This window comes from Brachyistius frenatus, unplaced genomic scaffold (assembly GCF_029030835.1).
Source record: "Brachyistius frenatus isolate BFR_SWC_R1_liver_20210118 unplaced genomic scaffold, ASM2903083v1 Contig_14, whole genome shotgun sequence".
NCBI classification, from domain to species: domain Eukaryota; kingdom Metazoa; phylum Chordata; class Actinopteri; family Embiotocidae; genus Brachyistius; species Brachyistius frenatus.
This window is the reverse complement of record NW_027210613.1, coordinates 1,419,652-1,562,684: the sequence shown is the minus strand read 5'-3', so window position 1 is coordinate 1,562,684 and position 143,033 is coordinate 1,419,652. Positions and strand designations below refer to the sequence as shown.

Genomic DNA, 143,033 nt, shown 5'->3' with positions numbered 1-143,033 from the left:
TTTTTCAGGGTTATATTGTTTTTATTTGGGATTATGAAGTTTTCACAAAAGGTAAATGGCAATGAAAACATGGCATTACTACGACCATGGTGGCATCTGTCTTCTTTTTGTCAGAAAATCATGAAAAATGATGTTTGTGCATGTTATGACAGAAGATAAACGTTTTGGCCTCTGTGCTCAGACTTGCATATGCAGAACGTAAGCCTGACTCCAAATGCTGGCTCAAAAGTATTCTTTTCATGTGAAGTACAGTGGTGGGAACACCGGCTCATGTATCATTAAATAATGAGAGGCTTGAAAATCAAAATGAATGCAGGATTGTAGTGGCGCATCAGGAAAACGACCTGTTGCAGAGATTTCATCTTGCAACAAGGCACTGACCTCAAACACACAGCCAGAGGCGAGACAGAGCCCAGACCTCAGCTCAACTGAGAATTCAGACAAGGCCTTGACAATTTTACCTCGACCTTTTTTCCCACTCAGTCACATGAAGACGGAGCAATTTAGTCAGAAAAGATTGAGCAAAAATTGCAGTGTCCAGATGTGCAAAGCTGAGATTATTCAGCGTAGGCTCGCAGCTGTAATTTCTACCAAAGGGCCTTTCCAATTTTCTCATCATATTCAGATTGAAGAATTTTCTTGGCTGAGGCCCTTATGCTACTGCATTACATTGTCAAAAACAGTCCGCTGCAGACCTTCTGTTGTCAGGAAACAACAGATGCAGCTGTCACACTCATGCTAACATGCAACCATTAAAAATGCACGAATCAATTCTTTGCATTACTGTAACAACATGCAGAGAGTTATCACTAACTCTGTAGCTCCCTCCAAGTTTACAGAGCCTACCGGGGCCATAATTTAATTGTGCAAGTGTAAAGACAAGCCCACAGCAGTATGTCTTTGGCACACAGACCCTGTGGGTGTCCCTCAGTGCACCTGCTATTTGAATTCATCGGTGCAGCAGCGGAAAAGGACCGGTTGAAGCGGATTATAAATCAGAGGATACAGTGATTCGTATATTCACTCTTATGCCACAGCTACAAAACCGATGAGTGACATCACAGTGAGCTGTCACGTGCACCTTGTTCAGACTGCCGGCCGAAATCCTTGTGTTTTGTCACATTCAGATGAATATTTGAAACGCGATTCCAAATGGATTTCTGCTTTGGTGGCTCAAACCGGATTTCTTGCGTAACTCACAATGACAACATCATTTTCAGAGACAGAGGGAGCAGAATCTGTGCTACCACTAGAAGAGCGATTTTGGTGCAGTGAAGGACAATGAAAACAACAGCCTGTGGACAGAAGTCAAAATTAATTGTCTGGTGGCACTTAGCAAGCCATGCAGATAGGTTGGTGATGTCTGGACACACCAAAGCCAATCTGCTCACTTGTAAATAACAGTGAGGACAGTCTGTCCTGAAGATCTGATTTGAGCAAAAAAACTGTTTTCTTGCAGTCTGAACAAAGCCTCAGTCATAACTGATTCTCCTGATGTGTGCATTTTAAAGTATTTTATAACTCTCTTTGCTGAGACACTGAATATATCGCCAGTCTTCTCACTGCACCAAACGGTAGCTTGTGTGAGAGCTCAGTCGCTGTGCTACCTTTTATCATCTCCCAGCAGAACGCTTTGCTCAGTGACGCTAAAATAAACAGTGAATTGCCCTGACAATGATGACTTTCTCCTGTCCTTTGTTTTATTGGCTCCAGACCAGTACCAGTCAAAGGAAATACACTTTACAAATCTGTACAACCGGGTTTGAGTTTGTAGCCAAACGCTGACAGTCGTGAGGAGTGGGATTCATATGGAACATATTGTTATTATTATGAGTGGTGGAAGCTGTCCAGCAGCCTACAGAGCAAGAAATGTACAGGATCATATGGTCAAAACACACACACACACACACACACACACACACACACACACACACACACACACACACACACACACACACACACACACACACACACACACACACACACACACACACACACACAAGACAAACCTTCAACATAAACAAATGGATGCACAAAAGGACACCCAGCAGGCACATGCACAAATCACCCAAACGCACAGCGCACATGCACGCACAATTAATGCTCGTATAAATCAGCTGCCCAATTTTTTTGTTGGAGCGCGCAGCAATTTTTTCCAAAATTCCACAAAATGATCTGCAGTAATTTATGGTGTGTTTTCCACCAAGGGGAGTGATACCGGGTTCTGGGCTGTAAACGTTGCTCTGCCATGTTTATTTTCATTTCATTTTGTTCTGCCTCTACTAACACTTTACCTTGGTGATTTAAGGAGGCTAAGAGTGGTTTTGGAACATAACCAGCTGGCAGTGAGCGCGCGTGTGTGTGTGTGTGTGCGTGCATGTGTTAATGTGTGTATGCGTGTATGTGTATGTGTGTGTCTGTGTGTGTGTGCATGTGTGTGTCTGTGTGTGTGTGTGTGTGTGTGTGTGTGTGTGTGTGTGTGTGTGTGTGTGTGTGTGTGTGTGTGTGTGTGTGTGTGTGTGTGTGTGTGTGTGTGTGTGTGTGTGTGTGTGTGTGTGTGTGCATATGCTCCAAAGCATCAGGCATCTGAATCCTCTCCTGTTCTACGTCCTCTCCCCATGTTTGTAATAAAGGTGTGATGGAACAGCTTCATCTGTTCTGCATGGTGCACCTGCCATCACAGCATGTGCTCTTTAATCCAAATCTAATTTCTAATTTCTAATTTCGAGCAGTTCTTATGAGGTCAGATGTGGGTTTTTTTTTATGGCTGTTGTCTTATTGTCTGTCCTCTCTTGGATATGTGGTAAAATGTTAAATCATAAAAATATGTGTTTTGTCTTTGCCCTCTAGGACACAGATAAAGTAGAAGTATTTTCTGATCTGACACCACAGTTGGTGGAATAACGTAATTTTTTGGTGTCTTCTAAAACTGTTACAAATATTAATTATTATGTTTTATGAAGCAGCAGTGGTCAGGGTTTAGTTTGGTTTAGAACAAAAACAACTTGATCAGGTTTAAGGAAACTTGAGTTTAAGATAAGTATTTTCTCTAATACTGTGACTGACGCAGTTCACTCATGCATTTTGTTTCTTTTCCATATTTTTAAATGTTCTTTTATATTTTATTTTATGTGAAACACTGTATATAAAGCACTCTGAGCTGCATTTCGTGTATGAAAGGTGCTATACAAATAAAGTTTGTTATTATTATTATTACTATTATTAAAAGAGCAAAACCAACACTATCTCTCAGTACTTCCAGACTTCCCCAGCCTATCTATGGCTCTCAGCACCAAGCCCTGAGGACTTAAATGCTTTAAACTGGTCTGAAATGCACTGTATAGTGTAATCTTTTACATAAAAAAAGCTCAGTGATTTACTTTACTTTTAGCAAACCTTACTCTGGCAGGGGAAATGCAGTGTGTCAGGGACTAACTTAAAATAAACTACAGTAACCATGATAATTGTAGTCCAGCACAACAGTGTGGCTCACTGATGTTTTATTATAGTTGTAGGACAACAATGAAACTGTGACACATACATCATGTATGTCAGGCTCTGGATTCATTCACATCAACTCAATGTTTTTTTTAAATGCATTAATAAGTACTGTCTAGATTAAAAGAACATTATTGGATCTATCCTTTCATTAAAAAGAGAAGTCAACATTAGGTTATGTAATTATATGATTAATGGCTAAAAAGTTAAAAATGTAAAGAAGACGTGGGTGCTGACAGACTTGCAGTTCACTCAGGGACAGAAACCAAAGTTTGAAGGACTTTTTCTTGGTTCACCATATAGAAGAAAGAGTTCATTAATCTCACACGTACTGTATGAAGCCAGCTGCCACTCAGTCAGTCAGTAATTGTCACTCCTCAGTCAGCCAGTCAATCGCTCATTCTGTCAGCTACGTTAGCCAGCTTGTCAGCACCCAACTAGCCCATCAGCTGGTCAGTTAACCAAACAGCTGAGAAAAAAGAAAACCCCAAAAAACACGCAACCAGTCAGTCAGTCAAATCAGATCCCATCTTATAGGTTAAGAATAGTTTTCCTCAAGGAAATCTGATTAAGCGTGAAATAGAAATCGAGAGAAACAGGATGCTGCATGAACCATGTCTGGACCATAAACGCACGCACAAGTGTGTGTGAGTGAATAGAGGAAGATACTGAGTGTAGCTCTGTGTGTGTGTGTGTGTGTGTGTGTGTGTGTGTGTGTGTGTGTGTGTGTGTGTGTGTGTGTGTGTGTGTGTGTGTGTGTGTGTGTGTGTGCGTGCGTGCGTGCGTGTGTGAGTGAGTGTGCGTGTGCTTGTGTGTGCTTGTGTGCTTGTGTGTGCGTGTGTGTGTGCGTGTGTGTGTGCGTGTGTGTGTGTGTGTGTGTGTGTGTGTGTGCGTGTGCGTGTGCGTGCGCGTGCGTGTGCATGTGCGTGTGTGCAGGCAGATCCTGGAGTTATTTTCTGTAATACCCCCAGTTTCATTTCAGGTTTGGTTTGTGTCCAGGTGGTTGGCTTTAATGTAGTCCAGATGGGAGACGCAGAGCGGAGAGTGGCCAGATTTTTCCAGAGTTTCGGTCGAACCAGGGCTTTGCTAATAAAAGCAGAGGAGATTTTCACAGTTCCGCAGACAAAACCTCGCATTCGAATTCTCCGGGGGGAACGGAGAGCGAGCGAGACCGCAATGTTATACTTTGTTTTTATTAAAGGAGGTGATTGACAGCTTGGAGAGAATTTTCCAGCATTAAACCAGGGGTCTTATTGGAGAGGACAGAGCAGAGAGCACAGGGACCTGGCGAAGCAAAGCAACGCTCTGGCAAGCTGCTACTGACTGAAAGCTTGGCTTCTTTTCTAATTCTCTCTTTCTTACCATCTCTTTCTTTCTCTCGTCTCTGTCTATAAGCCATGAGAGGGTTGCTCCTCCTCCTCGCCCCACCCAAACCTCCTCTCCCCTCAAAAGACAGATTTTTATTGGGATGAATACGCCAGCATATTAACAGTTTACGTTTGATGAAAAAAGACAGAGGCCTACCCTGTATGCTTGTTTTACTTTCTGCCTTCTTTTCTTTTTGATTTCTCGTCTTGCACCTAATAACTGCGTCCAGGGTGCTCGGAGTTTCACTCTGGGGAGGGCAGCACGTGTTCATAGCTGGATCTGTACACGCCTGCTTAGGGCCTAATAAAAACCTAAGTGCCTCCTGATTCACACAGCCTGTAAAAGGATGAAACACTTACTGCACTTGCAGCCCAGTGTGTGTGCGTGCGACTTAGGCAGCTTATAGGGTGTGTCTCAACCTTCGTCTATCTCAATAGCCATCTATCACAGCCAAAATCGCGTAGAGGAGGGAGTGTGGGTCACCTAGTGTTTCTCCTGGTTGACAACTTCATGCAGGAATGGAGGCAGAGTTTCAACATCACCTGCATATTCTGTTTTCATTTGGTTGCTAAGATTTCGTACATGTTCCTGTGATTGTCAGCTGGCAGTCACGTGCCTGTCGTTGGTTAAGGTTTGGCTCAGCTTTCCATCCCTGACAGCACAGAGTTTGTATGCCAAAAGTCAATCTCTTTTGCCCTTTATCATCTGACAGTGCATGTAAAATACATTGGAATAATACTGCTTTCTATTTTACACTTTTGGCAGTGTTTCGAAAAATGGAATTGATTGATTAATTGATCAGGGTATGAATCTGCAGATCAATTTACTTTCCAATTAGTTCATTATTCAGCTGTACAGTGGGTACGGAAAGTATTCAGACCCCTTTAAATTTTTCACTCTTTGTTTATTGCAGCCATTTGCTAAAATCAAAAAAGTTCATTTTATTTCTCATTAATGTACACTCAGCACCCCATGTTGACAGAAAAAAACAGAAATGTAGAAATTTGTGCAAATTTATTCAAAAAGAAAAACTGAAATATCACATGGTCATAAGTATTCAGACCCTTTGCTCAGTATTGAGTAGAAGCACCCTTTTGAGCTAGTACAGCCATGAGTCTTCTTGGGAATGATGCAACAAGCTTTTCACACCTGGATTTGGGGATCCTCTGCCATTCTTCCTTGCAGATCCTCTCCAGTTCCGTCAGGTTGGATGGTGAACGTTGGTGGACAGCCATTTTCAGGTCTCTCCAGAGATGCTCAATTGGGTTTAGGTCAGGGCTCTGGCTGGGCCAGTCAGGAATGGTCACAGAGTTGTTCCGAAGCCACTCCTTTGTTATTTTAGCTGTGTGCTTAGGGTCATTGTCTTGTTGGAAGGTGAACCTTCGGCCCAGTCTGAGGTCCAGAGCACTCTGGAAGAGGTTTTCTTCCAGGATATCTCTGTACTTGGCCGCATTCATCTTTCCTTCAATTGCAACCGGTCGTCCTGTCCCTGCAGCTGAAAAACACCCCCATAGCATGATGCTGCCACCACCATGTTTCACTGTTGGGATTGTATTGGGCAGGTGATGAGCAGTGCCTGGTTTTCTCCACACATACCGCTTAGAATTAACGCCAAAAAGTTCAATCTTGGTCTCATCAGACCAGAGAATCTTATTTCTCATAGTCTGGGAGTCCTTCATGTGTTTTTTGGCAAACTCTATGCGGGCTTTCATATGTCTTGCACTGAGGAGAGGCTTCCGTCGGGCCACTCTGCCATAAAGCCCCGACTGGTGGAGGGCTGCAGTGATCGTTGACTTTGTGGAACTTTCTCCCATCTCCCTACTGCATCTCTGGAGCTCAGCCACAGTGATCTTTGGGTTCTTCTTTACCTCTCTCACCAAGGCTCTTCTCCCACGATTGCTCAGTTTGGCTGGACGGCCAGGTCTAGGAAGAGTTCTGGTCGTCCCAAACTTCTTCCATTTAAGGATTATGGAGGCCACTGTGCTCTTAGGAACCTTGAGTGCTGCAGAAATTATTTTGTAACCTTGGCCAGATCTGTGCCTTGCCACAATTCTGTCTCTGAGCTCCTTGGACAGTTCCTTCGACCTCATGATTCTCATTTGCTCTGACATGCACTGTGAGCTGTAAGGTCTTATATAGACAGGTGTGTGCCTTTCCTAATCAAGTCCAATCAGTTTAATTAAACACAGCTGGACTCCAATGAAGGAGTAGAACCATCTCAAGGAGGATCAGAAGAAATGGACAGCATGTGAGTTAAATATGAGTGTCACAGCAAAGGGTCTGAATACTTATGACCATGTGATATTTCAGTTTTTCTTTTTTTAATAAATTTGCACAAATTTCTACATTTCCGTTTTTTTCTGTCAACATGGGGTGCTGAGTGTACATTAATGAGAAATAAAATGAACTTTTTTGATTTTAGCAAATGGCTGCAATGAAACAAAGAGTGAAAAATTTAAAGGGGTCTGAATACTTTCCGTACCCACTGTACCTGGCCAGGCTCTGGTTTAGCTCTGTACTAACGTAATCCCATGGGACTCCATGTCAGGTTTGTTCAAGTGAAACCATAACAACAGCATGGCAGAGAGCAATATCCCCGTTATGAAAATTTATATTTAAGCAATTTATTGTTGGCCTGTAATGTGACTAGCACTTATTATTCTGTCATTTCCAGTTTCCTCAGCACTGTCGTGCCAGTTTAATATTCTTTCCATTGTCACCCTAAAGGACCTTTAACTGATTGTTGTCCTAACATCAAAAACAATACAAAAAGATAAAAACACTAAGTATGTTGCATGGCTCAGTCTTTGATCTCACTTGCTGACACTGCTAGTGTCTTTCAGATTTAACATCCCACAGAGTCTGCAGTCAGGGTAGGTACGCTGTTTACCTTGTTCACAATCTTAGTTTAATATGTCATGCTAATGTTTGCTTATTTGCTTTTTTCTGAATCTTTTACGAGAAACATAATAAATCAATAAAAAAATAATCTGAATCATTCAAGGTTTTATTAATGGCTGATTGATAGAACAAAGAGGATTTTTTTTTTTTTTTTTTTTTTACCCTATTCACAATCTGCTAAACATATTACATAAAGGTAATCCTATTATTCACAGCCCCATTCAAAACTGGAAACAGGTTATAATAACTTTTCACAATTTTACATGATCCTTTTTACTACGTACCTCATCAAAATCGTCATTTCCACATCTACCTCAGATAACACATTTCTCACATGGAGGAACATCTGGGAGGAACTTTTACACCATTTCAACAACTGAGGGAGAAAACTGAAAGAAAAATTGTCCTCAATTAATTTTTTTTAAGCTGTGAAATCGTCTCAGATTTTCCACAGCCAAAACAGATGAACTTGATCAGTGTTTTATGTTGGGAATAAAATTGAATGAATGCATTTTTTACTTTGGCAATGGCTTTCAAAATGTCAAAACATCATCTTAGAGGATACACAGGAAGCTTAGGAAGAGGAATTAGGTGTAACCACGTCAACTGACCTGTGAAATACTCTATTGGACCTGTTCAACGCTGTTCAACAAACAGCATTACTCTAAACTCTTTATAAAGGATTTTCAGACGTGTCACCTCCATGTGATAAATGTTTTTGATGTCAAACCCATTTAATAAGAACTTTTAACTATAAACCAAATCCTGAGAATCTGAGGATATGATATTATTTAAACAAAACGGTGTCTGTATGGATTAATTACAGCTAACAAACTCATATACTCTTATTTGTTTCCAGTTTTTGTTTGTCCCAGTTCACTTATAAGACATTCATTTATGTTTTAGTGTGTAGATCAGAGGGGCATTGAGTCAGTCGGGGGGGGTTTCTTTTTCTTTCTGTAGTGTCTGTTTTGCTCCTGAGCCATGTGTTTCCTCACAACTCTAATAATAATACAAAACTTGAAACACAATTTATTAAATGAGAAGTTATAAAGGCTACAAAAAAAAAAAGCTTTCTTTTGAACTTTGTCATTTTGGCCTCTTGGTCATTTTCTCTTTGCTCATACAAGCATATTTTCCAGACAGACATTAATACTAGACTAAGTCTAGACGGTCACTGTGACGGTACTTTAAAAAAAAGGAGGGGAAACAGAGGAATATCAGGGAAGGAACACAACGAGGAGACAATTAGTGGCTCTGGACAGCTCGACTTAACTCCCTCAACCACAAGAAGAGCTGGGTGATATGGACAAAATCAAATATCCCGATATTTTTGATAAATCAAAACCCATTATGCGACGCTATTGTAAGGATGACTCTTGGGGCTTTCACAAAATATGAACACAGAGAGATTATTGTTAAAAAATAAACAGTAATGTGGATGTTATGACTAAGTGGACAAAGTTAAATAATAGAACAGCTCGAACAGTCTGGTAAGTTCAGAAAATGGCATCAGTTTACTGTAACGCAGCCTTGAAAAAACAGGAAAAGACAACACATGTACAATATCACGATATTACCATGTTCAAAATCGAAAACTAAATCTAGTCTCATGTCACGATATCAATATAATATTGATATGTCTCCCAGCTTTAACCACAAGCTTCAGTAAACAAAAAGGTGCCTGACGAGACAATCTGAGTGAAACAACTCTGCTGTTCGCAAATGATGAGTACGAAACACCAGACACGGTCAACACTCGACGGTCAACTCATTGGTGGCTACGAAGCAGAATGAAAGGGACCGCTGATATAAAGAAGGTTCAAATTGAGTAAACACTGTACAAAAGTGTTGATTTTTCACTTCGTACCACTATACTGCTGCTGGACAGAAGCCATCAGCGTGTTTATTATTAAACAGAGGGCACGGAAACAAACATGCTCATTTCTGGATCAAATTATTAAAGCTACAGATTTGTTATTTCCGCTAAGTGCCGAACGGCAGGTTGCGATTTGAGACAACGCTATTTTGTCAAACTTCAGGAACGACACGATAAGAATACTAATGCTTAAGAGTACTACATGTGAGTGTACTTAGGAAAGGATGCTATCTGGGACTCAGCCCCGGCCTTTTAAAATCAGGATATTTTCCGGAGACAAAACATTAAGCAACGCAACTTTGCAGATGATGAGGAATTGCAGTGTTTTGTTGAGTTGAGTTAAGTTGATTCTCCTCATAATTTTCTAACGTAACATAAACGTCTATGTTTTTCCAGTGCAATGTTCTGCTCTCATTTTCAAGTGTTTTTGTGGTCATGTGGGATCAGGTGACTGAACATGATGGATGACTGCACAAGCAATGCACTCGGTGGTCTTGCAGTAATAAACACCAACAGTGATACACATTTGGACCCGTTACTCACCTTCTGCTTGTCGGAGGGAAAACACACTCGCATGCGGTCCGAGAGGCTTCCACGGTGGTATCCTCTTCAGCAGGAAATGTCTTTTTAACAACCAATTAAAGGTGAGCTGGGCTGCAAGAGGAATGTTTATGCGGAGGACCTGTCGGAGAGAGAAAGAGGGAGAGAGATTCATTGTGGGGGGGAGAAAAAGGAGAGGAGGAGGAGGAGTAGAAGGAGGAGGAGAGGAGAGGAGAGGAGAGGAGAGGAGAGGAGAGGAGAGGAGAGGAGAGGAGAGGAGAGGAGAGGAGAAACCTGGAGAGCTGAACGAGGCCAGGATTTGGCACTTTCACAGGTGTGCACAACAGGGGGTTTGAGGAGGAAGGAGTTTGTGTACATGCGTGTGTTGGTGTGTATGCGTGTGTCAGAGTGTGTGCGTGAGTGTGTGGAGCTGCCAAACTGGCCACCTGTCTTTCCCTCGTTGTAGTTTTAGTGTTTCCTTTCATCCGGCCCTCAGCAGCACAGCTCCCACTTGGAGCAGTTAGCCTCCTGCCGCGCAAGACTGTGTGTTTGTTAGTGTGTGTGTGCGCGCGGGTGTGTGTGTGTGTGTGTGTGTGTGTGTGTGTTTGCGTAGCTCGCGTCCCAGTTGGGTTAGAAAGACTAATGTTCCTAAAGGTGCATTTCGCTCTTTCCTCCACGTTTTTATATCTTTGTTCTTTATGTTTTATTGAGACAGTCCGAGTGGAGGCAGGAAGTTGGCCAACAGGCCCGCGGAGCAGAAGAGGACACCAGAGGAAACTTCTGCTCCAATGTCAACAGGAGGTCATGCTTCAGGAAAAGCACTGCGACCTATCCATCTTTAATTAATAGACCTTATTCAGCCGGGTACCATCAGAGCGTGAAAACATGGATGAATTGGAAAAAAAAACAGGAAGTGCTTCTGTCTCCTTCACTGATTCTCATGTTATGACAGTTGAGAAATGTAGAAATAACTTGTTTATGTTTTTGACAGAAGGTCTGAGAGCCTGTCCAGACAATTATTTTTTGTGAAAGTACTTAAAACTGTGATGGTTGATTTGTGAATTCCAACCTCTATGTTCAGTTTCCTACTTCCCAGGGTAGAGCTGAGGCCGATACTCTATAAAGCCAGACACTTATTAGAGATACATGTGTTAATAATTCCATACGTGACTGTTCACGTAAAGAGCTGCTTTTATCAGTATTTTTACACACATACTGTATTAACACTAGTGGCTCAGAGGATTTTGTGAGTTGTGAGATGAGTCACCCAGAGGTCCCCTCATTTAACCATGTTAGCATCTTGAAGCTCATTGTTTTGGTTGTACAACTCACAACAGTCCAAGTTAGCAACTAGCTGCTGCACATAGTGGAGAATTCAGCAGTTTCAGAATATTTTTCTCAGGAGATGGTAAAAAAACTGAGCTAACGTGAGTTTTAATATTGGATTTATATTTGTTGGGTGGCCAGAAACTCAACAATGAATATTCCTCAGTGTGTGCTGGGTGTTAAATTGACAGTTGTTTGCCAAGTGCAAATCATATTGACCATTTTTTCACGAATCAATATGTTTGGAGGTTGCTGTACTGAACCAAAGTGGCCTGAAAAATCAACAACTTGTTTTCTTGCAATTTTGTTTTACTTCATAATACCGCAACCTTTTTAAAATACATTTTTAAACTAAAACTTTGACACTAAGTAGGTCATGTAGGGTCACTGTTTGTTAATCGAACAAACTAGTTGTAAGTTGTCATAAGAAATTTGACTTCCAAGCTGAGGAAGGCATCAGATGGGAGCCAGAACATAAGACAGACAGCCTGTAGCTCACAACACTGTGGTATCTTTTTCTTTAAACAGGGATTATAAATAAACACATCTCTAGTTAGTTTTTTTCCATACCTAAGCCGTCACTGTGTTCTGCCAGATATCAGTCATATTCCCACTAAATCCAATTTATCTAAATCGTCTTCAGGCTGCTTCCCACAGCCCTCTGGCATCGGTGCCAACTAAAACCGCACAAACGCCGGGACAAAAGCTGCTTTTTATTACTTCAGCTATCGGTATTCACACGCCAGATTTCCATGGGGGCATCCTCGTCAGACCGTTATATTGATAATAAGAACCAGTCGATCTTCCAACCTCCGGTTCACCTTGATCCAAAACCGCCCACTAAAATACGGCACAGCAGTTTGCCCTCTCAGCTGATCTGTTTCATCAATGTGAAACACAGAGATCATTAGACAGCTAAGCTATATCACAGATCTTCCTGCTTAGCAAGAGTGTGCGCATGCGAGCGTGTGCACACCCATTCATACGGTGCGTCCATCTATTTGTGCATATGTAAGTTCATCTGCACACAAGTGTGTAAATGGTCATCTGCGTGTGTGTGTTAAATTGTGTGTAGGCGTACAGGGGGAACCTGATCTGGTCTGTGTGGGAGGAACCGGTTCCTTTTTCCCCCTCTCCACTGCTCAGACAGACGGCCTGCTAGAGAGATCAGACTCTCAGACTAACTGGACCAGAAGTCATTAGGACACACTAGACACACAGCGCTTTTTTAAAAAGCTATTGCTTCCTTTAAAAAAAAAAAAAAAAAAAAAAAAAAAATCTCAGCAGTAAGATTATCTACGTTTCATCGGCTCATAATAGGACGAGGTTCTTTTAAACAAGTCGCATGGCGCTTTTCAAATCTTTGTCTCAGGAACCAGCGAGCAGCAGGGACCGTTTATACAGACTGTGTCCTGAGATTTTGTATTTTGTTTCCCTGTGCTACATTTTTTTTTTAGGAAAGCTCCGGCCCTTGAGTTTAAGGGCACTTCAGGCATGAAACATCAGAACTGCATTTTGTCTCTGGTATAAGTGATTCTCCAGTGGATTTTGCAGCTATTTCTAGTTTAGATTATGAATTAAACTTTTGCTTTCTGAAAGACTTCTTGAGGCATACTATAAATTTTGAACCTATATCATTCATTGCAGTCATAAATTTCAATTTACACCTTTCCCCTTCATCACCTTTGTGAATTATTTCATTAATGTGAGTGTCCTCTAGATGACATCTCTCTGAGGACATATTAACTCAAAAAAAACACCTGCAAGTGTTCAGTGCTGTTTATAGTTTTGGGGTGTTTGTGAGATGACACACGCAATAAATCAGTTTTGTTTTTCAGCACCGTTTCCACTAAAAACTGTCTTTTGGCAGCGCAATGTGACATTTGAATTTTTGTTGGTTGTTTTTTTTTCACCAGCCACTTGTCACATTGTAGGAAAAAGCTTCATAATTGGCACTTCAGTTTCAGAAACAGCTTGTTAGCGCTGTTAAAAAATTATTTGGGAAAAGCACACCAGTGGAGCACAGCGGTTCGCCTCCATTAAAAGAACGGCTCATTTACATTTCACTTAATGGCGGAAAATGGCTTGAGAAACACTGCTGCTATGTGGTGTTAAAATGAACCAGGACACCAGGCACATTAACAGATCGCTAATACTCCTGAGGCAAGATCACACTAAGAACACTTTAAGGTAGCCACAACTTTTGGTTTTCCTTGGGATTGTATTTGCAGTGTCTGTCTATATCTACTGTATCTCTATTTAAACAAGTGATTATGAACTATAGAAAAAAGCCTTAAAGAAGGTATATCAGAGCTCATGGCATTGGGGAAGAGAAAAGCAGGCAGAGGAGCAAAAAAAAAAAAAAAAAAAAAGGCAGTATGACAATGCGGCTCAAAAAAAAGGAAGGGCGGCATTCCAGGCTGCTAATGCCCGGATCATTTCCCATCAAGGCTTCGGACAGACTTAGAGAGTGGAAGAGATGCTGAATGAAAGTGATGAAGGTGAGACAGAGTGAGAAAAAAGTAGATAGGACAGTAGAAAATATAAGAAAAAAAGAAGATGAATGGATGGATCAACAGATAGACAGACAGAAAAGGTAAGGAGAAAGTAAGCACTGTGTGCCTAAACACACTGGAAAGCCATCACCAACCAGAGTCTGGCCAGTGGCACTCCAGGGAAAAGAGAGGAAGAGCAGAGGAGGAGAGGAGAGAACAAGCATGTGGAAAGGTAAAGAAGAGGACAGCGAAGGGACAAAGGCAGATGTCCAAGCAGCCATACCTGCAGATTCAATTTTGCTGGGTTTTTTCCGCTCTCTCTCCCTTCTGCTCGCCCTTTCCTCTGCTCTTTAAACCTTTGTCGGCCTCATCTTCTAAACCTCTTCGTCTCTGTCTGCTCTGATCTCTGGTCAGCACAACAGCACACTGACTAAAACTCCAGTCCTCCAGATAAGAAGGAAGAAAACAAATGAGAGGATGCACGTGAGAAAGAAAGAGAGTGAGACAAAGGTATAAGCATTAATTATGCTCGCTTAAAGCTTAGTGTGGTGCTTCGTTGGTGAAAGACGAAACACCTCTTCAAAGTTAAAGTATATTAAACAACCATTTTGTGTTAGAATATGTCTGTAGCTGCACAGTGGAAACCTTTATATTGTTTATTGGTTGGAGCTGGCATGAAGTAGGACACGATTTGAGAGTACAATCTGCTGAAAACACCAACAACATGTAAATAAAATCTACTTCCAGATATACAAACAATTTATTGGTCATCTTGAGTTATTTCCCACTTTCTGAAATGATTGTTAGAAATAACCAATAAGTTCCAGCACTTTTTAGGATGCCATAAACTGTCAATAGTCAATGTTTATACCTTAAAAACAATGCACAAAAAAAATGCCATATGCCTGTTAAATAACATTGTTTCATTATATAATGTCACATAAATATACATTTATATTTCAGTTTACACATTAATAACACACAGCTCTTGATGAATACAAATGTGTGGGTGTTGTGTGTGTTTTCTGATCATGTGCCATAAGGTCTTTAGATCTCTAAGCAAAGAGTCACTAAACAATTCAGGAAAAAGTCTCTTATACGTGTTCTTGACGGTCTTGACAGAAATGTGAGTACTTTGCGAGTACTTTTGAACTTCTAAAAACGGTAAAAATGTAAAAAAAATAAAATAAAAAAAGTTCCTGTAAAGTGATACAAAAAGTAATCAAAAGTTCCTTGAAAAGTCCAGGAAGTGCCATAGAAGTCCTTCGAAAGTCTTTGACATGCATCACAAGTCTGGTTCGTCTTCAAGTTGCAGTAAAAATCACTAAAGGCACTGTCAACGTGGTGAGCGTTTTGTCCGTGTGGTTCGGGTCCTCATTGTTAGCTTCTGATGGCCGTCTTCCTGTCTCTGTCTTTGTTCTGCAAGAGAGAAAAAAAAAAACAACGTCTCAAATGATCAGGGATTTAACGCCGACATCGATTTGAAGAAACACTTTGGATTTTACTCTCGTCCAGAATCAGACAGGAGGACTGACACGGTACAAATGAAGCTGGAGACAGCTTGGCTTAGCAGGAACACTGGAAACAACTAGATTTGGTTCCTTTTTCCACCGGGCCAGGCTAGCTGTTTTCCCCCTGATTCCAGTTTTTATGCTAAGCTAAGTTAGCTGGCTGCTGTATGTAGTTTCACATTAAATGCAGCAACAATATAGGGTTTGGTCCTCAGATGTAACTGGAAGATAAGAAGTTTGACTGTGACAAATAAAATTAGGTCATTTAAGACATGTCAGAAGCTTTTTCTAGTTTCATAAACTCTAAAGTAGAACACATGTACTTTACTTTGCATTTATATATACTTTATTTAAACTGATAAGCAAATTGCTTTGTAAAGCTCCTTAAGGGGCACAGCAAGTTTTCAACCATTACGCTCTTCAAATATTTTTTAACAAGGAAATAAAACTGCTGCACTTGATGTAAACCCTTTACTATAGAGTCATAAAGTTACACTCTCATTCCCAGGGCATCAAATGCTGTTGTTTTGTTAAAGCAACTGGTGTCAGTGTGATACACACTAAGCGCCATTTGGCCTTCGCACTGTGACCATCTGGGTCAAAGAGGGAGGTCATGTCACGGAGTCGTGTCACCAAGTGTGACAACGTCCACATAGGGAGGAGCTGAGGTGAAGAAACAGTTGAGAGCTACGTGTGCGAGTCCGGGAGAAAGAAAATGTCGGTGTGAATTTTTTAAGTAATTTAACAAACATAATGTCTGTACGGTACTTATGTAAAATGTATTATTTCAACCCAAACCATGATCTTTGCCCGACCCTAACCATGTAGTTTTAGGTGACTAAACCTGAGGGACCTTTGTCTGTATGTGACACCAAGAGGCTGTTAAAAACCAGCTGTGATGAAAACGGGTTTAAAAAAAAAAAGAAAAGAGTAGCACCCATTATGGGAATGCAGTAGATACTGTTTTACTGCCATCACTGACACAGTGAATTAAAGTGGTTTTGAATGTACTCTGCTTCCAGTTATTGAGAAAGTAAATCAGCCTTAGCAGTAAACTCACATAAACACAGTCTGTACAGCAGCACGCAACATTAGTTGTTGTTGTTGTTGCAGAGAGCAATTAGCGTTTCTTTAATTCTGTTGGAGTGACATCCTGAGCTGATTTATGACAGCAGAGCACCACGATATGCTTCTCATTTATCTGAGATATCAGAGGCGAGAAGCCTTGATTTCCTGGCTGGTGAGGAGACTTTCTCTATCTGGCCAGGAAAATAACATCACTTTTTCCCTCTTCACCTAACCTCTTCTCTGCTCACTTCTCAGGCCATCCACCACTGGCTTTTCAAGCAACAGTCAAGGGACTTTGTTGAACACACCATTGAGTGATATGCAACACACATCATCTCTGCCTTGGTCAATACTTTTCAGCGCTGACGTTTCAAAGATTAACTCATAGCTGACAAATGATCTGAAGTGAACTTCATTTCTGGTTGCCTTTCACTGAAAAACCATGTAAAAAAAAACCAAAACACTTTCTCACCAGAGTTTAGGCTAAATTAAAGGCATTCCTGTCCTGTGCTGACTTCTCTCTCCCCCTCATATCATCTCAACTGATCCTCTCTGCTGCCGCCCTCGCCTTCCTCTCATCAGCCGAACACCTGTTACACATTTCCTGTCAGACGGAGCACAAGGTGTAGGTGTTTGGAAAAATCCGCTTGACTGACATCAACAAAGGTGGGTAGGTGTTTGGAAGAGTATCAGGTGGTAATGAGAGAATGAGATCATAGGATTTTGGACAGGAATCGATCCTCCCACTGATTGAGGGGAAGATGAGGAGACACAGAAACTATTATAGTCGATCCCTCCTCCAGCTGGACGGAGTTGGATCATTATTAGATTGTAATTGAATCGTTACCATCACTGGACATGAACTATTACCAAGTAGTCTGTGAGTGCAAAAGTATGAGCAAACCGCATCATTTAGTTCCTATTTCCAGAAGTAATTAAATGTAGATTATGTGGTCTTTACAACAATATCTTTCTAGCATAACATAATTCTGAAACAACATCAAACAGTAAATGTCAGGTTTTATCAGTTTCTGAGCCAAATATTTCATCCTTATTGAGTGTTTTTTTTTAATGTTTGTTTAGGCCAATGCTGCGTCCAAAATCCTTCACTATTCACCATAGAGTCCATCACGTAGTGTCGACCATTATAGGAATTTTCTAGTTGAAGTTATAATGTGTGCTGCAACTTGTCTCCTCTAAATCACACTGATCTAATTTACTCATTTACGACCCCAAAAAGGTTTTTGGCGAAAACTACGACGATGCTGTCTGCATTATGTTTTACAAACGTCGTTAAACATGGTGAGAGTAAAGCCATTAAGTGCAGTGTTTGTTTAACATTTGACCGTAACCTTGGTCTTTTCCGAACCTTAACGAAGTGTTTGTGTTGCCTGAACTTCATCATACACAGAGCGTAGGACACAAATAACTGCGTCCACAGCCAGCTGCTGCACCCTGTATGATCCTATCACCTCCTATCACCTCCTATCACCTCCTCTCACCTCTTATCACCTCCTATCACCTCCTATCACCTCCTCTCACCTCTTATCACCTCCTATCGCCTCCTATCACCTCCCAACAAATTCCTCACGGAGGTTAATCGCTGCATTTTCTTCGTAAAGTTGTTCAGGCCAGTAAATCTACTTCCGACAACAATTACTTTAAAACATAGTCGAGAGGGTTGCAATGAAGAACCCCATAACTTAAAACTTGCAACCATCATGAAAGACTGAAACAAAAAGGCTGTCCAAAATTGTTTGTAATTTTTTGCCATCTGACACGATATAATGTCTGCGTCCAAATTTCTCTTCATTTGTGAGGAAAAGTTTCACACCCAGCCTGGAAATCTTCGACCTCACTACTGCATTGCGGTTATTGTGCTTGCTCCCAACTCAAACTATCGAGCTGGACGACAACAGCGCAGCCAGCCACTCTGGTGTTTGTTGGAAAGCACTGTGGAAAACTGTAGGTATTTATCAGTGCACGGAAAAGTACTTGAGGCAGGTTAGAGAAACATGACAAATTTCACTTAGAAACCTGTGCGTGAAAACTGGACGATTTAGCAAATTACATCAAATTACAATGGGATCAGTAAGAGCCAGCCCACGTGCTCCGGTTTAGGAAGCACAGCTGTGGCTGGTGAAGGTGGTTTAGCTGGAGTGGGACTGGTTCAGTCAAAACAGGGGGGTGGTGGGGGCTTTCAGACCGGCCTGGTAGTCAAAACAATCTCCTGAAGACTAATAGGGCATGGCTGGATGACATCTCTGCTCTCTCTTCTCTCTTTCCAAACACACACACACACACACACACACACAGACATACCAGTGAATTCCCAGAGGGGCGATTTGTCCGACACTAATATGATTACCTGACGATGTTTACTTTAGATACGGTATGATGATATTACCACACTGGAACAATATTATTGCACTATCAAGGCAAACATAGACTCCCTTAACCGTAATATGAAGACAGTAAACATATTCTTCACGACATCTTATCAAGTCTTCAAACTCGAGCTCTAATATTGTTTTTCTGAAAATCAACCCGGCTGTTCCTTTACCTATAACTGAGGATTTTCCGTGCACTTTTTTCTCTTTTTTTTTTCCTGTGTTAAGCTGTTCTGTCAAATACAAACATCTAATTTAGGTCCTGGCCGCATGAGGACAGGAATGACTGGTTGGAAAAAATAATTCCACTTGGGTACCGGCCCGCGATCGTATAAGGAGAATGGTATTTAACCATGAAATGAAAACGGCTAATATTCCTTTAGTTTATCGAGTGAAAGTATGCGAGTGTGCGTCAGTGCCTCCAGTGGCTTAAAGAAGCTGCAATTACCCTCATACATGACCATCGATTAATAAATAACACATTAAGACATTTAAACTACGCTAACGAACGCAGCGAATGAGCCACAGTCGGCCATTATGTGGCTTGGACACATCGCAACGTCATGTTCACTGTGCGCCCCTAATAAGCATCCTGATGGCTTCTGAAAGAGACTTGATCAATGTGAGATTGCCTAATCAGATGCATCTCACACCAGGCAGCCACACGTGTATTTAATCATTCCCACGTTTTATTAATCTGCTATAATGACTCCAGAACAATCCCGACTTCATTTTCATCGGTCTCGCATGACTTCATCCTACTACATTTTGCACTAACCATCGCTTTATCATCACTGCAAAGATGTCCACTCTGAAACAGCCAATATGTCATTAGCTTCTGTAGATATACACAATTCAAACTGCCAATCTTTGCCTCTCTCTGTGTTGTAGATCTTTCTGGCCGGCTCAGCTTTCTGTAGTTTTGTTTTAATTTGCTCGGTGAGCAGCCCTCTCCCCGGAGGCCAAATGACAACAGAATGATAGTTTTGCTAATAGATTTTGTTAGTTATCTGACCCGACTTCTTCTGTCTGTGTTAAATTAGGGTTTAACTGCTTCCATCTGGGCTGAACAGGTCCACAGTCCCACACAAAGCCAGGCTTACACACACACACACACACACACACACACACACACACACACACACACACACACACACACACACACACACACACACACCGAACGTGGGTAAGAATATATTAAAATATTGCCTGCGGTATATCAGCTGCCTTCGATGCACCTCATTAGCATAGCTCGAAATGAGAAGCAAACAGGCAAAGCTGCTGCTCATGAGACACAAAACATTAACTCAGAGTCAACACCGGCATTATCAGCAATTGAGGGTAATTTAGTCTTCATCTATGACCTTGAAACGTTAACGTTCACAAAAGTGACGTAATGCTTTTTCCAGTGAAAACAGACTAATATCCAAATAACTGTAAAAACCGCAGTCATTAGTGCGGCCTGCACATGTCCCATGCATGCATTTAAGCTCTCTTTAGGTGCACGGTTCATTTGATCTCTATAAAGAAGCAAAGTGTAGTTTCAGCACGGTCGAAAACCAACTGTCCAAAGTGCAGGATAAATAGCTAAGTTGATTATCCCGCTGAGTCGCTGGCTATTTCTCTCTCTCTCTTTCTCCCTGTTTCCACAACTTCCTGCACACCATTAGTTCAGAAAGTGTTGAAAGCACAGTCGTGATCCAGAGCTCCTTAACTAAGTGATCATATGAGGGTTTTTTTTTTTTTTAGGGCTGTCTAGAAAGAAGCGGTGAACGGCCGTCTGGTTGCAGCGACGAGAAAAAACCCGAAGAGGTAAAATGAAATGCTTTTGATAAAAGTCTCTGAGTGTGGTGCGAGTGCGTGTCCACATGTGTGTCTATGTGTCATTTGTGTGGGTGTGAGTGTAAGCAGGGAGGGCGTTTCACAGAGAGCGGTTTCCAGGCTCCTTTAACATCACCATCAAAGCCCAACGTCAATGTGTTTCTAATAGCAGCAGCTGAATTAAACACTGGCTGCACAGCCTCAGCAGAGGATAAATCATTTACAGAACAATTAGCTCATTTGTTGCTCTGCTCTGTACTGCCAATGACTTCCAGACACAGAGAGCCAGCCAATGTGTGGGTGTGGGTGTGTGTGTGTGTGTGTGTCTGTGAAAGTCTACTGTATACGTGTACGTACACTCACATCCATCTTACACAAAAACGCATACAAATCTTCACTATCTGTGTCCCTCTTACACACAAATACACACACGTAACATTAAGTTGCTCTCACACACACAAACAGACAAACACAAGTCTGTCTCCAGAGAAGTTTCACTGCCACTGTTTCCATCCACCCACTAAAATCATCACATAAAAGTTTTACAGCAGCCTTGATGTAAATTAAAACTGTTTATGCTATTAACAACAGTATATAGCTTTTGATATGTTTGCTGTTTTTGGTTAATTTATACATTTCATTTTAATTTCAAAAAAAAAATTCCAAATATATCTGTCAAGTCAAAATTAACTCTGGGCTGTGCCATAAATTGCTCGCAAACTCATCTAAATTTAACCATTTCAAAAGAAGCAATGCTCCATTTACAGCAACCACACCATAAGCACCACGGTAGTTATATTTCTGCCCAATTTTTTTTTATTTTGTTTCCAAACACGAGGCTTCTTTTCATTCATCAAACGAGACGCTTTAAAAATTCAAATATTGGAAAATGTTTGGATGTGTCACATCCAGCTTAAAAGGAAAAAGTTCTGCATGATTGCTGTTATTGGCAGGTGAGCTGCCATCTCTGTTTACGCTTGCCATTGAAATGAATTGACCCTCTCGCTGCATCGGGCCAAAAGAAATAAGCCACAGTTGCGGAAGAAGCTGTAAAATTGCGCTGGGGCCTACAGACAGAAGCAGACAGATTAGCACATTTAAAACGTGACGTATCAGAAAATTACTGAATAAACACCATCTCAACATTATTTAGTCACGCTGCAGTCGTACTTCTTCGACAGCACAAATAAATATATAATTAAATGCAACTGAAGGCAATCAAGACGGCAGATTTCAAGGTCATTACAGGTGACCTCTTCCAGGTACAGACTGAATATAATAAAGCCCCGATGATTAAAAAAAAGCCTAAGTTGTGCAGTATTCGTGTTATATGTTGAGTGCAGGCACCTGACAGTTACACTGACAGCAGAGGGAGAGAGGCCTTGCACAGGATATCTGCATCAATCAACCAGACAGCCCAGGGATTTAAACAGCGCTCAGCTCACCTCCGTCCTCCATCCTCAGCCCTGTACATCTCATTTACAGATGTAGCCACATCAGGAGTGTTACCCTTTTTTTTACTGCAACTATCAAAGGCACCCGTATGCAAAGGCTGCGCTCCAGTATGTCCACGCCAGACTGCTGCTGCTGCTCCACCCCACACGGCTTTTGAGAAGTCACATTTTATCATGATATATTTGAATGATTCAAGAATGGCTTGGCCTTTGATCAAAAGATACCGAGTACGAATGTCCCTCAGTACGTGGCTGTACCTGACAAAACGTAGTCCCACTCAGTAAAAAGCATTTAGTGCAGAGGAATAGAATTTGTTTTGTGATCACCAGAATAAAAAGCTCTTCAAAATGCCCCACGAGAAAAAAACCCTTACGTTTAGGGCTTTAGGTTACACGGAGATGAGATTTTTTTTCCCTGACAAGCCTCTGGACCTCTCCACAGTAGAAACAATGTATACCTGTCCTAAGGCAACTGCTTATCTCCAAATTCATAGTGAGTTTGGAATTTTTCAGATAAATGAAGGATGAAGAGTTTATTCGAGGGTTAAGAAAATGATTCTTTAGCTGACGAAACATTTAAAAAGCTGTTGGATGAGCTGAAAATGTTTTGACAACAGGCCTGTTCTTTTGCGCTTTTGAAAAGTTGACGCTTGGAGATACAAGATTTTCAAAATACAGCGACAATAAGATGTATTTAATCATTTTCTATTTGAGTTGAAAAGTCCCCCTCCTAGAACAAGATAACAAATAATAAATGATAAATCCTTCACTTGTATGAAACCCATTTTAAAGCTCTCTAAAACATGAGCACGAAGCCACAGATCATGAAATCACATCACTATCCTCCCGAATATGTAACCTGCACTGGTTTAGCACTGTGAGCAGTAGTCATTACTAACGAGACTGTTTGTTTTGAAACGGTTATATTGTACACGCACATAATAAGAGGAAATGACCGTATACTTTTCTCACTTTCACCCTCTCCTCCATTGGAAATGAGTGTAACTGAAGCGGCTGCTCTAAGCAGACCTGACAGCTGTGATGAACCTCAATGACCATAAAAACATACAAAGAGCACACTCAGGACACAAAGTCTCATTTTACCTCCACAATCGTTTCCTCTTTGTAATCACCAGCTCTGATTCTGCCCTTTAGCCCACTTAAACGCACTACAGCCACTTTTCCAGGGAAAGTGAAATGTTTTCAGGTCCTGCCAATCACAGTTAACCATTTCTATGCCAGGTGAACCTGCACAAACTTAATTTTTGTTTCTTAAAGGAACTTTCAAGGTAAGAACGTCCATTTCATTTAGCAAGTTTACAACAGGTTCAAAGAGGAGACAGGAGCTCTCAAACTGTGACATGTCTTTCACCATTTACCATCAATGTTCATTTCTTATTATAAAGTCTACTGCTCTGCATGTCTCAATGTAGAGGGAGGAGGAACAGAGACGGTAAGTGGTGGAGATTTTCTGTATTTTCCTAACAATTAATCCCATTAAAGACCAAAACCAACAATGAATCAATCCCACTAACAAGTAGTGTGCTTGTATCCAAAGTTCAATATTTAATACCCCTGTCAAAAAAAAAAAAAATCACTGAGTCGCCCTGATGCACTGAGCAGCAGCTTCCATCATTATGGATTTATTTGAGCATTTTGTACTTAGTTTTAAGATGTGTATGTTCAATGTTGGTGTCTCTGGTGGTTGTGTTGTGAGTAGCTGCCGTTTCAAAACAATTTCCTGTAAGGATCAATAAAGTATCTATCCATCTATCTAATGAAACTTGCGCTCTATGGCCAGAGACTTCTGCCAGCTGAGCTGGCTAACTTCTGGTTTAGCTTCATCCTAACTTGAATGTGGATAACCTGCAGCTCTTCAAAACTTTCCAAAGGTTAGCCCAATTATAGTGGATCAAATCCTGCTGGTGCGATGAGTCATTTCATGGGGATTGTGATGACTTTTATTTAATTTATCCACAATGAATCGATTGTTTTACAGCTGCAACAGTAGAGATCCAATTTGAACTGCCAGTAATGGCTAGTTTTGGTGCTGCATTTAAAAGACACGGTGAAGTACTATCACATTGTTGGTTTGGCTCTTGTTCATGGGTTTAGATCATCATAAATATCAAGCTCAACACAAACCTTTTATTTTCCATGTCAGTGGTTCAAGAGGAATTCAAAAGCTAATTAACTTTCCTTTAACTGGACCTTTGAAGAGTTTATATTTTTTTTTGTCAAACATAAAAGTTGCTCTAAATGTACCTGCATTTTTTGAGACAGACTTTTCGCTCCTTTTGCACAAATCTTAATCAAATTTAACGTTTGGGAAAGTCAACCGAGGGATAATTAAGAGACAATGACTTTCACGTGTGCTCACCTCATCAGTGCACCACGCCGAGTACGTTTGGTATAATTCACAACACACACGAGAGCATAGGGAGACTCTTCATTGATCTAATGGGAAACAGCAGAATGTGACTGACAGTAAGTAACACAGACTTAGTCAAAGTGTCTGTGTTTGAGTGTTTTGACATGAGAAAGTTTCCACATTGTTTTCTGCCCAGCATGCATTTACAGGTCGGTCCTGAGTGTGCAGCGGTGAGTTGACAGCAGTAGATAGTATTACACAGCTCCTACTGACAGCTCCGACCTCCACCAGGCTGATCGATAGGAACAGAGGTCGCGGGGGGTCACGAGTTGAGGAGGGCAGAGTGAAACCAAATGAAATGAGTGTGAGGATGAAGGAGGATGAGAATAAAAATGAAGAAGGAGAGAGAGAAGCAAAGAGAAACGAAGACAGAGGGGACAGAACCAGACAGGTTTCAGACTGGTTATCTCCCAGCTGAGGGCGTCTGGGTTGAGACACCGAGGACGTCTAGGCTTTCACTCGCAGAAGTTCAGAGGGGAGGCGGGAGGGGGGAGACTCACACTGCTGAGACTCAGGTTATCCCCCAGCTAAAGGGTCTCTGGGTTTAGACACTGAGGAGGGTATTAGCTTTCACACACTGCTGGGGTAACGGGGGAGTCTGCCAGATGTCAGCTCCTTACCCATAAATCCTGCTAAATGGGCAGCAGCTATAGGTTAGAGGGGGAAAGTTGAGTGGACGTCACCTCTCTATCATCTCCTGTGGTGTTTGTCAAAATCTGAGCCGGGGTCACATATATTTGATTTCACTCAGCTGATGTCAATTCTTCATCCCCTGTTATTTCTCATCAGGCCGATGACTTTTTTTTTTTTATGGGAGAGTGTTCTTGATTATGTCAATTTCCTGTGGCGAATCAATCAAACATGAGCAGGAACGCCCACCGGGTGGCGTTCACCCCGTCTCTACCTGTGTTAAGGTGTAGATCAAGTGGAGGAAGGGTGAAAAAAGTGTCACTGAAATAAGAATTAAGATGGTTGTGACTTTGTCATGGCACAAAATATATTTAAATATGATCTGTTTTCCCAAACTGCTGCATTTTTCAAACCGGTACCGGTATTTTGTGTTATGACTGTGTTTCGGATGAACAGAGTAATTGCCAGTTACCAGCATGTGTATCTCAGGTCATTTCTTCAGCAGTTATGATTAAAACCTTCTCATATTCAGACTGACGTCAATACATTCTTGAAATTATACACATGGTTTTGGATGGATTTCATTGGCTCCTGGTCATAAATCTCTCTCGCTGCCTAAATACCCTTGTAAACTTTAAATTCATATTTTAAAAAGGAGAAAGAAAAAAATAAGCTCCATAGACAGGGTTAGAAACAACGGCCGTACTCAGCTCTCTCTGAGCTCCTCTGACAGAAAAACAATCACTTCTGTGGACTGTAATATTCAACGATTTTCAGAAACCACCGTGAACTTTCAAGCCACCTGCTCGAGCAAAACTAACCCCCAACGGTACAATGATACGCAGTCCTTCACCCCAGAAGAGGACTTTAAAAGAGGTTCTGCTTTTAAAGTCCCTCGGGGCCAATCAGGCTTACAGGCACAGTCACTGATCTCAGGTCAGCTTTAAACACCAAACTAAACCTAAAGCACTAAACACTGTGTATGAACCGCTTGTTTTTCGATGTTATTTACTGTTTATTATTCTGGGAAAAACTCTCTGCGTGTACATTTTAAAAAAAAAATGTTAATATTTCCTTTTAAAAGAATGTGTTGATTGCCTGTTTTGTGAGAGGACTTACTGCATACACTGTTTGATTTCTCAAAATTACCGCTACTTTAACTTTTTGCTCACCATTTTCCTCTGGTTGCTGAGGCAGAAAGTACAGATGTGCTTGGGCTGAGCTGATTGGTCCGATCCTCGGTTGGGGGAGGAGCTGACGTGGAAGAACGGAGGTGAGGGGGCGTGGCACGGCTGTCCGTCGTGAAGCCCTTCACCCAGGAGCAACACGTTCCCCAGGTGGCTTATGTAGCTGCTGGCCAAGCGTAGTGTCTCGATCTTGGACAACTTCCTGTAAATATCAAAACATTTGTGGCATTAATTAAGAGCGAAATGTTTTAAAAGTGGAATTACAATTTATACAGTATTTAAAAATACAGTAAGGTACAACATTACAGCTTACAGAACACATAGACATGGATGTTAAATGTTTTGCCCGATTTAAGTTTGGAGTTAGCACTTCCTTCAGGCAAACTTTATATCCAACAAAACTATTATGTGCGAACTCAACTCATAATAACAAATAAAAAGTCAGTTTTAGATAGAAGGTCCAAAAAGAATAAAATAGTGATGAAATGAGTGCGTTGTCCAGAGCTTAGCTCCCAGATGGAAATCATTGCGTGTCATGTGTGCATCAGTGTGAGTAATGCAGCTCTGTACCTGTCTGCAGGCTCGGTGGGGATGAGTGTGCGCAGCGCTGTGAATGCTGTGTTGACAGAATTGGTGCGATCTCTCTCCCGTGCGTTGGCTGCGTTCCTCTGGCGACCCTCCCCGGGGGGAGATGAGCCCGGGGGGCCCAGCCTCCCCGCCATGTCTCCTACATCTACGCCTACGCCTAAGCCTAAGCCTAAGCCTACGCCTACGCCTATCCCCCCGCCCCCGCCTCCCCCGCACAGCTTCCTCTTCCTGTTCACCTTGATGTGAAAGGCAGATGGGGACGAGGAGGACAGGCGGAAGGCAGCAGAGTTGGAGGAGTTGGCGGAGCGATCCTCGGAGCCCGACCCCTCGCTGCCGTTCTCATCATCGTCTTCAGAGAGGAGGGCGATGTCGCCGTACAAGAAGCGGCCTGCGGGAGGCGCCGTGCGCAGCATGGCAAATGTCATCTTCACGGCGACAATGTGACAGCTGCTGGTCAGTCCTGTGGAGACCTCCTTAAGACCAGGTGCTAGACGCTGAGGTTCAGCTGATAATGTTTGTTATCAGAAGCAGCTGAACAAAGTTTGTTGCGGTTGCCAACTGAAGGTGTCCACCAGTGTTGTTTACCCGAAACTTCTCTTCTTTACAAAAATTATTCAGCCATGTAAATCAGATGTTTCCCTTTTAAATCTAAATTAAGCAGGGTTTATAACTTCCCTTTACTGATAGTGAAGCATCAGCAAGTTGATCCCAAAGCAATGGTGAAAACAACTTGACCTCAGAGCTGCTGTGTCTCAGGTAGCTGCAGGATCGGGGTCCTTGTTTTTCTCTCCTGGTTTTCACAAAAACGCTTCACATCCCAAAGATCTGTTTTCTCCTTCAGTTATTCCTTTGGAATAAAAGAAAATTTATGAAGACATGTTGCCCTCTTTTTCTTTACTTCTCTGGACTTAATTCTTTGTTTCTGTATTTGTCTGTTTCAATCCCAAAAGCCAAACTACCAAAAACTACTCTGCCAGCAGCTTCAGTGTCTCTTGGTCTCTATTGGTCTCTGTCTCCGTCTTTCTCCCTCCCTCTGCCTCTCCGCTCCACGTGTGCCTGCAGTCTGAGTGTTTCCGTCTGTCTCTGGTCTTATAGCCAGTGGGAGGGCCAAAGGACTGCCCTGCTCCTCCCTCTGAGCACTCAGGGTCCCTCGGCTGCAGTCTAGAAGCAGGCCAGAGAGACCGGAGGCAAGAGGCTAACCATCAGCAGGAGTTTGTTTTGGCTGCACGCTGATGTGTTCCAGAGGAAATCCACCCTAAAATACAATTTGCATCACCCGCAGAGCCCTCTGAAACTCACATTCCTATCAAAATGACAGGTCAAATTCTGTCGTCTGACAGCAATAATAAAGGAGGATCTTGGAAAATTAATCCATTTCAAGGTTTAGTCTTGTTTTTCTGCAAAAATCTGACCAAACTGTGTGAACTCAGTTGTTTAACTATGTCAGAGGCCAGTTCTTTGCATAACAAATACTTTGATCAAATTATTTAAAGGAATTTCCTCTGTGATATTTTGTTTTCATGTTCTCACATGGATCAATTGTGCTTCCAAAAAAAAGCTTTCTCCTTCAAGTTTTTACGTTTTACAGAGCTCAGTGATTTTTCCTATTGTCTGCCGTTTACCTGACAGAACAGGCTACCAGCGAGAGGTAAAACTGGGACAAAAATTAACATTTTGTTCAACCGCTTCCTTAATAGGAATAAGCTGTGAAGCTTAAGTGAAGTAAGAGTTTGCGTCCCCTTTCTTTCCCTGCGGTCTGCAGCTGCAGAGCTGGAAGCTGACAGGTCAGGCTGAGCTCGTGGATGAAGCAGGGAATTGGGTTTATTCAGCCATGGCCGAAGCCTTTTATCTGCCCGAGCTGTGACACTAGAGGGCCTGCACGTAGTTTACCCTCAAGGGATTGGGATTTTTAGGGTGGAGTGTTTTGGTGATGAAGGCGAGGTTCATGGATAGGGGAGCTGCTACTTTACTCACTTACACTCCCTTTTAACAATCTGTCTTCTTCTGAAGGAAGAGAAAAAAATTAGAAGAGACAGTAAAAAGAGCAAAGACAGAGGAGAGAAGAAAGACAAGAGAGGGAGTAAACTAGTGACAGACAGAATTAAAAAAAAATTAAAAAAATAAAAAAAATAAAAAAGCTCTATCTATGCATGTATGGCAAGACATAATGGTTTCAAACTCTGATCTGCTTTTCCTACTTAAAGTCTTTGGGATTTTATTGGCCATGATTGTGCAACTTAACTCAACCTCCTCAGTGACCTTTAAATTGTGCTTCCTACTTTAAATGCACAGTGGTTTAAGGTTGACAACCTATGTAAAACTCAACTATGAGCTCTATAATCCTCAGTGGTACCTTACTGAAAACCTTAAACCCAACTGCCATTGCTGGTATGCCTCTTTTGTGTAGATTGGCAACGATAAGCTGCTGCTGAAAACTAATAGCACAATGAATAATCTGTCAGAGTTACACAATGTTACAGTCAGCATTCATCACTTGTGATTTCTCTGTCTTTTTTCCTCTTCTATCCATATTTCTCTCTCCCTCTGCTCTGTATCTATCCCTACCCTTCAATCTCAGTCGTGGTGTTTATGCTGTGGTATGAAGTGAACGAACAGAAGCCAATGTTGGTTGCAGCGGTTGATTACAGCACATACAGGAAGTGCTCGAAACAGTAAGTATGAAGAAAGCACAGGGATGGGTAGGCTCTGTCTAAACACTGTAATGTGGGTCAAATCTGCTCTTCCTTCATCATGTAATGTAGATAAAGAAAACAGAAAAACATCAGGCTTTGGCATTTAGTGCCTCTCTTACAAATGCAGTCAAACAAGGCAGTTCTGGTCATTTATAGTTCATACTGCACCACTTTGCAGTGTTCAAACTGCGACACTGGAAACACATATTCCTCATAAATATCCTTCAAAATTCTGAAATAAATGAATATTATTCAACTGCATAACTTATGTGGACGAAGACTGCAGTGGAAACCAGCAAGAAAAAGGTCTTTAAATTTTACAGTTTGTGCTACAACACTTTTTCCATTCTCCTTCAGGTCTCATTGGACACATCCGGTCACTGGATGGGGCCTCACCTCACTCAGGGCTACAGATTCAACTGCCACGAATATACTGTTATAGTTATGTAAGATTTGCAAATAATGAAAACCTAAATGAAAGTGGACGGAAAATAACAAAACCACTCGGTGAAACCAAACTTTGTCTTTCAAAAGCCGACGCTGCAACACAATCCAACAGCTCGTTGCTCTTGCAAAGGAGAAAACTGTGACAAAATGTGGTAAACAGTGGGGTTTTGGTTCCGAGTACATTTTGGATCTGTTTCTAAATATTTATTTGGCATATGTGTTATAAATTGATAGTGGAGACAGACAGGATATGTGGGGGTGGGCCATGCAACTAAAGGTCAGTGCATGTTTAAATCTGTGCAGTTTTAGAATTTATTCTAATCTACCAAAAACATGTGATGATGATTTTCAGCTGTGGACTGTAGTCAAGATGAAGTTATGACTGAAAGGATTTGTTCTGTACGATGTTTTGTTCAGATCTAAGTCTAAAGAAGGTTTACTAAGTCGATACCTAGTACATGGCTGGGTCGTATATAAAGAGCTTCAGGGCTTTTAATTTGAAACAGACACAGGAAGTCGTGGCATTTGGCCAACCAAACGTGTAAAATGACCACTTAGTCAGTGTTAGGAATTCACATTGATAAGGATAGCGCCACTGTTGTGTTATATACAAATATAACGGATATCATGACATATAGTATGTTTGGGTAAACCTACAATATTAACTCGGCAAAAATTAAACAAGCCACTAGGTCATCACCCACAAACCTTGATTAATGTTTAAACTAACTGTATAGTTTTGACTGTCTGTGGAGGTGTATTTTTAAACCAGCTCCACTCGCTGTGGTCCATCATTACATGCATTAGCATGATCTTCTTCTGATTTGCATCTCCCAGGAGTGTGTGGCTGGTCTAACACAGTATCCCATTTCTCTGAATCACTGCCCGCAGGCCACAACACATTTGACTGGGTATAACGTGGACTATGAGTCTTTTTATAATCGCACGTCTGATTTTGACAGAAGAATGTTGAATGAAAAGGAAAGAGCTACATTACAGCCCTATAATGGCAACATTTACATATAACTACATGAAAATGTTGACTTAAGTTCACAACACACACTCTGGATTTTACATAATGATGTTGAATGTGCCCCTTGTTTGAGAGCTGGCTGTCAATTGCAGGTTATTTGAGAAACTATTTTACAAGTTGTACGTAAAAATTAGATAAAAAAAATGGACAAAATGTACAATGTAAAGTTTAAAGAATCAACAACATAACAAAGCTGCACAAATACGGGATATATTATTTTTGCAATGGACATGAACATAAGTTTGCTGATGATGTAGACACTGTTGGATTTTTCATGAGACTTTTTTATTCAGCTTTTGTTGAACTCAATGTATGCTCCAGCTCTAACGATGGTTAATTAATTAATCGAGGTTTGTGGGTGATGACCTAGTGGCTTGTTTAATTTTTACCGAGTTAATATTGTAGGTTTACCCAAACATACTATATGTCATGATATCCGTTATATTTGTATATAACACAACAGTGGCGCTATCCTTATCAATGTGAATTCCTAACACTGACTAAGTGGTCATTTTACACGTTTGGTTGGCCAAATGCCACGACTTCCTGTGTCTGTTTCAAATTAAAAGCCCTGTAGCTCTTTATATACGATCCAGCCATGTACTAGGTATCGACTTAGTAAATCTTCTTTAGACTTAGATCTGAACAAAACATAGTACAGAACAAATCCTTTCAGTCATAACTTCATCTTGTCTCCACTCCACAGCTGAAAATCAACGCTCATGTAGGCAACAACGGAGAAACCTGGGAGGGGGGTGATTGAGAGGAACGGCCTGCCCGATCTGAACCCGAATGGTGTTTCGTTGTTAGCCACGGGTTGGCCGTAACATCTCACTCATATCTCTAGTGGAGGTCTCTGAGGTAGTCAAAAAGCTCCTCGCTGGCAAGGCGCCGGGGGTGGATGAGATCCGCCCTGAGATGCTGAAGGTGCTGGACATTGTTGGGCTGTCTTGGCTGACACGCCTCTTCAATGTAGCACGGAAGTTGGGAACAGTATCCATGAACTGGCAGACCGGGGTGGTGGTTGCCATTTTCCAAAAGGGGGACCGGAGAGAGTGCTCCATCTATCGGGGTATCACACTACTCAGCCTCCCGGGCAAAGCTTATGCTTTGGGGCAGTTTGCAGTCGAGTGTGAAGCGGCGGGGATGAGCGTCAGCGCCTTCAAATCTGAGGCCACGGTGATCTGCCGGAAACCGGTGGACCGCTCCCTCCAGGTGGGGACGGAGTGGCTGCCCCCAGCGAGGGAGTTTACGTACCTCGCCGTCTTGTTCACGAGTGAGGGGAGGATGGAGCGAGAGATCGACAGGCGGATCGGGGTGGCGGCAGCAGTACAACAGGCGCTGCACCGGACCGTTTTGAGTCTAAAGGCAAAGCTTTTGATTTATCGGTTGATCTACGTTCCGATGGTCACGAGCTCTGGGTCGTGACCGAAAGAACAAGATTGCGGCTACAAGCGGTTGAAATGAGTTTCCCCCGTAGGGTGGTAAGGAGTTCAGGCATCAGGAAGGAACTCGGAGTTGAGGCGCAACTCCTTTGTGTCGAAAGGAGTCAGCTGAGGTGGTTCGGGCATCTGATCAGGATGCCTCCTGGGCGCCTCCCTCTGGAGGTTTTCCGGGCACGCCCAACTGGCAGGAGACCCCGGGGAAGACCCAGGACACGCTGGAGGGATTATATCTCCCGGCTGGCCTGGGAACGCCTCGGGATCCCCCAGGATGAGCTAGAAAATGTTGCCGGGGAGAGAAGTCTGGGCCAAGTTGCTCGGTCTGCTGCCGCCGCGACCCGATTCCAGATAAGCGGAAGATACTGGAATGGAAAAACAAACTACTTTTCCATTGAATGCGTCTTAAATATGAACCACCTGAGTGATTTTTTTTTAAGTTCTCTGTGACTAATTTATTAACAAGTTAAAGGCACAGTTAGACTTCCATTGAGCTGAATCAATGACAGAACTGTCGGCATGCTGACACCACCAATAATCATGTCAGACTAAGCTCGACCACACGTGTGCAGAGCACAATGGATTACCAGTCTAACACCTGAACCACTCGGCCACCTTGTGTTGCAACGCTCTTCAGAAGGGTTGTGATCTCACAACAGTCTCTGGAAATATCAGGTCCCGTTTTAAAATAGAAACATGGGGGGATGGGAGGAGGAGGATTGAGGTGTGGCTACACTTCAAAGCTGCAGACAGGGGAATTAGCTCAAATGGTAGAGCGCTCGCTTAGCATGCGAGAGGTAGAGGGATCGATGCCCTCATTCTCCAATACTTTAGTCTCCAAGAGACTTCAGTCTGTTGATTGTTGAGGCCGACTTTGGTGCATCAGCTCGATGACCCGAATGAAATACTCTTTGTCAAACAGCAGTCCAATACAAAAATTGCCATTCAGTAACATTTCTAACCCATCTGCTCTGATGAATTTCCATTTCGTCTGAGGCTGCAGATGGTGGGTCAGTATTTGGCATCAATACCATGAGTCTTTGTAACCAACCTGCCTTGTACCAATAATGCTTTGTTGCTAAACCTTGGGCCACCAGTCAATGATGGTTTTAAATTTCACCCCTATCAGAGTGTATTTGCTGACCATTTCCACCCCTCTGTGGCCACTGAGTACCATCTTTTAATTCCTCCTTCCAACACAATAATGTCACCGCAAATGTCCTCTCAAACTGGTTTCATTAAATTGTCAATAAGTTCGGTAGACTTCAGTGGGCCAAAGTGAACACACAGTTTACAGTTTAATTGAGCTAAATCTCTGAAGGATCTCTGAGCATCGCTTCCACCACGAGCAATAAATATAAGAGTTAATCGACGAGGATGGGATTCGAACCCACGCGTGCAGAGCACAATGGATTAGCAGTCCATCGCCTTAACCACTCGGCCACCTCGTCTGGGAAACACACTCATACACAGCAGACTGATGATCTAACCCTAACCTTGTTCTTTGAACCCCATAATCTAATCAATTCATCCTTGTTTGTGCCAAATTTGAAGAAATTCCCTCAAGGCGTTGATGAGATATCGAGTTCAAAAACATACGCATGTACATATCCTCAGGCTACGCTGTTGCTGGTGCAGCGACATAGATTGGGCTCTGGATGTTAAAGTGTTGTTAAGAGGGGAACTGCAGTGCCAGGCAATAATGGGCGTAAGACACCAGGTGACGAGACATTTAGCTCTCTCGCTTCTACCTTTGGGAATGAGCTGTTTCTTTTCAGGATGGGGATTTCACAGCTCAAGAGAATAATAATCCATCCATCCATTATTTATAAGGCTTTATCCGGAACAGGGTCACAGGTGGCTGGAGCCTATCCAGACTTTTAGTCGAAGGAAGGGTACAACTTGGACACGTCACCAGTTAGAATAATAATCACATATACCCATAATATAACATGTATTTTCCTTTATAAGAGCAGTGAGTAGGATTTAGTGGAATCTAAAGGGAAGTTTGCAAATTGTATAACTGTATTAGACAACCTTTCTAAACATGCGGGAGAATCTACGGTGATCACAAAATTTGTGTTTTGTTTGTGTCTTGTGGTCTACTGGAGAATCATGACGGTGCAACATGGCACGCTCGGAGGAAGCGGACTCACTCCCTATGTGCAGTAGATTTGAAGGGCTCATTTAAAGGTTACAAAAACAATAACACAAAAACAACAACATTTTGTTTCAGCTGATTCTACCCTGAAGAAAATCTAATTATGAAAATGATATTCTATTTTCTGCCAATAGATCCCCCTGAATGCTACACACTGAACTTTCAAAGACACAGCAGCAGTAGTGGTGGCAGCAAGCACAGTAGTAGAGCACCATCTGATAGTCATTACCCCTCCCCTCTTCTCCCCCATCCTTTCTCCTCCTCTTCTCTTCTCGCTTGATACTCTTCTCTCAGCTCAGACGTATTATTCATTAGTCTGATGAAAAACACCCACCAACTGAGCTGGGTCCAACTTCACACACACACACACACACACACACACACACACACACACACACACACACACACACACACACACACACACACACACACACAACGTACACATTTACAATCACACAGACACACAGTCCCAACCCAGCTGAACCACTCTGGCGCGGGTCAGGGACCTGTCAAAATTCGGAAGCAGGTCCGGACCCGACGCGGTACCAGAGAGCAGCCATCTAGCAGGGGAGAGACACTCCAAGGAGATGAGCTATTTATCGCAGCCTTTGGATGATTGTTTGTGGCCTCCGCCGAAAGTGACAGAAAGAGTGGAGAGAGAGGAAGAGTTTCTGGACTTGTTATGGTGCCACTGAGCAGACGTCTGGAGTGTGTCATTACCAAAAGTAATTGTCTGCTTTCCACAGCAGGGAGCACAGAAAGAACGACAGCAGGAAGAAGAATAGGAAAAGGAGGAAAAGAAGAAGGGATGGTGGAAAGCAGCACAAGGAAGAAAAGTAGGATAGAGAGGAAGGAAGCGAAGGAGGGGGGCGAAGACGATGAAGGGGAGAGGGTTGGTGGCAGCCTGCCAGCGCTCCAGACTGCATGGTGTATTGCACGGGGAAAATGGTCGGAAGTGCTCGCCCCCCAACTTGCACCCCCTCTCCTCGCCCCCACACCACCACCACCACCACTAGCCCCAATTTCAGCCTCATTCAGCTTCAGCGCCAGCCACACTCTACTGTGTTTCCCAAGAGAGCCAGACTCTACAGCTGGCCTTATTAAACCGAGAGAGGCAGAGAGACAGAAAAAAGAAGGAGAAGGAAAGAGAGGTCACACAACTGGAAGACATCAGTTGAATCGTGCTCGCTCTCTTAGTTTTTTCCGTTCATATCCCGTTTTATGATAGAGTTTCTCACAAACACGCTTGCGGTGCACTGGGTTCAAGCACATAGTAAAAAGCTATTGTTTGATTTGACATCCCTCAGAACGCTGTAAAACAATGAAACAAATGCTGGGAAATTAAAAGTCTGAGTGGCTTTTATCTCGTTTGTCTGAGTGCATCTGAAGGCTGTCGTCATACCTCGGAGGCCTCCAGTACGAGCGCGCCTCGTCTAGTTTGTGTGAATCTCGCAGTATTAGTGAACTCAGTGGGGCAATAAAAGACACTTTGAGGGATGAACGTCTGTTTCCAATCCATTATCTGGTGTTCATTTTGAATTTGCTTCATTTCTGCATTTTGTCCGAATAGCCGTTTAACCTCGAAGGGTTTTAGTTGCAGATGCTCTTCGTTTTGGAATAAGGCAATTACACAAATTCACACCTGCACTGAGTCCACCAACAGTTTGTGGCCACTGATCTGCACCACTGGGACGATGGAGGTCGAAGTGCATGGCTTAAGGCCCTATCACCTTCAGTCCATATCAAGAGTCAGGAAAGCATTAAGTAGTCACTTTTTTACTGAGGGATTGAAATCAGAAGCACACTAATGTCTAAAACAACTTTTATGTGTTTGATCAATTGCCTTTTTTTCAGTTCTGGTTTGGTTTGCTGGAGCTACAACACGTCAAGCCTTTTGCCTGGGACAGTGTGGATCTGGGGGGAAAGTTGGGCTTTTTACTTTTTACGTGGTCATTGTGTCACTCCTTTAATGATAATTGGTTATTATACATAACATACGGAATCAAAAGTGATTCCATGAGGTTCTCTGCAGCCACTATAGCCCCGACATTGGGTGCACGTTACCTATGGTGTAGCCGACTCATCGCTATGGAGGCTGTGCACTCTGGAGCAAGACCAAGCGCAAACCAACAGTGACTTCCACCATCGGTTTGTAAACCACTGTTACGAGGCCTTGAGTTTGGATTCTGGGCATCGCCATCTTGCTAGTTTGGAGCAATTTGGAGCTAGAAATGACCATATTTGTACAAGCTGGGGAGGAGCACCACAGGCCTGTCAATCAGACACCCCCCCAAGCATACCACTTTTTGAGGCCGAACATCTAATTAATGGTGGGATTATTTTCAGATTGACTGCCAGAAAACTAATCAGGAGGGACTTTAGCTAACAGCACCATAAAGATTTGTGGAAAAAATATATTGACTTTGTATTTCATGAGAGAAGTTGGATGGCAGTTTATGGAGCCAGAATCCATGAATCTTTCTGGAGATTTTCACCTTCCCGAGATATTGAAGCCTGAATTGATGATACTCTTGTCTTCAGTTTAATGTTGTAATCATGTGTATCTCAAAGTAAAATATTTCGTCAATTATGCGCACACTAAGCTTGGTTACAGTCGGACCACTCTCCACACTCTCTTACCCTCAGTGTTTTATTTCAGTGTAGGTGAAAGCTCTGCTTCATGTCATGGATATAAAATACAAAACTGTTCTTCTCTGCAGTCAATCAGACTGTGAGCAGGTCTCTAAACTCTATTAGGCTTTTGTTTCCTGTTGAATTAATGCTGCACACAGAAAATGAACAGACTCACTTAACGAAGGTAAAAGGATTGTCTGGAGTTAAGTGGGAGCCAGTTTGGAAGCACGACTGGTCACCTATGAGATATTTGCTTGGTTGCTGTATAAACAACTTTAAAATGTCTCTGTAGGCATTAACATGAGCTGTATCCTCAAGGGAAACTGTTAAAGGCTTTGTTTCAACTAAATCAGAGGAAGACAGGCATCTGCAGCAGCTCTGCAGTCCATTCATGAAAGGCAAGTAAATCTCATATTAAAGAATCGACGCTGTGATTACTCAGCTCAAAAAAGGCCTCTCCAATCAGGTCCAGCCTCCTTTTTACTCGCTCTGAGTTATTGACGACATAAAAGCAGCTCCCCAGACTCTGCTGTTAAAGACTCGGGCCAGTAGCAGCTCTCTGTTAACAGAGGAGCGCTGGAGCAGTAGTAGCGGACTAAAAGAGAAATCAGCTGTGATGTCATCACCACTAATGAGGTGGCAGGAGCGATTTGACCACCTGACTCACTCACCACCTCACCTCTCTCTCTGTATTTTTAACTTCCTCTTAAAGTCTCTCAATCGCTTTCTCACTCACTTTTTCTTCTCCTCCCATGTGCCACCATCTCTGCCTACCACTCATGTTTTTTTTTCCCGGGACTTTGTGTTTTCCCTCTGGTTATATGAGCTGAGCCAGGCTGTCCTGCTCTGCCGGGTGACTCCAATCATTTCCAGAACCACTCTTTAATGCAGCAGTTTGAGCTCACTGAGATAAAACTTTGTAAAGAATCAAATCATTTATGTTAAGAGGGTCGGTTATGATAAATGGGTATCGACTAAACGGTACCAATAAATAAAACCTTACACACTATAGTTTTCCAAACTCTTCGGGCTCTGCTTGGCCTCGATACGTTCCATAGTGTAATGACTGGCTGCCTCAAATGCCAGGCAGCTCACATCACTGAAAGACAGTGAGGGGGAAACAAATCAGGGGGAGCTCCGAGTGCAAAAGACTGAAACAGGGGTACGGGGGTGGTTAGGAGTCTACTGGCAGAAACTTGCCACCAAGAGACAAAACTACAAGCAGTTTCCACAATGGGCTTTGAAAAGGAGAGAAACTGAGACACAGTCCATAGAAAAACAGTGTCATTAATTTAGCATTATTTAAATGGGAAACAGGACATGCTTGCTGGAGGGTATAGTCGTATATGGTCATGGTTTATATGTAAGAATACACCTGCTGAAATCACGAAGTACAGTAGGTCTCCAAAAGAATATAAAATTGTTACACCTAATTTGCCTGTGGTCTCGTCACATCTCCGACCACAGAGGTGATGAAGTGAAGGTCAATAAAGTAACAGTCTGGGATAGTCGTGGCTCTCTTTTCTGGAGTTTGATGAGAAGACTGTTGTCACTGTGAGGTTTCAGTTGCAGCAGCTAACTAAAATACAAGATCAGGGAAACGAAAGTCAACGTTATCTGCTCTGAAACATATTTAGAAGTGTTACAAGCTACAGAATTACGACACAGTAAAGTCTTTTTTTTTTTTGTATGAGTCAATGGTAATTTCCAAGTACAAATTCAAACATATAAACTACCTAAAGTACTTCAAATGTGGTAAATATGGGTTTTTATTATGGTACCTTACTAGACGTGTACTTGTACCATTATTTTCTGAATAGATAAATGCACTCTATCGATGTAACAAGTTACTCTCAGTCAACACTGACAGTTTTCCACTGCACTGTTTTTTTTTAACTTCTTTTCAGATTTCCTTCAGAAGTTTTACTTTGGAAAAGTTGACATGGACGTGTAACGCAAATAAATATAAAGTCCAAAAGCAGTTTTATGTCAGGTCAAGTACAAACATTTCATACTTCATTCTGAATTTTATGGCGCTTCTACTGTGGAGCAGCAGTCGAGCAACTTTCACAGAGCGGGACCTTGAAGAGTGAAAAATAATCCTGCTTTAAAAGTATCACTCAAATTATTGGGCAGCAGGGGGTTGAAGGGAAACCTTTTGCTTGTCCTGCTCCAGGCAGGTCAGAGGTCACGGTCACCAGCAGAGCTACACCTGTTGAGCTGATACTGAAGGATTTTTCTGTCTTGCTGAAGAGCACTTCAGCAGCCTGTTGACACTCTTGTGTCGGACTCGTCATCAACACTGGAGTATTGCACTGCATGTAATCAATAGAGAAAACAGCAACGGAGCGTTTGAATTAAGAAATCTTTTACTGTGTCGGCATTTCATTATACTTGAGGTTGGACGAGGTGTGAGAGGAAAGATCAGTGGCATGTCAGGAATGGAAGAAATGACAAGAGTTCATTTGATGAACTTGTTAAGGGAGGCTGAGGGTTGAAACGAGGGATGTGTGAAGTCAAACCCTTGTGTTAAAAGTGTGTGTATGTGTGTGTGTGTGTTTGATGTTACGGTCTTGTAAAGCGGCAGCTGGAGAGGGCTGTCCCCTGAGAACCACCACAACCCTCTAGTAAACCACACACACACACACACACACACACACACACACACACACACACACACACACACACACACACACACACACACACACACACACACACACACACACACACACACACACACCCTTTAATAAAGCCATTGCTTGGGAAACAGACCAGACTCCACCAATCTGAGGCTCTTCTGAGGCGAGAGTGACACGGTTACACTCACATTCATATGGATTCACATCCTTTCAGCCAAAAACAATCGATTGGTTCGATACAGCACAGACCTTTAAACATGCAAAGCAACATTTTAACTGACCAGACAACAACAAAAAAAAGGAAAAATAAAAACTAGACGTGAGTCAAAATGATGATCTTTTATTAAAGTGTCCTCAGAGATGTGTGCAATTATACCTATTCTGCCTGCATATGGTTCTACTGTAAAACTGTAAATGTACTGTAAAACTCCCCCGGTCCAGATGTGGGGTTAGTAATACAAGCCACAGCAGGGGGGGACACCTAGTGACTGCTATGAAGTCAGTAGTTCAGTGAAACTCATTAGAAACGTGGAACACCTGGAAGACCCTGTGAAATACCAGACTGAGGTACTTCTTGTACTGTATAAAGTATGTAATACTTTTATATGCTTCTTATTTGATAATGAAACTGAAGCTAGTAAATAGTCTGATAATTAATGTGTTTGTTCAAAACAAAGTTTTTTTTCTGTTTTGTTTTTTTTAACCTGTTAATTCCCTCCAGAAACAGGAGGCAGGTGTTTGAGTTAAGACAACAAGTATTTCTGTTTATGGCAAGTCTCTGTTTAAACAAACATTAGCTGCAGACACAGCTCTAAATTAGTCTGCACCACAAGAATCTCCAAACCACTGTTCTTTGCACAGTCACATGTCACCAAATAATCTTCCCCCCTCCCCCCTGATTGTAGAAATTATATTGGATGACATCATGCTGCAGCTGACTGGGAGCAAACACTCCTATTTTAGAGCAGTGGAGTGTTTCCAGGGAGATGATATAACGTCGTCCAGATGAGTCCCTCCAAGGATTGTCTCATTATCACACACGCCGCAGCTGCACACAACCACTGTGTATATGAGGAACTGTGTTTATGTGTGCGTGTGCATGCAGGCTGCATGTGTGTGTACGTGTCTGTGACCATTTAAACTCTTGCAGTCAATTACCAGAAAATTACTTGTGTGGACCGTTTTCCCTCCAAAAAAACTAATTATAGGGTGTGGGTTAAGGTTAGGATTGGGGTTGGGATCGCAGGAAAGTCCTGGACTGAGCCTGAGCCATGTGGAAGACGTGAAACCAGGGGCGTAGCCAAAAGGGCTGCCAGGGTGGGACTGGACACCAGACAAATCTGATGGCTCCCCCTCTCTACCACCCCAAAGTTTGGACTCTATTTTTAGGTATTTTGGCTTTCCAAACTGTTTTAAGTCACTAAAGTAACATTTCTGACAATTTAGGAGAGAAATGATTTTGTATTAAATATTTGACAGCTCTCATGACAATGACCTACAACTTCAAAAGTTACTATACACTTAAATCAACTTCTCTTCGACATAATCTGTTTTTAATGTGAGGACAGTTTAATTATTGTTTATCCAGAGAGTTAATTTTGTGGTAGTGATAATGTTCTGAAAGCGCAGCCTGGACGGCCTTCACCAGAAAATAAACTTTACATCAAATAAAACCCTAAAGAATAGTTGCAAAAGCTTTTAGTGGGTGTTTAAAGCTAATTTGGTTCAAATGAAAAATGCTAATTGCTAAAAAGCCATTCAGTAGTTCAGTAAAATTGCTGTTTTTCAACCACATTATTATAACCTTGTACTCACCAGCTTCATTGTGAAGCAGTCCTTCTTTAACGAAGTGCTAATGTTGAAAACTTTTTCATTACAGTTTGTTTTAGCAACAAAACAAACTGACAGATCAAGTGAACAGTAATGGGAAGACTTTGTTTTCTTTAACATGTCTTACAACAGTACATTTATGTATGACCCATTTGCTTTGTGTAATTTTAATTTAAATCTGTGACTTCACAAAAGCAAAAAATGTTCATCCCCGATCCTGCAGAAGAAAAAAAAACTTACTTTCTACTGAAACTAGATACATTATTCATTATTGATCATATTAATAAGAATGTGCTTTTTAAAATGATAAAGCTCATAAAACTAAAACTCATCTCATCACATGGATTAACTTTTTATTTTTATATCTGAAATTCACTTGATGTCTTACTGTTACACTCACAGTCACTGGTCTTTTCAGAGATTAAAAAAAAAAAAAAAAAAACGAGATTGATGTTGAATGACTAACTCAGTGACAGTTTATATATATAAAACCTGGTTCTCCTGTAAAGTCTTAAGATTTAAAAGCGATGGATGAAGAGGAAGAGGAGGAGGTAATAGTAGTAGGAGGGTTTCCGACAGTAGCCCAGACCTGACAGGTTCCTTCATATCCGACTTCATTCAGTCCCATACAGGGACTCTGCACATGGTAAAACTATCACAGGCGCGCGTGTACACACACACACACACACACACACACACACACACACACACACACACACACACACACACACACACACACACACACACACACAGAGAGAGAGACACACACATACAGACTCCCACACACAGTCTCTCTCAAATACACATACAAGAAGACACATGTTCTCTCTCAGTCTCAACCAGGAAACGGCTTTAACTCATATTTGAACACACAAAAAGAGAGAGAGAGAGACAGAGAGAAAGACAGAAAGAGAGACAGACAGAGGCAGAGAGGGAGACAGCGAGAGAAGGAGACCGAGAGAGACAGTTAGAGAGACAGAAAGAGACAGTTAGAGAGACAGAGACAGAGAGAGAGAGACAAACAGAGACATTTGGTTTTCAGCAGGACGTTTTTGCCACTACAAGACTGAGGTCATAATTGTCAGCTGGTAAAATGTGGACAATAGAAGTGAACACGGTTTGTTCACAAACTTCTGTCTGTGAACCTTGGACTTCCACAGACAGTTTAATGTATGTGCGGAGCTGCACTGTGTGGGCGTATGAACACTTTCCAATATAACACCTGGTTTACAAATTCATTTTAGCCGCCTGGAACAGTTCGACACACTCCCCAAACAAAACAAAGAAAAACCTACATCATATAATTACAACATTTCTGAATGTTTACTGCCAATATAACACTATCTGGTTTTTGGTTATAATTCACTTATTATGGTGAAGTATTAAAGGAAAGGTTTAACAGTTTGTTGACTTTCTTGCTGAGAGTTAAATGAGAAGAGTAATATATCACTGTGTGTATAGGAAGCTACGATTATGAGCCTGGTGCTAATTAACATGTTACTTCCGGTTTGTTCTACACAAAAACGACATATTGTGACACTGTGTAGATATTATATATCTAGATCTAGATATCTATATATATATATATCTAGATCTCGATATCTAGATATATATGTCTCAGCCAGACACTGCAGTGGCAGCACCAGAGTTTCTTTTGCTGGTGTTTAGGTGGTTTCAGACTCTCCTATCACTGTGCTAGTTATAATATGTGTAATACATAACATGTGTGTGAACCACAACAGGAATAGATGGTCAGCTCGAGGTTCACCAGCCGTCCTAAACACACCTCTGAATATAACATGTCAGTGATGCCAGAGAAAATGGCCCGAACACAATGCGCAAGGACGCGACAGGTGTGTGCACATTTCAGCCATCACACACTCATAACTGCAACACCTGCACCGATCAATCAACAACACACCTTCCTCCTCCTCCGGCCTCATGTCCAACAACACACCTTCCTCACGTCCAACAACACACCTTCCTCCTCCTCCGGCCTCACGTCCAACAACACACCTTCCTCCTCCTCCAGCCTCATGTCCAACAACACACCTTCCTCCTCCTCCGGCCTCACGTCCAACAACACATCTTCCTCCTCCTCCGGCCTCACGTCCAACAACACACCTTCCTCCTCCTCCGGCCTCATGTCCAACAACACACCTTCCTCCTCCTCTGGCCTCATGTCCAACAACACACCTTCCTCCTCCTCCGGCCTCATGTCCAACAACACACCTTCCTCATGTCCAACAACACACCTTCCTCCTCCTCCGGCCTCATGTCCAACAACACACCTTCCTCACGTCCAACAACACACCTTCCTCCTCCTCCGGCCTCATGTCCAACAACACACCTTCCTCATGTCCAACAACACACCTTCCTCCTCCTCCGGCCTCATGTCCAACAACACACCTTCCTCCTCCTCCGGCCTCATGTCCAACAACACACCTTCCTCATGTCCAACAACACACCTTCCTCCTCCTCCGGCCTCATGTCCAACAACACACCTTCCTCATGTCCAACAACACACCTTCCTCCTCCTCCGGCCTCATGTCCAACAACACATCTTCCTCCTCCTCCGGCCTCATGTCCAACAACACATCTTCCTCCTCCTCCGGCCTCACGTCCAACAACACATCTTCCTCCTCCTCCGGCCTCATGTCCAACAACACACCTTCCTCATGTCCAACAACACATCTTCCTCCTCCTCCGGCCTCAGCATCGCAAAAAGACCGCGTTTGCACCTCAAACCCTCCAAAACGCGGTGAATTTATAAAAGTAATCACGGACTTACCATCAGACGTCTTCATAACATCACGTGTTACGGATTCAAGGCCTCTGTCCTCTCCGTGTTTACAAAATACTCAAGTAAATGTTCAAAACAAGTTTCCATGGAGACGAGGCCCTCTCTCCATGGAGACGAGGCCCTCTCTCCATGGAGACGAGGCCCTCTCTCCATGGAGACGAGGCCCTCTCTCCATGGAGACGAGGCCCTCTCCATGGAGACGAGGCCCTCTCCATGGAGACGAGGCCCTCTCCATGGAGACGAGGCCCTCTCCATGGAGACGAGGCCCTCTCTCCATGGAGACGAGGCCCTCTCTCCATGTTGTATAGCAACGCTAGCATCCTCCGCGACACCTTCTTTGTCCTCCTGCTTTTCTTGGTCCTTCTTCTATTTCTTCCGGATATTTTCCGGCAGGCTAGATGCCTTGCGACACGCTGCCGCCTCTCATGTGTTGTTGTTGTTGTTGTTGTTTTCTTGGTCCTGGTCAGCAACTACACCTTAATCTTACACACAATTTACTGACGCAAAGTTAGCAAAAAAATATTGCGCTCGAGCTAACAGGAAGTGGAAGTGAGGTCAAAGGTTCAACGCTGCTGCCCCCGGCTCTTGTGTTGTTGATGTTTTTAAGTGTAAATAATATGTTTGATCATGTATTTAGTCAGCTTCGAATTATAGTATCCACATATAAAAATACGAAATTATTAAAAAAAAAAAAAAAAATTAAAAAAGCGAGGTGGTTTGTTGGGGGGGGAGGGTGAGAGGGTGAGAGGGGGGGGGGGGTCAGAGCCTCACTGACAGCCCTGGGGTGCAGCTGAAAGCCTCTCTCTGGCGCCCCCTGTGGGGCACTACCTGCCCGGCCACCAAAATGGGGATCAGGAGACTCCAGAAAGTTGAACTGTAATAAGATGTAACATGTAATTAGTGAGCTGCAGAGGTGCTGCTGGTTGTGTTTTGTTGCACTTGGACAGAGCCCAACTGGTTGTTTCTCCAGTTTTCAATCTTTATGCAAAGGTAAGTGAACTGGCTGAATGTATGGCATCATACAAGTCATGAGAGTGGTGTCAATCACTTTTCCTTTCAGAGAGCAAAATGCTTATTGTTCACTTTTCTTCTGTGTCAGAAGTGAAGATAAGTTAGTCTGGATAAATATGGATGGTTTTATGCATCTTTTCTTAACTGACATGAAATAGCAGGTCACAGAGTCGTTAGGATGTTTTTTTTATGAATACATTTTCATTCAACCAGCTCAGTTAAACCTGCTGATGGTAAGAATGGAAAGAAAAAGGTCTAATCTTCAGTGTTGATCAGCAATAAATGAACAAATCCCTCTCGGAGCTCGAGCAGTATATCTCCACTCGTATTTGATGTTAGCACGGTTTCAGTGATATAGAGTACAGGCACCCTATGGCACCCAGTTATTGGACTCGAGAGTAGGGGGCACGTAGGAGAGTATTTAAAATCCAGGTCTTTACTTTCTGCTCAAGGTTAATATATAAAACGACAATCAGAGAGGCAAACTGAGGTGGCAAAAAACAGGTAAACGCAAAATCCGAAAAAACAGACCAAATAGGAGGAAATGCAAACTAGACACAAGGTATTGCTGGAAATTTCAACAACAACAAGACAATCTGGCTATTGGGAAGTGTGAAGGCAGAGTGTTATATATACCTGAGTGACAGGTAAGGCACAGGTGGTTACAGAGGTTGGCAGGAGACTGAACAATGTCAGGAAGTAAATAGTTAACCAAAGTGTAAATGGGGTGTGACTTCTGCTTTTGATTAGTCATTAATTACTGTAATTAATACTTGTAAAGCTCCAAGACTTCAATAATAGCTTTAACTTAGATTTTCAGAGTTAAAATTACTCTGCTTCTATTTGTTAAAAAAAAAATGTCAGTTCATACTGATGTATCACATTCTTCATCATCTTCATCAGCTTCAATGAATGTAATCATCTTAACATAAAGTTACAACTGCAATGTGCTCTTACAGCCCTGACCAGAATGTGTACTTTACTCATTGCCTGGTTAAATGAGACCATGATCTTAGTCAGCTTGTCTGGACGAGGCTCAAAAAAAGATGTAATTTTGTCTGCTGCCACTAGACGGGGTGAGAGTCGGGGGGAGCCAAACGCCTGCCCATAATAACCACCAGACATGACTCATTCAGCGTGGAATACCGCAGCAGCCACAGACAGGTCTCTGGCAGAGAGGGAGCAGAAATCCGACCCCACAGCGGAGTTTGTGAATGGGACAGGAATGAGCAAAAACCAGGGTAAATTTAATAGAGCTTCAATAAGTTCCAAAGATTTAGAAGTTTTAAGAAATCACCAAGTGTTTGGTTTGGCTTATTTGTAAAAGTCAAGTGTGTAAGTGACTAAATACCGTGTGTTTTATTGATAACATGTATCAGTTTAACTAAGGGGAAACTCAGTCTCTCTGCCTCACAGTTTCTCTTTGTTTCTTTTATTTTATTCCCCGTTGGTTCAGTGATTCTCTTGGCAAAGATCCAGCTCATCAAGTCATCTTGTAGGGCTCCTAGAAGACAGCACAGGAACAACATATCACCTTGTCAGATATGATTGGAGCTCTGATCATCGTCATTCTTGCCCAGACTTCCCCCCGCAGAGAGCACCACTCAATATGAAGACTAACACATGTTGGACAGTCGAATCATTATTTGCTTATGTGGAGTTCGTCCAAGGCTTGGAGGGCCTGGAGAGCCAAGAGTCTAATCTGTGGGCATAAGGAATAACACAGAAATAACATATTGTACAGCTTAAAGTATGGCAGGGGAGCAAACTGTGAGCGGTCACATTACATGAAAACAGCAGGCAGGAAGTGTTTTGCAACAGCGGAAAATCTTCAGGTCCAGTTTGACCACCAGACGGTCACACTTCATCTGGCCTGGAGGCTGCGGTCAGTGGATGGATATCTTCTCTACCGTCAGGGCAGGATACGCTGTCATACATTTTGTCTATTGCTCCCGCTCACACTTTTTTTCCATTTCTCCTAACACTTATCTACTTTGAAACTTTTCCCTCCTTTTCTTCCTCCTTTTCCTCTCAACTTTCTCTGCTTCTCTTACTCCAGCCCGTCTCTCCTTTCTTTCTTTCCACCATAGCAACCTTACCTCATTATGTGTTTGTCCCCCCCCCCCTTCTCTTCTACCTTTCCCTTCAAACTTTCTCATTCTTCCCTCTCTCGCCCTCTTTCACTCTCTGTTTGTGGTCAGTCACACTTAATCTAGCGCCATCCATCTGTTTCTCTTCATTCGTTTAGTCCGCTCTGTTTTCGATTAAGATTACATCAGGCTTTGACCTATTAGTGTGCCGTGATCCTTTTGAAGTCATTCTGTGGTTACAGGTTAAACTCAAAGCCCACCAATCTTCAACATAATACAGACAGTATTTGGAGGAGGGAGAAAAAAAATCTGTGTAGGTTCTTAAAACTTTTCAGCCAGGGACCAAAATGACTTTTTTTTCTCTGGGATCCAGCATCATTAAATCATGTGAGAGTTCCTGTCATGTGGAGACCCACTAGAGGAGAGCCTGTGACCCATTTTGGGTCCCAACTCATAATCCAACCTAGCAATCTGTGAACTGGAATATATTGTTCACTTAACCTCATATCCTGAAGATTTTGATTATATTCTGAAGGTAACTTTCCCAACCATGAGCTCTCTGTTCCCTATTAGGATTTCTGTTTAAAGTTGAGCTCAGTTTTCCCACTAAACACAACGCAGACCTCTTGAACAAAATTATATTTTTTAGGAGCCAAATGAGGAACATATTGAGTCCTATGTATTAACCCAACCCTCCATGAATATATATTGTATCAAAAAGCCACTAATATTCTTGTTTTTATGTGAAGACCACCAGAACTGGGACTGCAGATCCTGAAACCTTTTAAATCGGATCTAATCGGACAGCACAGATCCCTTGTGTTGTCCCCCTGTCATCTTCATGATCAGGCGGCTAATAAGCAAAATGTCAGCGTTTGTCTCCAGATGTGGATCAAGATCATCTCTGAAATCTTTAAGTTAACTCCCTCTCCTTTTCTTTACTTGAAGACCTGTGAATAAAGATTGACTTAAATGTTAAACTGTACATCATCATTACCTCCTGGGTCAAAGCTGGGGTAAGTAGCCAATTGGCCGCGTCATGACGCTAAACTGACATCTATTGGCCAGGTTGTGGCAGGGAGGGATGTTAAAGTCATTTAGACTCATCAGGCTAAGTGGACACAGTTGACTGAGAGGTCTCGAACCTCCCAACGTCTGGCTGTGGGTAGCTTTCAGTGCCAACAATTCTCAATTAGAGCAACGGATGAGAGGACATCTGGGCTGCGGAGTCTACGGCTGCTTGACTTATGTATGTTAATGCACGCCAACAGGCCGGTTTCATTTCACAAATGAACCAAAGGCTCAGTCATGATGGTCAGAGTTTGCACCAATATTGTGACAATGTCAGGGTAGGGTGAAGACTTACTCGCTTTACCGAGTAATAAATCTATTCACTGAATATTCTGGACTTCTTCAGGATGAAGCTGCTGCACTATTCCATATTTTTAGCTGAACAATGGGTCAAATAACTATGTGTGATGTAACACAGAGATTAATCACCCAAGTCTGCCATTCTTCTCAGCTCCACTGAGCATTTTAGCACCTTTCAGCTCATTGTTTTGGTTTTGTGTCCAACAACTTTTTTGATTCAGTCTCAATGTTCTAATCAGTTTCATTTCATCTTTTTTTTTTTTCACTAAAATACTCTGATAAACTTGACAGGAAATAGAAAGAATTATCAACAATGGAGCATTTAGTATTTAGACAAACTACTCATGGAATAGTGAACACAAAAATAAAACTCTTTGGTGCCTGTTTGTTTCTGAACATTGCTTTAAAGTACACTCGCCAGCAGAAACAACAGGAAGTGCAGCTGTGAAATTGCCTTTCATCGTCCCATCTTCATATTTAATGGACAGACATGAAAGTTAACTCGACAACAAAGGAACTAAGCATATCTTCCAACATGTTGAACACTGCTGAGGCTATGATGCACAATCAAGGACCAACATGTGAAAAGTTCACACTTAGTGTTTGGTTTTTTTATCAGTTTTGGCCATTTTTGACCTTTATTACATATCAAACAATAAAGAGATGATAGGAGAAAGATGGAAAATGAAGTGGGATGATTTAGTTCATGCAGAATTTAAACCCCTCGGCCATGAGGACCTCATACTTGAGACACTTTTAAACACAGCTGCCTTAAATGTTGGACTGATTCTTTATCATGTGTGTCACTCTTCATGATGTCATGATGTGTGTTGCTTGATTACATATTTAACACAGGTTAATGACATGTGACCTGTAGTAAGAATAATTGCCTCGTTCAGTTAAAATAGACAAGTGTGGAAGTGAAATGATCACAAGGCTGTGACATTTTCAGTCATCGGAGCAGTGACCTTAAAATACAGTTTGAAAGGGAGAAGTGGGAAGAAAAGAGAGAATAAAAACAGTTCAAAAGGTGGAGGATGCACTTCCTCCTCCTCATCCTCCTCCTTATGCCCCTTCCACTCCTCCTCCCATCTCATACCATCTGATTGTGATCACCATGCATCTCTTATGCCGGTAGAGATCTTCTCCATCACAGTCGGGGTCGCACACACTCTGCATGTCTCTCTCTGTTTAACCGGCTGAGTTGAATGTGGATACTCTAAGAGGTGAGTACTTCCCATTTAACCAGGCGAATGGTTTTTATCCTGATAAATGTGATGTTCAGCTCTCCGTCTTGTTGTGCTTTTCTCCTTCTCCGGTGACATTACAGAGCTCGCGTCAGCGGAGATGTTGGCAGGTGCGTTAGTTCTGGGCACCATCCTTACAGCTTTACCAGGTAAGAGAAACACGCCAAAATACACATGAAAGGTTTTTCTTTTCATAATGTGCAGCAAATCTGAATTGATAATGAGCAAAGTAGTTTGAATTATTTGATTGGATGACAGGTCAGATACTGTATTAGACATTTGTATCATTGTACAGATTTTTATATCATAAAGGTGTAACACGATGTTAATCAGGTTTAAAAAAAATAAATGACTGACTTATAGGCTTCATTATGAACAAAAGGTTCTGCAGCCAGGTGCCCTTGCCTTTACACTCAGGTTTATTTATAAGTATTGATTGCCTTTTGTGCAAGGTAGTCAGCCAGGCAGGCAATAAGCAGCGCAGGATGACACCTCAGCTGCACATCAAGGCTCATTCACAGTGCTTCACTTTCATGTGTCACTCTCTGATCAGAGCTCGGAGAACTGTGGTTTCACAAGTTTTCCTCTCAGGAGTCACACTGAAGGGTTTTTTTTAACTTGTGAGTTGTTGAAATTTACATTTCTTTTAGTTTCCAAGAATATTCCCCTAAACCTACATGAGCCTGTTTTATACGGCATTAAATTTCTGGACGTAAAAGCCAACAGATGCGAATGAATCTAAACAGGAAAACATTAGAACACATGGAAAGATGTAAACATTTGTTTATGTGTGAAACTTTTGTGTGTTTTTGTCCCATCTTTACGCCTGTTTGTGTGTCCAGCAGGTACTCAGAGCAGGTGGAGTGTGTCATTTTCTAGGAGGGAGATCTGTGTGTGGGCAGGAACTACTGTCACTCTGCCCTGCCGGTATGACTACCCATCAGGTATGAAAGTAACATATAGACCTTTTATTTTGGCATTTTATTTTCAAATCCTCTATTGGGTATTGTATATCTTGTTTTAATTTTTTCATAAAGCCTCAATAGATCTTAGCTCTAAGAGGTAAATCCTCTTCCGACTTTACCTTGAATAGTTGAACTTTAGTAGCGCTTAAAATGGCACTTACTGATAGAACTTCGTAGTTTGGTTTTCTTGAAGAAATTGTATTTTCTTGATTCTTGTTGTTCTGGGTTTGTACCCTCATGGTTGAAATGCACTCATTGTAAGTCGCTTTGGATAAAAGCGTCAGCTAAATGAAATGTAATGTAAAATCCTCATATGTTTCCTCTTTTTATTTATTTTTCGTCAACATGTGTTTCCTGTCTTCGTCATTACAGTTCTCCTTACATTATAATTTTGCAGGCATTTTCATGCAGTTTTGCTCACACAGGTCACACAGTGAAACGGGTCATGTGGTTCCGTGTGTCTGCTGAGGGTCGCCGGGAGTTCACCCACCACACCGACCCCGACCAGATCAGCCTGTCATACCGCGGACGCACACGGTGGGAGGAACCACATGTGATGGATGTCTTGAGTTGAAATTATGGTTTTGAAAGTTTCCATAAATATGAAATGAAGCGAAATAATTGAAATTGCAGCTATATCGGGGGCAGCTACTCCAGCTGTTCAGTCCAGATTCGGGGCGTGAAGCTGAGTGATGAGGGCCAGTATCACTTCAGGTTTGAGACAGACCAACCACTGGGGAGATGGACATCCCCTGATACCATCACCCTGGATGTAACAGGTCGGTCTTACATTAACTGAAGCTGCTGTGAGGTCTCAGCTGTGACACTGACTGTATGATATGGTCCCACTCACCCAGCCAGGGTTTTGTGTGTGTCTGTGTGTGTCAGACCTCCAGGTCCAGGTGCATCCAGCCAGACCCTCCAACATGTTTGGGTTTGGAGAGACTGTGTTTGTAGGCTGTCAGGCTCGAGGATGTGCTGCTCCAGGGAGGAGCCTCGCACTCTACAGGTGTGTACGTCTAATCTGTTTTCAGAGGGAAATGATGACTCTACTGTTTTTTACACTGGAAATGATGAGATGTGATGCTGCACACAGGAACGGACTGAATCTCGGCTCCTTTGAGAAGTGGATGATTATTAACGGCTTTGACCAGCAGCATGCTGGATCTTACAGCTGTCGACCGATCCCACCTCAGAACGTGCAGTCACCATCTCTCTCCCTGGCCCTGGGACGTAAGTATCCACAGACATCCAGCCAATAAAAGAGTCCCTTATCATGTCTTAACACCATCACATGCTTTTAGCATCTAGGCTGTGGGATATAGATATTACTCAAATGTGTTTTATTGTTAGAAAATAAAACCCCGGAGCCATTAAACTGTGGTACAGAGAACAAGCATGTTCTAAAAAGGGCTTAAGGTAGTTGTCTTCAAGATATAATAAAAGAAAATTAAGTATGCCAAAGATGAACAATGTTTATGTCACAGCACATCAACATTCTTGTAATGAAATGCTTCAAACTTCAAACTTATAAACCTTCACTTGGACTCAAGGATGAATAGATTTGTTTTTTGGGGTCAAAGCTCAAGATAACTGTGACCTCTGGTCCCTCGCGTTCATTCTTCTGAACTCATCATTTTAGGATTACCTTGAGGGAATTTCTTGAAATTTGGCACAAACATTCACTTGGATTTAAGTAATTCCTTTTTAAGTGCTTGGGTCAAAGGTCAAGGTCACTGTGTTCTTACCTCTGTCCTGGTGTTGTGAACACTGTATCACAAGAATTCCTTGCAGGACTTTCATCCAAATTTGTCATCAATGTTTACTTGGATACAAGAAAGGAGGAGTGAATAGATTTGGTGATCAAAGGTCAAAGTCACTGTGACCACAAGTCTATCCCATATTTGCATTTAAATGTTACTTTACCTCCCGCTTCCCTGAGTCCCCATTTTCTCTCTCTCGTGTGCAGACGGTCCTCGCTCCTCTTCCATAGCAGTGTTTCCTGGAGGGCCGGTGTCAGAGGGCGCCTCCGTCACTCTGACCTGCAGCAGCGACGCAGCTCCACCCGTCGAGAGCTTTGCATGGTTCAAAGGTACAGGACAGTATGTTATGAAGGACTTTACCCTGAATGTTCAGTGTCCACATTCAGCAGCTGGGTGAGAGATGTGGATCGATGTCCTCTAAGGGTCCTTTAATAATTTATATTAAAAACTAGCTGGGATTTGGAACTTTTTCGAGGGTGCAGTGTGTAAATCTTTGCATGCATGTCTCTGGGAATCAAAGTGTACAGTCAGCTCATTTCTTTGTCTTCTTTCCAGACATGGAGAGTGGCAGCATCCCAGACAGCTTTAGGCCTCAGCTCCACCTGTCCCACCTCAAATACACTGACAGAGGAGAGTATTTCTGTGTGGCACGTAACTCACTGGGAACGGATCGCTCCAAACCACTTCTACTCAACGTCACCTGTAAGCTTAATGCATATTTTCAAATGTATCCCAGGAAGAGGGTCAGCCCCACGTCAAACACTTAGACAGTAGATCACAATTGAATTTTGAGGGAGAAAATCTTTGTAGCTCTTTAGTCTGGTTTCATGTCTTTATCTTACTCTGAGTCCAGTTGTGAAGATCTGTCAGAGGGGAGTTGGGGTTAAACCAATTAGGCAGCAATGTTATTTACAACTCTAGTTATAAAGGGAATACTCTGTCTTATGGATCCAAAAGGAAGTGATGCAAACTCAACTCAGACTTCTGTTTGTTTAATTTCTTTCATAGTTTTGCTTTTCTTTTTTAATAATCAATCTAATAATGCAGCAGAGCTGAAAAGATGAGTTGCCGAATTGATTAGTCAGTCACAAAAAATAAATTTTGCCGATTGTGATAAATTTGATAATAGTGTCAGAAATAATTTGAAAAACATGAATTGAAAAAATATAATGGTGATGAAAATCATTGCTGAATTCTTAAAATTAAAGGCATAGGAAATTGTATATTCTTTGTTGCAAAATAGTAAACTTTCTTGACTATGGCTCTGCTTATATGTTTACTTTCCTCCATACTTTAAAATAAAAGATCCATCTGTGGTATGTCTTTTTTGTATTTCTTGCCTTAACTTGATAATTAGTTAAATTATCAGCTTGTTTTAAAGTTTTGAAGATGTGACATGATGGGTTAAATAACACACTGTTGTAGTGATGCTCCTGTTTTTCTCTCGGTCTGCCTGTTTAGACTCTCCAAAGAACACACGTGTTCTGCTGAGTCCTCGAGGAGACATCAGAGAAGGCTCATATGTGAACCTGAGCTGTGTCAGCCACGCCTACCCTCCTGCCAGCAGGTACGACGGCTCAACAAGGAAGATGTAGATCAAACATATGAAGGTTGAACTGAGCCCATATTTTGTTCTGATCATGTTATTAATAAGTGTGCTTGCTGTTTTTTCACTGACATGATTCTTTTGTCATTTTCATTTTTCATCATATTAAAATGATCTAAATTCAGATATTGACCCTTCTTCACTTTCTTTTTAAACTGACAAAACTGTTTCACCTAACCAGCCTAGTGCTATCACTGCATTTTTACTCAGTCCCATGAGTTATTTTCATCATCATCACCATCATCTCCATCATCATCATCATCTCCACCCTCTCTCCTGCAGGTATACGTGGTATCGTATCCTTGGTGACCAGGTGATTGCTAAAGGTTCTTTTCAGAACCTGACATTCCCATCTGTGCATGCTCTCCACACTGGTCAGTACTACTGCACAGCATCGAACCGATTGGGATACCAGACCTCCCCTGTTGCTACACTCACGGTGCTGTGTAAGTAGAAAATGTGATGAAAGTGTGTGTCACATGTTTGGGAGTTTTCTGGATTGAATCTGATGGTGCTGTGTCTTTTTAAAACAGTTATGTCAGACTCTCTTCATCCTTATCTCTCTTCCTCTCTGCAGACCCTCCGAAGAACACTTCAGTTCTGGCTCGTCCCTCCAGTGTGGTGGATGCTGGCCGACCTTTGACCCTGACCTGCAGCAGTCAGGCCAACCCGGCAGTGGACAACTTTACGTGGCACCGTTTAGCTCTGAACGGAGGTTCTGCACAATGTTAGCATCGTAAAAATGTGGTTCCTCTCAAGGTTAACCTTACGAAATCACAAATCACTGTCTCTGTGGGAAATGTTGAGGATCTTCATTCTCTTCCTCTGCTTGTCTATTCATCTTGCAGTATCTATTACAGTTACTAGATCTCATTTCTGTCCTCTGTCATGCAGCGTGGGGCAGCAAGTCTGGTCCAGTCTTCACCTTCTCAGAGGTCGGCCCCGGTGAGAGCGGTCAGTACTACTGTGAGGCCAGGAATCGAATCGGAGCCCACAGCTCTCCGGTCCTCACCGTGAGAGTCAGAGGTACAGATGCACTCATGCACGGCCACCTTTGTGTCTTTTTAGACTTCTTATTTGTCTTGAGGTGATTAAAGAATTACTCAGATCATTTACTTAGGTACAAGTACGACATTAAAAAAAAAAATCTAGTACTTAAATATTAAAAGCAAAATTTACTATTAAAAAGTATTGGTTTGGTTCCTGTGTCATCATGTATAACATCATTAGATTATTAATACTGAAGCATCAGTGTGTCAGCAGCTGATTTGAACTACTCTACGTTCAGTTTTATATCCAGAGACAGCAGATAAATCTGACAAGGTCGTTAGATGATTACTGAGAGCTTAAAGAAAAAAAAAAACTAAGTTCTGATCCACAAATCTGTTTTCAGTTATTAGACTTTTCCTCTAGTCTTTGTTTTTAGCTGAGATATCAGATCCTTTGAACATTTATTGAAATGAAACCATGTGAGAAGTTGAGAGAGAAAATCCACTATTTGGTGGAACTGTTAACCACTTATGTACATCTAAAATGACACGATAGGACGTCAGAAGACAAACAGGTGGTAAACCGCTGGCTTCCTCTCTAACAATGGGATGTATTTTTAAAGCTTTTTATATTATCTATTAGGTCAAATATTTATCTAAAAAAGTTACTATATCTGTCAAATAAATGTAGCAGAGTCGAAAGTACAATATTTCTCTCTGAAATGTGGTGGAGTGAAACTATAAAGCAGCATCCAATACAAATAATCATTAAAGTACATGTATCTCAAAATTGGTACTTGGTAATCGGTACTTGAGTAGATGGAGTTCATTTCCACAACTGATTTTTCGTTTTCGTCAAAATAAAAAGAAAGCCTATTTGTTGTCCATTAAAGTGGAGACTCCCACTTTTATTTGTATCCTCACTCGCGGTGTGTCTTCAGAGATGGAGATGTTGTTTGATCGGCCCACCGCTTTAGTCCAGACTGCAACATCTCAAAATATATCTGGTGTTGTTATGAAATATTGTCCAGATATTCAGGGGATACATCTTAATAAATTTGGCATTAAAATCTGCATAAATCTGACTTTCCCTTTAGCACTTTAAAGAGATTGACTTCTGTTAACCTCAAATGTCTCGTTTGCTATTGGATAGTCATGAAGATTTTTACAAACATGTTGTCTTTAGGATGAACTGCAGCAGTTTTGGTAATCCCTTAACTTTTCACACAGTCACACTCAGTCTGAAGGCCTGTGTTGGTTCATCTCATGTTTTGCTGTCATGGGTTGTTCCATTACTTTCCTCTTTTTTTCTAAGTCAGCGTGCCACCACTGTCACTTTTAGACAAAGAGATGAGGATCACTCCTTATTAAAACCCTCCAGCTCCACATTTACATCTATGTTTCTGATTATCTCTGACAATTTTAAATAAAAAACAAACTTTGAGTATTTATCTGTGGTTGTACCACAGGGGATGTTTGGATGGGTTTCTGTGTGTTTGAAATGCGGAGTGATGAAAGCTCCCTGTCACTATCACAGTGGTCCAGGCTCTGGTCTTCATTGTTTATGGTCTTATGATTTCAGACTGTTTTTCTATGAGTAACGGTGAGTCATGTAAAGCCCTTTCACTGTATGAGGAGAGCAGGAGGTGATGAGGTGCTGTGGAAAACTACTATTTGAGTCTAGACAGATGAAGAAGTGGAGTTAGGTTTGGAAATCAGAACTGGAAACACAAGACTCAAGTCTAGACGGCTGCTCGTCGACGTACCGTTCTTTCCCTCTTTAATCACTTCATTTCTATTTTTATGTCCACTGTTCTTTTTTAGCTCACTGCACTTCTGTTTTTGTTCATCTTATGTTTTTTACAAATGCCTCCATCATCTGGTCTTATTTCTTCATGTCTCTAGTCGTGCTCATAACCCTTGTAATGCTTCCACTGGCAGGTCGTCTAAAGGTCATTGCCTTGGCTTCAGCAGTGGGCGTGTCCGCTGGACTCATCACTCTCACAGTGGCCATTATGATCAGGTGACAGGAAGTGCACTGCTATACCCACTGCTATTTCTGTACTCCTCCACAGAATTAAAAAGCATTTTATATCACAAAGGTTTTTTTTCTGTTTTAGGAGCAATAGAGAATAATTCATGTCTGTCAGTGTTTATGAATTGTGGCTCTTCAGTCAGTCATTTTTATGGTTTATTTTGTGGTAGAAGTTGTCACTTGGTCATGTTTTGGTAACCTGTGTCTTTGTCTTCACAGTAAGAACATGCACAGAGTAGACATAGAGTCAGTAGAGGACGCAAACAAGGTACAATAATCTTTTTGTAATTATTTTTGATTAGAAAACAGGCTTTTAATACTTCAAAGACTGATCCAATGTGCGATTGTAATTCTCTGTTTTGTCCTGTGTGTGTGTGTGTGTGTGTGTGTGTGTGTGTGTGTGTGTGTGTGTGTGTGTGTGTGTGTGTGTGTGTGTGTGTGTGTGTGTGTGTGTGTGTGTGTGTGTGTGTGTGTGTGTGTGTGTGTGTGTGTGTGTGTGTGTGTGTGTTTCTGTTTGTGTGTGACCCCCAGCGTCCATCAGTGACAGCTGACACCATGTTCTATGAGTCAGCCCAGCAGACCTTCCCAGTGAGGAAGGGCAAGATGTCTGACATACCTGTGAGAAGCTCAGTAATGTGAAGTTGATACAACTATGGAGAAGAATAGCAATATTACTTTTTGATGTATCTGTCTGTGTGTGTGTGTGTGTGTGTGTGTGTGTGTGTGTGTGTGTGTGTGTGTGTGTGTGTGTGTGTGTGTGTGTGTGTGTGTGCGTGCGCGCGCGTGCGTGCGTGTGTGTGTGTGTGTGTGTGTGGGCAGGAGGAGCCAGAGGACCTGAGTGACAGCTCCCATCCTTCCATTGTTCCCTTAATGGATGCTCCACCAATCACAGGGGTGGAAAGTCACAGCCCTGCTTCCAAATACATCACTATCCACTACTCCAAGTTGTCCAGGTACAACTCATCATACTCACTCTTACTTCATTAGCCTTTCTTTGTCTTTGTCACTGTTCGTCTTTCTTTTTCTTCTATTTTTCCTTTGGCAGCATTGATTGTGTCCAGAGCTGTTCACCACCCTGTCACTGTACTGTTGCTATGTCTTCTCTGATCTCTGACACCTCCTCCTGCTTACGAGAACACTACACATCTTTTATCCCTGTTTTAAAAGCACTTTAAAATAAGACCTGTTTTTGATGTGCTGATGAACTCGTGTTTCCTGTTTGCTGTTGGTTCAGTTCAGATCATGTGCAGGTACACCACCTGCCACTGGGTGGTGATAAAAAACCAAAGGATTCCTCCAAAGTTGTTTACAGTCTTCTGCCGCAGCCTCGCCACTAAGGGAACAGCCTGTCTGGTACGATATCTTACATCCCTCAGTGCTGTGATCCGAAAACCCAAGCAGCACAGTGTTATCCTGGTTTGTTGCTTAAAATGGTCCCTACATAAATATTACCAAGAAATTTGTCACCATGCAATACTGCAGTCCCCTACATACGAGCTACATTATTGAAATGTTAGCCCCAGAACTCGCAGCCTTAGATCCTCCGGCGGGGCCCTTCTGGCCTTTCCAAAGTCGAGGCTTAAATCAAAGGGTGACCGTGCTTTTGCCATTAGAGCCCCTCGACTTTGGAACGACCTACCTGAGGAGATAAGGCTTGCAGAATCATTAACTTCTTTTAAATCACTTCCTAAAACACATTTTTATAGAATTGCTTTTAAGTGATGTCGTCCTTTTATGCAGTTCTTTTGTTCCCCTGTTTTTGTTTGTTTATTTTATTCATTTATTTATTTGTTTGTTTTCTATTCCATTTGCTCGTTTTGGTTGTTTGTTTGGTTTTGTTGTATTCATTACCTTAATGGTATGGTCTTTTTTGCCTCCTGTTTTCTTAATTGACATTATGTTTGACTATGCTTTGCTTCTCTGTAGAGCACTTTGTAAACTCTGTTTTTAAAGGTGCTATATAAATAAAGTTATTATTATTATTATTAGTAGTAGTAGTAGTGGTAGTATTATATACAGCAGTAAAGGTGGAGTTTTTGCAAAAATCCACAAAGGTTTTAGATGAATGAAAGACAAAAATGAGTCACAATAAGACTTACAAAGTGGAATCTGATGACCAGAGTTTTCCTGTTTTGTTTGTTGCAATGTTAAAACAAACTGCAGTATGCCAGAGGGTTATATTTATTGCAACCTCTTGTGGCTGTAGTAATCTTGACTGGAGAAAACAGGGAAGTCAGGTGAGGAAGTATAAACACAGACAAAGGACGCACACTGAGCAGATCGGAGGCGGTGTGATGGTCAAACGCAGGACTTTCACCCAGAAGACCCACTGTTAGTGTACTGTGTGAAAACAGAAGTCAATGCTGACTCACTTTCAGTTACATACATAAGTTGACTCATGGAAAATAATATAACTCACGTGACATCCCTGTACATATGTAATTTATGCAGCTATAATCTACCTAGTTTAACCTCAACCATGATCTCTTGATAAACCTAAACAAGTAGTTTTGGTGCGTAAACCTAATAAACTGCTTCTGTGTCAAAACATTAACCACATGTTTGTTATTGCTACTATGGCATAAAGGTCAGTACGCCTGTTGCTGGTGTCTGATAGTCCTGTATGTCATTGATAACAGGCTCTTGAACCTACTAGCGGGCTCATTACACCCCACCAGCCAATATACTGTATGTGGGACAGGTGTGTGATGATAACAGTCACACCAGGTGTATAGGTTACTCATGTTTCCGTTCTTGATATTTTAATGTATTCTTCTGTCTTTCCCATCTGTCTTCCTCAGCTGAGCAGCACATCAGCAATCCTCATGTGACCCATCGCTTTGCTTCCATCTCTGTGTGGGACAGGAAACTTGTCCCTGTGAACTCTGCACATCGCTCTGGTTCAGACAGGCTGCGGTATCTTGGATTCTCACTGAAAGCAACATGCGGTCCTGTTTGGGAACCCGGCTCCTGAACTGTCCTGCATGTCCGTCCCTTTTCTTTTTAATGCTGTGTGATGAAGTGACAGTGCTTAAAACAGTCTGTAGAGGAAAACATGAACATCAGCACAGAGACACTTTGCTTGCAGTTACAATATATCTGGTGCTGCTTTTGTTGTTCATACTTTTCCAACAGTGTATAAGCAGATGACACAGTTGCTACATTAGCCTTTGCATCCTCTTTGTATGAAAACATATCTGACTCCACTACAAAGTGATATAAGACGTATTAGTTTGACATGTATAAAAGATGTTTGAGTGTTTGAAACATGGATATTCAACAATCTTCTACAGTAAATAACAAACAGGTTTGTTCTGACAGCTGATGCTGCGACGTTTATTCAGTTATATATTGCCTGCTTTCACCAAATCAGTCTTTCCATTTTTATGTAGAGTGAGCTAAATCAGAAGTAATGCAGATTACATGTTGGAGTTTGTTACACTGAAGAAAAATAAAACCAAACAGGTGACTTCCACTGCTTTTACACATTTTCTTTCTAATTTACTATGACTGCGAAATATTATTTTACCTGCTTATAATTAAGGTTAGGTTAGGTTAGGTTAGGTAGTTACTTTATTAATCCCCGAGGGGAAATTTTTTAAATGTATTAGTGAGAAGTTACTCTCACATGCATTGACCTAATCTATTTATTGATTAATTAGTTAATTATTTCTAATAATCCTGTGTGGTTATAAGTGAGGTTTTCAGTGGATTGCGCTGTTTTCTCTGCACAGTTGAGAATTTCCAGTTACACTCTCAGCTCAAGAATGTGTTGTGACACTGATGATGTCTCCATCATACCATCTCACACCACAGACACGATCTTTTAGCAGTTTTGTAATATCACTGATGGGCCTTAAAGTGATAAACCTGCTGGTTAGACCTGAAAAAGAAATGAACTACTCAAAGACACAGCACATTTTATATTTCTTTGCCAGAACTCTTGAATCTTGAAATCATAATCATCTTTTTTTTTTGCATTACATGTCATTTAACTCCACAATCAGTTACTAGAGCTTTAAATTCAACTGTTAAAGTTAAAATTAGACAATTAAAAAAAAAACATAGTTATAACATTTAATGATGTTAAAATCATTCTGTTTTCATAATCTTTTTTTTTTTTTTTTTTAAGTTTTAAGAACAGAGCACAAGAAAGGGGGAAGTAAGATAAAGGGGACAGTTAATTGGTTCTTCTTGTTCATGCACAAAAAGCTCCAAATACTGTGTCAGCCTGTTATATCACAGTTTGAACAAGTAACCTGACTAAAGCATTAACCCTGTTGTCCATGATATACGTTGTACAATGGAGTTTTGATAAACAAGACACATTGGTGCACGTTTAACTTCAAAAATCAAAATGAGTTACCACAGTGTTAAAATGCAAACTACACACACAAACATTGGATGAAAGTGAAGTATCTGAAGATCATCGTAATCAGTCTCATAAAATCACATCCTCTTTTTAAAAGGTTGAAAATCAGGCTGCAGTTCCTGTTTCACGGTCCACTAACTCCACCCAGTGGACGAAAAGAGGGGCCAAGCAGTCACCAGACAACCAGCTGTTTCTGAGATCCTGAATAAAAAAATAAACACAAAACAAACAGTATCAACAGGTTGGTGAGCCTAATGAATGTAACGAAAAATCTTTCTGTGATACTTCTGAAGTTAAAAAAACATGAAGAAAGCTCTATTTTACTGCACTCACCGCTCCTTACTGATTCACAGTGAGTAGTGTTACCTTTTTAATTATTTGCTGGTATCAGTCTCTTACTACGCACTCCACTGTGGACTGTTCACAATGTTGTCAGTTACTTTAGATGCCTAAAAGTGTCCACACTCTTCAGAAGGTTAAATTCTTTCTGACCCCACACATGTTTTGTACCACGACTTTCTCTTCCTCCACAAACTGAAGGCCGACCGTCATTTACAGTTCCTTATCTATTGGCTAAGGTCATTTTAAAAATCTCCACAGAAAACCAACCTGGCCCTTCAGCTTTATTTCCCTCACTGTTTGCTTTAGCCTGTTTGGAACTCCAACACCAAAAATCCAGTGGAGGTCTTTTACATGTCCCACAATAAAGATACAGTAGAGTACAGGATGCAACTATTATCCACTGCAGTAAATGTTTGATAGCCACAAATCTGAAACATTAGGGCAGATAAACAGCTCCCACGGATGCTGAGAGATGTTGCATAGAAATAAATTACCATCAAACTTCACCCTCAGTTGTTGCTCGAGCTCCATGACGACAGCTATGTGCTGCTAGACACTGAACATCCTGTACTGTGTTGCCTGTACTGTCCAAATATTATTTCCCCACATCCTATATATGTGCGTTTGCTCATATTCTGCTGTCAGTATGAAACTTTTTGGTGTTGCATAATCAGCAATCTGAATGTGTGATGGTATAATGAGAGGAAGCAAAAGGAGAGGACACCTTTTCACTTCTGCTTTTCACGCCACAAATATATCCCCACATAATCTACAAAACACTGAGCCACTTTGATTCCGCTGGTGAGTACTTTTGACTTTCATACACTGACGATTTGTTTCTTTTACTTTGATGTGATCCTTCCTTTCTCCTGCCCACATGTCATGTAGTAACCTGTGTCGTGTGTTACAATGTTGCAGGTGGATTTAAATAATGGAAAGTTTGATTCTTATTATTCTGGTTATAATGCCAGGTAAGGAAACATTTTATTTTAATAAATGGGAAAACCATGGGGAAACTAAATAATTTAAGAAACAGACACACAACTACATTTAGCTGACTGTATCTTCTTTTTTTTTTTTTTCTCCAAAGGTGTGTGGAGTGGAGACTGGGGTGTGACTTTTGATAATAATCAGTGTGCTTTAAAAGGGACATCATTACTTATGAAGTGCATGTACGACTACCCTTTCGGTCATGTTGTCACTTCAGTCAGCTGGTCTAAACTCCAGCAGCATGTATCTGGCAACTGGCAGCTGGTTCCCCTTCGTAATCCTTCTTCTGCCCCAGACCACTTTGAATACGTGGGCAACAAAAGGGGGAAATGTGATCTGGAGGTCAATAACGTACAACTCACTGATGAAGGAGCATACTTTTTTAGTTTTGTGACAACATTCAACACATGGAGAAGCAAAACATATGCTTATTTGTCTGTGAAAGGTAAAGGTAAAATACTGGAACATTTCTCATGACTTAAAATGCTTTTTGTGGAGATTAATTTGTTTATGTTTCTGTGTCAGAGCTGACAGCTGTTGTGCGACCGAGCACTGTGACAGAGGGAGATAATGTCAGCCTGACCTGTGTGTCAGGTTGTCCTGATCAACTAGACGTTGTGTGGTTCAGAGATGGACGACCTGTGTCACGTCCAGTCTTCCAGGCCAGGAGAGAGGATGCTGGGAGGTACCACTGCGCTGTCCTCAGTCAAGAGACTGTCAGATCTGCCTCTGTGGCGCTGAATGTTCAATGTGAGTAACACAGAATATTCCAAAGCTCCACTTGTATAGAGCATGTTCACTGCAGACATGATTAACTTTGTAATATCTACACTTGTGTTGTGATAAAGTCTGACTGTTACATGGATGCAGCTTTCTAGTGTTTCCTCTCTCAGAGCCTCAAAGTCTCAGTGGATTCATTTGACGAAATACATGACTCATCACCTTTAACACCTGGATTCACTTGACCAATCCACTCAGTTGTAATTAGACAAATGTGTCAAGTTTTTTTCTTTTGAATTTAGAGTGAGAAAGGTCTTTTGTTGTCAGGTTCAATAAAATAATGAGCTGGTAAAAGGTCTTCAGGTAGAGTAGACATATTGAGAGATCTCTCCTCCCAGTTATAGCAGCTTTAGCTATTTTACCTGCAAATGTGCTGAGAGGGATGCTCTTTATCCAACCATGGAATCACATTCCTTTTAGAAGTGGATAAATTTGTTGGTATCCTTCCATTAAAACAGAAGAGCACACAATTGTCTCTGAAATAACTGATGAAAGTAATTCTCCTCCATCATTGTTTATTCATTATTTCATACAATTCAAATTTAAGTTTTGATTCAACAGAATATTTTAGATAATAAAACAAATAAAAACGGCACGGGCAAAGATGGAACCCTAAACCGAATATTTTCTTGCATAACCTTCATTCATTCATTCATTCATTCATTCGACCTTTATTTAATTCTCGGGAATACATTGGGGGTAACCCTCATTTTCAATGATGAGATTACATTTAACAAAGAAAAAGATTACATCAGTAAAATATGTGCTAAACATGATAAAACAAAATAGGCCGAATTAAAACAATAAAATATAAGACTTAAATAAGCTTAATAGCTGGTCAAAATAAAATAATAATACACAGACAAGGCGCCAATAAAATCAGTTAAAACAGTTGCAAGTTTGGGCTATAAGGTGGGAAATCAAAGCAATCATTTCTCTTCACTCTTTCTTTGCTTTACTATGCGACATAACAAAGATCACAGATATACATGACACAATAGCTTTTAATTTCACCACTTTTCAGGAGGAATGAAGCATTGTTTAAATTAATAGTTAACACATGTGTCCACGTCTTTATAGGGAACTGGAAACTATTGTTTAACAAACTGTAATTGCAGCATTTAAAAGACACACAGAACTGATAGCTGCACCAAGAACTGCGGAAAGTATTTGTGTTTTACTCCATAAAACAGCCGACGGCTCTACTGTCATTTAAAATCAACTCTATAGTGGAGCCCACTTTTATCATTTACTCTCCTTTTCTCTGTTTTTGCTTTTCTTTTTCCAAGTCTGCCAATAAAGGGAAAAAAATTACTAGAAATGTATTTCTACATTGCATTTTTTTTTTTTCATGTAGCAAAATCAGAGTAGTAGTCGTCCTTTATGTGGTTAAACCTTCTATTTTCATCTCAAACAGACGCTCCCAAGAATGTGATGCTGTCAATGAGTCCATCGGGCGACATCATCAGAGGCAGCACCGTGACTTTCACCTGCAGCAGCGACGCCAACCCTCCTGTGACACAAAGTGGATACAGCCTGTATACAGACGGACAGTTTCTCAGTTCAGGGCAGATCCACACCATCTCTGACGTCCAGCCCAGCCACAGCGGACGGTACCGCTGTCAGGCCAGGAATAACATCAACTGGAGGGGCATCGACTTGGTTGACTCGACCGAGGTCCACCTCGATGTCCATTGTGAGTATAAGTTTAAAAATCTGTCTTCAAATGTCTGTGTTTTGATTTGTTACAGAAACTGAGAGGAGTCAAAAGTTCACCCTTGATTGTAAGAAAAGTACAACGTCAGTTTACTGGCAATTGAAAATAGGAAATTCATAATCACAGTTTCACTGTCTCCTATTGACCTTTATACAGTTGAATAGCTGTTCGTGTGTGGTGCATTGAGCGGCTTCATCATGTTGATAAGAGTGGAAAGAAGAGAGATGTAAAAGATATCCCTGATTATTTAAAAGACACATCCTTCATGAAAAGTTGGACATCAGTTCTGGAAGAAACTGTTTATTTTTTAAGTAAAATGAGACGAAAAGAGCATAAAGTATATAGAGTCTGAGGGCCCTCTAGTTCCTTGGACATCTTCAGAAGCGGCAACTGTGACCCATCATCCCAGTTTGTGGCCTCGGTCGTCATTCTTTCATTTGAACGAATCTTAGAGGCCTAAAGAGTTGAATACTGTCCGTGTTAGGGAGAAGACTAGATTTACCACCTCACGTTAGCACGATTCTGCCAACCAGTAGAGTGAATGCTGTTCACATTCATGTAGTGAAGACACTGATTCAAATATGGATTTTGCTGCAAAGACGCTGTGATTTCTATCAAAGAAGATCAATACAATCAGGAAAGTTTCAAGGTGGATAACTAAGATTAATGTCATCAATTCAGCAATCAACCAAATATAAAATGTACATTTTGTTTTCAGAGTGAAGTTGACCTTTGACCTTTTGGATATAAAATGTTATCACTTCACCAATTCATCCAATTAGACAATTATGTGACATTTTGTCATAATTATGAATCATGGACTTATGGCCACAAATCTGTTTTGTGAGGTCTCAGTGACCTTTGACCTTTGAAGATCCAATTCAAATCAGTTCATTCTTCAGTCCAAGTGAACGTTTTTGACAAATTTGAAGAAACTGCCTTAAAGTGTTCCAGAGATAATGCCTTCACAAGAATGGGAGAGACGGACGGGGTGGATGAGAGGTCACAGCGACCCTGACCTTTGACCACCAATATCTAATCAGTCCATCTTTAGGACAAGGTGAACATTTGTGCCAAAATTAAACAAATCTGTTTTTGTGTATCAAGTTGACAATAATAGGATCTACAGATGGAAGAACAATCCAAAAACATAATGCCTCATGCTGTGGCTATCGCTGTCACTGAGGTATAAATAATTTGAGAAAATAAAAAAATAAAATAAAAACAAATTTGTAAAACAGGGAAATAATTGTTTCAATCATTTGTTGGAAATCTTTAGAAGTCCTGTGACCCGTCAGATTTATCTCACAAGCAGGTTGTGAGTCGCTGGTCAATAATAGTTTTATGCTGCAAGCATTTTTTTAATGATGTTATTTTGAAATAAATCTGTTAACACCAACAGTGTTGTGACTTTTTCAGACAGCCCGATGAACATTACTGTTTCGATGGATCTTCAACATGTTGTTAAGGGCAGCACGGTGAATCTGACTTGCAGCAGTGACGCTAACCCTGCAGCAGATAAATACACCTGGTACTGGAGGACAGCCTCCCTCAGCTCCAGCTCCGTGCAGGTGGGCTCAGGACAGGTGCTGTCTCTTCCCTCTGTGGAGGCGTCCGACGCTGGACTCTACCACTGCCACGTCAGCAGCAGAATGGGGGAAAACATATCAGCCGAGGTGCTGCTGGCCATACAGGAAAAGCAGCATGGTTTGTTCCCCTTTTCTATTTACTACTTTATAGAAAGACTGCTGGATATTTCTCGAATCCTCAGTACTTCTTAATCTAGTGTGACATGTAAAATGTCACCTTTATTATTTATTTGTAGTTAACTGATCTTATTTAAAGCATGTGACATATTCCCACTCTGAGCTGACTATGTGTTTCTCCTCAGACATCGAGCCCCTCCCAGTCTTAGCTGGAGTTGGAGTCTTTCTTTTTGTGACTCTGGTGATAGCAGCACTGCTTCTGCTCTGGTGAGTCAGTGAATGAGGGAGAGAGTCAGTCTGACTGAATGACTCAGATCGTTTTTACTGTTCGCTGCTGACTTATATGTTCATGTTTGCGTCATCTCTGCATCTCCTGTTGCTCAATATTTTTGATGTGTTTTATCTCATGTTGTCTTGAGTAATAGCATGACCTGTGTGTGTCATCTTCATTTCCATTCTGTCAGCACTTTAAACCACTTACTCAGTTTTTATACACAGCACAGGGTCCAGTATATTAATATAGTGAATATGGTGATGACTGGTTTTGGTGTTCTGTTGTAAGTGAGGGGAATTATGAATATTATTGTAATTATTATTATAACAAATGTTATAGACATACAGACTTTCATAGATTCTGGACAGCTCACCTCTGACACAGTAAAGAAAAAAGGTGAAAACATGAATGCACTGACAATCAGTTCATAGCTTTCTATGGTTGCCATTATTACATAATTCCCCTAAAATGTGACACAACGGGATTGAGCAAAAAAAAAAAAAACCTTCCCTTAGTTCCCTGTTCTGAGTGGAGAAACGTTCATCTTTTTTGCAATATTTATTTGTTGAACTAGTTTTTGTTGTATTGACAGGAAGAAGAGGACCAATGCAGATAAAAAAGTGCGTATGTCAAACTTAAGTTGTTTAAAACTGCGACAAGGATTTTAGGGGAAATTTGAAAGATCCCACTCAAGTTCACAGTTAGTGATTTAAAAAATATCTTGCATTAGTTCTTCTGTGATGTTAATTTTTTTCTGTCTAACTTTAACTTTACATGATGTTCCACAATATTTAAACCCCAGATTAGACATTTTAGTTGAGGCAAAGCAGAAATTTCAATTAACCAAAGGGCCCGTGGAAGGAAACATGAGGACGTTTGTTGTGCTCTTTCCAGCACGCCATGTTTGACTTTAGGCCCTGTGGACGAGGATCAAGCTCTGCCGCCACTGAAGATCCATCTGACCCTATTTACACCAACATCCACATGTGTCCATCCTCTTCTCTACCTGTGCACCACCATGTAAATACTGTGCTCAAACACTGTTCAACACAACAGCTCCACTCTCAACAACAACAAAAAAAGATATTGACCCCTCTACTTTCTCTCAGGCCTCCAGATCATCTGAAGATGAGGTTACCTACTCCACAGTGACCATCAAACCCAGAAACACCAGTGGTCCACATCACAAAACCAACAGCAGAGACTCTGGGTAGGTTTACTGTCCAAACATGGATTTAATCAGATCTCTGTAGTCTTCAAATGTTCAAGGATCCAAACACACAACAGGACATGACAAGTAGTAGACTAGACACAAGGAATCTGGCTTTCTAATCCTGCAGAAGTGCAGAAGGTGTATATATACACAGAGTGACTGATCACAGAGTAGCACCAGGTGGGGCAGAAAGGAAGACAGGGAACAGGTGAGGTAGGCAGGAGACCAAGGCATGGACAGAGACAGATAGACAGACTGAGGACATCTAGTGGCCACATGGAGTAACTCAGGGAGTGACAAGCGAGACGCAACAGATCACAGGCAGGCAGAGGGAGTGACACTAAAACAAAACAGAGGTGAAGCAGACAGACCAAAACTGTGACACAGTGCTTCTGTATTCACTCACTGTTAGTCATGTTCATATGTTTAGCCTCGAGTTACTCTGACTCTCAAATAACCAAGTTACAAAATAATGTAACCAAGTTACTTTTCACAGAGTGAAATAAATGTTGATATCCATTGCTGTAGACAGAATGTCACAGTAATCGATAAAGTGAAATCATTTGGGGTCAGTGCAAATGTGCATCACTCATATATTTACATTGACTTTGTATGCAATCACACTGATTGTATGTATTTCTTTGCATTCATTTTGAAAACCTCATAAAACTGAGAAATTATACAATTGACTGAGGATTCAAATGTAATAGTGTTATCAGTTATTTATTAATTTAACTTTTAAATATTTCAACATTCAGACACAGCATTAACAGTAATCACAGGAATGAGACCTCAGGCAGTTTGATTCACACTTGATTTTCTCCTCAGGTCCAAAGCAGAGAGCGACGCCTCTGTCATCTACGCCACGGTGGTTAAATCCAGCTGAGATTCATCAACCTGTCACGTCTTCATCTAAAAATAATTATGAAAAGTTCAAAGTGTATCAGGGCGGTTAAACTGAGATCTTTGTGCATTTGCAGTAGTCTCGAAATATACTCGCTTTCACAAGTGTTAAAGACTCAAAACACCCAATTAGTTCAACTGTGCATTGATATTTATTTATAATACTGTGCTGTTAAAAGGTTTAACCCTTCTGAAACACAGCTGAGTGAGGTGATACTAAATGCAGGTATTTCATTTTACCCTAATTATTTAAAAAGTGTTTAATGGGGATTTTTTTTTTTTTACAACAGCACATCTCTGTCTGTATTTATTTCTGTTTTGTCTGAGACACTGTGTAATTGCTCTGTACTGCAGTTTCTACATTAAATATAAAAAAAGTGATATTGTTACACAATGACTGTGGGCAAGTTGTTTTTAATTAAGACTTTATTTCAATACAATACTCAATGCAACAACTCACATTTTACAAGATTCACTTCTCTTGTACCAACATAATGGCTATAAATGGAATACATACGTTGATTTTATTTCAAAAGGGGAACTGGTGGCGGGTCGTACGGGACTTTTTGAACAAATTGAAATAAATCATACAGTTTTTGAGTGAGTCTCATGTGACTGAACACACTTGTTCAAACTAAGTTACTCTGTTTAGTGGAGAGCTAAAGATCAGCTCCAGAAAGTGTTGCATACTTATTTGGCAGAGAGTAGTTATGGTCCCATTAAACAGATACAGTGATATCTACATGATATTTTTCATGATGTATTTGGATGTTCACATTGTAATATTTTTTCCTTGTTTCTGAACATCATAAAAAGCACTTTTAATGTGTAAATTCAATGTTTTGCAGAAATATAAAGAAGTACAGCATCCTCTTTATAATAATCTGAAACTCAAAATATTGCTGAAATATGTGTTTTGTTATGTTGTGCTTCCTGTTAAATATGACTATATGGGGAATATCACTTACAGTATATATACAATATACACACACGTGCCAGTTAATGTGATGAGACATTGTTAACATCTGAAATCACAGGTAGAGGCAGTGAAGTCTGTCAGGTTTGTATCTTATGACAACATGATTGTAGGTGTAGACCTGTGGAACTGTCAGACATCTGCAACACGTATCGAATAAACATCTACATAAACAAGGTATTGACTAATATTTACAAGACAACAACAAAACACTGATTGGGATATCAGCATCATTTTTCACCGGGTCATAAAGAAATACAGTGTCTTGTATGAATAATTAATTTCCATAGAAAAGTCAGGTTACTGCATATAAAAAGACATGGCATGTATCACACAAGTGGTCTTTATACTTATGAATTAGCATTACTCACAAATTACAACCATGTTAGATCCCTAATTGTCTGCATGTCTGACTGTGCCATTATTATTATGATTATTATTATGAATGAGTGGTGCAGTCGGCACACTCAAGAAAGTGACTCATGGAGAAAATACAGTTTACAAAATCTCCACATAAAGAGGAGAAAGTTGAAATACAAATGTTGAGATTACATGAAGAAAGCTTCAGATAGACCTGAGCTGCTACAAGTCTCAGCTGTTTATCATTGTTTATCTCAGACTGTAAGTAACATTGGTTATTTGTCATGTATATTATGGTGACATTGCAGCACAGGTGTATTGATCACAGCTGTATTCCACTTAGTGGAAGTCCTGTTTTTGTGCACGTTTGTTCCCTGTCATGGCTCACTGGGATACTCAATGAAAGTGAGTCATCGTTAATACAACTGTGCTTGCCCTACAATGACAAGTCAAAATGTCTGCTGCGAAAAATGTCTATTGTATGCAGTTGAAATATAATATAATATAATATAATATCATATAATATAAATGAGGAAAATGGCGTCAGAGAAAAATAATCTCAATACTCATTACTTCACAGTAACTCTTTGCTGTTGAGTTGAAACTTTGACTCTCTTACGTGCTCTGTCTGAGTCTCTGCAGACATACAGGGAGTATACTGTATGAAGGAGTATTGGTAGACATTTAATAATGGGTCAAGGCACAGGAAGTGTGTAAATCCTCAGTGAAATGCTGCAGAGTGATGGGAAATGCTGAGGCCATGACAAGAGGGGAAGATCACAGCCTTTCATCCCTCCTGTTGTAGCAGCCTGCAGGATCACAGTATCACCTACAGAACCTTATTGTCCATATTGTCATCCAAGAGTAGAAAAAGTAGAAACACGGCAGCAGCGTTCTCATGTTCGGGCCATTTTGTGAACACCTGGCGAGTTTTGATAGTTCTGGGGAGAGATGAAAGTAGAACTTTATACTGTATGTGATGCAGAGAAGAAATGAATGATGTAACTGACTAAAATGTCCCCCTGCAACATGCAACAATATTTGATCTCCTTGTGCAATTAATTGTGGCACTTTAGGATGTTTGTAACTGCGAAGTTAAGTTCTCATAAGGCCGAAGACATACTGTACTTGGTTTTGAACCAAGCGTTCGCGTTGACAACCATTTGCATCGTGAACGTTATTATTACAATCCAAACAGAGTGAGGATATGTGAAGCAGCCATCGTGCAAACACGTCGTTTTACAGCAAGTATAACCTGGCAGTTACATGTTTGGTGAGCAGAAAATAACTCGCCTCCTACTGTTTTCAATACTCAATATAAGTATTTTATGTATACAGTCTGATTGTATTTGTTTGGTGATTTTTTTTTTTTTTTACTATTGGCAGTCAACGAATACAATACAACACAATGAAATACAAGTAATACAGCGAGTGGAATCCAGTTCAAAGTGTCGGAGCTCTCACCCTCATAGCTGTAGATATCCAGGGCAGAAATCGGGACACTCTGGTGTAGACTCCAGGTTTCTTGGGCATAGCGCAGCCAGTTCCCCAGCTCACCACTCCCAGCAGACGATGCCGACTGGTCTTAGACAGGCAGTCCTCTCCCACAAAAGGACCGCCGCTGTCCCCCTGAAACCACAGAGGATTATAGCAGCTCACACCCACAATTTAACTTCCCATTTAACATCAGCACAAAGAATAAATCAAGTGCTTAGGAATGCAGGAATATATCACACAAGCTTCTTATTATCTGTTGTCCCTCCATTCAGTTCCCTCGCTCGCGTAGTTTCTCTTCTTTCTTTTGCAGATGTCCCGTCGTGGAGCTGCATGTCTCTGTCCTGCGCTTGTCGTCTCCACCAACAGTTCTTCTCTTGTATCTCTATGCTGTCCTTTTCTCTCTCTGCTCTCCTCTCACCCCAACCGGTCGAGGCAGATGGCCGCCCACCTCTGAGCCTGGTTCTGTCGGAGGTTTCTTCCTGTTAAAGGGAGTTTTTCTTCCCTCTGTTGGAGGTTTTTCTCCCTTAAAGAGGAGTTTTTTTTCCCTCCTAGCTTATGTGGGAATTGTTGAATTGTTGGGTTTCTCTGTTTAATGTTGTAAAGTTCCACTGTAAGGACTTTAATGTGCTAAGTGCCATGAAATAACCTATGTTGTGATTTGGCGCTATGTAAATAAAGTTGAATTGAATTGAATTGAACAAGCAGGTATGCATTGGACACACATTCGTATCAAATAATAGACTCAATTATAGATACAAACATAGAGAGGACATTATGCCAGGACCAGTATTTATACACCAAAATGCACAAACACAGGCGCTCTCTAACCTGGCAGGCATCGGTGCCTCCTTTCTCGTAGCCAGCACAGAACATACTGGTGGTGATCTGGTTGTCATAGTAATCAGGTGCATTGCAGACAGCGTCACTGATGATGGGGACATTTGCTTCCTGGAGAACATCCGCTAGATGACCTGTGATAGCAATGACAATAACAACAAAAAAAGTCAAGAAATGTAACAAAATAACTTTCAGCATAGTTTCACAGTGCGACTGTGATAAAATGTTGCCTCACCGTAGTAGCCTACGTTTCCCCAGCCTGTTACTGTTCCCATCTGTCCATCGATCAGTCTCTGACCGTATGCTGGCAGGCAAATAGGCTGGATGTACTCTACACACACACACATGTGGATCAATAGACTATAAACACACACATGCTTTCTACCACCACCAGTACATACACAGATGATTTTGTCACAGTTCATTCAGTTCTGTCATTTTACATCTTTCCTCTCCAATCACCTGATTCCAAACACCTTCTTACTCACCTCTTCCCTCATTAGCTACTTCAGTATTTACCACATTTTCATTCATTCCCAGCCAGATACCCTATTGTGCCGACCCGTTGTGGCTTTACAGCCTTTGTTCCTGCTTTTGGACTTTCGCCAGTCTGATGCTGAACCAAGCTTACCTGCTGACTGTTGGATTTTTTTTAGCCTGCGTTAACTTCAGTGAAAGTTAACGGTTTTAACTTTTGTTGTGCATTTGAGTCTGTTTGTCCGACTGAGATATATCATCCCCATCAATAAAAACAAAGTAAAGCACAGACATAAATAAATCAAATGCAGGTCATGAAAAGCTCTTGTTGTTTTTTAAGAGCAGCACACTAAACCAGTCATTCAACCTCAGACTGGACAGATTTGTTTTTCTCCAGTAAACTTCATGCTGTTTTTGTAGACATAAATGCCAAACACTAGATGTCAGTCATGACCTGCAGAAACGATGCTTGGTCTTACCGCTACTGCATTATAGCACAGAACCATGACTACATGCATTGCATTGTATCTGATAAGTATCTGCCAACTTTATTAACTGACATCATTGACGTAATCACCTCAACACTCACTGCCTGACTATACAGTATCATCACATAATAAAGGTTGCTGTAAATCATATGTTCATTTCAGAAACGTGATGCTGTTGTTTGCTCCTTTATATTCACCTTCCAACTTTCTTAATCAGAGTAAATACTTTATATTTGCACAAACACATTTGTCATTTCTCCCCCCAAAAAAGGCTTGTAACTCATTCCGTTTTTTGTTTATAGTTTTATTATCTCGGTAAAATGTGTAATTTGTGGCCCAATCTTCTGAAATTCTTGTGTTTCAGCTTTGTGTGGATGTTTCAATAAGGAGTCCTGAGATTCCAGGAGAGACCGTCAGTGTTTACATCCTGTTCAATCCCGATATAATCACTTTAGATAAAAGAGGGTTTTTTTTCCTACTGGCTGAAATTTAGGAAACAAGAAACCTAAACTGGGCACATTACCATGATGAGTGACTCTGACTCTGTCACACCATGTATTTGCCATTCTTCCTCTCTTACCATCTTTATATGTGTGTCCTTGTGCCCGCATGTGGCCTACCATTGAAAGTGAGAGGTTGGGTCAGGGCCAGAACAGCGATGTCCCTGCTGTTGTCATCAATGTTAGCGTCTACAAAAGGCAGGTAGCTGCTGTGGTAAACGATGGTTTTCACTTCGGCCACGTTGGCGTTGACCGGTTTATTGTAGATGGAGCCCAGCAGCACACGCCAGCGGTTAACAAAACGATACCGCCTGGCACGGGAGGAGCAAAAACAAAGACGCTGTGATGACTCATTGACGAGTCAATCTGTGGCTCCTAAGTTTTCCAAACACACACACAAACATAGAAATTCACACCCATACACCATCTTGCACACGCATGGAGAAGATGTGTTCAGACCACAACAGTCTGTTATTTAGATTCTTTCTGGCTCCCTAGTGCAAACTACAAACACAAACAGTGGTGAAATATGTCGAAAACGAAGTAAATCCATACAAGCATGCGTTCAAATATACCTGCAAGCATTTTGGACAGACAGACATGGCGAGAAATTTACATGACACCAGATTTTCCCTATAAAATAGTCCATTCTGTCAGTTTTTCCTTTATAAAATCCAGAGCTGTGACTTACTCTGGAAAGCAGTGAGCTGCAGAAACAATCCAGCGGTTTGTGATGATGGATCCTCCACACTGGTGAACGCCATCGTACTGCAGGCTGACCTGCCAAGGCCAGCTGCCCTGCCTTGCATCCACTCCACCAACTATACGGTCTGCTGCAAAACTACGTCGGCCGCAGTCTGCCGAGGAGAGACAGGAGATAAAGATTGACAAAGAGGAGCAGAAAGATAAGTTCAAAACTCGTGTAAACTGGAAGTGAAAGATTTAAACATTTATAGACAAGAAAAAAAATCGAGAATACGTGCGTTAAAGACTCAAAGCAGTAAAGAGCTTAATAAGCAAACGTGAGATAAGCGGGAAGAAGACGTCAGGCTCTGTAGAAAAACATTAGACAGAAAGAATAAGACACAAATAACAAGGTGTATGGGAGGATTACAAGCCGGCGTGCAGACAAAGATGAGAGGTGGGTGTAAGGTATCAGCGTATAAAGTGTGCCAGTGTGTCAGGCAGAATGAGAGCAGATCGGTGATCTTACCTTGGCACAACAGTGTGAGAACTTCCCTGCTCTCACAGTCACTGAAACAAAGACAGACAGAGTTAACACCAGGCGCACGGACAAAAGAAAACATCCAAACTGACGTCAGTGTTCAGCTTTTCTCCGTGTTAACCGAGTAGACTAGTGAAAGAGGAGGCAGGAGGGGCTACAGAGAGGATAGTGTGGTGGACAGGTGCAGGTGTTTGTTACCATGGGAACAACGAGTCTTTGATTTTCTTGCCGTAGCTGAGCTCTTCCTGTCTGACACAGAAGAACTCGCCACCATCCCCACTGGCCTCTGGCACTGATGTGACCGAGTAATTCAGCACACTGAAACAAAACACACACATTAGTCCTACATCATCCCGTGCTGCAAAAATACATCAAAATATAAGTAATTATAATCATCTCACCTGACAAATCCCACTTCTTCACAGCTGATGCTCGCTAGAAGCTCATTGGCTGAGGAGGAACACACCTGACGCCACCTTTTCTGAGCGGAGTCGAAGACTCTGAGACGCTGGTCAGCGGAGTTTACCTGGACTGCAGGGAAGCCTACACGTCATTTAAAGCACACACTGCTGCAAAGGCATTTAAATACAGTAAGGCTTTTTCTGAATATAATAATCAAAACTTACAGCTCCACCAGAAACAAAAACACTACAGTGAGTTTGAAGTTAAATCTGATGTTTACTACATCGACACTTGGTATCTGGTATAAGATTACTTCCGTGAAGTTAAAACCATCAGCATGTCCCCTCTTACTTACCATTGTACAGTCCCGTGTCTTCCTCCATTGTGCAATATGTGACTACAGAGGCATAACAATACAAAGAAATGCAGGTCAATTTAATCTGTGATAGCAAATAGAGCAATGACAGACTTTGGTAGTATGTAAATATAAACATCCTAAAACATATCTGAGCAAAATGTGTGTCTGTGTGAGAGCAGTGTAGTCTGACCTACGGCCCAGACGGCTGCTCCGATGGCTCCCAAAGTCATCAGCGTTACACACACACCGATCACCCGGCAGGGGGTCAACACACAGGTCAGAGAGATGCCCCTGCTCCCTGCAAACACACACACACACACACACACACACACACACACACACACACACACACACACACACACACACACACACACACACACACACACACACACACACACACACACACACACACACACACACACACACACACACGCATGCATACGTTTTCATAAGACTCATCTGACAGTATGTACGCAGACACGCAAATACACATGCTAGTGCACATGTGCAGCAGCACTCAGGCCTTATACAACATACCAACGAACACACTTAGCTAAAGAGAAGACTTAGGTGATGAAATAAATCAAAAGAGTAAATATTGAAAAGTGAACTAATGTTAACTGAGTAGTTGAGGATTTTTATGGATGCAGACATTTTACTAGTAATGTGACAAATATTTAGACTGCTAGTGTTTAATTTAGCCTCTTTTTTTGAACTCTTAAACCGCCCCACAGCAAACATCAGAGAAACGACTGGTTTTAGCTCACTGCCCCAATATGAGGAGGCATGCAGCCCATTATCTGGCACAAACTGAAAAGTACAAATGACACTGATAAGATCAATAGTCTAAAGTCGAGCATTTCTCCACAAGGCAAGAACAAACTCTTAAACTGGGATATAGTGCCATGTCAGTCCAGCATGTACAGTGTGTGTGTGTGTGTGTGTGTGTGTGTGTGTGTGTGTGTGTGTGTGTGTGTGTGTGTGTGTGTGTGTGTGTGTGTGTGTGTGTGTGTGTGTGTGTGTGTGTGTGTGTGTGTGTGTGTGTGTGTGTGTGTGTGTGTGTGTGTGTGTGTGTGTGTGTGTGTGTGTGTGTGTGTGTGTGTGTGTGTGTGTGTGTGTGTGTGTGTGTGCGTGCATGCGCAACGGCATACAGATGTTATTATCAGTCTGTCCCTCTCTGCCCCTGATATCCTCTGAGAGGAATTTGTCAACTTAACCCTTAGAGTTGATGCATATTTGTTCATTGCAGATGTTCAAAACAGCTGTAATTCACATGAACATTCAGAAATGAGAACGGTCAGTCTGTAATGCACATCTCCTGTCATTAAACTCAGGGCAGCACTTTCCACGATCAACCGTTTACACAGACCCGTGGTCATCATCTTCATCATCATCATCATCATCATCATCATCATCATCAAGGTTAGAGCAACAGTGCAGACAAAAGCAGGAGGCCAAGGTTACACCTCTTTGAACGGACACATTAAATCACATCCTAAATCTGTAAATCTTGACTTATGGTTCATCTACGTCATCTAGTGAAAAGTTACTGTGCTCATCGACCACGCTGACACCAGTGAATAAAATCAGCCAACCTGGCTGCTTATGATGATCTATATTACTAGAAATTACGAAAGGAATCTGCACACCTTTATGATCTCTGCTCAGGTTAAAGTCGGGTCGAGCGTTGTGGGAAATTATGGAATATCGCATGACTAATTAGCGTTGAGTAAAGCGGCTACTTGTTTGCTCAGGTGCCTGCAGGCGAGCGTGAAATGACCTAAAGAAAGCCACTCATACCAGGCAGCCACACAATACGGCTCATTTCCTCCTGAACGTTCAACTCTGGTCTGCAGGTACCGAAACAAGCGTTGGTGTATTCAATGAAGACACGATTATAGTTGTTTTTGTGTTTTTAGCTTGTGTTTGTATACTCGTGAGTTAGATTAACATCATTTCACTTTTTTTTTTTTTTTTTATGAAGAAATGCAGTAATTCAAAAGGTGGACACGTAATTTCTCAAAGCAGAAAAAGCAGGTGTTACTAATACCTATTAACTAATATCTATCAGTTACAGTTACATTTAAGCCAGAGAGCCGTGACGTGACCACAGCGCAGCACCTGCTACGTTTTTTATGTTATGAATATAACTTGTGAGTTTCCAGCTACGACTCGTTAAAATGTCTGAAGAAGATCAGGAAAATCAGGTTTTCAGGACATTTGTTGAAGATTGGTTTTTTTAAGTATCTGTTAATGCTAATACATTTTAAAATCATTTAGTCTGTTTACAGTATATTTATTAATACTGATCATTGAAAGAAGAAAATGCTGAACAGGTCAAAATGAACACTCTGCTGTATACTGTGGACCGTCAGGACTGTAACAGTAATACTGTCCATCTCTGTGCCAGGAAACAGCTGGAGATACTGTACGCATACAGCGTTCGCTGTCCAATCAGAGAAAACATTCGACGAGGCTAATTTCCTTCCTGCCTTTCTCTCCCTCCAACAATTTTCCGATATCTTTCTAGTTAGTTGAGGAAGACAAATAATCAAATTAATCAAATTAAGAGAATATTCCTTTAAAATGTTTGGAAGAAATTGTGACATCAGACCAAAAAAAAAAATCTAAATCTTCATCGGTAAGGTGTTTTGTGACAATATAATACCAACATCAGTTTGTAAGGGGGCATTTTTATTGTTTTACTATTGGACCCAGTTGATACAATAGAAATAATTCTGCACAGTTACTGAGTCAAAATCTGTTTCTGCAGCTTATATGTAAATTCCTGTGTTTTGATCTGCTGAAGAAAACAACTCAAGGAATGACAAGGAATCAGTGTTGTACAAAACCAGTAACACTGCATGTTGTTGTCAAGAAACATGATAGTAGTATAGAGCTGCTACTCCACTGACCTTAACCACCTTCTCTGCTATCTGCTCACATCTCCTAGCTCCCTCTGCCTCTACCTGACAGTACTTCTCTTGAAAACTCACGACCTTTTCTTTTCTGTTTCTCTCCTCATCTCTTTCTGTCCTCTGTCCTCCTCTTTGTGTCTCATGTCCACTCCTCCTCCCTTTCCATACCTGGTCTCTCTTCCCCCTCCCTTCCTCAGGCTTTCCCTCCAAACAGCCAGTCAGCATAATAATGGTGTAATTGTTCTTTGAAATTGTGACTAACAATGAGGACCCAAAGGACAGAAAGAGAGAAAATACAGACAGAATACAGGTGAAAAGAGAATCAAAAGGTAGTAAACACAATGATTGATTGATGTCGGACATCCACTGACATTCCAAGCTTGTGTTTGTTCTTTCAGATAGTGTCTTTCTGGAAATACCACAACCTTTCCTGCACACCTCAGCTCCAGCAGACACACACCTACACCGGTGCTGTCCAACCCCCTCATTCCCCAAGTCCTTCCTTCTTCTTCCTTTCCTGCTCTCTTCCCAATCACATAGCAGGACAGAACAAACACTCTATTGTGTCTACTTCTACCTGAGACCACCTACTTCTGTGTGTGTGTGTGTGTGTGTGTGTGTGTGTGTGTGTGTGTGTGTGTGTGTGTGTGTGTGTGTGTGTGTGTGTGTGTGTGTGTGTGTGTGTGTGTGTGTGTGTGTGTGTGTGTTATGAGTCAGGGTTCTTCTTAGATCCCTGTGGTATTATGTGCTGATGAGTACGCTTCAATAGTACAAGCTGGTAATTATTTAAAAAAAATAATACATGTATGATTTTATCTTGCTGGAAAAAAGAGAGCTGACAGAGACCTGCTTTTTAAGCACTAACCCACACACAATGTAAACATTGATTCATGTTATGTTTCAATTAAATGTTTTTGCCCTTACATAAAATATCGTGAATTTCACACGTGCGAAAAAAAACAAAACACTTGTGATGTCCTCATATACATGTTTATGTGCACAAACAAGTGGTGTTGGATTATTTTCATGGTGTAATGTGTGAAGCCCACGTAGATTCCCATGTGAAAACTTTTCCACATATTTTCCCCATGTTATCGTATGTCGCAACATGTGATAAACGTGTGTCATAGATGTGATCGCATGTGTCCCATGTAGAAAACGTGAGAAACTCATGTCCATTTTTCTGTCATGGTGGCATTAACTCTATCAAAGTGATGTTGGCAATTAGACATGTAATGTATGACTATCCTATATAATTTCTGACATATTTCTCTGAAGGGTCACACTGCTGCAACCTGTTAATTAAAAAAATAAATAGTAATTTGACAACTTGAAAAATGATCTACAAGCAAAATGTCCTCTAATACATGAAGTTTAATTCTGTGAGTTCATAGGAAAAACAAACTTAATCCTAATTTATGCTCAACGAAAAGGTGCAATACTAAATAAAAGTGTTACAATGCATCTGTGTTCAGTTTCATTTCACACGGCAGTCTAAATTTAGAGCGCCCACATTGTGTGACTGGACAGTTTGTCGCCACTGTTGTAGGCAGGGCTGGCATTGGAGGTAAGAATGACCCATCACTTCTTCCATGTGACTGACCAACACTACAATACATACATTTTATGGGTTATTTCTGTCCCCATCCATGAGTCACACAATACTCATCACTGTGTGGGATGTTGTGAGCGATACCCTTAACTTTACAAAGATTACGCCTCCGTCCTACCCACAGTAGCACCTTAGTTTTGGTTGAGATGAAGCAGCTGTGCACCAGATGAAATGTGCAGCTGTCCACTCCCTGTATTATGAAATAAAATATACTTTTTGTTGTCCAAAGCCAAATTTTCTACTAAATAGTGGCAGTGACCTTTTGTCCGAAGGACCTTTCCACCTTCTATCTGCTGATCTAAGGAACTCTCAAGGGTTTCTCAGTGTGTTCGTGGTTCACTGTAACAGTCTTTAGAGAAACCTTTCCCAGGTTTTATAAACAGAAAAGGCTTCTCAAAAGTCATTGTTGTTTGTCAAGAACTCTCTGGAACACTTCTTAACGTGAGTGTAAGTCATTTAGTGCTATTCAGCAAAACAATCCCAGCTAAAGCTCGACCGCAGCAGATAGTTTGCCCTGTTGTCATAGCGATGTATCTGTTGACATGTGAGCACAGTTGCACGGTACTTTGTTGGCTTAAAGTTAACCACCAGTATCATTACAGTTAGCCAATAACGTCCACCTTTTAATATTCTAGTTCTCCTGACCAACTCCACACCTCACTGCATTGTCAGCATCCACTGCATTAACCTCGGCCCTCTCAGCGGCACTGACATTTGGACTTTGGGAAACAGATTTCAAAACTACTTTCTGTAGCAGGAAGATCAGATTTTTGGGTATCTGGTCCATCAAAAACAGGGCTGAGCCTGATTCAACATACACCCACTCCAGTTAAAATAGGAAAACGGTTTAAAGGGTTTTCAAAATACAAACTAAAGAAAATACCCAGAGTATCTCGAAGTGAACCTAGGCGTTGTCAGAGAGGGTTCAAGCAAAGACAACAGTACAGAAGCTGAGGGGAGACCTCACACACACACACACACACACACACACACACACACACACACACACACACACACACACACACACACACACACACACACACACACACACACACACACATGAAGACACAGCAGAAGCCATGACTCATACTTTTAGGGGTTGACATGGTGGAAAAGTTCAAATAAACACGATCATACTGAGCAGTAAAGATAAGCCTGATTAGAAAGATGCATATTGCAACCTGTCTCTACATGTTCACACATGGATGGTGTAGTTGCGTACCACTATTCAGGTAAGCACGGGTTGTTTCTGAAAGTAGATAATATCCCACCTAATCTTAGCTCAGACAAATAAAATACCACACCATATGTGCCACTCCTAAGCAAGACTGTGTTTCTCCTGTAATTATACACACCAAAGCGTTAGCCTGAACCACTGCATCTGGGTGGACTCCTTTCTGTCAAGCAACAGAAATACAAACAAAACGTCTGGCTCACTGTGTGCACAGAAAGTCAATTACAACAAAGGCACAGTGAGGAAGAAGATGTGTTGATGGGAGCAGCCGAGAAGGTGTGGAGGTGATTCCTAGCTGCAGACTTGATGAGAGACTTCTGGCTTCTTTGTGCTGGCACTTAATCTGTCCCTGATGTAAGGTAAGCAATAGTACTTTTATCTTGTAGATTTATGTAGTAAAAGTTGCTGTCTCCACAAATATTTGTATCCAGGGATAAAACATTGTAATATAAATTCCAAAGAAAGACTTGTTTGTTCGTGAGTAGTCAACACATTTCTGTAAACATCATGAAGAGTATCATAGTTCACTATGACAGAAGACAGAAGTGCTTTCTAGCAACAGTAAAATACAGCAAGTAATCCTATCTGTCCTTCCTTAACAGCATCATATAACTCACAGTAAACTCATTAGGAGCCATAAAACTTCAAAACACTTGCACACCACCCTGCATTTCAGCTAACGAGTAACAGGAAGATGGATGTGGACTCTCTGGTTTCTTTTTAATATTGGGTCTCATTGATGCCAATGGGGATGTGTTGAAATAGGGAAGGACAACCTCATAATAACAGTGATGCGGTTACAGTGATCTTTTTGTTTATGATTGCCAAGACAGATGTTGTTATATCTACAAATACAGTATAATGTGTGACAAGCCAGTGTACTTGAGTGTAAAGGTCAATTCTGGTTCCAGTTATCACCATCACTATCACATTTCTTTTTGGGTTTGGGCTTGATCTTACTGCAGGAGAAAAATATTACAACCATTCCAAGTACATGTTTTCCAAGTTGAAAGAACAGACCTCCAAAATAAATCCAGTGAATATCAGAGACAGCCGGGCAGCTTTGAACAAATCAGTTAATGTTTAACTGTCAAATGGGCTGATGTCTGTTCCCAAATACAGAAAACAGGCAGCATGAGCTGAAGCATGACCAGCACAGCATTTTTTTGTGTGTGTGTGTGTGTGTGTGTGTGTGTGTGTGTGTGTGTGTGTGTGTGTGTGTGTGTGTGTGTGTGTGTGTGTGTGTGTGTGTGTGTGTGTGTGTGTGTGTGTGTGTGTGTGTGTGTGAGAGAGAGAGCTGGGAGAAGGGGAGCAAAAAACAAGTGTGTATGTAATATGTGCACTCACCCATCTTCCCTTCAGTCACGACTTTCTCAGCGTACATCTGTACACAATAAGTTGCAGAGGGCAACAGCAGACAGTGATGAGGGACCTTTCTTCCTTCCTTCCTTCTGTCTTTGACTCCTCGGGGCAGGTGGTCTGAGCCCTCAACACTCCCTTCTGCCTGGCAATAAAATATTGGGGGTCATGTAAGAAAAATGCCACACAATAGTTGATACTATATTTCTACAATAAACATTTTTAAATCATAAACAGACAAAAATGATTAAGACTGGATCCTGTCACGCAAACAGGGATTATTTTCCTTATCTATTACTTTCTCTTCCGCTGGGATAGACTCCAGCCCCTCCTGACCCTGCTCAGGAAAAAGCTGGTATAGATAATGAAAGGATGGAGGTAATATTTCCTTGATTACTCGATCGTTTGAGCTTTAAAATGTCAGAAAATGGTGAAAAATGTTGACTGGTGTTTCCAAAAGTCAAAGGTGCAGCCAATATTCACATTTATGAAGCTGGAATCAGAGAATTTGAGCCTTTTTTTTTTTTTTTTACATTAAAAAAATGACAAATTTATTATTCATAATTAATTTTCTGTTGATCGACTAATTGATTAATTAACTATTCATTGCAGCTCTAATGTAAAGTCTCCTTGAAAACTCAAACACCAAATCAAAAAAAATCACTTTGTATGTTAACTGAGCTGCTTTTCATAATATTTGTATCATAATCACATGTAAACAAGCTTCTCTGCTGATAACCAGGTTCATTAAAAACCTGTCGCAGTTTTAACTGCTGTGCAAACAGCAGGACATGAAGTTAAATGAGACCCGTGACAAAAAAAAAAAGCTAACGTGAATCTTCACTTTAGTTATTTTTCTTCCTAGTTTGCTATGTAAAGTTATATTATGATGTGAATGCTGTGATATTTAAAAAGCCTATAAATTTAGTAAATGTTCATAATATTTGCATCACTTTTGCATGTTCACTAAATTAGACTACGAAGGATGTGGGAGAGAGCTGGTTAAATGGGTTCAACAGACCAAAGGGCATTAAAAAAGTTCACCACGATAAATGATGTTTAAATAATTCAAATGATACAGTTGGACTATTTTACTTCTGATGGCTGCCTCACAAATACCATTTGCATGGTTATAATCCCTGAATGAGACCAATATTAGCCTGCTATCTTATCGGACTCTTTAAGTCGCCTCCCAGAAAATGACTCACCTGTCTTTCTTCGCTGCAGGTGAAGCTCTGGCTTTTCCTCTTAAAACAACAACAACAACAAAAATCTTACTTTTAAGCCCGTAAACAACTTCTACCACGAAGACAGGCGATAATACTGTTTCAACGCCACCACAGATAGATAAATCCCAGTTTTTAGTAAATCCTTTTTTTTTTTTCCTCGTCTCTTCACAGGTTACTGACCCCAAAAGAAAAACAGAAGAAAAAAAAAACAAATATCACAAAGTTTCCTTCGACCGTTTCTATCAACCAAAACCACCAGCGGCCGCTTCTGAGTGAACACAGAGGGACATTTGGAGGACTGGACCGAGACAAAGTTAGTGAAAGTTTCTCTGGAGTCGGTCGCTGCTCTGCGCTGTGGTCGTCGGGTGAGCGGTCAGCTGCGCACACGAGAGGGGCGCGAGTGACGTCAACGCACGTCTCTCAGTGGACAGAGTGGACACGAGGGCTCTGTTAGAGCTGCCTGACCCTGCAGGCCTGTTCTACCTGAACACACCGTCTTACAGGAGAGGACACAAATAATAACGCACAACCTGATAGAGACACTTAGGGGGCACTTAGGTAAGATGTCAACCAGCCATTAGTCTCAGCAAGGTAGACGTACCACTGAGTCAGCAAAGAAATACCGGATCCCCCAGCCACCTAACACACTCACACACACACACACACACACACACACACACACACACACACACACACACACACACACACACACACACACACACACACACACACACACACACACACACACACACACACACACACACACACACACACACACACACACACACACACACCATAAGTTCCCTTTACTGATATGAAAACCCAGTCATAGCCCTAGTTCCTTGTTGTCAGAAAGGGAAGCTGAACAATCTGACTTAAAAGTGTTTGCTGAGGAGAAAGAGACACACAAACATCACAGGAGAGACAAAATAAGGACCGCATCAAAGCCTGAGAGGAGGAGGACAGGTGAAGCAAAGGAAGGGGAGCAGATAATTTAGGTTAAAAGGTCAGAAGGCTACAACAAAAACAGACAGCAGGACTATAAGAAAATGGGTGAAGGCCTGGCACACACCTGCTGGCTGCTGCTCATGTTCTCTCTGACCGGTGAGTACAGCAGCATTCATGGTGTACACAAGGTAATTAAACATCAAGTTTTAAATGGTTTTAATGTAGTAACCTGTTCTCAGTAGGGCACTCATCCTCTCTCACCAGGTATTCTTGCTGGTGATTGGTCAGTCCATCTCCCCTCCAGTCCCATCTGTGCTGTGATTGGTTCTTCAGTAGTTCTCCCCTGTTCCTATGACTACCCCCAGAGCTCCAATGAAACCAGGGGAGGGGGGCGACCCACTGCTCAGGTAGGCTAATAAAGAAGGCATTGTTGACTGTTACAATATATCCTGCAGCTTGTCTTTAATCGTAAGACTCTTTCTGCCCCTGCAAAAATCTGCAATCACAATCAAAACTATTAATCCAAGCTTGCATGCAATGTTTTTGTTGTGGTTTGAACATCTAGAGTCAAGCTACCAACATTCTTTGTTGTCTTCTGTTAGGGTGGAAGAAGTGAAGAAGGACAGGCGTTCAAAGTTCTGTCTGAGATGTGGTGTCTCGAAGACAGCCGGTGTATTACACCAAGGTATAAGACACAGAAACACACACTCACACACACACACACACACACACACACACACACACACACACACACACACACACACACACACACACACACACACACACACACACACACACACACACACACACACACACACACACACACACACACACAAGACCAGAACGTAAAGCAGAGTTTAGTATTTAAGTCTTTGTCCATCTGTCTGCGTCAGATACGTGTTCCACAGCGCTCACATCTTCGGAGATCTAACCTACCAGAACAGGGTGCAGTACCTGGGACAGCCAGGAACCAAGAACTGTTCTCTGAGGATTTCTGATCTGAGACGGTCGGACAGTGGAACCTACGTGTTCTACGTCATCACCAGCCATCCGACAGACAAGATGCCAGAGCAGAGCGGCATACAGCTCATGGTGGCAGGTGAGAATTAAAATCTAAATCCCACCTGTCTCTTATGAGACTCTTCTTTAAATGTCTCTCTGACTGTCTTCTTGCATGAATGGAGATATTTTTGTGGATGTAAATTCTCAGTTATAAAAATACAACACTGTTTGTGCAATTGGTATTATTGTCTAAAAACCTGAAAACTAAGAAAATTTCTGGTCTTTCAGCACCCGTAACCACTTCCTTTGTGTAACCTTTGCTTTGACATCTTGTGCTATTTAGGAGAAGCAGAACCGGAACTGACCACAGACTGCTCATACATGACCTTGCATAAAACTATTCTTTACGGTTACATTTTTTCAGATTAAATCAAACTGCAGTCAAATTACTCTCACAGTTCAACGTGAGGACAAACTGTAACTGCTCTTTAAAAATGGGATTTAGACCATTTTAAGGGATTAAAAAGTTGAGTCATGTTGTGTGTCTAGACTTTTATTAGTGTGGGAAGTGGCATTGTTCTACCACAAAGATATTCCTAAATAATAATAACAATAATTATTGAGAAACATCTGTTCAGTCATTCTCTTGTTGTTTTCTTGTGTTTTCCCCTGTTTCTAAACTGTGTCATCCCGTAATTCACAAGACCCCAATAAATCCTGGTAACCAGTAGGGCTGATAAAACAAATAAATTAGCACAAAAAAGCTGAACAGTAAACGGTGAGACATAGGCCGAGCAAATCAGAACACAATTTGAAGGTGTTACTCGCAAAAAATAAACAATAAGACTAACTACTGTTAGACCAGTGAAAGAATTTGCCAGAATTTACTATTTTGTGGTCAACTAGTCACTTTGTTATTACTGCTGGTGGGACGGTACTATTTTTAAAATGTAATTTTTAGGTCCAGAATCCTTAAATGTTATTATTTCTTAGTCAAAGATAAAGAAATTACTAAATATAACCATTTAACAATTTTCCTACCAGAATTTATTTCTTGTTGGGTAGATGAAAAATAAATAGCTTAATTTAGACCATCACAGAGAAACACAATCTATATTTAGATACAGTACAAAATGCAACAGGTAAAATAAATGTGGATAACATATTAGAAATGTGGAGAGGGTTTAGGAGCCTTGGCCTCAAAAAGAGAGTTTTATGCAAACTCTTAACCTACAAATTCCTGAACTTAAAATGATCTCAGTATTTGTAGCCAAGTCCTTAGTATATGATTTTTCCCTGCTGTCATATAGACAAATATTTACTTCAAATGGTGAATTTTGTCAAAATGAATATCTAAAGTAGAAATTTAACATGTAATTCTCCTCTTTCCAAACTCTTGTGTTCTCCAGACTCCTCCAGTGCAGTCACCGTGTTGAGTCATCCGTCCAGAGACATCACTGAGGGTGCAGCCCTACGGTTGGCCTGCTGCAGTCCTGCAGCCGGTCCGCAGGCCCGGTTCAGATGGTACAAGAGCACGAGCCCGAGCCTCAAACACCATGGACAGGTGTGGAATATCAGTGAAGTAACATCTGGTGAATCTGGCAGCTACTACTGTCAGATACAGACTGGAGATGAAGTGCAGAACTCAACACTCCTGGACGCTGATGTACAATGTAAGCATATACAAATCTACAGTCTTCAAGATATGTTAATATCCACTCATTTATTAATCCATTTGTTCTAGTATACTCCAAAAAGCAGAGGGAAACTTTAGAATAAGTTCAGCAAAGTGCAGCTGATAAAGCATTTAAACACAGAGTTTTTCAAGAGAGTCTTCACTGGATGAAGAAACTTCCCTTCACAGTTTATTAACTGGGTTAAAAGCTGATAATCGGGTTACAATTAGAGTTTTGACAGACTCACAAGGCTTGAAGGCTGATCTTTGTTGCACTTCCTGGTTAGACCCTCCTCGAAACACAGCTGTCTCAGTCTGGCCTGCTGCAGAGCTACAGGACGAGCTGCCTGTGACCCTGACCTGCAGCAGTGACGCTAACCCACCTGTGCACACGTACACGTGGTACCAGGATGCAGCATGTCTGCCTACAGCCGACAGAAGCTTTTATCGAGGAAGACAAATTGTGGCCGCGTCGACAGGAAGAGGCCTGACGTTCAGCGGTGCCAACATCACCGCTGAGGAATATGGGCAGCACTGCTGTGTGGCACACAACAGACATGGATCCCAGATTTACAGCGTTACCCTCAGAGGCTCCGGAGGTAGGTACATAAATAGTCTGGCATTCATATTGGACATTGTGTAAACGTTGACTTTGACTTTATCTTCTGTTACAAATCTGAGTATCCTTTGCAACCAAATCACAAAAGAACAATTTATGGTGTATTCAAGACAAACGTAACTGCAGCACTGTGGGTTTAGTCCTTGCGTGAGGCCTTTCGCTGCATGTCATATTTTCCTCTCCTTACATTCACTGTCTGTCTCCCCACTGTCAAGTATCAAGTAAAACCAAAAAAGGTTCAATAATCTATTTTGCACATATTAACACTACCTCACTATTTGTCAGCAGAGACCCCGTCGGACTCCACAGGAAGCAGAGCGGTGCTCATCGGAGTCACCATTGGAATCATATTGGCTATTATAGCCATAATAGCCTGTCTCATGACAAGGTGAGGTCTTTGTTTCTCTCACAATCAGCCACTGCTATCACATTTCTTTTTCTGCTGTCAGCGTTTCTGCTTCATGTATCATCAAAGTTGCTAAAGTCATACTGGTGCACAGTGTAAGTTAAAATACTCATTAAAAAAAAGTCATTGCTTCAGTGCTTTTAACTAGCATTGCAAATAATAAAATATCACAGACAATGTGTGGATTCATTGGATGCTGCTCTGACTATTTAAATCATCCAAGGAGTATAATTTGCTCTTAAAAGGTTGGGGTAATGTCCACAGTGTCTGGTTTCATGCATTAATATATATGTGATTATATTTCAAGAAAAGTAATAAGAGAATTGAATTAAATTAACTTTCAAGGATTTACGTTTTGGTTTTTTTGTGTGTGTGTTCAGGAACCGGAATTCATCCAGCAACCAGTCGTATGCTCTCACTGAGACAACTGCTAGAGAACCTTAAAGGCTCTGAGAGACTCTGTCTTAACTCTGTATAAAGTCACATCCATAACACTTTACACCCACCAAAAACATCATTTTTCAAATGACATGTATTTAATAACTCATGATTGGACGACTTGGCCACCCTATTTTTTTCCTCAGTCTTCTATCATTCTTGTGTGGCTACGTTAACACATGTTGTTGTCCAGTAAGCCCGCATCACACAAGTCTTGAAATTACTGAGCTCTTCATCCTGCCATCATGCCTGCTTTAAACAGTGACTGAAATGCACAGAAAAGAAGAAATCTTCAAGACTGTTTAACCAATTCACACCAGTTGTGAAAAATTGAAGATCAAACATCAGTTTACATTCAAGAAAGCAGGATGCAACACTGAATCCCAACTTTCCAGATTTCAAAGCACTGAGCTGAGCCAAGATGAACTCAGGTATTGACAGAGTTACCGTTTAGTTTTAAAATACATAGAAGTGAAACAAAAACAGACTTTTTTTTTTCATTCTGTTGGCATGTAGCTGATAACTTGTTCCTTTTGTTTAAGTACATTTGCTCTGTGGGAAAAGCTAAATACTGCTGTTGGGAATCGAACAAGAAAAATAAAAACTATTTCTTACAACAATAAAAGAACATAAAAATTGTGTCATCCCGTTTAAATAAAGAAAAATTTCAGTTTTTTATGCTATAATTGGTTGAAGTGTTGCAGCAACAGATGTGAATTTGAATACATCTTCCACGGTTCATCGCATGTGAAGACCACAGACGACATCCGGAGTTGTTCCTGTAGCACTGATACTCTTACTAGACCTGAACAACACAGCTTCAAGTGCACCAAGCACTGTATAAAGCCTGTAAGTGATGATGATGATGAGAATTATGACGATGACAAAATAATGTCATAATGATCTAATTAAGTGCTGTTTGAATCCTGTTTGTGTGTTTTTGAGTAAACTCTTCGGAGCGATAAGGCTCGAAACTGACACTGACCAGAACAGGAGGAGGAGTTGGGAAGGATGAAAACCAGGAGGACAGTGACACCAGGATCACTTGTTTACTGGATATCAACTCTTCATGTTGTTAGTCTATTTTTACGACTTATCTTTTGTCTGATTTTCCATATTAAAGTGCGATTAAAGAGGTGCACACATCCACTATTTTTAAACACTGATTAAATGCAGTGCTTCATTAATTTTATATTTAGAGAGAGGGTTTTGCACATGTGCAGATCAGTTCAAGTTGCATTTCCTGTATAATTTTAGCGTTTCTCTGGATAATTATTGATGCACATATCCTAATGCTAGAGATGCCACCCTGCTCACTAAAACTAATAATTTCATTAAAACTCATAATTTGACATTTATTCTATGAGAGGTTTTAGCAAAGGAAAGAAGGGGTGAAGATGCAATGAAAATCTTTTTGCAACAACTGTTCAAAATAAGCTTCATTTAGAAAGATTGAGTTTATTGCATACCAAAATATGTATAACATAGAAACAATAGAAACAATTATCAGGGTAGTAGTTTGCTAAAAAAAATCTTGGCAATATCCCTTACAAAAAAAAAATTATACATCACTTACAGCAGCCTGCATTTATTCAAGCTTTCAGTGCTGTTTCTGTTACCATAACAACACTCAATAGCATAAAATAAATCTTAAACAGCCATAGAAAAGGCCACACTTGAAGATTAATAATGTAAGTAATTCTAATAAGTTGGTGGACAAAGGCTTTACAAGTTTACCAGAGCAGGGCGTACATGTGTAGCTTAAACTCCAGGGGGCAGCATGTCCCACTTCAACAGCAATGATCCTGAAGACAGTTGATCCGCCAGCAGAGAAGCATTCACACCACTGGAAATAACTGGTTTCAGACCAGCATCCCTCCAGGCTATAGATATTTAATCAAAGCAATAAACATCAGTCATGTTTTCTTACCGCCCCCGACCACTCTGTCTCCAGTGTAACAGAGAGCCATGAGAAGGAATGAGCTTTAACACTGGCAAACATGTGGCTCAACTCCAGCTGGTTTTCATTGAGCTCAGTGGAGCTCCAGGCAGCACACAGGCCACGCCACACACATTCTTGGCACCCATGCGCCAAGTCATCTGTCTATTGTAATAAAAGGTCATCCGGCTCCTCTCGCTTTGCTCCTTCTTCATAACCCTGCCTTTTTTGCAGTTGTTTTAACTCATTGGTGGTTCAGCGTCTGATGTTTTCATAAACATGGCTGTGCTTCTGAAACATAACAGACTAACATTAGACATTTGTGAGAGACTATTGTTATTTTTTTCAAAGTACAGAAATGGGTCATCCTCCTCACCTCTCTGTCTGCAGCAGAATTACGCCACCGCCTCCTTTAACAATGAAATAAGAGAAGTTTGCATACCGAACTCTGCAACATTTCATGGTATAAAATGAATCTGAGCCAACTACTGCAAAATTAAGAGTGCTTTGTATAACTTAACTTACCAAGCGCAGAAAATAACCACTGGAAGCAACAGCAAAATAATCCCTTTGACTCCCATACCAACCAAGAGGATGAAACGGTTCACTAGTAGAAAACAGTGTGAGAAATAAACCCAACAGGATCTCAGACGTTCCTCTAATGCACAAATATACTTGTACAACTGTAGTTAGAAATGTTCTGCTGTTACACTGTATAATTTTTTTATATTCAAATTCAGTTGCTGTTTAATGTTAATAGTTCTTGTATTTTCTAAACAATATTAAAAATAAGTTTTGGACTAAAATACAGATTTTTATTTGCCCACTTAATGAATAAAATTCTAGTTGTTGTGAAAGTCACCTCTTAAATCATTTTTAATCAGACTATTTGCAACAGTAAAACAATAATTCTAGTTGTGTGAGTTATAAATCATCCAGGTTATTATATGTACGCTGTAGCTTTTTTTTGGCATACTTACTGTCTGCTTTTTCCACAGTCAGCAGCACCTTAGCTGAGCTGTTTCCTCTTAGACGGTTCCTGGCCTTGCAGAAGTAGAGTCCAGTGTGGGACACCTCGACAGAGGGAAGAGACAGCACCCGTCCTGAGCCCACCTGGAGCAGGGAGCTGGAGCTGGAGACAGCCTCCCTGTACCAGGTGTAGTCGTCGGCTGCAAGGTCGACGGTGCTGTTGCAGGTCAGAGTCACACTGCTGCCCACCGTCAGGAGGCCGACAGGACTCACTTCGACAGACACATTCAATGGAAAATCTGTATTAAAAAAAAACAGTCACTGAAGTATACATTACATTATTGACTGCATTTCTGACCATTTAAAAAAATATATATATATATATATATATATATATATATAACATTTCAGGAAATATGATTCATACAAAGCTACTAGTAGCAGCAGGCTATCTTAGCTTAGCATACACAATGCTGAAGAGCTACTTTGAAGAGAACAAAACACTTCAGTAAGAAGTGAGACTTACCTTAAGAAAGACTCGTTCCAGTCAAACTCTTTATCAGTAACGCTGCAGCCTGTAAAGCTGCATCTACGATCATTCATCATCATCAGCATACTTACACCAAACATCCAGAGCCACAGGCTCTGATTGCACTGACTCCTGTCCTTTAACAGCGCATGAATAGTTCCCAGCATCCTCTTCCTGAGCCTGGAACGCTGGTTTTGTCACTGGATGACGTCCATCTTTGAGCCAAACTGTGCTGGAAAGTTCACAGGAAGTCCTACATTCAAGAGTCACAGTGTCTCCGGCTCTCACTCTCCGTGGGTTCACTCTGACTCTCAGCTCTGTACATCAGTCAGTTAAAGATACACAAAGACTGTAATGTTAAGAAAGCTGCAAACATCAAACCTAAAGAGTAACATTCAATATAGAATCACTTTACCTGTGACTGACAGATACACGGATCTTTTACTACGCCGTCCGTACCTGTCCGTGTCGAAACTGAAGTAGTAATATCCAGAGTCATTGTACTGCAGGTCATGAAGTGCCAGGCTGCAGTTGTGTTGCTGGTCACCGAGATATCTAGTGCGATTTTTATATGAGGGGAGGACCGAAAGCTTATCACGTATCCAGTTGCCATCTTTTAAATCTCCTTTGGACCACAAGGTTTGTTGAACAGTTTCCTCATCCGGGTAGTTGTATGAGCACCTGAACTCCACCGAGGATCCCTTCACAGCACAAGGATTTGGGTTTTCAAAAGTCACGTACCAAACAGTACTTACAGCTCCTGTTAACAGAACATGAAACATATCATGTAATGCATTTCATTAGATTTACTGATTTATAAGCAGAATTCAAAGAAGAACTAGAATTGCAAGCAATTATAAAGGCGTCCAAGCACGCCTGCACAACTCAGACCCGAAGCCACGTCGACCCAATCCAATCATCATCACACAAGTCAGACCTGAAGTTACACCCACCTGAGGGAAGCACCCCGGTTCACTTCACCAAACACAGACAAAAGACTATCTTCCAGTTGAATTTGAACCAGTCAGATAATGTAATGTGACATGATTGGCTGCATCTAATAAGAAAGTGAATGCCTCCTTTTCACGTTTCCCTCTTTTGTCTTCAGAAGATCTAGATATAAAATTGTCATATGTGTAGCAACACAAGACTTGTCACTGTGAGCTAAACGTGGAACCAAAGCCTTTAGGGCAACTCCCTGGATGTGTACACATACCAAAATTTTATATTGACATATTGACTCTGAAACTCATTCTTGACACAATTTTGGGATTGTCTGGTATTGCTATAGTGTTTTATCCAAAAATGTCACTCCTGGTTATATTTTTACATAATTTGTGGGCAAATTCAATTGAAATTAAAAACCCTTCTCATTCATAATTTACAGACATGGTTCAGCGAACCTTTAGTCAACAGTTTTGTCATTCTTGAGTAAAAAAGTGAGCAGGGCCTACAGCAGCAGATGCAGCTCCATGTACGCAATGTGTTGATAAAAACATTCTGGATGTGTGACTTTAAATTTTAAATAAATGTCTACTATTTCACAGAATTACCTTACATTGCCTGGGTTATGGTTAGCCTGTACACTATCTTGGGAAGACCTAGTTTCAAACCCTTGCTTCCTGATTGGCAATCCAATGTTTTATTATAATATAATATAATCAATATTTTTTCATAACGCTTTATTCGCCCGAACAAGCTCCACTCACCAAATACTGGTACTATATGCAGCCTTTGAATCATAACTCAGGGCAGAAATTCCCAACAACCAACAACCACTCAGTGTTGATTTGCAAATCACAAAAATGCAGATGCAGTGATTGAGGATGGCTCAGCCCCGATGAGCATGTCAACCATTTTGTTTTCTTGCAACTCAGAGGTTCAAATTACAAAACTGAAACTTTGAAAAAAAAAGTTGTCTGTGTAGCAAAAATTTGAATTTCTGGAAAGTACCTCGTCAAAATAAAATTATACTCCAACTCATTTATCTCATTTAATTTTGGACAGTATTTCACTCTGCAATATGAATAAAACTGATAATGACTAGACATCTATAAAACTATCCCAGATGAGTTCATTTAATTTATTTAAGAGAAAGAATGTTCGAACACAATCTTGCATTTTATCTCAAAACATAAATTAGAAAATAATTTCTCCTTACCTTGCTTCATTATCAGGAGCAGCAGCACTGCGATCATCTTCTCCACATCAACACAAAACTCAAACTTTCAAGGAAGCTTTGTGAACTCTGGATCAGACTTAATAGTTCAAAAGTGGATGTGAGAGCGGACAGTATGGCTCAGTGGGGGGAATTCACAAACCAGACCACCGGTGCACACTTCTGCAAAATGTTCAGGACGAGTGAAAACTAAAGCTCTGACACGAGCATACCAATATTTACATCTGTGTGTTGATGGGAGGGATCAGGGGCCCATGATGAGTCAGCACAATAACCTGATGTTTTACAAGAGCCGAAAATTTAAAGATAAAAAAAAAATAAGCAAATATTTGGCAACTCAGTAGTTTGTTAAACTAGCAGGAAAAGCATGCATAGTTAATGGGGAACTTGTGGTTGGCGTTTCATCATGATCATCTTTGCTGGCCTGCTTCCGTGTAACGAGGTCGCCCAGCAGCCTCGGCCTATAACAGCATGATTAAGGGTTGGTTCAGGTCTACCTGAGCCAGCCCTAACTATAGGCTTTATCAAAAAGGAACGTTTTGAGTCTAATCTTAAAGCTAGAGAGGGTTTCTGCCCCTCCAACACAAACTGGGAGCTGGTTCCACAGGAGAGGAGCCTGAAAACTGAAGGCTCCGCCTCCCATTCTACTTCTGTAAACTCGAGGAACCACAAGCAGACCAGCGTACTGAGAGAGAAGTGCTCTGCTAGGATTATATGGTTCTATAAGATCTCTAAGATATGATGGAGCCTGGTCATGTAGAGCTTTGTAAGTCATCAAGAGAATTTTAAATTCTATTCTTGATTTCACAGGAAGCCAGTGAAGAGAAGCTAAAACTGGAGAAATATGATCTCTCTTGCGAAATCCCGTCAGTACTCTTGATGCAGCCTTTTGGGTGAGTGACAGATGTCCTGGCCTCAACCCTGGGATGTCAGGTTTTAGGGCTGTTAAGAGACATGGCCATGTTTCTAGAAAGAAGAGCTGCACCATCCAAAGTAGGATGGATGCCGTCTCTCCGGATCAGACCAGGTTTTCCCCAGAAAGTATTCCAATCGTCAATGAAGCCCACATTGTTAGTGGGACACCACCTCGACAACCAGCGGTGAAGTGAAGACGTACGGCTAAACGTATCATCACTGGTCCGGGTAGGAAGGGGTCCAGAGAAAACTACGGAGTCCGACATAGTTTTTGCAAAGTTGCACATCAGTGTGTCAGCATTGTTATTGCGAGCATGTTAGCATGTTGTTGTTCGCATTTAGCACCTGAGTAGAGTCTCACAGCGCTGCAATCATAAGTATACTCTTACAATCAAGCAGAAGCCAAACTCTCAATCTCTAATACTAAACACAAACACCAAATAGCACAGAGCATTCATATAAAAAGGGCAAGTACTTGATGAAAAAGAGATGTAACTTCAGTCTGCTGTGAAGGCAGCAGGTCGACCTATTGCTCCTTCAGACAGAAGGAACTTATTTGAAAGTAAAATCTTTTGACCCAAGTATAAAAATCTCATTCTCAAAGATTGACAGATGGAAAGTAAATAAAAAAGGAGGATGAATGAGGAAGAGAACAGATGTGTGTGTGTGTGTGTGTGTGTGTGTGTGTGTGTGTGTGTGTGTGTGTGTGTGTGTGTGTGTGTGTGTGTGTGTGTGTGTGTGTGTGTGTGTGTGTGTGTGTGTGTGTGTGTGTGTGTGTGTGTGTGTGTGTGTGTGTGAATAGAGCAGCATAAACATAGCCAACATGTTTTCCAACCTGATATTTTGGGCTCAGGCCGTACCTGCTCAACCTGTTTATAAATCTTTACAGAATGTTCATTTTCCTTCAGGTGCCTTGTTCTGAACTTCCTGTCTGGTCAGAGAGGGAGGATGCTGAAAGACAGAAGGGGAGGGAGCAGTGAGCAGAGAAAGTCTCCTCATTGTTTAGGGACACTTGGACAGTTCAGCTCTGATAAGCTGAGACATCTGAGAAGTTAATTTGAACAATAAATAGGAGTTATTTTCTACGGAGAACCATCATAGTCTACAATTAAGGGAACTGCCTGCAGATCTGCTGGGGAATTTCTACTTCATTTTGTGGTTTGTATGACAGATCAGTTCCATTGTACGCTAAATCTCATATTTTAAAAATAAGACAAACTGATATTTGTGGACAAAGAACTGAAATACTCATTTCATTTGAAAAATCTGCATTTCACAGAAAGTAGACAAACAGTTCAGCAAACAAATTGAGTGAGCTATATTTATATATGAAAGCGTGAGAGGCATTTGAATTGTCTAAATGACAGTGTGACATAATACTTATTGCACAAAAGGCAATTTTATATAAAAAATAATGATAGAGGGGATAAAATACAATACAGTTTTACTTGTATTATTTTTATAACACTGCTGTTGTATCCAGCTTGAAATGTGAAATGTTACATTTTGACTTGTATATGAGTAAATTTCAATGCTTCCTGACGTACAAGTCTGAAACCTTAAATCAGTAAAATGTTCTATAACCAAATAAGCATTTTCACAATTAAACTATTTGTAAAATCATATAATTTTAGAGCTGCTAAACTGCTTGGTCAAAATACTCTCATCCAGTTGATTGTTGCTTTGATTTATTTGCTACAAGAGTGCTTTCTCAATTCTCTTAGTTTGCTATCTCCCTTATAACACTGACCGTTCAACCATACAAACCAGCTGCACACTGTAATGTCACTTCAGATCAAATAACAATTTGACTGGTTAGCTGCCCACAAGATCTCGTGTACTATTGTGTTTATTAAATTCCTTTATTGTTGTATAAAAAGTTATGTTGTTCAAATTTTCCAGATTGACTGATGGAATAAGAGTCACTGTTTGGAGCTAGAGTGGAGAAGAATAGCAAAGAAGACATGAGGAAGAAGAGGAAGGACTCACATATCTTCTTGTTGTTTCTGGCTGTGCTCCAAATGAGCACACCCTCCACAGGTAGCAAACCACATCCATGATTTCGAAATAAAAGCCAATACTTATTTACTTTGAAAACATTACATTCTAAACTGAAGACATCCACAAGTTGTTGTGTATAGAGAAGTCTTAGCTTGAATAGAGAACTATATGATTATTGTTAAACGGATCACTGCAGGAGGCAGAAAGGTCTGTAAAGACACTTTCAGTATAATGTTAGCACTGAAGGATTTTTATATCACAACTTCCTCATTCATCTGTTGTCAATCTTCCCAGCCCTGTAAGAAAATCATGCAGGGAGAAGCCTGTTTTCCAGTCTTTATATTATTCAAATGTTAGAGTGAGTCACTTTGCTTAAGGTCTCAGGTAGCATTCAGTTTGGAACTGACAATATACGACAAGGGTGGGTGGATATTTGCTATTTATATAACAACAACTCAACAATTATCTGACCATGAAACAGTTTGTTTGTTTCTTTTCTTTAATAATGAGCCGCATCCCACTTCAGTTCTACCAAATGAGAAATTATTTAGTATCTTTCACCAGAATATGTGATTTATGAATATATTCTGTATATTGTATATGTTGTGCGTTTTGATTTTATTCAATTATTCTCTCTGCCTTCGTTTACTCCATCTTCCCTATCACAATCTCTCACACATACAACCACCACCCTTTCCCTTCTCCAGCTCAAAACACCACCACCACCTCAGCCTCGAACCCTGCAGCTCTCAGTTACCGCACACGTCCAGCTGATGTCACAGTGGAGGTGGGAGAATCTGCAGTGTTTCGCTGTGGAGTGCCTGAAGCATCTCCAAACCTCACCTTCACCCTCTACGGGAGCCACGGCAACTACAGCCTCACTTGCCCTCAGGGCTTTGTGGAAGATATCCCCCAGGTGAGGCGGTGATCATCGTCTGACTTTTTATTCAGTTGTTTTCTTACTCATTACTTTCTCTTGGAAGTTTTTCCATCTTGCATCATATTTCTGCTAAACCAGCAGCGACCTGAAGCACGGTTATGGGCTCTGGCTTTGTTTATGGCTTAGAACAAGTGTTATGACCCGATGGAAGAAGGAGGCAACATAAAGCCAGGTGTAATTGGTAAACCAAAGTTATTAACAAAAGGAGGAATTAAAAGTAGCTCAAACGGTAAACTAAAAGGGGAAACAGGGCATATACCAATGTACAGGTGATTAACAGAAGTATCACATGTATGAACTGAATGTTTTGCTGATCACTAAAGATGGTCCAGAAATCCAAGACTAGATTTGATCAGGAGTTCTGCCCATTTCATTTCTCAGACGTGCAGTATTGAAACTAAACTTGTCATTTCTTAAACTCATGTTTCCACATCAGCCAGGGCTGAGTCTTATTAGAATTTTGTTCAGTAAAGTATGAAGACAGTAAAAGTATGAAGACAATATTTAATATCTTAAATCTATGACCAATGTCCACTTGTTGCTCTGCCAAATGCTAATGCCTTCGCTGACATATTGACCACCATTCATGTGCAGACTCACAGGGCGCTGGAACCTGTCCCAGCTCACATTATGCTTCTATTATTTTGTCTCGCTCTCTCTTTCTCACCTTTCTTCACTGCTGAACTCTTTTCCTGGCTGTGACTCTCTCCTCAGGCTCTCTATGGAAGCTGTGACATGAAGAGAGGAGAGTCGGTGGCTGTGTGGACCCTCAGGGGAACCTCTTTCTCTGACAACGGCACAAGAGTCATCTGTCAGCAGCCTAAGAATCCCAACGCACCTGCTGCCGTCCTGCATGTTTATGGTGATTAAAATATAACTGCCTACATTGCCTAACATTGTCTTTTTAGAATTTGGCTGCGAAAATCAAAAATGAAATTGAAAATCACAACTTTTGTGGTTCTCACCTGTCAACATGATACTACAACTGCCTTTTCACTGTACAAGTTGCTAGTTTAATTCATTTAAGGAGGCCCTCACCTCGTCTCTGTCCTTCAGATAACGGCACCAGCAGTGCCATTCTCATTGGATGTGTCATCGGGGGTTTCTTCGGCATCCTGTTGGTGTTTGGTTTATCATTTGCCATGCTGCAAAGATCTGAGACCCTCCAGAAATGCTTCAGTGAGTAGTGTCTCAATTCACTGGTGTAAAAAGACAGAATTAATACACTGAATATAGAGAACTGATCAGTAATACATGATAACTGTGCTTTCAGGGGGGAAGGAAACAGAAGATGACATGGCCACAATAGTAACAAAAGACTAAAAGAAGACATGACGACAACACTTTGTAAGAGATAATAATATTGCTGCATTAATTATGTCCAGAAGAGGATTGAACTTTTCCTATTTTTAAGTTTTAAACCAATCGGACTGGCGTGATAGCTGGATAATGTCTAAAATGTTTGAATGTTAGGTAACTACACTTTCACAGTTTGTCCACTTGAGGGAAGGACTTACTGTGACGCCCACAAGACGCTTAGTTTCACCTCCAAAGAACGACTGTAAATAACAAAGTCTAAAATAACATCAGAACATGTTGCAATTGTATAATTTTGTTTTGGATTTAGCCAATGAAATGAGTTACAGGCCGCATTGATGTCACGCTAAGTGTTTGTACATATTTGCATTGTTAAGTAAATTGTCCAAAGCTAAAGTAGCTCTTGGTTATACAGTCACCAAATGTCAACATGTATTTATGTTGTCATTTGTTGGTTTATGTTGTTTGTTGTTTATGCACACTATTTTTCCCTTAAATTTTGTTTATATATTCATATCATTACATTAAGAATTTCTTATTGTCCTGCTGTCTGCTCACATGCGCATGAAATACATTTGCAAATTGGCACTTGCTCTAAGTGTGCAGCCTACAACCAAATTAAAGTGATGTAAGTAAAAACAAAAGCTGAGTAAACTTTAATGCTGTGTCGTTTTCCTTCCTCTAGATATGTTGTTTGAATCACTGTGCAATCTTATTTGATGTCACTCAATTATACATTTAATCAGTATGTATCATTAGGTCATCATATACTGTACCTACTTTCAATCATTTGTAGGTTTTTGTTGTATTCAGGTCCACAAAAAGGTACTCAAAAAAGTGTATTATACCTGCAAGGACATAACAATTATTCAGTCTATGTTTATATGCACATATATTTGAGTTACATTAATTACTTCAACTGGCTGGCTGAAAGAAGACACTTTCTGAATATGCAGTATGTGTAAGTGTTAATGATATTATACAGCAGCACCTGAAAGACAGAGAGTACATACCAAAGAAAAATATGTAGCTCTGAGGCATGTGTGACCACATGTCTTATGCTTCCCCCTGGTGGTGAAAACATGACATATCCGCTTGTACTATGCCTGACCAAAACCTCCAGTCTTTTAACGGTGTTGACCTTTATCCTTCTGCCTTTATGCTGTTTACGAAATCATCTACTTAAAGATGCTGTAAAGCAAATTCCAAGATTTGTTTCTCAGTACATTATATACGTGTGAAATGAGTTGCTGGAAGCATGTGCAAAGCTTTTAAAGTTTGTCGCACTGAAATGTGGAGTTAGACCGTGAAACAGTTTCTCATCTGTCTTCAGCTCAGGTTTTTTTTAGGCGGGGCTAAAACCTAACCTATCTACGTCACAACTACCTATCTACGTCAGATCACAGCTGGTTTATATAACCTTCTGCATGGCTCCTCCTCTCACAAGGTGAAACGCTATAAAATCCTGGAGCTCATTTGCATAGAGGTCATCCCACTCGACTTCAGCTGCTACTCAGATTGTTATTGTACATCAGCTAGCTGCTACAGGACGTCTCCCTCCACCCGCAAGTTCATCTTTCCTGGAAGCAAGAACCTCCAAAGCAGCACTGCATCGCTGTTTAAATGGAAGAAAAAAAGAGGTGGATTGGTTTCGTGAAGAGCCTCGCTAAAGGAGACCGTAGGATTAACACCAACAGCCACGTCTGCAGGGACCATTTCACGACAGATAGTTTCAACTTGGACCGGAGACGGACGGAGTTCACGGACGCATCGCTTCTCCTTTTACTCGGTGTAGAATAACTTTATTTTGGTGAAATGGGAGCTAACGTGCTAAGTAGCTTCTATTGAGCTCGTAGCCGAGTTCAGAGGAAAATGCTCCGATAACCGCGGATTGTTTTATGCGTCTCAATATAGCTCCGATAAGGAACTATAATATATGTAACTCTGTATTTTACATGTCGGGGTGATGGTGAACATGGACCAGAGGAGATCTTGTCCTCACATTAATGAGGGTTGTTGTTTTTGTACTCCGGTGTAACGTTACGATCAGCGACCCTCTCGGTTACATGTACCGGTACCGGTCCGGATAAACAAGCCCGACTACATGTGCAGGAGGCTGCAGAGAGCAGGAGGAGGAGGAGGAGGAGGAGGAGGACATCAGTGGAAGAGAAAGACTGTTGGCTCGACCTGAGCAGGTTCAAAGTTTGAATTGACGTGATGTAATGAATTAACATGTGATGTGATGCAGCGTTGTTCATGTTGCAGTCGTTACAGAACTAAATCAACTCCTCCGCTCTTATTATCTCCACTATTGTAATGCAGGTACATTAGAAGTAGTTGGAGACTCACTGTCTGCTGTCTCTGGTGTCCAGTTTGACTCCTGTGTTACAGCTCAGGGGGACAAGCTGGATTGCATCTGTATGTTTCACTCATTGGACAAATAAATTCTGATTCTATTCTGTTTTCCCAAAGCAGGCTGCTCCGTCCACCAGAGACAGAGTACCAGTGGGACATCATGCATAAAGTCACAGAGAGGTTGGATGTCAGACGGACCGCTGAGTGGGGAAAAGAACTGCAGCCACAGGACTGTCACACCTCCAGCGAGTGGGTGGAGCTTCAGCTCCTTCAGGACACGCCCCCTCAGTCTCAGAGCAGAGATGACTGATGATTTTCTCACTATTTCAAAGCCTAATTTAACAAACTTGTCTGTTTTTTTTCATTCAAATTTGGATGGGTAGTTAACAACCCATACGTCTGCGGTGTGATGAACTTAAAACTCATTTTCATTTCTACTTTACAGCATCTTTAAAGTATTAAAGACGTTTTAATGTTCTTACTCATCTCCCTAAATTCAAAGAAATAATGTTTTTTTTTGCCGCTCATATTACTAAACACAGTTGCTCACACAATCTTTAGGATTTTATATCAGAATTCAATTAATAGAGCGTTACACAATATAATACTATGGCTGTGGTCTGCACTTCTTTGACTATGTGTTGTGACACCTGATGGAGCAACACGGACAGCCAGACAGAGAGAGAAGACACACACACACACACACACACACACACACACACACACACACACACACACACACACACACACACACACACACACACACACACACACACACAGCAGGAGAGATTTCTCCCTCGTCTTTTATTTGATACAATAGAGGTGGTTTGGAGCAAAGTGTTGATTCAGCTGCTCATCTACTCCTCAGTTCACTCTTTCATGATTTTTCTTTGTATTCTACAAATCTCAATGAAAACTGTTAGTCGTTGGTGTTACCATGACAGAACATGAAATGAGAAAATAATGTGATGTATTTCAGGGTCAGCCAGGTCATGTTTGCTCCTGACTCAGGTCTTTGCTATGGCTGGAAGAAAAGACCAAACTTGTAACTCTGTCTAAATACACAACACTTGTCATGTGATCAGAAACTGGCACAGCTCTACATTCTTGAGTTTCCAAATATGACTCGGCAAGTGACTAGATTATAACAATGACTGTTTCCCCATGCAAATCATGTTGTACATTATAATGTAGTTTTGAGGGAATATCATTATCTTTATTTGCTTTAACTGCAAGTTTAATTTGTGTCACATCTCTCCAGATGTCGTTGGAGACATTTTTATCTGCTGACTGACTGAGTTCCTTCTACTCACTGCTGTGTGAGCTAACCTGTTCTTGGACCTTTAGTTTTACTGTTTATGGACAAACACCCTGAAATACCACCATAACAGAGAGCGTGTGTGTGTGTGTGTGTGTGTGTGTGTGTGTGTGTGTGTGTGTGTGTGTGTGTGTGTGTGTGTGTGTGTGTGTGTGTGTGTGTGTGTGTGTGTGTGTGTGTGTGTGTGTCCAATGATAACCTACATTGTTCAGTGTGTGTTCTCAAGATGACCTTTAACAATGTCAATCCAACAATCTAACTTGCCACATCAAACCTACCTGAGGAAACAACTGTTAAACTTTTTACAAATTAAGTTAAAGGATAAAAAAAAAAAGGATCCTACTTGTAGTGAAACAGATGATCAGTTCTACAACTTTTAGAATCACTTTAACTGCCCTACAAGTGACCTCTACTTTTCCACATCCATGGTGGAGAGCAGCTCTTTAAATCCTCCAAGCAAAAAGGAGACTGATATTGAATTTCTTGTTCTGAAGTTTAAAAGAGCTTTCCTTAAAAATAGGTAAATTCAGAAATGCCAGATTATATTGAAGTAAACAACACTGCTGAATCTTTCGTTCCACTCAGGAGTTTGTTTGCCTGCCCGCACTGGTTCAGGAAAAGCAATAGGTTATATCATACTTTATAGTAAAACACTAATGTTGCATTGTAGTTCATTAATGTGGACAAGAGGGTGTGTTGCTGAGGAAAACTCTCTGCCAGAACTAAATATTGTGATTTTCTAAAGCAATGTTTGCACATATGAAACATCTCATATCCTACATTTGCTGTGTGTCCTCTTTATGCTCTCCAGGTCCTCTAACTATCAAAGACAATGTCAGGGAACAAAGTGACCTTTACTCAACCTCACTTCCAATGATGCAGGTACTTTAGACAGACACACAGAAACAGAGAAGTTTTAGAGCTCCTCACTTTTTCCCCTTTTGGAATTAATATAAATAAAGTTTAAAAAAAATCTGTTTGAGGTATTTATTTATAATTTTAACAAAAAACCCACCTGATCACAGTCTTTATGGGAGAAATTAGTAAAGTAATACAACGTGAGTGTATAAGCTGCTGTAAATGTTGTCTTATTCTCTGCTCTGTTGTCACCAACTGTTCTTCTATCTGCTGTTAAATTACTGTATTATCACTCACACACACACACACACACACACACACACACACACACACACACACACACACACACACACACACACACACACACACAATCACACACACTCACTTTGAACTATCTGTTTGAGTGTCTCTCTCTGTGCTTATCATTTGTTAAGAGACTGTTACGTGCCTCGGCTTTTTTCAGTGTGTGAAAGAAGAAGGTATAAATAGTCACATCACCACTGTGACCCAACGCACGCGCATATATCTGCACACATGTATTGAATGTAGGGGTCACACCAGCAAATCTACACAGATATACACCAACATGCAGTAGCCTATATTATGGGATGTTCAGAAACATAATGGCAATTACCAGATGTAATGTTCACCTGTTTATCTGTGTGGGCATTAAATCAGTTAAAATGAAATCAAAAGTTAGGAGTCCTGAGGAAACAATAAAAAATCTCTACGTCCTGTCCAGGTGTAGTCAAAGGAAAACGCCTGTCAACCGTCAGACCAACCCAGTGCTCAGCAGGGTGAGGAGCTCTGGGGGATACCTGGACACCTGACAGCCTCAGAAGAACAACAAAGTGAGCCGATGGCATGTGAGCAGAAATAAAAAGAAAAAAGGAGAGAAATAATCCACTGTACAACACACTCCGAATTGAGACAAAATTTAATTTTATCATTCTCTGTTTTTTACTCTTGATATTTCCTTGACTGTTATCTCCTCTGGTCTTGCAGAGAGGCAGTACATGAATCTGATTTTATTACTTTGATATGTTGTTTAAACATGGTGCAAAGGCTTACTGTTGTATCAAAACAGACTTCGTGGTAAATCACAGGAAGCCGATTTAATGTCAAAAGATTAATGTGAAGATAATTAGTGTTAGATTAAAACTGTAAGAAGTGTGTATACAACTCTACACATACACTTCAACACTGCAGCCTGACAATTTACAAAGGGCTTTGACTGCTATGCACACACACACACGTACGTTGATGTTTATGGTATAACATCACCACTGGCCTCCGATACCCAGCAGCCATCTCACATTCACATTGGACACGTGCACACACAAATGTTTATATCCCAAATAAAGAGGAGGAGCGGGTCATACTTACTCAGGTAAAATAGAAAAGACACGCTTTTAACCTGGCAGTGTCCTGGAACATTCACACTCTGCTCTTAAACCGACGGCTCAGGTAAGCACAAGTAGGGTGGAGCGAGGCAGGTTGGGAGTCAGGATGTCGGGGTCAAGGTCACTTGGTTCATTTATTAGTTATTCACAGTTTGGGCTACCGAGGACAGACAGAAATGTGTGCGGCATATGAATTTTTTTTTACTAAAACAAATGCTTTGAAATCACAGGAGATTTTGATGAAAGACAATCAAATAGCAAATAATTTTGCAATGATAGCTGATATTTCACAATTTTTGAATTATTCCTTTACTTGCATATTTATGACATGAGCAACATGACCCACAGTGGTCTTATGTCTGGCATTCCTGTCTTTTGATTTATCTGTTTGGAAGACAGCTGTCCAGGAGCAGGGACTTTGTTAACACAGTTAAGAATAGAGTGGACGATGAATGAACCTCAGTGAGATGTTAAGGGCTCTGAAATGTAAAAGTTGTAATAACAACAACTAAAAGGAATGAAATCTACTGATTCCGTAAAACTCGGCTCCATTCTGTGTGTTGCTGTTGTGTTGTCTGAGAAGTGGCGTCTCAGACATTTGAAAGACAAAGGCCTGGTTGGCCTTGACTGATGTAATGCCAGCTGATAGTGTAGTTTAAGAACAAGTCACGCTGGAAGTAACAGAAGTGATGACGATCATAGCTTTCTGAATTATCTTTGTTTGCATTTAATGAACATTTCTTGAAAAGCTTGTGCACTCTGTGACTCTCTGCCAGAATTTGCATGTTGAACAGTTTGAAATCTAAAAGCCGGTATTTGATCTTCCTCCCAGACATAACAAACATTCTTTAAAAGCACAAGGTGTCTTTTGCCTTTTTCTAAGCCCACCATGATTTGCTATGCATGGTTTCAATAGCAGAAAGGGTTGTTAAAAATCCAACCGCTGACTTGGAGTCAAACTACGTTAAGCCGAGGAGGAGCAGAGCAAACAGGGGAGGAAAAATGCAAAACTTCCCAAATGCTGCGAATGTTTCCCAACTCAAGGCGTCCAATGTCAGTTCAAGGTGACAGGGAGGTTGCTAAAAAGTCATTTTACTTGCCAAAAGGAGAATGACGTGCTAAATAATGAGCTACAGTGAGTGTTTTTAAAAGATTAAAGGACAAACAGTTGGCTTTTGTTTATCTGCAATGACCTCCAAAAATTGTTTTGTAATAATATACAAAGGTCAAATTGACATTGGTGCATGGCCATTTTAACAATAACACTTATACTATGATGATGCACATATATTTACTCTGGAATGCATTTCACTAAAACTGTAAATCTTGTTTATATCTCTGAAAAGCTTTTTTCTTCTATGTGAATACTACATGAGACGTAACTTTATAAAGTCACAAAGAGCATCACAGGTTTTGACATGACAGTGTTTGACCGGGTGCAACGAAGATTTCTGTAGCTGAGTGCGGGCTGAAGGAAAGTTGTCAGGAGACCTGCTGGGTTTCGCCCCATAACAAAAAATGATCCACTGTTTACTCTCCAAACACCCAGAATGCATCCCTGCCGGCGAAACACTGACCTCTCGCACCACAAGGACGTTCCTCCTGAGGAGAGAGGGCGAAGTGTGCGCTGGGTGTGCGCATGTTTGTGAGAAATGGGGGAAAAGTGATGGGAAAAATGTCTCACAATCATCTTCTCTCTGTGTTTATCTATCTGGCTCAGCTGTGTTGAAGATGGGACATCTCACTCTTGTGACTGTAATGGCAGGTAAATAAAAGTAACAACAGACACCGTACAAATATAAAAACATGTTTTAGGAGAAAAAATCCCATCATTTCTCATTTCTTTAAAAATGCCGACTATGCACAGTAGGAGACCACTGGCTGTTTCAGGACAAATCCCACTTTCTAAAATGTTATCTGTTTTACTTTTTTGCAGTGCTGTTCACCCTTTTCATGGAAACTGAAGCAAGTGAGGCCAAAACTCTTCCTCCTCTTAATCTTGTCATGAGACTGGTTTGATGTGGAACTGGTTTGTGAATAAACCTTCTTCTTCTCCACAACAAACGCTTATTTTCTGCAGCATTGGGCAAAACTTTTGAGTGTGAAACTGTTTGCAGAAGATCATTAAAGATGAGACAGAACCTTAAAACCTCAGTTTGTTCACTTTTTACATTAACAACTGGTTATAATATATCACAAAGCCAGGTTTTTAGTTGCCATGCCGCCAGTCGTTAGGGCTGAATTTACTGAAGTGAGTCTCTGCCACTTTGTGATGTGATTGTTTAAAGTTTGTCACTAATTTTGCTTGTCTCTTTTCTTATGTCTCCTCATGTTGTTGGGTCTGCAGATCCATTTATTTACAGTAAGTGCTCTTATTTCCTACAATCTACAATTTGCAGTCTATTATCCCACAAGAACAAACACGATTATAGTGCAGTATTTATTCACTCAGATTATTGAAACATGTACAAAACAGATTACCAATATGCCAATGTGATTTGTTGAAAATTAAGGCATCTGTCTTTCAAGATCATATATAATTCTCCTATTAATTTTTGGATATGTTTTCTTTTGAATTGACCTCTACCATTACTATCTAACAGACTATGACAGGCTACGAATCGGAGGCCTGATCTGTGCCTGCTTGTTGGTGGCAGGAGGTATCAGCGTTGTACTTTGTAAGTGTTGCAGTCACAGAAAAATACGCCTGTGTACCTGAGAAAAAGTGGTTTACTGTAGCTGAGCTGAGATTGAACACCTCCTCGTTTGTCTCCACAGATAACAGGTGCTCCGGGAACAACAAGTAAGGCTTTTTTATTCATTTTGAACTCCTGATAATTGCTGTGTGTTTCTAAATTTAAACATGTGACTCCCTCTTATTCTCTCTTTATCTCTTTCTTCCCACACTGCCATGTTACCTGCCGCTCCTCCCTCCTCTCTCACCTTTTAGAAAAGGCGAAGATGACAACAGTGAAATCTGATATCGTTCCTGACAAACCGGTTTCGTCCAGGAGGAAGAGCTGACAGGCGAGGGGAGGAGAGATCGGGTGCGTGGAGAGGGGTTGAGAGCGAACACACCTGGTCAGATGGTTATTCGTGTACAGACCTGTGCAAAGATTTTATTTTCAAATGAAGTGCTGTTGAAATTGGACATCATCTTGAAGCAGCATGACCTCATAGATTGACTTGTGATGCAGTGAGATAAAATAAATGAAGCCCCGCCCTCGTGTTTTCAAAATGCATTCAGTGTGTTCAGATCTGTCCTGATATGTAAGTCAACTATTTCGACAAATATGTGTATGCCTGTACACATGGAGCTGTGCAACATATACAGCGTGTCTGAAATCTGCTGCTTAGTTTAGTTGTTGCTATAATGTCGCATATAGCTTCTGAGATGGTGCATTATAGGGATTGCAATGTCCTTGTTAGCTTCATTTCCTCCTGTATATTGTAGGATTTGCTGTCTGATTAACTGCAGAGTTTAATCATCCATGTGCTCAAACTATTGAAAGAATTAGAGAAAACATAACAACCTGTTGCAAACTGTTGCACATCCTAATATAAAATAAAAGTCATTATCCCAAACAAGAAGAATTAAGATTTAAGCGTTGTTTTTCATAGTTATATGCAGCAGATCGAATCAATTTGATATAAATTAGTTGATCTCCGTAACTGAAAAGGGCAGCTATTGATCTCCAACAGTTTACCTTAAGCTCCTTTATTATAGCTTCTATAAAGTGACTACACTCCATCTTTATGACAGCGATGTTGTCGTTTTGTTGTTCCTCTAACTGCTCATGTCCGGTAACTTCCATGAGAGAGTCGAGGTGTCGCAGCCCATCCCGACAAACTTCGACGTCTTCGTTCCCGACAAGCAAACATGAATGAATCCTCCTCTCCTCCTGTCTGTTTGAGCTGACTCTGGATCAGCCTTCCACGCCCCGCTCCTCGCCATCCGCCTCCAATCCTCTCAGCCAGAAACCGACCCGGGATCAGGACACAGCAACAAAGCTGTAGCGTTTTCAAAACTCTGCCTCCCCCCCTTTTTTTTTTTTTTCTTTCTATTTTTTTTCCCCTAAAACCGAGCCAACCTGTTGAGTGTCACGGCGGTGCAGGCGGGGTGTTGGCGCACAGAGCTGAGAGAAGCTGCTGCTCCTTGACTCGCGTGTCCGTCCGCTCGTGAGACATTTCCTCGTGTTTGTCGCTGCTGAGAAACAACGTGCCAGAGGTGGGTGAGTGTTGAACAAAGAAATTAGCTCACGTTTCAAACAGCTTTGTCCCTCAAAATGTTTCCTTCCGCGGCGGAAATTTGTTAATGAAGCCTGAAGTGTGATTTCTCAGTCACGTCAAATAGTTTTAAGCTCTTCTTCGGCTAATTTCAAACACACTGTCACATTTTAAACTGGCTTTTACTTTCTAAACAAGTTTGTTTGCGAAGAAAAACTCGTGCAAAATCACTGTGTTTCTTATTGTGTTACCGGCTCATTTAAAACTATTCAAGACTCGAATATAATCAGTAAGGGATATATTTCCACAGAAAAGTGCATCATGGGTTGTTTTTTTTTGGTTTGTTTGGTTGTTTTTTTTAAAAAGTACAATAAAAACATACGCATGTATAATATCTAGCTCATGTCTTCCCAACTGAACGGGACGCGCCCAACGGCGCAGATGTGCGTAATGGCTGCTATTTTGTGTTTCCACCTTTGGTCCTTGTTTAAACCCACCATATAAGAGGAAAACCTAGAACTATCCCAGATCTAAATAAATAGACCTGGCATTAAAATAATAGGAATACGAATTTATTCAGTCCCATGTATCAACAGTTGGGAGACATTTTAACCCTCAAGACCCAACATCCTGTCAATGAAGACATCCCACTGGGGAATCTTTGATGCGGTCAAACTACTACACGCTGCGCGCGTGTGTGCGCGTGCGCGCGTGTGAGAAAAGGCCACCTGATAAGAGCAGTAGTGGCAACACTCTGCTATGTGCCACCGGGACAAGGACAGGAGTTGTCAAATTTAGCTCTGCAGCCTACAGGAAAGGAGGACAAGGAGGATTGTTGGATCAATCAGCTGCTTATTAGCTACTAACAGTATGTTTATGAAAGTATGTGGAAAATAGGGCATTTGCAGTGGTTGAATTAGGCGTCTTGTCAAGTGATTTAATTAATAAATTGCTCATCAACTAATCAACTACAACTTTTAACTGTAATTAATGGAGCCTATATATACTAAGGTGTTCGGAAAAAGGCCACGGACAGATAACTGATATCAGAGGACAGAGACTCATAAACGGTTGAAACTAGGAGTGGGCGACGATATGGCTCTAAAATAATACCACAGTATTTCTTTGATGACAAATATTCTTGAGGATATGACAAACTACTGCAAATTGTTGATTATTCGTTTCAGCGTTGTAGAGAGAAAGAGAGATTCAGACTCTATAAATGTTGTTTCTTTCAGCCATGCTTGTTGTTGCTGTGTGTAAGTTGCACGGTATGACGTGAGCAAGTCAGAATATTTCCATTATCACAATATGAATTTTTTGAATCACATAAAAAAAAGTATACAATTTTTATTGTGAACAATTCGATATGGCACACGCATAGTTAAACAATCTTTGTTTTACATTAGGAGTGTGTATCTGCGAGCTATGGTTGCAGATACACACTGTTCTGGTTAAAGAGGAAGATTTCAGTCATAAAGCACAAGAATTCAAACCTTACACAGTTAAAATCATTTGACAGTCCAGATGTTGTGATTTGAACAGAGGGCTCTCCCGTTATCATCGTGCTCCAAATAAGGGCTGCAATTAACAATTATTGACATTGTCCATTCATCTGTTGGTTATTTTTTTATTCATCACTTATTTGATTAATGTTTGGAAATGGTGAAAAATGTCGACAGCTGTTTCCCAAAGCTGAATGTGCCATCTAAAATGTTTTGTTTAGTCCAGATAAAGAACCAGAAGATACAGGTTTTTTTTTAATCAATAGTTTATTATCATAGAGGACTAAAGAAACCAGAAAATATTCACATTTAAGAAGCTGGAATCAGAGAACTTTTTTACAGACAAAATTCCTCTCGATCTACTATAATTTATTTGTTGGATCCAAAGCCAACATGCGCTGTGGAAAGCTTTCTGCAACTTTCTCCAAACAGATAAACTCCTCCTCTGTTGTGATTTGTAAAAAGTCTGAATCAGGGCTCATGTGGGTTCACCAGACAAATACAAGAGGAAGAGAAATATAGTTAAAGTGAAGGACCTGATGTAACAGTCCAGAGACAATGAGGAGAGAGGACACAACGGGCTCTTAAAATGGCTGTTAACGCCACTCATGTAGTCACAAGACTTCATGAAAGAAAAGAAAAGCGAGGACAGGGAGGTTGAAGTGTCAGAGATAGAGAAGGTGAAAGATGGAGTCTGTATCGGGTGTGAGACAGACTTAGCTGTTTGTCCTCACAGGATCACAGATCTTTTAACAAAAAAAGAAAAGAGGAGCGACTCTGGAAACGGTCTGAAAGGATGGAGGAGGGGAACGCAAAGCGCTGTTTCTTCTCACCTTTCCTCACATCGCTTTGGTGACTCACAAATTTAGAAACCTCAACGAGGAGGCAATGAATTGATATCAGACATGTGACCTTCAGCGCTCTCCATATGCAACCACAAAGCTTTGACTCGGCTCGGCAGAGGCAAGGCGAATCATTTTTAATTCATTATTAAAAATCTGAACATATTCAGGTTTAATACAAAGTGTGCCAGAGCAGCTGTTGGTAAACACTTGAATTATTAATCATTTCTGGATGGAAGCTGAGAAGAATGATGTAAATGTGCTGTTGTCCTTTTGGTCCTGTAACTTCAGAGGAGCATGTCTTGTGTTGCTCCTCTCTCCCTGTTGGACTTGTGGTTACCATGTGTGAGTCACGGCTCCAGTATGTCCCCCTCCCTCTTGGCCTCTGTCTGTCTCCGTGTCCCTCCTCTTTCCCAACCACACTCTCCCTCCTCTCCCTGCCTTCCTCCCTCGTTCCCTGAGGCTGCCACCCCTCTTCCTCATACACGCCCTCTCTTGTACTCTCTGTTTTTTTATAAACTTTATTGACTTTCCTCTCCTTTTTCACCCCTCTTTCTCTTTATTCACCACTGACCCCCCCCTCCCACCCTCCGTGTCACTTCCTTTATCTCTGTTGCTTAATTGTTTCTCTTTACATCATCTTTGTTTAGTATCACTTAGCTGGCTGCTGTTGCATATTTCAGGAATACATTTGAGGTTACATTTCTGGGCATTCAGTTCAAGAGAAACTTCTTGTACTGTGGTTGTAAAATTACAAATTCCTGAGTGAAAGAGAAGGAGGTTCATCTCTGTCTCAGCTGAGTGAAAACAAATTCCTTGTCACAGAGCACGACACACACCAACACTGTTCACTTTTCTCTGTGCGTGTGCGTGTGTGTGTGTGTGTGTGTGTGTGTACATGCTGGAATGCATCGCTTCTAATTTAGGAATAAAAAATGCCCCTGAGAATAGGCAGCTGTCTTTGTAGTGCAGCACAGGAACACAAACACACCCATGTCCAGCGTTCAAACAGGTGGGTGGGGGAGAGTCGGCTAAATAGAAACAGTCAAACATGCCTACATGCTGCACACACCACATTTAACAACACACAGAGTACTGGAAGCAGAAATCTAGCCTGTGATATGCAGACTTGTACGTATACAAACACACCGCGTAGAATACATACGTGTTGTGTTTGTTTTTCATGCACACACAAGTCATCCCACAGACCCATATGATGACGGTTCCCCCGGTGACTCTAAAGGTGATACGCAGCTTTAAGAATGATTGAATGCGTTGTTAGACTGGAAAACCAAACTTTGCTCGTAGAAAATAGTGTAAAGAGACTGAGAGAGATTCAAAGGGCTCGGATGTGTGTGGTTGTGTTTACTCAGGATTGTCTGCACTGTGAGTGTCGTCACCTACAAGCAGGGACAACAAGGAAACAGTCTTTTTTTCTGTAAGTGCAAACACTCACTGCTGTGAGCTAACCTGTTCTTGGACCTTTAGTTTGACTGTTTATGGACAAACACCCTGAAATACCACCATAAGTGTGTGTGTGTGTGTGTGTGTGTGTGTGTGTGTGTGTGTGTGTGTGTGTGTGTGTGTGTGTGTGTGTGTGTGTGTGTGTGTGTGTGTGTGTGTGCGTGTGTGTTAGAGCTGCAACAATAAATCAATAAATTGTTTTGAATCATTTTTTAATGAAAGTATGCTTAAATTGTCTGATTCCAGCCTCTTAAATGTGAATGTTTTCTGGTTCTTTCGGTCCTCCATGATGATGAACTGAATACCTTTTGGTTGTGGACTGTTAGTTGGGTCAAAACGAGACATTTTATGCTGTGTTGCAGGCTTTGGGAAACACCGGTCCATATTTTTCACAATTAACTGACTCATCAATTTCTCAACAACTATACAGAGTGCCAAAAAAACATGCCGTGTTGAAATTCAACAGACGACCAACCCTGAGCTTTTTTAGCACCTCGTGATTTTTCCTCCAATGATACAAGTCAGGAAACAAATCCCATGTCTATTCAACACATGAAAAATAAAATCAAAAAAAAAACCTCCATCTTCATCTGCTGGACAATTTGGGTCACAAACTCTCCACGAATTTAAACTTGTTAGTTCAGGTTGAAATATTTAGATTTGTTTAAACTTGCTGGTAAAATGCTGTTGAGGCCCACTGAGGATATAAGTGTTGGGTTTCTGACCAAGTGACTGGCTGACGGATAAGAAAGGAGAAGAAGAGTGGGATTGAAAGGGGGAAGGTGACTCCGGGCCTCGAGAGCCTTTGGGAGTTTGTATGGGAAGGAATAAATGAGTGGAAAAGACTTCACCAATAGAGAGGAGAGGGGTGGAAGAGCATGGACGTGCAGGAGTGTGTCGGGGAAAGGGAAGCGGTCGAGGAGAGGCCGAAAGAGGCCGGAGAGGAGACGGGAGCTTTGTGAAACAGTGGTTTCAAACAAACGGCAAAGGGTGTGAAGAGACAGTGAGAGAGACAAACGAACGAGAGACAGTCCCAGAGACAGGAAGGAAAAGAGAGATGCTGCGAGAGCTGAAAACAAAGAGCGAGGGATAGTCGGAGACAGGCGGAGGAGCGTGACGGAGCCAGAACAGAAACGTCTTTATGCCGGACCAGGCCGAGCGGAGAAGGAGCTCCGCGGGGAGTTTGAGCCAAAACAAACCAAACGGCCCTTTAAATACGGATCATCAGCAGCTGGTTGGACATATTCGTCATAAAGTTGTGTGTAGCATAAAACTATATCGCAACTGAAACAGTTCGATAACTGAGCCGTAACTATTGATGGTTTTTAAGAAAAAATACCAAACTATCTATTTTTCTCGTGATGATTTCTTGCTTTTCTGGGTTTTGTATAAAAACATCAGAGTTGTTGGACTGTTAAAAGGACAAAACCAACATGTGAATGTCAATTACGTTAAAAAATAATCAATAATTTAATCAGCAATAGTGATAAATGCTAATTTCAGCCCTAAACTACATAGCGGTGAAAGATAGTGAGCGTTGTGTGACGGCTGCATGTGATCGTTATTTACATGATTGATTAATGCCTTTATTATTGTTGAATGTGAGAAAGGAGTGAACTGTAGTTGCCACAGTTTCAGAGCCAAAGCTGACATCTTCAAACTGATGTTTATAATGAACTGAAACGGCAAACAAATCCCTAATTATTGAACGTGAGGTGCCGAGTCAGCAGATGTTTGGCTTTTCTTTCTCTTGAACACCTGATAGAATCGGTTTTTGCTCTCGAGTCAAAGCAGACTTTCTCTCTCCTGTAATAATGACAAACACGTACCTTCATGTACTTATATCTTCTCTACACGTACCTTCATGTACTCCTGTCTTCTCTACACGTACCTTCATGTACTCGTGTCTTCTCTACACGTACCTTCATGTACTCGTGTCTTCTCTACACGTACCTTCATGTACTCCTGTCTTCTCTACACGTACCTTTATGTACTCGTGTCTTCTCTATACGTACCTTCATGTACTCCTGTCTTCTCTACACGTACCTTCATGTACTCCTGTCTTCTCTACACGTACCTTCATGTACTCCTGTCTTCTCTACACGTACCTTCATGTACTCGTGTCTTCTCTACACGTACCTTCATGTACTCGTGTCTTCTCTACACGTACCTTCATGTACTCCTGTCTTCTCTACACGTACCTTCATGTACTCCCCTGCTGCCTCCACCTTACACTAACATTTGCTTTTCAATATGATCTACAAATAGGAGCAGGAAGGAGTCGTCTCTTTACCCTCTAAACCTGCCCCTCTTTCCTCATGTCCATCTCACTCTCTCATGTCCCATGTCCCCATCTCACTCGCTCATGTCCCCATCTTACTCTCTCTCCTCTGCTTGACCTTTCAACCGTCTCACCTTCTGTCTCTCCTGTTTTCTGTCTCTGTCCTCTGTTTCTCCTCCTTCTCTCCTCTCTGTCTTTATTATGAGGTAACCCATTCTCTTGTGGTTGTTGGCCTGTTTCCCGTGCTCTACATTCCCCCCTCGTCTCCTCTGGTTGCCGTGGGGAACCTGGAGAGAAGCACTCGTAACGCTCTTCTCTTTCTCCCCTGCTGCCAAACTCTAAATACCAGCAGCCGAGGCACGTTGTTTTCTGACATCCTGTATTGTGATCTCCTAGTTTATCAGGTCACTCTGGGTTCCTCTCGCACATAAAAATCCTTGACGATACTGAAACTAGTAGATTAGATTGTTTAATATAAATAAAGCAATATTAAAAATGCTCATTACAATTTCCCAGCCGGCTAGTTAGCATCAACTGATAGCATGTGAGGTGTTCAGGGAACATCGGTAAATTGTCGTGTCTAACTTGCATATGAGGGGTTTTGGGGATATCTGTTAACTCTAGCTGCAGGAAACAACCGGAGTTACATTCTCTGCCTTTAAACTGACTGAAATGTGATTGGACTTTCTTTTTCTTTGGTATCGAAAAAAGGATATCGTAATCTGTCTTTCATCATCACACATACATGGTCACAGAGTTTAATCTACGTCACTATTTTCACTTGTGTGGCCTTCAGTTGCTCCTGCCGCCTTCAAAGAAGAAATTCTGGAGATAAAGATGAGAAAATGTTTTCCATTTCTAAAAAGCAGTGAGGTCAGACAGATGCAGCAGTAAAGTGTGAGCTGTATCTGCGGTCTCCGGCGAGTGCACTTCAACTCATTTGACTGTCTGCTCCCACACTGCAGGTGACAGTTCAGGGTGTGTTCAGATCAGCTCTTAGAAAAACAGCCAGTCAATCCAACTTTAATTTAAAGTCATCCATGATTGTTGCACTTTTAAACATGCCTCTCACACGTGGCTCTGTGTAAATGCCTATTTGAAAGTGCCACGGGTGTGTTTGCTCCTCACTACGGTGCACCCAAAATGGAAAAGTGCAGTAAGTGGAAAATGACTGCCGTGTTACTGAAGGTGTCCCCTCCCGGTGGACATGGTGCCTCTGCTGCTGCTGCTGCTTCAACATGGCAGCACACACCAGGAAATGTATCTGTTCCTTAACCATGGTATTTGTGGAATTATTGTGTTTTGTAATAATAATTGTGCAATAGAAAATAAAAATATCTCCACTGAGTGATGGCACTTTAAAAAGAAACACAAAGCTCTCTATCTATGTACGGATGTACTCGAGGAAGTACGATTAAATTAACCTTTTTAGACAGGAATAGCTTTGCCGCACAAATGAGGACAGTCCCAGCAGGTGACTACATGTACATAAATGTGTGCATACGGTAAATCCTGCACGGTGGAATTAGACTGTTGTGACATCGGGTAACCTGGCAGCGGTGTAATGCAGTTACCAGGAGAGATTTAATTCTTCTGTTGAGGCTCCATCAGAGCACTTTGTGCACATCAACATTAGATCAAGTTTCTCTCTCTCTGTGTGTGTGTGTGTGTGTGTGTGTGTGTGTGTGTGTGTGTGTGTGTGTGTGTGTGTGTGTGTGTGTGTGTGTGTGTGTGTGTGTGTGTGTGTGTGTGTGTGTGTGTGTAAGAGAGAGTGAGAGAAAAGAGCGATAGAAACCACTTTGTGTCTTTGAGTTTGATCAGATTTCTTCTGTGCTTCAGAGTGAGGAGCGCTTGTTTGTGTGTTTAAGTCCTTTTAGTGCCTCTCAGAAAACACAGAAACGTTGCATCACGTCTCTGTTGACTTTATTGGCTGGTACGAGCCAGTTTAGAGCACTGTGACTAACACACACACATACATACATACATACATACATACATACATACATACGCACGCACACATACATACATACATACATACGCACGCACACATACATACATACATACATACATACATACATACATACGCACGCACACATACATACATACATACATACGCACGCACACATACATACATACGCACGCACACATACATACATACATACGCACGCACACATACATACATACGCACACACACATACATACGCACGCACACACACATACATACGCACGCACACATACATACATACGCACACACATACATACATACGCACACACACACACATACATACGCACGCACACACACACATACGCACGCGCACACACATACATACATACACATACATACATACACACACACACACATACGCACATACATACATATGCACACACACACATACATACGCACGCACACACACATACATGCATGCATGCATACGTGCACACACACACACATGCATACACACACACACACACACATACATGCATACACACACACACACACACGCACACATACATACGCGCACACACGCACACATACATACGCACACACACGCACATACATACATACACACATGCACATGTAAAATGTGTTTGATTTCCCCTTCGTTAATGAATGAACTGTGTACATGAAGGAGCACACAGCCAGCTGATAGAAGTTTTGATGTCTTATTTACTGAATGTTGTTTCTAAAGCTTCCACTCTTCTTCCAGTGAAAACAGCCTCCAGCTTGAAGATGTCAAAGATCTGTGCTCTGGTGTTGATGACACGTGAGTCCTAAAGTCTTTTCATTTAATCACAGTTCATAGCAAAAGAAAGAAAATCAATACGAGCGACATCATTGACTGAATAGATTTTGTCTTGAAATTAGTCTCTATATTAATGTTGCATCACTGAGCACTCATGACCTGTTAGCTTTACTTCCTCTTCAGGAAACTGCTGAAGGCTTCTTCCATCAGCACATTGCACAAATTTGTATACCTTAAGGATTTAAGATTAGGGGTGTGACATATTATGTTGTATATCTGAATAATGTTTAATATGATTTTTTTTAAATTATTCTTTGTGATGATATGTCCCATATTACTGCCAATGTCACATATCGTGACAAAGGCCGTATTCTGACTCGTTGACATAATGATGTCACACCGTTACTGTTACGGTATGATGAATGTTACGTACGTAATTAAAACTCTCACCTGTGTTTGGTCTGAAGCTTCGGACAGCAGGTCCGAGACAAAAGCAGCAAAAAAATACTGTAAAACATCAAATTTCCTGACACTGTTGGTGAGACGGTAAATGAAGTGCTCGACGATTGCGGCGCTCAAAAGGTGAAGCTCAGAACCTCCAGAGCTCCTTCAGGTGAAGGAAAAAAAGAAACAGCAAAGATCTAAGAGATTTAAAAGGTGTTTAATCCACTGACTCTGATAGTTCCCGTTTCCACCGATTTCACACACCAGAAAATTCTTTACCTTTCTTTCTTCAACAGTACCAGTGAAACGATGGAGAGAAAGTTCAGCTCCAACAGTGAAAACAATACAAGGAAATGTTTGACCGTGTTTAGATGTTGCATGTCTGTGTAGTAGCTGAAATAACAGCAATAGGATGTTTTTATTTTCTGTCCGACCCTCATGAGACGCCTCAGGCTCTGGGTCGCCGTGGTAACGTGTGTTTGTGTGTCTGACCTCTTGCAGTTGTGTCCCTGGTGTTTGCAGAAGAACAGAAGCGTGAGTGCAGCACTGTAATATGTTTCTACATGAAGTTAGATTGAGTGTAATGTTTAAATTGTATTGACGTGATTGTGCGGCATGTCGATACTCAGTAACTAGCTCATTGTTTGTGCTCATCACACTTTGTACTGTTTACTTTGTGATGTCACTGGTGTACATGTGGCTGTTTCTTTGTGTGTTCGATCAGTAAACTGACTCTGTTCATTTCTGTTCCCACAGCGGAGGAGGACCCCTTTACTTTTGGTAATACACTTTATTTGTTATTATTGCTATTTAAGATGATTTGAGTCATCGGAAGTTATTGTTTTATCTGTGAAATATACAAGAAGAATAGAATTGACATATACTGTGAATATTGTTGGCCAAAATAGTCAACGTTTTTGTTGTTGTCGATCGCTTTTTAATACTCGATGTTTGATTGCTTTTCATCTCGCCTCTTTGTTTTGTATTACCGGGTAGTTTGCCTTTATGTTTAGTGACTGCATGTCTTATCTGGAAGATTTTATTAAAATACATCTGTTAAGTCGCTATCTATCTCAGACTGAGGTAGTAACACAGTGGGTGACCGAGCCTGCGGTCCACTGATGAAAGCCTTTACATTTGCGGAGTGAACTGAAGCATCACTCTGGTGACAAATCACAAGCGGAGCAAAGTTAGTGGTGCGATGTTCATCATCAACGCAGCAGTCTCGCTGCTCAACTCGCGCTTTAACTCCAAACTGACTGACGTCAGAGAGGCGACACTGTTTACATCTCTGAAAAGGGAAGTCCAAAAACAGCAGTCGTTTCCGCTTATCGCCACCGGTGACGTGAACAAGAATTCAACAGAGATCTTTGAGGCTGTAGCTGAAAACGTATTTGTGTCTGCTGCTTGATGGTAAACATGAACTGTTTGTCCAGACTACCACAGACTGCGTGTTGGAGGCCTCATTCTAGCTGCTGTCCTCTGTCTCATCGGCATTACCATCCTGTTCAGTAAGATGCAAATCACACACACACACACACATCATGTGTGTAGTCATAAACAGACTTGAACAGAGCCCAGAGACACTGAACATCATAAAGACTAAGCTCCTCTTCTCTTCTTCTAGGTGGCCACTGCAGGTGCAAGTTCAACCAAGACAAGAGGTGATCTTGTGATCCGTTGATCAGTAAAACATTAAAAAGATGTTTGTCTAACTGCAACAGAAACTACAAACTAACATTTTACACTTAATATTTTATTATTGAAGCAATATGCAAGACGTTTCTTTTCTATTCTCTCACTCCCTCCACTCTTCTCTTTGCAGAAGGAGGACAGGAAGCAATGCTCAGCAGATGCTCAACGATCAAGGTAATGTATATTCAACCAAAACAAACCCTTTCTGCCTTATTAACTGACTCTAAAGATGATCCCGGTCCAGTAGCTCAAGTCCACCTCCCAGCTGCCAAGACTACAGTTTGTTTATGACGAGTTCAAGACATGAAACCTCAGACAAAGTGAATTCACCGGTTTAAGGTCATTTGACTGTAACTCAGTTTGACTAACATCCTCTAAGCTATAAAGGAAACTGTCTTAATTCAATGTCAACAGAAAAGATCAGCACAGATAAAGCCAGAGCAAAAATTTCTACTTTAGAGGTCAACTGTCATTTAAACAACTAAAGCTGTCTTTCCACGGGGATTTATAATTTCTCAAAGAAGAAGAAAAAAAAAAAAGACAATCCTGTCTGTGCATGCTGACATGAGTGCAGCGAGATACACGGCTTCCTCCCCTTTCAAATAATTCAACATTTCATCACCGACTTGGTACCCTGCCGAGGTCTAAAGTTATATTTACTCTGTCCATCTGCTTCACTGTAAACAGCCTCATGTCACACACGCATACTAACACAGAGTGGAGCAGTGCTGCACTCGGACGCCATGAACCTCGCTGTTCAACAGGTGGTGGGACTCTGGGTGTCCAGGAGGGGGAGACGAGGGAGAGGAGGGGGAGAGGAGGGAGGCCATCTTGCTGCTTTATGTATTGGTGTAGCTACAAAAGATCCCCTGCTGGGTTCAAACACGACACCCACGTCATTCACATGCAGTTTGTAACACAGGCTCTCGAAGTAGATGATACTGGTTGTGTGTGTGTGTGTGTGTGTGTGTGTGTGTGTGTGTGTGTGTGTGTGTGTGTGTGTGTGTGTGTGTGTGTGTGTGTGTGTGTGTGTGTGTGTGAGAGAGAGAGAGAGTGAGGGGGGGGGGGCATGTAAGCAACTCAGCAGAAGCCCACAGGGACACACTGCACTGATTGGCTGTTTCCACTTGCATGGGCGCGCACACACACACACACACACACACACACACACACACACACACACACACACACACACACACACACACACACACACACACACTCTCTCTCTCTCTCTCTCTCTCTCTCACTTAATGAGCAGCAGTGTTTCATTCTCTTCTCATTATCCACATACAGAGAATGAGATATTGAAAGGAAATATGACTCTTACATGACAGCTTGTGGAAGTTTTGCTATGGTGCCTCATTTCCGGTGATGATTCTGTTGGTATTTCAGCGTTTGTAAAAGACTCAGACTAAAGACTTACATACTTCAGTAGCCACTTCCCCAAATATTCTCATGACTGTCACGAGATCCAAGTTATTTCTACAATGGAATAAAGTTAACAGTGTGAGTCGTGGTACTTGCAAAAGTAAAAAAAAAAAAAAAAAAATTGCATAATATTGATATAAGGAAAAAAATGTTGTAATGGATGTTATGCATGTACAATAAAAGTGCAGTTTGATTCTCATTGCACAACTGACAAATTTAGGAGAAAAGTCATGTAGAAATATCGTGAAGTAAAAGTGTGTACGTGTGTGCGTGCAGGTCGTGCCTGCAACTGCTAGATGTCGACCACGAGGCGCCAAAAACCTGCAGCCAACAGATGACACAGAGGAGCATCAGCGGGATTCCTGACATCTGACAAGACGCTTTTGTTGTTAATTTAGAGAGATCGACAGAAAGTAGTCCGCATGCGCCTGATGGGAGGCGTGAAGCTTCCTGACTGATCTGCAGCCTGCACTTTGACACACACACACACACACACACACACACACACACACACACACACACACACACACACACACTTCCACACTCGGACACATGTACACTTTTGTTACTTTCATTTCAATCCGTTTTTTGGTCCTGAGACGTGAATAATACATCTTGATATAAATCAGCCATCTGAGTGAAATGAAATGCCTGGTCATTCGCTGGTATATTGTATTTGTGTTAATAGTTTTCACTGATTGAATTAAAAGTGACTTCATACAATAGTAACACAAACCTGTTCCCAAAAAAACCGCCCACATACTGTAGGTTGTGTCTCACTAGTCCTGTTGTCTGTGCTGTGTAAGGTAAACATTGATGTAGATATTAGTCGCTTACTGTGACCAACCTAACACTCTATGCTTTCATGTCAAATGTATGAAATCCACATAGTCATGGGTAAATAGTGTTGGTTGATTCAGGAGAATCTGCTTGTTTCCATGTTTGGCTTTATGGAGGAGTCTTGCACTGCCCAGAGTCATGTTTCTATAAAATAACTGTTGAAACAACTACGGCCTGTGGACTTTACTTTTGAGCATTGGAGTGCATATGTTAGTGTGTAGTGTGTGTTGGGGGGGGTCAAGGGTTTGAAGTGGGTTTTGATTACTCGACAATAGTGTGCTGAGGATAGTCAGCTAATCCTTTAGTATAGTTGATGATTCATGTTGTTTCCAAGATGGAAACTGGTAAACATGACTGAGTGTAAAATGATTAACAATGTATGCAACCTATAATCTCCAATGTTAGGGTCTCAGCAGAGAAAGGAACTGAGAGATCTAATCTGGCACAATAAATCAATTCATGTTTTGGGACTTTCACAGTTTCAATTGTAATAAAATGCTTTAAAAAAAACAACATTAATATAAAGCATATTTTATTAAATCCTGAGTGCACTAAAAATGTAGCAGTAGAGTGAGCAGCATACATAGCAGGAGTTTAAAACAAAAATCGTGTCAGTCGTGGAAGTATTTGGATTCTTTAATTAACTACCAATACAACAATGTAAAGATAATCCATTACAATTAAGTCCTGCATGAAAAATCCTATTTAAGCAAAAGTACAGAAGTATCAGCAGCAAAATGTTAATCCTGGTTTGGTCCCTTAGACCGATAAATGAGTATAACATCATTACATTATTAATGGTGAAGCATCCGAGTGTCAGCAGCAAGTTTCTGTTGTAGCTGCTGCAGGTGGAGCTTTGAACTACTTTATATCTAGGGACAGCAGATACATGTGGGGGGGGGGGGGGCATCAGATCATTAATGGGAAAGGAAAGAAGAAACAACAAAGATCTGATTCACAAATTGGTTTTCAGTTTCTGGACTTTTTCTCTAATCTTAGATCTTTGGGGGGGGGGGGTGTTGGATTATTTGAACAACTATTGACATGAAACCATGTGAGAAGTTTAGAGGGAAAAATCACTATTTGGTGAAGCTGTTAACAACTGAGAGACATCTGAAATGTGACCGCGACGCCACACTGCTGTTTGTAAAACGTCAGACGACAAACAGGTTGGAAAACTACTGGTTTCATCTCCAACAGTGCGATGTATTTTAAAAGCTCCTATTGGGTCAAATATTCCTCTGAAATGTAACTAAATCTGTCAAATAAATGTATTGAAGTGGAAAGTACAATAGTTCCTTCCGAAATGCAGTAAAGTGGAAAAACAAAGTCGCATTAAATGGAAATATTTAAGTCATTTGCAAGTATCTCCAAAATTGTACATATTTAGTAAATAAGTAAATGTACTTACCGTAGTTACTGTCCACCGCTGAGTATTACCATTTAAGGTACCTGTGCTGTTTCATTGGCTGCTGACGTGAGAGCCCTCTCCTCTTTCAAAAAGACTTTGGCTCCATCTAGCGGACACTATTCAATGTATGCTTCTCCTTTTCTGGGGTTATGTTTTTATTTTTTATTTCAGGTATTTCCTTTTCTATTTCCCCTCTCGTCAAACCACCCAGTCAGCCTTCAAGCCATCTGCAGGCTGTTTCTCCATTGAGATGTATAAATACACAAAGAGAAGAATCATGATACTGCATGATACTTACCGTAGTTACTGTCCACCACTGAGTATTACCATTTAAGGTACCTGTGCTGTTTCATTGCTGACGTGAGAGCCCTCTCCTGTCCAGAGTGACCACAATAGTTCCAGTGTTTGGTTTTTTGTGATGGGTTTTATTCTCCATTTGACCTCTCTCTGGATATTGTGAGAAGTCAAGCCTCTTCTCTTTCTGCCCCTTTCTATTATTGGCTCATAGTAACGAGAAATTAGAGACAGCATCAAGGCAGCTATTCATAGTCAGAAGAAAACCGGAAATCCAACGTTTCGGCGGTCAAATATTTAGGACCTATAATATGATATAACATGTTCAAAATGTGGTTAAGCTATTTTGGAGTTGTACGTTTATTAATTTCCTTTAACCCTCCTGTCGTGTTCGTTTCTCCCCCCCTTTACTTTAGTGTTCCCGGTCAAGTTTGACCGGTCTGTTTTAACTGCTCTTACGTTAACACAAAAACCATTCATCATCACCAAATTTTATTTAACACCTTTTTTTAAGCTGTAAACAATGTCTCAGACTCGTGGTTTACACGAATAACTGCTGTGAATATACAAAGAATAGACACTGAAAATGTATCGCTAAATTAACATTTATTGTAAAAAAAAAAAAACTAAAAAAACAATCAAAATCAAAACAGAGACCAAATTCACAGAACATCAACATGAATAGTCATTTAACACAGGCTCTCGTAGTAGATGATACTGGTGATGTCAAACCAGTGTGTGTGTGTGTGTGTGTGTGTGTGTGTGTGTGTGTGTGTGTGTGTGTGTGTGTTCATGCACAGAAGTGGCATTGTGCAATTAGGTCGGAGTGTGCCTTGCAAACATAGGCATCACATTTGTAGCATTTAAGTCCCCACCATGGTGAGCTTTCGTTTCAGCAGCTGCTGACCGCGCATATGACGTAAAAATAAGTTATCACGTGATATTATGCCCCTTGAGACCGGCTGTCATGTCCTGTACAACACGCGTGCCCCGTATGTTGTTTTTCCTGGCCTTTCATCAACAGGTTTTCCCGTGTAGACCTGCATATTACAGGCATAGCTGCTCCTGGCATCACATGCTGCCCAGATGTTGATTCCATACTTGCCTGGTTTGCTCCTCATTGTGTTCACAGAGTAAAATGAGAGCAAGGCACAAATAAAGGTTTATATAGGGGGGGGACGCGAGAAGATATGAAACATTGTTTAATCTGGAAGGTGTTGTTAAGTACATTATATTCTTGATATTTTTCTCCTCAGGTAGACCAGAAAACTCCGTTCATGTTTCCCGTGCTTTTAATTTGAAAGCCCGGACCGGAAGTTTGTTTTTGATCCTGCGTCGCTTGACACTGATGAAAACAATCTCGAACTTCAGCGCTGGTGCAGCTCCTCATCTCTCAGCAGGGACGGAGTCGGTGGGATAAAACTTCTCATTGAAGACTTCGGAGGAAAATACGCGAAGAGGTCGGCGAAGGAGATTTTATTTTTCAGGTGAAAGCCCAGCACAGACTAATCTCATACTTTATGGATCCCAACAAGTCCGCGAGCGCTCCTCCACTGGGATGGGCTGATCAGAAGTCCTCCGCGGGACAGGCGCCCCCTCCGCCCTACCAGGACAACAACCCCTGCCCGGGGTTACCGCAGCCCGGCTTGGCGTACCCGCCACAGCAGCAGGTAAACAGCACAAATAAAGCTAAATGTAATTAAATGAAAAAATAATAATAATAATAATAATAATTTCATGGCATAAAATGTGACACAGTTCAGCTTTCAATTGTTGTCCCCTCCTAAATATCATAGCAAGATAAGGTCGACGCATTTGAATGCTCTTTCCTCCAAAAGAAAGATTTCTTTATTTGTATCAATAATGTAGGAGCAAATTCCTTTTTTTTTTTTTTTTTAAATACTTCTATTTTCTGCCCTGTTGTATGTTAGTATTGCATTTACTGAGCTGATTGGCCTTGTTTGTCCTGGAAGGGTTGAAGGGAAAATGTAAGTACTGCGCTGTTAGTGAGTCTGGTTCTGTCCAAGGCTTCTTTCTGTCGAAAGGCAGCTTTTCTTCTCTATCACCAAGCGCTGCTAAGAGGGGAATTGTTGGGTTTCTGATCTTGTGCTCACAATGTAAACTTAAAGGATTTCTAAAAGTGTATAAATTATGCTATATAAATAAACTTGCCTCACCAATTATGGGGGGGGGGAATATCAGTTGGACATATGAATTTAATTAATGATATTTGATCAAGCGCAACATATATTATACAGTTTTATACATATTAATACCGTTTCTGCATTTGTATAAGACTTTTGTATCTAAATATCCAACTTTAAACTAACATGAAGTCTCAATGTTTTTTTGCACCACTTACCTATGAAATTAGCAGTAATTGTATCTGATCTAATTGTGTTGAAAAAAAAATCAAACCAGGAAACTTGATGGATGACAGTTTGAAGGTGAACACACTCTGAGTTCAATTCAATTTCACTTCCTCAGTCCAAAGTCCAGATCTGCTTTTTCCAGATCGTATTATTACATAATGAGGACTCCTGGAAAATTTTAAGTTTCATTTCTGCACCTCCGAGTTTACAGTAACTCCCTCCTGCTCCAGATTTGGTATCATTTAAGCTGAATATGTTTTTGAATTGTGCTTCCTACGTGTTGCCTGCAGGGCTTTGGATATCCACCCCAGTATCCAGCTGCTGGATATGAACAGCAGTCTTATTCCACGGGCCAGCAGTACCCAACACATCTGGGCCCCATCACTGTCCAACCCACAGTGTATGTGACCCGAGGCCCTCTGGCCAACCCCGTCAACGACCACCTGTGCTACTCCATCTTCACCATGATGTGCTGCTGCCTGCCGCTTGGAGTCGCTGCCCTCATCTACTCCATCTCAGTGAGTTTTATAAACTACTCTTCGTATTCTCCTTGCACTGCCATGGATGCAGCTTTGCCAAGTTTCCCCCTCAAACACCGATCAAAGTCATTTAAGTCCATCCTGCAGCTGCTCAGAGCCCATTTCAAAAATATGTCCAATAAGAGAAGAAAAGCAGCCGGCACCACACATCTGTAAACTATTGTAAGAAAAACACAATAAGCTTTTGAAAACTAAAAACATGCACTGACCGAAGAGTCACAATGACCCAAGTCATTTCAAAATAAAAGGAGTAAAGTTCTGCTACTGCCACTGAATGAATAACTACAGTACAGAGACTGCAGTAGTAGAACGGGGGATTGGGGATTGTCCTCTTATCAGAGGCTGCAGACTCAATGACAAAACAATCAGAAAATCCTAACAGGCAGCATCCAGTCAAACCTGAATATCTACATCAGTAGTTTGGCTCCAACAATGAGGCCTGCCATTAAAAACATGGTCTTCAGTTTCATTCCTAGCCCCTGTAGATAATGGCAGAAGGTCAGCCAAAGTTATTTGAATGCCAGTGTGGCAGGTTTGAGGAAGTGAATGAAAGGTCTTGGAAGATGGATAAAGACATCAGCAAACAGATGAAGAAGACTTTAGGTGGTCTTGAATGTCATGTTAGCTTAGAGGTTTATCCTGAACCCTTTTGTCTCTCTGTCGTCTGAACTCAGACACGTTGGTAACGGAGGCTTTCAATTGACTGAAGAGATCGTGGGACTTTATTTATTTATGCTGTTGGTTAAGAGTTTATTTTCTGTCAATCTTTTCGTAACGTATATTAGTGGTAGTAGTAGTAATACAGCACGTTTACTGCTGTTGGTCGAAACAATATTTCATCTGCCAATCATCAGTATCAAGTGGTACAAAAGAAGCATAATGAAATACTGTGAATCTGAAGGAGCCATTTAACCTTTAAAGTGTGAGAAAGCTAAATATCACCTCATTTCATGATTTATTCTTCAGTTCATCAGTAGTCCTGTATTTTTATTCTGTGAGGTAAATCAAAAATTTCACAAGTTTGTTTTCCCACTGAATCATTGGAGTGGTATGCTGTAGGGAAAAGGTCCAGTGTTAAGCTGTTGGTTGATTGTTTCCATGTGATTAGTGTTTAATCCTCAGAATGGAAAAACCCTCGTGTGACGTCCTTCTTGCTGCTCAGACTAGTTAAAGTGTAAATATAAAATTTATTGGTCCATAAAACTGACTGTGATTCTAGAAGAGTCTTAGTTGCACGTAAAAAAGGGGATTGTTTTTTTTTGTTTTTGTTTTTTGTTTTTTTTAAAGCTTAAAAGGAGAACCTTTTTTTGATTTGCTCATTTTCTTTATGTGGTTTTGTTTGTTTCTGCAACAATAAATTATAAATATTCATGAGGGTTCAAAAGTATGCAAACATTTTATATACTGTACATCTGGTGAGAAAGCGCTCTCCAGTAACAGCGCTTAGGCTCCAAAGGGCAGCAATAGCGAACTGTTTAATAGAACTTGGTTGTTCAGTATCTAGAAAGTTACGTAAGATCATGTCAACAAACTCGACTCTAGGTTTACATTAACCCTTTGTGGACACGTTTCACTGTTGATCGGCCCAGCTTCCTTTTAAGAGGGGATGTTTTCCATTTCTTACTGTTCAGCACATACACCCAAACACTGTTGTATCTGTTATATGCCAAATCAGAGACCAATTGTTGCTTACATTTTATTAGCATTCGTAGTTGCTCGCAGTTTCTGAATGTTACCATGAATGGAAGGAGAACAATCGTTGGTTTACTCTGGATTCTGGGGGGAAAAGTCAGAATCGTGTAATTGTGAGGCCAAGATCTGCTTTATTTCTTTGACGTCTGAACATATACATGGATATTTATCTTTGAAGAGATACCAAAGTCACCGGAAAACCCCTGTGATTTTAGGTAGGTAGGTAGTTACTTTATTAATCCCCAAGGGGACATTTTTTTAGCAGGATGTGTGTTGGGTGTTGGGTAATTGTTTCATTATGTGTATCACATTTTGAAAACAATAGAGTAAGGCTGAGCTTTAATGAAGTTACCCTGTGATGGTGTAAATGAGGCTATAAGATCCTGATAGGAGTCCAGAGTAAAAGTGGAATATGTTTTATTCTGCTGCGCTTAAAGGGATGATTTGGTAAAACTACCAAAACATTCAGACCTCACTGTCAACAGTTTACATCAGAATGACTTTCTCCTTTGAAGAAACACTTCCCATGATAAAAAATAGGATTGTGTTTTCCAAAGTAATGTGGAAATCAAATCATATTTTTGTAGTTCTGACTGCAAATCAAAAATTACTCCAGTCAGATTTGCAGTGTCATTTATTCATTCTTTAATCAGGTAATTCATGTTTTTAAATCAAAATTTGTAAGCATTTTTAGTAGAATTCAATAGAATTGTTTTATTTTACATACGAAAATATGTCTGACTTTCTTGAAGAAAAACATTATTATTTCTTCCCAGTATTGAGCAAAGTTTTGATGTCAAGCTCATTTAGACTATTTTATAAAAGTTATTCATGTCTCTACAATAACTTAGACCTTGTAGAGAAAGTGATTGTAACAGGAGACTGAAACATTTTAAGTACACAGGCCCATTCTTTTTGACATTCGTTTTCCAATAATATTGCTGCATGAATGAATTTCAGAGCAGTGTCAGAAGAGAACAGGCATGAGTGTCCCACAGTCACCTTCTTTGAGGTATTTTGGGCTAATATGCCCACAAAAATAGATCGAATAGAAAAAAATCACTAATTGTCGAAATCAGTGAGTATCATACATCCCATGGCTGTTAAACTGGTTCATATATATATATATATATATATCTTTATGTAATGTCATAAAAACATAAACGTCTCACAATAAAAAGGTTTACTTTTGTAAGACTGACGTTAAGATCCAGCAAACTTTACGTTCAAATTGAAAGTTCGAAAGTGAATTTTTTGTATTTATTTTTTTCACAAATCTAAGGAAATTCTGAATTTCACCATTATATTTTTTCTATTGTGTGATTCCACTCTAAAGTACACATCCTTTGAGGTGGAAACATGCTATGGTGTAAACATGCTAATATTCACTAATTATAACAAAAACAGAAAATGCAGTTATGTGATATCGTAAGTTTAACAGATATTTGGTCATAAAACAAAGTATAATATATATATCAATATAGTATATTTTTTAGTAACCCATTCAGTTGTGATCTAGATATTTGATTCAAAGCCAAAACTGTGAACGTCCTGGTGGCGCTTAAAGAAAAGTGAGGAGGTGCACAAGGTCAATAGGATTCATCCTGTGGTGCCAAAATGTTTTTACAATTTGTCTTAAGGTTGTTCATACATTTCAATTCAGTCTGATGTGGTTCAAAGCCCGACAGCCTCGAGACACACTACCTAGCTTGGCTAAAAACATTAAGCAAATGTGTTTTATCTCTTACAGCAACGCCTCTAACATTGATCTGACCAGCGTCACAGCGCTGACCCGAGGTTATCACTGTGTGGAGAGCACGGAAAGGAAAAATCAAAGTTAGACACTTTAGTTTGTTGCTCAGGAGGCTTGACGAACAGTAGAACTGTTCTTGAACCTCTGCAACACTTAAACACAGATTTTTCTGCAGCTTTATTCAGAAGACTTTTTTTTCATGATTTTTTTTTTCAGCCACACAGCTGAATTGTGAGCTGCCATTTTAGCCTAAAAAGTCATTAAGAGAATCCATTTTGTGTGACTGCAGTAATCCAAATACAGGAAGCAGTCAGCACAATAGTTGCCTGGCAGCATTAATGATGTCTGAAGTGTATAAGCAGGGCTTCCTGGGAGCCGCAGTTGGACTGGTGGTGATGCAGAGAAAAGATACACAAAAGATTAGGAGACTAGGAGTGAAGAAGAAAGAGACAAAAGACAAAAAGAGGATAAAAGGAGACAGTTGAACGTTTTTGGATTGTTTTTTGGTTTTGGAAAATGTCAAACAGAGTGTTCTTTATCAGAATAGAGCAAAAATAACCGACAGGAAGAGGTTGATAGATTTGGAGCTGGCTGCTGGAATCTGTCTCACATTCTCAGTGTGTCATTTCAGGCAGGATGGAAAATAAAGAGAAAGCATCCGTTGAACGACCCCATTGTAGCAAACGGACTAAATGTCAATTTCAAGTTCTTTCCTTTAAAATGTTTCTGCAGAGAAAAAACAATTCTTGGACAATGGAACTGGAATGTTTTGCACCAGGGTATGTCAGCTCTGTCTCTGTGGGACTGATGTCGATTTTAATGGAGAGAAAATGTGAGTACGTTTCCGTGGGACCGAGGATGAGACTTGAAGAGCCATTTGTAAGGAGTGTCCAGACAAGCAGTGCTTTTGTCGCAATCAGACGCAGTTTCTCCAGCTCCAAGACACTCCTTGCTTCTGTGACAGCATCATCAAACAGTCCTTTGTTTCCCAAAACATTCCCTCACAGCTTAGCTCTTGTTAACAGTGAATGAACATCCACACTCTAACTGGGAGGCCGGAGTTGTATTTTATCGGGCATCGTATTTGCAACATGAGATCATTTCCTCCTCTTCCTCTTCTTCTTACATGCTTAATTAATCATTTCCATGCTGATTACATAAGTCCATTTGGCAAGTGTGCGCTGGATGACAGATTGAAAACAGCCTTCTAAAACTTCCCGGCATTGCTTGTCACTATTACATGAATCCCATTTTTAGGGATCCAAGTCCCAGTGGAGACAGCCATGTGCATGAAATCTAGGCTGATTACAACACCCCCATGCTGCAGAGTACTCCCTGACCAGTTTATATTTAACCAGTGAGCAACAGGTGTTTGTCTTCATGTTGTTCTCCAGGCTCAGGAGTCCTAGATTACCAAACCGCCAGTCTGTCACACTAAAGATAAAATATTAGCTGAATGGAAGTCTTGATAGACACTTTATTTAGGACTCTCATATGTTCTTCTAATGTAATGCACGTATTTTTTATTGCAGTTCAAGACACAGCAGAAACTTGGATAAACACCAAGTTGTGACTGCATGAAATGTAAATATTTGTTCAACAGGATTTTCCCCCACTCAATATGACTAACTGCCGAACTGCAACAAGATGCCATGTTTTTATCTCTATTATGTGTTGGAGGTTTAAATTTTACCAAACCGTAGGAACCCCCCCTACCGCTCCCTCACTTGGCTAAAACGTCCCTGAAAATGTTAATTTCCAAATTAACATTTGGTGTCTCACCTGTGCTGACAATGAGCTGTCTTGGTGGAAAGTTCCAGGCTCAAGCTGGTGGGCGACCTAAAAAAACACCCAACCACACAGTGAAAGCGAAAGTGAATGTGAAGTGAGTGGTTGTGGTATTTGGTGACCGTGCCGTGAAATGTTCCAGGAAGTGATTAGGGAGATTTTCTGTTTGTCTCAGTGTGAGGAGGTGAGATTGTGAGTGAGCGAGGAAGACTCAGTCATTCACTTTTGATATCTCTCCCATCCTTTCTTTCATCAGCTGTATTCAGTTTTGCTCTGTGCGATTTTCTCACAAGTATCAGTCCACTGCTCTGTCGTACCCTTTGTTCTTCACGAGGTCTGATTTCATGCAGAAAGAGGAGGAAGATCAGCAAAGCCAAGATAGACACAATGACAGAGAGAAAGCATGCAGGACATGATACTGGAGGACAAACCAGAAGGGCAGCCAACCAGGCAGCAGCAGGAAAGCCGAGCCTGTCTTTAAACAGCGCTTAATCAAATTTAAGTACCAGAATATCGGTCTGAGAAATAGAAATGATATTGGCCTGCAGGATGTGAAGATACATTCGAGGAGCAATTCTGCAACCAGTGGATTCACCTGATCAGACTTTACAAACACTACAGTATAAACTTTTTTTTTTACATTTCATTTTAGTAAATTTGATATGCCTTTGTGAGGCTTCAGTAGTATTTTTGTTTTTGTTTAGTTTTCTATTCTGGAAATTCCTGTTAAAGAACTTTTTTTTAGGGGTTTTTCATCCCATTTTAAGGCTCAGCTGCAGCACCCAAACTGTTTTGGGCACCATCTAAACTGAAGGAATAAAAAAATATATATAAAGTTATGTTGGGGGGGATATTGTTATTGCCTGCTCTAGTTTTTCCAAATTATACACAGATATGGTAATAATAATGCTTAAAAATCAGGTAAGATTGTATATTTCTAATAGAAAAAAGTAAAATTTGCTTAGGTGAGTACCCCCAAACCAGCCACCGAACCAAATCTTTCTATTTGTAGTCCATAAACTTGAAGACAATGTTTTTGGTAACACTTAATTTTTGTAATTTTCTGGAAGTTCTCAATGATGTAATGATCTAATTACATAAAAAAAAAAAAAAAAAAAATGTTTTTGCACTTAAGAAATTATTCATTAAAAATCCAAGTCAAAAATAACATTTTTATATTAGTATAGTAAATTGAATAAACTGGAATTATTCATTTGGAAGAAAGCGCCTCAGATTCTGTCAGGTTATGTAATATGTTACACACATTGGTAGACATAAGAAGATCATTTTGACCTTCAAAGCATGAGTAATGTAAACTGTTATCTTTTCACACTGTCCGAGAGGCGGCAGTTGCACTATATTACAGGAATACAGGAGGAAGCTTCTCTGTTTTCCTGGCAACGGTAATTATGTCCTGCGAGCTGTGTCTTAGAATCAGACCAATCAGATAGCCCTGTGTTGGAGCGGCAGAGAGAGAGAGAGAGAGAGAGAGTGTGTGTGTGTGTGTGTGTGTGTGTGTGTGTGTGTGTGTGTGTGTGTGTGTGTGTGTGTGTGTGTGTGTGTGTGTGTGTGTGTGTGTGTGTGTGTGTGTGTGTGTGTGTGTGTGTGTTTCAAAAGCATCGTCTGAGAAAGAGAAGCTTTGTCCTGCACTCTGAAACCACGGCCTTCAGATATGTTAAGGCTGTGCCTCAAACTCCCTACTCTCTCCAAGGAGTAAAAACAGTGTGTCTTTGTTAAGTTATGAAAGAAAATCCACAACGCTTCCCAGGAAGCCTCAAAAGAAAATATTAGATAATTATGGATGCATAATATAGAGCATTATCTCTGGTTGTTGTTGTAATTGTGGAGTCAATTCTCTAACCACAGAGGTGTTGAATTTCTGATTTTGGGCTGTATAGAGTTGACTTACGTATGCATAGAGTATCTCTGACTGTAATCAGATATCAGCTAATTTAATGTAAAGCGGAAATAAAAGACCACACACACTCGTGCAGTTGTGATGATGGATGTTAAGGGAGAAGTCGACAGTTTTAAATTCACTCTTACTTCCTGGAACTGAGTGAAAGTGATTACTGCTTACAACCTTAGGGTTAGGTTAGGTTAGGTAGTTACTTTATTAATCCCCAAGGGGAATTTTTTTTCACTACAGCAGCATACAGGAAGCAATAAGATAATAATAGAATAATAAAAAGCAATAAAATAGCAGTAAAAAAATATTAAATCTAAAATGCACAGTATATACAGTACAGTATATATCTATATATATTATATACAAACAACCAAGAAACACAGACAACAGTGTTATTGTTGTGTGATGGATTTTGCCAGAGGTGAGTTATTGTACAGTCTTATTGCAGTGGGCAGGAATGATCTCCTGGATCTGTCCTTGTGACAGCGGAGCTGAAGGAGTCTTTTGGAGAAAGTGCTCCGCTGTCCCTGCAGCAGTTGTCTGTTTTCAGGCGATCTTATATTTTGGATTCATCTGCATTATAACTGTGATGGAAGTAGTTTAAATAACATGCTGTGATTTGTACCTTTCTTGTGGCTTGTTTTGATGTAGTCACTTAAAAGAAATAATGTCTCAAGAGTTGCAGCATTAATTTAAGTTTTATATTCCTATATTTATATAACTTTTTTTTTTAAAGTTCACTTAACACAATCACTAGTTGTGCCATGTGCCTGAACTTAATAAAGATAATAACTGCTGATATTTAAAATGCACAGTTACGCAGTAGTTGTTAAAAAAAAAAAAAAGTGTCAAAAATCACACCTTGTAGAGTAGACACGTTTCTAAAAATGTAAAACTGGGATTTTCCAGCTGAAATTTTCCTGCAAACTATTGTGCCGTGAAAGGAGTCTTTTTTTAAGTCCTTCCCTTGTGATATTAATGGAGGAATGTGAAACTAAGGGAGTTATGAGTGTAGAGTTTCTGACTTATTTATCAGGAGATTTTGGGGGATTTCCACAACCTGAACATAGCAACGGTCTACAAGACATATGATGATTTGGGTGACATCAATTATAACGTCTTGCCCTGCTAATTAAAAAGACTCTAAATTATTATTATTAGGCTATTAACACCCTAAATACCAGCTACAGTGAGGGGGGGGGGTGTCAGGGTGATGAATTTCTCTGTGGGACGTGCTAAAGAAGTATGGGTACGTTTTCTGCATAAAATTGAAACAGATCCCATGGAAACAGTCAAGTTTAATCCTTTACAGTATAATTCAAGTTACAACTGGGACGAAACCAAAAGAAAGTACAAGTAAATCAAAAATCTAGATTGAAGCTCACTGGAAATTCTGTCTATCGTTTTACTTTGAGGGCTCTGGTTTTTATCCATTACAGCTGATGAACAGGATGTTTACCTGATTCATCCGTATCGCTGGCCCGTATTGACTCGGCAGTCTAATCCTGTTTAAACATCACAAATGATGTTTCAACATTCCATTTATTCACAGCAGTTGGGTGTTATGGAAGAACTGGTCATGTCAACTTCCTACTATTGATGTTATAAGTCATTGTTTGCCACGTCCAAGTCATCAGCTCTGCTCTTTTTCTAGTGATCAGGAGCTTTTAACGTTTCTCAAGTGAGCAACAGAGTAATAGACAGAGACAGTAGCTCAATATGATTGGAAAAGTTGAGAAACCTTGTACTCTTTACTTATTTAATAAATAAAGAAAAGGGGAAGAGGGAGAGAAGAAAGAGTCTCAAAGGAATAAACCCAAATGAAACGTGGGGTAGACAGCTACCCTGGCTCTGTCCAAAGATCACAAAATCTGGCAAAATCTTTCAAGTTGATTTGTTTGTTTAATTCATAGAAAAATACCTAAGAGTGAAAATAGTTGTTTTATGGTGACATTATGTGCTGAAACATTTCTGGCTAGTTTCATGTTGACCCACATGACATTTTATAATTTTTTGTCATGATAATAGTCCAAAATTATGTGAAAATGCATAGTGTTTTTTTTGGTTAAATAACTGCCCTTGCCATCTCTCACCCATCACCACGACCACACCTCCTGAAATAAACTGAAAACCCTGATTAGGTCAAAGGTCAAAGCTAAATGAGTACAGTTAAACTGAGCCAAAGCATCTACTAGTCTAAATGACTTATATTTAAATTTGAGGGGCGACCCGAAGCCTGAGGTGTTAGGGTACTTAATAGAAAGGCAAACATGTCCTCAGCAGCCGAGACCCCGGTTCAACTCCTCGGTCCTTCTCCCTCACATCGTCTGTCTCTCTCTCCTGTAACTATCTAATATAACAATCCAACACATTCAAAAATTTGTTCTGTGACATTATCCTGTGTGAGTGATGCATGGCCATGAGGACGGAGCCACAGTTTCCCGAACAGGATATGAGAGCCAGACAGCTGTTGGTAATCATGATCAGCTTTACTTTAGCAGGCTGCCTTCTCACGACATTGAGATAAACACACACATGCACACACATTCAGTCATATGAACGCACTTGGACACATCTAGATACACACGCAGATGCAAACGGGGTGTGGGAGTGAGAGAAGGAGTTTGTTTTGATGAAGATAGTGGGCTGGTTTCCTGTTAAAGGCACAGTACAAACCTTTATTGTAAGACTATTCTGGCCAAAGTTGGCAGGTCTCATGCATCATGTTCAGATCAAACAGGGTAATATTAATAAGATTCCCAGTCTAACTTTATCAATTCCTTTTTAATAAAAGCATCTTTGTATATGTCCCTAATGGGAATTCTTCTAATTGCGTCGTACATTTTACTGTCGCAACATGCGAGAGTTTATCTGAAAACCTTCATCAGGAATAGTGTCAATACAAATAGGATCACAACTGGATTCACCTAATGTATGTTTGCTGTATGAAAAGGAAAAGTGTGCTTGGTATTGTCTGCACACATTATATTCTGTATTATTGCTCCTGTAGAGAACTTGCTTTGTTCAGTGCTGGCAAACACGACAACTGTGCACGTCATAGCCACATTTTAGTAAGAAGTCTTTCAACAGTTTGGATAGTCAGCTTAATTTTAAAAAGGAGAACTCTGATATTGCATTTCCACTACATTTCAGTCGATACAGGTCTTTATACTGAGTGTTAATTGTTACGACAGTATCTCTCTGCTTCTGTTGACAGATGTGAAGTCCTCTCATGTAGGGCTGAGTGTCAATCAAACCCTTTGATACAGAAACCTTGACTTCGATACCAGTTCATGAACGATACTTTTTGAAATCAGTTTTATAAAATCTATTTGAACAAACATAAAATTACATTATGGCACAAATCTTTACTCTTTTAGTTCCTTGGTAGTCTTTTTTCCTCTATGCCTCTATGACGTGTAACATTAAACAGCCAATCATCAGTATAATTAAATCTTGGTACAAACATCCTGCACTTATTGCAGTGTTTCTCACAGGAGAAAAATGTACTTGTGGTGGTGAGCGGCGCTGCCTGTGACCAACATGCATGCAGGGACTCATTCAGTTTAGTGGGGGAGAGTGTAACCCAGGTTATTTTCTGTAGCTTCAATGTAGAGATGTCCCCTAAACACCTCACATGCAAGTTATCAGTTGCTGCTAGCTAGGCAGCTACGCAGAAGCCTTAAGTCCCTGCAGAACACAACAACATTACAGGTGTGTGGCCAAAGATTAGTTAGTTGGACAAGAGTGAAATAAAACTTTTAAATGTAAGATTTACTGAAGTTGACACCACGTGATTACATCTGCCTGGGCGGGCCGCCCAAGTAGAGCCTGTGCGTGTGAAATATTGTTTACATATTGAAATTTTATAGCAAATGGTATTTTGTCAATACAATACAATTCGATCACTGCCATAAAATGTCCCCTCGGGGATTAATAAAGTAAATACATACATACATACATACATAAAAGTATCAAAGTTCAGTTCCCAGGCCTACTGTCATTATTATGTTTGTGAAGTAAGACAGCCACGTGTGTGTTTTTGAAAACCTTTCCATCCACTCTACAACAAAAAAAATGCATTTTTAAGTGCATTTGTTGCCTGTTCACAAAAAAGAACTCAAAATGCATGACAGTAGTGTCAGAAGGTAGAAGCCAAAAAACTCATTGAGCAGGTCAAATTACAAATACCAGACAGGCATGCAGGGTATGCAAAGGCAGAGTCCAAAAAAACAAGCAAAGCCAAAAACAGGCAAACACAACACAAGAGGAGGGTGGAGAAACTGCATAAGTAGGAAAACTGAGGCCCAAGCAAAGAGGGATACAAACTACAATGTGACACTGAGTACCGGGAGACTGGGAGTTATACTGTATACTGTACACAGAGACAAACTGTCCAAACTGAAAAGAATGACTGAAGGACGGAATCATAACAGTATTAATGTCCTCATTGTGGAGGTTTTCAGTCATGGTATTCCTCCAAGCCAGCCAAGTTTCCCCCTGATATATATTATGTAAGATATTTATTATTATTTATATTTATTGTCCACTAGTGAAGGACACTCCCACAAAAATATTTGTCAAATAAACAAGCATTTACATGTCAGTGAAAATTATTCATCCCAGATATTAAACCCAGATAGATTTTAGTGTCAGCACTCTGATCAACAAACATTCTGGACAAAATACTTATTTTTTCTGGGAAAAAAACAACTGAATGCTACCATAGCAGCATCAAACCACAATCAGGCACAGTTAGTGAACTACTGGAGAGCCTTAGTCAGACATATCAGGAGTTGGTGGAGACCAAAACCAGATATAAAAGGAGAGAAAATAAGGGATTTACTTCTTACTTATTGTTGTAGACTAATGTTAGTCGACTAATGTCTTGGACTAACGACCGCAAGTCAACTAAGAGAATCTCTAGTCGGGGCCAGCCCTGATAATTTGGAGCAGGAATATTGCCGTCAACAAGAAGAGTAACTTGACTAAAAGGATCAATTTAAAGGTCATCTTTAGGGACATAAACATGTTCCTGTTAAACACAAAGAATATGTTTTCTGTAATAAGAGCTATTCCCACACTTATACTTAAATTAGTGAAATGTCACTTGGTTCTAAGGATAATCAGGTTGGTTGCTTTTCTCCCAGGTTGAGACCCGCAGGTTTAGGCTCCCAAAATGTTAATGTTCAAGTGCATTCTTTACAAAGAACTTCAAAACTATTGTATTATTTCACCTAAAGAGAAACCTTTTTGACTTCACAATCAGATGATGTGATCTGTCCCAAAGCGTGGTTATGGCCCTTCCAATTCTGTGTTTTGAACAAGATTAGGGATTGGGAATTTCCAAATCAATTGATTAAATGCTCTTTTGGTGGCTCTTATTTTGTAATTGCCCTTCTTCATCTGCATTTTGGAAGGACTCCGAAAGGTTTATTTAACACAAGCCTGAAAATTCTATGACAAATATGCCAAAAGATGAGGTGATTACATTCACGTGTAATAACAAACCCTGAAGTTACAACTCATACATGCAGTTGTTAACTTTCACATACAAAATGCAAAGTTCTTTTCAAGTATTTGAGATTTTTCTGGCGGAATTTCTACTATTTCTACTATTTACTATTAAATAGTATTACTATTAATTTACTATTCTTAAACCCTTATGACAAACAAAAAAACATTATGACAAATATATGTAATGTAATTTAATTTGTTTACTCTTGTATATCTAATGTAATTAAATGGATATACAATTACTTATTCTACATTTGAATCTGAACAATGTCCATTTTATGGCCTCCAGCTGAATGTGTGTATGTTCATAAAGTTCAATAAAGGGGGAAAAAAACCTTCAACTATTTTTTAGGTTAGCACAGGGAAACTTTCCAGATAAAGTTAAATACAGATTTCTGCTTTCAAACGCTGTACAACAGCAAAGGTCAAACCAAACATTCAACAGAGGTAACCAAGACAAACCAAGACTTTCAATGTTTTTTTACTTTGTTTTTGTAACTTTCAGGCCCGTGAAGCCAACCACGTCGGTGACCAGATGACAGCAGAGCGGAGCAGCAGGACGGCCAGGACGCTGAACCACGTGGCTCTTGGACTCGGTATCGGGTGGATAATACTCATCATCGTCTACGTAGCGGTTGTATCATCTGTGCTCTAAATCCGTTTCAACATTTTTGTCCCCATGCTCATTCTGCATCAGGTAATCTGACCACATCAGGACCATTACTGATCATTAGAGTGAGTTTCTATTGAAAACGAGCAACCCTGAAGTCGCCTGATTCCTCGAAAAGTTATTCAATTTATGATCAATAGTCGATGATTCTATTGTAAAGAGAATGTACATTGCCTTCTTAATCTGTTGCTCCTG

General features: G+C 40.9%; 9 protein-coding genes and 2 non-coding genes across 16 annotated transcripts in view; 7 read left to right on the top strand and 4 right to left on the bottom strand.

Moving 5' to 3' along the window:
• Positions 1-14,678: 14,678 nt before the first annotated feature.
• On the bottom strand, positions 14,679-28,137 carry LOC138617754 (basic helix-loop-helix transcription factor scleraxis-like). Its single transcript, XM_069693008.1, has 3 exons — positions 27,070-28,137; positions 26,485-26,701; positions 14,679-15,426 (listed from the first exon to the last, which is right to left on the bottom strand). The coding sequence occupies exons 1-3, from the start codon at positions 27,510-27,512 to the stop codon at positions 15,388-15,390; spliced, it is 699 nt and encodes a 232-aa protein (XP_069549109.1). The 5' UTR covers positions 27,513-28,137; the 3' UTR covers positions 14,679-15,387.
• Positions 28,138-33,451: 5,314 nt separating this feature from the next.
• trnaa-agc (transfer RNA alanine (anticodon AGC)) lies at positions 33,452-33,524 on the top strand. The gene has a single exon. It is a non-coding gene; the product is annotated as a tRNA-Ala (tRNA).
• A 544-nt stretch (positions 33,525-34,068) lies between these two features.
• On the bottom strand, positions 34,069-34,150 carry trnas-gcu (transfer RNA serine (anticodon GCU)). The gene has a single exon. It is a non-coding gene; the product is annotated as a tRNA-Ser (tRNA).
• A 16,159-nt stretch (positions 34,151-50,309) lies between these two features.
• Positions 50,310-61,318, top strand: LOC138617801 (B-cell receptor CD22). Of its 3 annotated transcripts, none has more exons than XM_069693086.1 (19): positions 50,310-50,464; positions 50,569-50,634; positions 51,331-51,429; positions 51,876-51,987; positions 52,084-52,229; positions 52,339-52,459; positions 52,547-52,683; positions 53,420-53,542; positions 53,769-53,915; positions 54,675-54,780; positions 55,102-55,265; positions 55,397-55,546; positions 55,714-55,845; positions 57,750-57,831; positions 58,063-58,111; positions 58,375-58,461; positions 58,663-58,796; positions 59,078-59,196; positions 60,645-61,318. In XM_069693086.1, exons 2-18 carry the CDS (start codon positions 50,586-50,588, stop codon positions 59,178-59,180), a joined length of 1,941 nt encoding a protein of 646 aa, XP_069549187.1. In that variant the 5' UTR covers positions 50,310-50,464; positions 50,569-50,585; the 3' UTR covers positions 59,181-59,196; positions 60,645-61,318. The 3 variants fall into 3 exon arrangements, with proteins under 3 accessions (XP_069549187.1, XP_069549188.1, XP_069549186.1); XM_069693087.1 differs by having other exon boundaries at positions 51,328-51,429; positions 55,397-55,534; XM_069693085.1 differs by having other exon boundaries at positions 51,328-51,429.
• Positions 61,319-63,709: 2,391 nt separating this feature from the next.
• Positions 63,710-70,566, top strand: LOC138617802 (B-cell receptor CD22-like). The gene is made up of 9 exons (XM_069693088.1): positions 63,710-63,992; positions 64,073-64,297; positions 65,745-66,023; positions 67,464-67,751; positions 67,936-68,017; positions 68,617-68,644; positions 68,919-69,044; positions 69,134-69,234; positions 70,066-70,566. The coding sequence occupies exons 1-9, from the start codon at positions 63,719-63,721 to the stop codon at positions 70,121-70,123; spliced, it is 1,461 nt and encodes a 486-aa protein (XP_069549189.1). The 5' UTR covers positions 63,710-63,718; the 3' UTR covers positions 70,124-70,566.
• On the bottom strand, positions 70,539-85,942 carry hpn (hepsin). 3 transcript variants are annotated; one of them, XM_069693089.1, is made up of 13 exons: positions 85,592-85,942; positions 84,372-84,528; positions 77,451-77,558; positions 77,258-77,299; positions 76,902-77,031; positions 76,699-76,818; positions 76,489-76,529; positions 75,967-76,132; positions 75,396-75,586; positions 74,046-74,141; positions 73,802-73,944; positions 72,941-73,105; positions 70,539-72,417 (listed from the first exon to the last, which is right to left on the bottom strand). In XM_069693089.1, the coding sequence occupies exons 2-13, from the start codon at positions 84,406-84,408 to the stop codon at positions 72,373-72,375; spliced, it is 1,284 nt and encodes a 427-aa protein (XP_069549190.1). In that variant the 5' UTR covers positions 84,409-84,528; positions 85,592-85,942; the 3' UTR covers positions 70,539-72,372. The 3 variants fall into 3 exon arrangements, with proteins under 3 accessions (XP_069549190.1, XP_069549192.1, XP_069549191.1); XM_069693091.1 differs by having other exon boundaries at positions 77,451-77,551; XM_069693090.1 differs by having other exon boundaries at positions 84,372-84,524.
• A 527-nt stretch (positions 85,943-86,469) lies between these two features.
• Positions 86,470-91,339, top strand: LOC138617804 (opioid-binding protein/cell adhesion molecule homolog). The gene is made up of 8 exons (XM_069693092.1): positions 86,470-86,716; positions 86,825-86,967; positions 87,163-87,245; positions 87,454-87,659; positions 88,972-89,235; positions 89,525-89,836; positions 90,142-90,244; positions 90,643-91,339. Exons 1-8 carry the CDS (start codon positions 86,662-86,664, stop codon positions 90,704-90,706), a joined length of 1,230 nt encoding a protein of 409 aa, XP_069549193.1. The 5' UTR covers positions 86,470-86,661; the 3' UTR covers positions 90,707-91,339.
• An 835-nt stretch (positions 91,340-92,174) lies between these two features.
• On the bottom strand, positions 92,175-96,381 carry cd22 (cd22 molecule). The gene is made up of 7 exons (XM_069693006.1): positions 96,299-96,381; positions 94,553-94,897; positions 94,230-94,454; positions 93,620-93,907; positions 93,165-93,246; positions 93,016-93,049; positions 92,175-92,930 (listed from the first exon to the last, which is right to left on the bottom strand). Exons 1-7 carry the CDS (start codon positions 96,333-96,335, stop codon positions 92,895-92,897), a joined length of 1,047 nt encoding a protein of 348 aa, XP_069549107.1. The 5' UTR covers positions 96,336-96,381; the 3' UTR covers positions 92,175-92,894.
• A 1,834-nt stretch (positions 96,382-98,215) lies between these two features.
• On the top strand, positions 98,216-102,149 carry LOC138617752 (uncharacterized). The gene is made up of 6 exons (XM_069693005.1): positions 98,216-98,389; positions 99,134-99,271; positions 99,940-100,148; positions 100,887-101,034; positions 101,229-101,351; positions 101,446-102,149. Exons 2-6 carry the CDS (start codon positions 99,196-99,198, stop codon positions 101,493-101,495), a joined length of 606 nt encoding a protein of 201 aa, XP_069549106.1. The 5' UTR covers positions 98,216-98,389; positions 99,134-99,195; the 3' UTR covers positions 101,496-102,149.
• Positions 102,150-111,514: 9,365 nt separating this feature from the next.
• On the top strand, positions 111,515-125,060 carry LOC138617800 (phospholemman-like). Of its 2 annotated transcripts, none has more exons than XM_069693083.1 (8): positions 111,515-111,655; positions 120,451-120,507; positions 121,432-121,464; positions 121,687-121,710; positions 122,367-122,441; positions 122,558-122,594; positions 122,756-122,799; positions 124,330-125,060. In XM_069693083.1, the coding sequence occupies exons 2-8, from the start codon at positions 120,474-120,476 to the stop codon at positions 124,347-124,349; spliced, it is 267 nt and encodes an 88-aa protein (XP_069549184.1). In that variant the 5' UTR covers positions 111,515-111,655; positions 120,451-120,473; the 3' UTR covers positions 124,350-125,060. The 2 variants fall into 2 exon arrangements, with proteins under 2 accessions (XP_069549184.1, XP_069549183.1); XM_069693082.1 differs by having other exon boundaries at positions 111,516-111,651.
• Positions 125,061-127,953: 2,893 nt separating this feature from the next.
• The window catches only part of LOC138617799 (interferon-induced transmembrane protein 2), a 15,130-nt gene continuing 50 nt past the window's right edge, over positions 127,954-143,033 (top strand). The window contains exons 1-3 of the mRNA XM_069693081.1: positions 127,954-128,268; positions 129,261-129,488; positions 142,674-143,033. The exon at positions 142,674-143,033 is cut by the window's right edge and continues 50 nt beyond it. Coding sequence (XP_069549182.1) covers positions 128,119-128,268; positions 129,261-129,488; positions 142,674-142,823 — 528 coding nt within the window. The 5' untranslated portion in view covers positions 127,954-128,118 and the 3' untranslated portion in view covers positions 142,824-143,033. The remainder of the gene's footprint in view (positions 128,269-129,260; positions 129,489-142,673) is intronic.

Coding starts and splice junctions, on each gene's coding strand:
- LOC138617801 (XM_069693085.1), top strand. CDS start 50,586: ATGTTGGCAGGTGCGTTAGTTCTGGGCACCATCCTTACAGCTTTACCA. Junction 50,635..51,327: donor CATCCTTACAGCTTTACCAG/GTAAGAGAAACA, acceptor TTGTGTGTCCAG/CAGGTACTCAGAGCAGGTGG. Junction 58,462..58,662: donor GCAAGATGTCTGACATACCT/GTGAGAAGCTCA, acceptor GTGTGTGGGCAG/GAGGAGCCAGAGGACCTGAG.
- LOC138617802 (XM_069693088.1), top strand. CDS start 63,719: ATGAAGTGCATGTACGACTACCCTTTCGGTCATGTTGTCACTTCAGTC. Junction 63,993..64,072: donor TGCTTATTTGTCTGTGAAAG/GTAAAGGTAAAA, acceptor TTTCTGTGTCAG/AGCTGACAGCTGTTGTGCGA. Junction 68,645..68,918: donor GGACCAATGCAGATAAAAAA/GTGCGTATGTCA, acceptor TGCTCTTTCCAG/CACGCCATGTTTGACTTTAG.
- LOC138617804 (XM_069693092.1), top strand. CDS start 86,662: ATGGGTGAAGGCCTGGCACACACCTGCTGGCTGCTGCTCATGTTCTCT. Junction 89,837..90,141: donor TACCCTCAGAGGCTCCGGAG/GTAGGTACATAA, acceptor ACTATTTGTCAG/CAGAGACCCCGTCGGACTCC. Junction 90,245..90,642: donor ATAGCCTGTCTCATGACAAG/GTGAGGTCTTTG, acceptor GTGTGTGTTCAG/GAACCGGAATTCATCCAGCA.
- LOC138617800 (XM_069693083.1), top strand. CDS start 120,474: ATGTCAAAGATCTGTGCTCTGGTGTTGATGACAC. Junction 121,711..122,366: donor GGAGGACCCCTTTACTTTTG/GTAATACACTTT, acceptor CTGTTTGTCCAG/ACTACCACAGACTGCGTGTT. Junction 122,800..124,329: donor GCAGATGCTCAACGATCAAG/GTAATGTATATT, acceptor GTGTGCGTGCAG/GTCGTGCCTGCAACTGCTAG.
- hpn (XM_069693089.1), bottom strand. CDS start 84,408: ATGTACGCTGAGAAAGTCGTGACTGAAGGGAAGATGG. Junction 76,530..76,698: donor AAAGACTCGTTGTTCCCATG/GTAACAAACACC, acceptor TCTTTGTTTCAG/TGACTGTGAGAGCAGGGAAG. Junction 74,142..75,395: donor CCAACCTCTCACTTTCAATG/GTAGGCCACATG, acceptor GTGTGTGTGTAG/AGTACATCCAGCCTATTTGC.
- LOC138617754 (XM_069693008.1), bottom strand. CDS start 27,512: ATGACATTTGCCATGCTGCGCACGGCGCCTCCCGCAGGCCGCTTCTTG. Junction 26,702..27,069: donor CCCACCGAGCCTGCAGACAG/GTACAGAGCTGC, acceptor TGATATTTACAG/GAAGTTGTCCAAGATCGAGA. Junction 15,427..26,484: donor TCAGCAACCAGAGGAAAATG/GTGAGCAAAAAG, acceptor TCTCTCTTGCAG/AACAAAGACAGAGACAGGAA.
- LOC138617752 (XM_069693005.1), top strand. CDS start 99,196: ATGAGGAAGAAGAGGAAGGACTCACATATCTTCTTGTTGTTTCTGGCT. Junction 101,035..101,228: donor TGCCGTCCTGCATGTTTATG/GTGATTAAAATA, acceptor TCTGTCCTTCAG/ATAACGGCACCAGCAGTGCC. Junction 101,352..101,445: donor GACCCTCCAGAAATGCTTCA/GTGAGTAGTGTC, acceptor CTGTGCTTTCAG/GGGGGAAGGAAACAGAAGAT.
- cd22 (XM_069693006.1), bottom strand. CDS start 96,335: ATGATCGCAGTGCTGCTGCTCCTGATAATGAAGCAAG. Junction 94,898..96,298: donor GCTCCTGATAATGAAGCAAG/GTAAGGAGAAAT, acceptor TTCTGTTAACAG/GAGCTGTAAGTACTGTTTGG. Junction 92,931..93,015: donor ATTCTGCTGCAGACAGAGAG/GTGAGGAGGATG, acceptor GTTATGTTTCAG/AAGCACAGCCATGTTTATGA.